Here is a 144179-nt window from a genome sequence, read left to right on the forward strand (position 1 = left end):
GGAGATCTGGACTTCATTCTCTGTCTGGCATCAGCCACGGGAACCATAGTTAACCTTGAGAGTTGTGGGTCGAAGAGCAAAAGGGAATTCTCATCTGGGCAAATGTGGAAGCTAAGGAACTAAGGCTCAAGGAAGAGAGAGAGAGAGAGGGAGGGAGGGAGGGAGGAAAGGAGAGAGAGAGAGAGAAATTGAGAGAGAGAGAGAGAGGAAAAAAAAGAGAGAGAAATACAAAAATGGGGCCAAAAGTGTTAGCAACAGAGATCAGGCAAAATCAAATCTGGAGAGACTTCAGAGAAGCAACTGGATACTCAGCGAGTTCAAGGAGAATAGGGAACACATCTGATTTTCTTGCTATTATGCCCTCAAGCCTAGTATAGCGATGGCACACATTAGGACCTCAAGAAATTGTTGTTGAATGAATAAATGAGAAGCTCATGGTTGAGCTTAAGAGGGAATGTTTAGGATCAAGCAAAAGCTAAACTGTGTATTAAGCAAAATTTTACTCTGTCCTGTCAATTCCCTCTGCCAAGGTAGAATTGGGTAGTTTTCAGACTTAAAATTTTATCTCTAATTGTAGAATGTTGGAGAGTTAGGGGAAGACGGCTGCTGCTCAAATCAAACAAGAAAAAAGAGAGGCAGACACAGACACTTGCTGAACATTTTTAATTGCTAAGCACCATGCTAGGTATGTCACATGCATTATTTGATTAAATTCTCACACCATTTTGTGGGAGGTATCACCATTATCCCAATTTTACCGATAAAGAACGGGGGCACAGAATGTTTAAGTTAACTTGGTCAAGCTTATACAGCTTTTAAATCACTCTCTATGGGAGTACTGAGATTCAAACTAGGCCTCTCTGACTTCAGAGCTGGGTTCTCAACATCTACCCCAGTATGTTTCCTGACTTGCTCACTGACAGGAATCATTTGCAGCATTTGTTAAATACGAGTTCTGGACCTGAATCTAGCACTGACTGAATCAAATTTCCCAGAGTGAGATCCTAGATTCAGTATTTCTGACAGGTACCCCAGATGATTTATTTTGTGAAACAAGTTTGCGGAACACTGCCTGACACTCTATATTCCTGATAGATATCCCATTACAAAATTTATTGCTCAGAGAGTCAATATTTCACGTATCAATGGAAATTTAGATGCTATAAACTATTGAATAATTTTCTTTGTGAAAATTCTTAGAAATAAGAGGGCATATTAATTTGGGCTTGTAAGAGAGATGTGAACTGATTTATTAAAAGGTTGTTTAAAAAAGAACTATAAAAAATTTGAATTCCAATTAATGTTTCATGACATAAAAAGATGGTTCATCTCTTAAAGGAAAACATTAAGGTTAATTGGATTTTTAAATCTGGAAAACCTACAGGGAAAGGCTTTTCTTGATTAAAGAATTTACACTCATTTTATAGCAGATATTTTGGTCAGGGTTAGGGAAGGGTAATTAACTTCCCCTGGAAGATTCACTAATTACCACTGGAGCAAAATCAGGTTCAACAAGGCCTGAACTTGGAAGAAATGCAAAAATATTTATCAGGTGCAGTGGAATCTATCACTATACATATTAGGATGATCTGTTTAATACTTATGCCTAAATTCTATTTTAAGATCGCTCCCACAGATTTCTTGAGTTTTTCATGAAAAATTAGTTTGCTACCTTAGGTTTAGTTTCATTAAGCTTATGGAAGTCTTTAACATTAAAAAAATTCAGTAAGTGCAAAGAAACTTTACCCTGGAAAGATGGGTTTTATAAAATTATTTAAAATATAGTCTGCAGTTTTAATTAATTAATGTGCATTCGGTAGTTTGGTTTAGTGGTGCACCGCCTAAAAATGCACTATTTTGTAGTTTCCAAAACCTCAAATACTTTATCATGTTGAAACTCTGTATTCATTTAGTGAGAAGAGTATCACTTATTTAGGATTATTCCTCTGGAAAATATACATATAAATCAATAAAGATCTGTATGTTGGCTAAATTACTACAAATAGTTCTTGACAAAACCTGTTTTGTATCTTCCATTGTAAATGCATAAGAGCCTGTAGCACAATATTGAGTACACCTTAGTGACTGGAAAGGGGACAAACAAGGGATGCTTTTATCAACTTATTTTCTGTAAGTATAGAGATTAACTTTTGTCAATCAGGGGCTTCTTTTTTTTTTTCCCCTCCTGTATTGGGGAGTGGGGGAAGGGGTAAATTCAGAATTGAGTGAAAAAACTTCAAATACCAAAGCATCAGACTGAGATTGTTATCCGTCCTGTTTAATGACTGAAGAGGAAAGCTTCTCTGTGGGCCTGAGAGTATTAAGATGTTGACTGAGAGAGGAGACCTCCAATTTAGGGGAGCATCCTAAACCTGGTAACAGGCCAATTCCCTAAAATATCCTAGATGTTTTTAATAAACTTCGTTAAAGGCTTCTGCCCAGGGGGATTAAAGGGAAGGAGATGAGTCAATGTTTGTGGGCAAAGTGAACTGCAGAAAGCTGAAGGCACATGGAGAATTGGGGGTTATAAGGGAAGAAGTCTGGAGCAGTGTTTGGACCAAGGATTAATGAGAGAGAACCAGTGTCACGCGGGGTGTCATGCAGGGTGTCAGCTCCCGCTCCCCACATAAGAACTCAGGATACGGTGAGGCCAAAAAGGAACACCCACGGAGCCATCGATAGGGGAGTCATACCACTATATTCTCAATGGTGGCTGGGTTGGAGACACAGGAAGCAGGAGCTGTAGAGACCGTTAGCTTATCTTATACTCCTGGTCAGGTCAGGGTTAACAGCCCCTAGCCTGAAACAACATAATTGTAAATTCCAGGATGTGGGCAGTTGCAGCATGGAGACTAGAAGTCCTGTAGCTTATCTTATACTCCTGGTCTCCTTGTCCTGCAGTAAATCTTATACTCTTTGAAGCTATGTAAGTCTGTAGTTTATCTTATACTCCTTGTCCTGTAGTAAATCTTATACTCTTTGAAGCTATGTAAGTCCTGTAGTTTATCTTGTACTCTCTGAAGCTATGGAAAGCCTTGAAAATGCTATATAAACCCTTGGCTTTAAGTGTTTGGGGTCCTTGTTAAAACCCGCTGCGTGGGGCAGAGACTCGGACCCCAGCTGGCTGGAAATAAACCTCGTTGTGTGACTTGCATTATTGTGTGTGTCCTCTGTCTGTCTGCGGGGGGACAATTCCGGACCTTAACAGAGCCATATGATCCGCAGCCTGCCATCTGCTCCTCTCTGCCAACCAACCTCACTTTCTAGCTGCAAGCCGCCGTGCTAACTGTAATCCCCGCTTGCCAGCCACCATCTTCTTGCTAGCCCCCATTTACTGCTAGCATAGCCATGGCAGTTATATTAGTGGCAATTGACTCACTGGTTAAAGCTGATGGCCAACTAGCCACAGCTGATGGCCATCCAATCACAGTTGATGGCCATTTACTACCCGAGTAAGCACCTTTCCATGTGAGGGCGAGAGCCTGGAAACTGCACTCTTGGTTGTCACCACAACCAGAGAGCCTCAGAAATTCAGAGAAGACAACTGGCCTTATACAGTCACAGGGAATAAGTCCACAGTTGATTTTTCGAGGGTTGGGTTTCCAAGGAGGAATTGTTTCAACCTGAGCAGTAGTCTAGACGAGTGTGGGGACAGAGTCCCAGAGAGCAGTTTGCAGGCTCTCGGCCTCACATAGAAGGGTGCTGACTCGGGTAGTAGATGGCCATCAGCTGTGGCTAATTGGCCGTCAGCTGTAACCAGTTAGCCAATTAGCCACTGATATAACTGCCGCGGCTGTGTGAGTCCAGTACAGTAGGGAGTCCAGTCGGGAGACGAGAGTCCAGTCGAGTCAGTCGGTGGGTTGGCAGGCAGAAAAGCGGACAGCAGGTTGCAGGTTGTGTGACTCCAGCCTCCAGTGAGACTATAATGGTATGACTCCCCTATCTATGGCTCCGTGGGTGTTCCTTTTTGGCCTACCCATATCCTGTGTTCTTATGTGGGGAGCAGGACCAGAGACCCCGCAGGCCACCCCATAAGACAAATGGTGCAGCGAGCAGGGTCTCCTGCATGACAAATGGCGGAGCGAGCAGGGTCTCCCGCACGACGACAGACTTGGAAGCCAAGGTCATTTAGTATATTATAGCTCATCACGTAGAAAAACCAGAAACATAACAGAAAATAGGCCTGTCCAGAAAGGAAAAATCACAGGAACTGGAATTAAGGGAATATTTGTCCAATATAAACATTTAAAAAGTCTTCCCATGGTATCACTTACTTTCTCAGACTTTGACCCCTTTCGTAGCTCCACCCCAAGAGCATTTGGGCATGTGAGGTAGGAGGAGGCTTATACCCTGGCAGCTGGCTGGTCCTTTGTGGGGGGGTGTCCAGTGAAGCAGTACCTGGCACCGTACACTCAGCTAGCTTCTGCTGCTATCATTTGTGGCTCATGTATATCTGGTCTGTTCTTTCTTAGCTCAGTCAGGGCCTGGAGGTCTCTCCCCACCTATGACTCATCTGAAGTCCAACTGGTATTCTACTCTTTCAGACTAGGATGTCCACCTTGAAATCTATACTGCAAGACATGTCATCACAGCTACAGAAGCCCCTTCTGAAAATCCTCCCACCTCCACCACCACACTCTCAGCAATTCTCAGACTCATCTGAGCCATGCAGGCATCTGGAGAAGGGAGTGGCAAGAAAACAAGAGCCTTAGCATCCACCTTTTTCTACCTCTTTTATTTCTAATGATAATAAATACAAACAGAATACATTATTTTCTGAGACACATTTTAATAAATTAACAATTTTTTGTAGAATTGAAATGTTTTACTACATGTCAATATCATTAACATGGACCTGCAAAAATGCTGATTTTATGTTTCATAGTATATGGCAAAAGCCCACATTCCAGTAATAGGGAAATGAAGTAAATTACTTGTGTATGCAATGTAAGTAGCTTTGAGCACTACCCCACCAAGTGGGGAAAAGGTTATTAAAGCTATTATGCTCTTGTACGAAAAACGGGGTTCCATGTCTACTGATGAAACTTGCAGTCATTGTCTTATCTGTTACTGCCTTTGAAAGGAAACAGAGAATTAGATATTATAAATAAAATTCTCTGAGAACAAATAATTCCTAAGTACTAAAAATTAGGTGGGTAAATGACTTTGAAACTACAAGTTCACTTTCAAGAACCAACTATACACACATGTACTATACAACTATAAAATCAACACATGTTCTCAGGTGGATAGTGCACTGTATAATGCAATTTCATTCTCAAATAGAAAATGCTTCATTATTAACTTTTCCACATACTCACAAAAATGAAGTTGTATAAATTAACTAATCCAATTTCTCAGAGATTTTAAACATGAGAAAGGTATCGATTATTACAAAAAGAAATAACACATACATTAATAGATTACTAAAGTGTTATACAATGCGATAGCATTCTAAAATATAAAATCCTAATGTAAGTCTAAACAATTTCCTTTGTAGATGAAAATAAGTTGCAAAATGTACAATTATATCGAACCTATTCAGTAACAATATAACTATAATAAACATACTTTGCTTCACATACTGGCTCGATAGAGTATCAGTTTATTGGATGCCTTATTATATGCAGGCACTGTGCTAATTGCTAGGTCCAGAAATGATGAATATATATCCCTATTCCTAAGAGCTTTCAATTAAATGAAGACGACAGACATGTAAAGAAATATTTACACCACAATGTGATACTCAGAGAAATGTACTACTCTTGAGTTATTTCAGCAACCTTGTTATCCTTGGAACCAAAAGCATATTTGTTGAGCTAGTTAGAAAGTTATGGTTGGTAATGTTGTCAAAGTTAATGAAATGAATAAGGCTTCCTGACCCATAGGGTTATTTAATAATGGTATTGTTTTATGGAAATATACTCTATCCAACTGGCTTAACAGCACAGATGAATCTCCAGACTTAGATTATTACCGTAAGGCTGATATTTATTGATCTGTGAACAAATTGTCCTCTCATTAACCATCAAGGATGTAACTGCCTTAGTTTCTATTTTTTGTATACTTTTTAGTCTTTTTTAGAAGGGTTTTTAAAGTTCTGAAAATCAAATCCAATGACAAATGCTTCTAAGACTTACTAAAATTTAGCTTTAGAATTCCTTTCCCAGAAAATATGTGTTTGTGATTGTGTTGATGGAGGTAGGAGAGACAGCAGGGCTTTAGCCCAAATTGGATTTGTAGGAACTAGAGAGCTGGTTAAGGGAATGAGTTGCGTAAATTATCAAGAGGCTCTGCAGTGCTGATCAGGTGCAATCCACTAAAAAGGTGACAGAGCTAAAATAGAGGCAAGCGTACAAGGAGAAATATGTAACTCCGGCCATTATGGCAGGTTTTACAGTGTTAAGCTTTTAAACAAGAAGGAAAAGGAGGTCTTGAAATGGGAGACATTCTACTGTTTCAAATACTTGGGGAGAGGGCAACCTAGGACCAAGGGCTGGAGGTCATTACAGGAGGGCAGAATTGGTGTTACTGTTAGGAAGAACTTTAATAGAACTGTTCAAAAATGGAGGTAGTGAGCTTCTTACCCCTGGAAGCACTGAATTAGAAATTGAAAAAAAACATCATCTGTTAAGGGTGTTTTAGAATTTAGAGAGGCTTTCTATACCTGGTTGAAAGCTATATTAGATTCTAAGGTTATTTTCAAGTCTGAATCTGAGTCTATGATTTAGAAGTTACCTTTTGATAAGTGTGTAATAGTATCATCCTGGTTAAATTCCCTATTTAGATATTAAATTTGATTGAGCGTCAGTGTCATCAAATATAATTTACTTATGAATACATCTAGATTTTTAAGATATAAAGATATTCTTTCAAATCACACCATCTTTAACTAGAATCACTACATTTAGCTATATAGCTACATTTGCAATGAAATAAGAACAGTAATTCAGGAGAAAACTTTAGGTACTTGCCTTTCAGTTTCTATTTACTATAAAACAAATGTGTGCCTATGGTAGACAGAAAGAAAAATCCCTATTAGCAGCTTACTATAAATGCCAGCACCATTTATGTAGACTTTTTCCTGAGTAATTAAAAATGAAAAAGAACAAATTCATTTCAATAAGAATGCTCTTGAAATGATAGTTTTAAGGCTCAAGTCCTATTGAAACCTTGACTATGCAAAACCATTGAAATCAAGATACTCAGAATGCCTAAAATGCTAAACAAACTGGAGGAGAAAGTCATTAGTCATGTCAGAGAACTAGTAAGATAAAAATATATAAATAGAATGTAGAAATCTTTGGTTGTTCATTCCTCGGTAGGAATTTATTGGGCTAATCATCTGCCACATGTCACAGTCTGTGATAACTTGTCTTATTCTAAATATGGCTTTATAAAGTGGAATAAAGTTATTTCTTACGTTGAACAGAAATATTCCCTATAAATTCCAGCCTTTGTTTTTAGGTTGTCCTCTAGAGCTGCCTATTGGAAGACATTTTTGAGTCTTACACATTCAATTGTAAATATAAGAAATTCCAGACACTGCATCCAATTAAACTGAGGATGATGATCTAAAATTAACACTATATATTCAACAACATATATAATCATTACATTGTATTTATTGCTTCCAAATCTCAAAATGCAAACAGATGCTTTCCTCTATACCTGATTCTGCTTTTCAAATTGTATACCTTGAGCTAGGTACCCTGGACCCGTATTTAATTGCTCTTGGTATCTCGGAAAAATGGAATCACACTGCAGGATGTGGTCACTCTCTCAAAATATTCTAGCTTTCAAGGGTAGCATATAATGAATACTGCTGTGATAAAGACCTCTTTTCCTCCCCAAAGCAGAATTGAGTGTTAATGAGAATGCAGTTAATTTTGATTATGCAAATATTCTACATACTGCTCAGTCACACAGGCAGTAGATGAACAAAGCGCTCCATATTTTAAACGAAATTTGAAGATTGCTCTAAGAATGTCCATTAACTTTGAATTGATTTCATATAAATGTTGAATTTAATCTTTTTATTTTTAATAATGCCATATCCCTACTTTCAAATTTAGAAGACATTACACTATTAGAGTTTTTTATGTGCATAATCCAAATGTAGTGGAGTAAGACAAATGATAAAGGATTAGAAATGTTAAACAGAATTTTCCCACAAGAAGGAAGGTGATCTGGGTAATGAGCACAATCATTTTGTTTTACACTGTGGCGTTGGCTAAAGCACAATAATGAAAGGAAAGCAGAATTTAAAGAAAACAAAGACTACGGGAAGGGCCATTGATAAAGGGATATATTATTTCCTCTTCCCTAACCTTACAGTTCCTCCGAGGGTACTGAGACTTGCATGTCAGAGATCCAGAATGGAGGGTGAGGCCAGAATGATATATGTGGTTCTTGGACTGTGAAGCCACAGTGACTGGCAAGATCAGAAAGATATAGCCAGTTCAGTCATTGACGATGTGTGTGGTTGGGTTCTTGTGGATTTTGATCCAGGACAGATAGATCAAATGAAAATTCTACCTTTATAAGAAGATGCAAAATTGGAGGGAACAAGATCAATTATTAACAGAGCCAAGCCTAGCACAGATTGCTATTGTGCCAACCAAATAGTAAACAAAAGAAAAGTTTGGGGATTTATGACTACACTACTTTTATTGCAGTTATAACAGATGAAAAGCACTCAGATGCAGACAGAAATGCAGGTTAATAAGGGAAAATAATTAAAAGTAATTGCAACAATTGTAGAAACTAAGACAAAAACCTTGTGCGTTAGAAAGTATATTAAATCAAATGCAGAGGAAGCCAGTTAGGCCTTGATAACAAGGGTATTTCCAGATCATTACCGTAAATCAATAGCCAATGAGAAGAATGGTAGAAATCAACATGATACAGTAATGAAACAAGATCAGGAAGGGATTCCATTTGCTTTAGTTTCTCTTTTCTGGAAGAGATGAACAATTTATAGAGTCAATGATTAAAACGATTATTTATCTTAATTATTTATATCTGCTTAAATTAAGAGTTCAGTACATCCACATATGTATAGTTCACCCACTATGTTATGGTCTTAATGTGTTTTCAAAGACACACACACACACACAGAGGAAAGGGAAGAAACAACTAAAGTAGGTAGGGAGGAAGGCCACCAATTCTACAGAATACCTTTTATGCAACTGTCATCTGATTAAAGGACAGTCCCTGATTTTGCAATCGCATGATAATGTAGTCTAATATTTGTTCCATTTTGAAAAATATATTTGAAACCTAAGATGGCATACATTTATATGGTAAAAGAACCTTCACTTAGGAATATTTCCACTTTGGAACATACTTTTAAAGAATAAGTCCATTTACAACAGATGAACATTTACTAGAGTGTAGGAAACTACATTTGATTCCAGAGAAATCCAATCTACACATTACCTGAGCTGTAAAACCAGGGGTTTTAAAACCTAAAATGCTTATATCTTTTAAACTGATTAAAGAAAGCATATCCTCTTGCAAAGCAGAATCGTCCTAGCTGAGAACAGGATGATTGCTACTCTTCCATTGTTTGGGTTAAAGATGATTAAACATCTCAACAGATGTAAGTTGTTAATACTACTACCAAAAGCCCAGTAATTTGTTTTAAATTTAGAAAATAATTCACTATGAATAATTTACTAAAGTAGTAAACCAACATGGTGCTTGACAGTTGGTATGTATTATCACAGAAAACTGATATGGTACTCATTTAAATGCTGAAATTCCTTAGTGCAACTCAAATTTGGACATTTAAAAGATTAAGAAATGCAACGATAATGATCCACTTATCTAGAGGTCAGATTTTCTACATCCTCAATTATATTGGAACCTGGCAATGACACAGAAAAAGTATTTTAGCACTTCCATTCCAGAATCCAAGAACTTCATTCAATGGGTTACATATTAACATAAAATCAGCTCAGGTATTACTTAGAACTAGTAATTAAATCAAGGATGTTAATTTACTAAGCTTGAGCAGAAAATAAGGAGACAAGATACTGCTAAAATTGAAACCAACTAATACTGAGAACTAATAGAATCAGCAATGTTAAAAGCATTTCAGTAACTGATATCATTATGGAATTATAACATGGTATATTACACTCTTAATGAAGAGTTGAATCAAAAAAAGTTAAGCCATGTTTAGTGTACAGTTTAGGAGGCTGGGAAATTACACTGCATTTCAGAAAAATTTCTGACCAAACAGCGGTGAAAGAAAAGAAGGATTTAAAAACTCAATGATCAGAAAGGACAGGAATTCAACAACTCTTATACCTGTAGTAACAAAGTAGGATTATCACCTCTTTCTAATTTATTTTTTCACTTAATACAGAGTGTAAATAATTCGTTTTGACTACCTAAAGAGACTTCTCCCATCTAAATAGTACAAATCGGTGAACTTTGTACTTATTTTTACTTGTCTTTCATGTTCATGGATAAAGTACTTTAAAAATCAAAACATCAAAGCCTATGAGTTTTATTTACATACGAAAATACCAAGTATCCTGGATCTTCCCAGATTTAATTATGTTCAATATATTTTTGGTAAAATGTATTTTGTATTTTAAGTTTCTTGGAACTGCTAATTCATATATAGTATATATTCACAGTAATTCTCTAATAGAAGGTACATTTTATTTTACTAAGATGTAAAGACCTTTTACCAACTATTAACAAATTCACTGTAGGTTTCTAGAGCTGGAAGAATTTTAGAATGTCTAGGCACACACTACTTTTAGAAATTATTAGAAAACCATGGGTCCCTGTATTTATTAAACTGAATCACCTGGCAATAGAATTCAGTTAAGGCTTTTGGCATTGGTGAAACTTCCTCCCACTCAGACCTGCTGCTGTGGTAGACCTGCACCTCATCTGTGATTTCATCTGGTGCATAATCACCACCTAGTATATAAATTTTATCTTCAATTCCTACTGCACCTGCATTAAAGCCTGCACATTCAAATGATCCTTCACCCTTCCAAACACAAGTATCTGGACAAAAACTATAAACCTTATAGGTGGAAAGGTCACATATATAGAGTGTGCAGTTTACTGGGACAGCTTTAATTAGTGTTGCATGAAAAAACTGCCCAAACTCTGCTACTAATTCAGACCACTGATCAGTTGTAGCATTGTATTTAAAAAAGCAATCAAGCGATGGGTTGAAGGCATCTGTAACCTCCACTTCTGAGCCAAGAACATAAATTACATTTTGGCATGCACTTGCTTCGGGATAGTATATGCCCCTGGGTAACGGGCTAACAGACATCCATTCTTTGGAAAGAGGGTTGTAAGATTCAACATCTAAGAGACTTTTAATGTCCTGAGATCCTGTAGTCTTTCCACCTATGACAAATAACCTATTGAGAGCCATCACTGACGTATGCATGGTTCTTGGTGTTTTCATAGTCGATACAAGGAAGAAATCATTTTTGACTGGACAGTAGCACCAGGTTTGATCTGTGGCATCATGATATGACTCTGCAATATGAAGTCGAACTGTTCTACAACATGACCCTTTGCAACCACCTGTCAAGAATATTTTCTCTCCATAACTTGACAGACTAGATCCTGGCAAATCAATCAGGTGTGATTGTGGCAGTATTTTCCATGAATCAGTTTTAATATTATAGCAAAATGTATACTGATTTTCTCCATTTTCCTCAGTTTTATGAACAAATATGTATTTTTCAGTTGTGGATGGTCGAGCATCAGGGAAAAGTCCACCAGAACCTTGCACACACTTAATTGCATCCATGATTATGTCAAAACAGTTTGTGCTTTTGAGTAAACTCTCTTCATTGAGCAGACAGTCTTGAAGTGTCTCCTCAGACAACTGATGCAATCTTACTTTTTTAATCAAATAAGGCAGATGCTTTTGCCTTGATTCCAAATTATATTTAGTCCAACTGAGGACAACTTTCAGTACAGTTTCTTCTTCAGGAACATTTAATTCATCCGATTCCAGACATTTTTGCAGTATTCCAAAATTCATCTCTAAGAAATCACTGGATTTAAATAACAAAGAAAAGTGATGTTGCACAAAGTATAATGCATGCTCAAACAAACGGGTAGAGCCATAGCTATCTGATATGGATAACAACTGTAAACAATTGACAATATTAATACTTTTTATTAAAAAGTCACTGCAAGCTTTGGATAGGAAGGAAACTTGAAGAAATGATGACAACTGGAAGAACATTTCCACATTATCATCTGTTATCTTTGTTTTTCCAGTATAGGCATAATCAAGAAATGCTTTTACTGCTTTGGAGGACAAATTAGTAATAGTAACACTTCCACCATCTCTTTCTTTCATGTTTACTTCAAACATAGCCCTGCAAAAATAAAGAACACAGAAGAACAAGTAAACAGAAATATTTTATTCGATGATGATTTTCAATATTACCTTAAAAAGGTTTCCTTTACCCTTAGGTTGATTTAAAATATATTTCTGAAATATATTTTAAAAACATCCTAATAAACTATTTAAATATCTAGAATAGTTATGTACCATATCAGTTATTTGTAAAACATTTGCGTTATTAATACATAACTCCCACACTGTAAAATATATATTATAGCTGAGCTACAGCAACTAACCCAAAGAAGGCTATAAAAAGATTCAAATTTTGTATACTGATTTGACGTTCTTATATATTATTCATAAAATTAAGGTAAAATCTCTCCAATGGCTGAATTCATTTATGGGTTAATTAGTATCAACTTTGTAGGTGGTAACTAACATGACTTAAAATATATAATGCTTCTGGATTTAGGATTTAAAAATCTCTTTCAAATTAATTCTCAATTTGATAATAGTGAGACCTGTGCAAGATGGAATATAGTGAGATATCAGATGTTTCCAATGAATCTACCTGTGTGGGGAAATCTACCAAATAAGATAAACACGTCTAAAAAGACACATTTCATCAAGCACTTTAGGAAAAAGGGAATGTGATTTCATAAAACTAAACAATAACAATGTACCACACCGAACCAAAAAGGTTTAAAAATAAGTTTTTGTAGAAATAACCACTGAGAGATGCAGATGGGTGCCCAGATTTGAATAATTAAACATGTTTGAAAGTTCTTCCTAAGTTTTAATTTATCCCCACATGGCAAAGCTGATAGAATCTAAGGAATTGGGAACTTTTTTTGGCTCAGTTTAATCAAAAATATAAATTATTTGGAAATGCTGGGATAGGAGCCTCAGATGTATTTTACTATTGGTTTTGATAAGAACAATATTGCCATCCAGCCTCATATTAACTTCATATCCAGAGTTATTCCTTTTATACCTTAAACAAACCCATTATGGTGGTTGTCAGTGGAACAGCAAATAGAGATTAAGAGTAAAGTGGAAAGACTACAACAAAGAACTAAAGACTGCCAGTTAAACATTTGTTAAGACTGAAGATCAACTAATTTTGGTTCTGGTTTAATACCGGCTTGTGTTTGTGCTGGTATTATCCAGGATACCTTTGTGAGCAGCGCCCCTAGGTGGTCAAATAATCTGGGAGAAAACCAATTTAGTTATTATTAGAGTCTACTCCAGAGGGAAACTGAAGCTATTAAAGAAGCACTAGCATCTAACTGAAAAATACGAGGGGGCTTCCAAATATTGAATCTCCCTTAGGAAAGGAAGGCTTCCCACTAAGTTATTCGATACTACTTAATACAAAAACAAACATAGTTACAAAAATTATATACCTGTTACATATTATGTAGAGCATTGAAATAATGTGTATCAACTTAGAAATATTAACCTGTGATGTTAATTATATTAGGTTATTAGAAATCTATAGTCTGTCCTTGCAGGGTAATATTAAGAGCATGGCCTCTAGAACTTGGCTGCCTCGGTGGGTATCTAGCCTCTGCCACTTATTAGCTGTGTGACCTTGGGGAGGAGAGTTAACTTCATTATGCTTCAAATTCTTTATCTGAAAATGGGGATACTTGCAGTACCTATTTCACTGAGTTATGAGAAGAATAAATGAATTAATTGATGCAAAGTATTAGTTATTATTATTGTCATTAAGAAAATAAATGTTTTATATCAGAGTCTACGTATTTTTTTGAGCCTATATATTTTTAATTTATCATCAGCTTCCATATTTGCTTTGAGAAGACACATGTAATATCATGTTTCTATACTTCATTCTACTCATCTTTAAAGTATCCAGTTAACACTATCTCAAATTTACCAAGTTATCATAAAGTAATTATACAATATGTGTAATTACTTTTCAATCTTATCTCCAAAGACTTTACACTGGTATCATAATTTTCATTTTCCCCAAATATAAAGGGCATTTATTATGCATTGTGCACTTTTCTGCTATTTGATTTTATATTTTTCCTCTCAAAACTCCAGCGAGTTTGATCGTAACACAAATATGATAAATTAGTGGCCTTATCATACAAGAGTGTAAATTATAGAATTTCCATCTTCATTTGTACATATTTTATGTGAACTGCATACTCCATTTAGTGAAATACTGTATAATAAAGGATCCAGGTCACTACAGGAACATTACAGGTAAAAAAATTTTAATGTTCTATTTTAATAGTAATTTAAAAAATTTAAAGCAGGCCCATAAAAATCTAGGAGTAGGCTGAACAAAATACTATGGACAAAAATTACGTGCAGATCCATTAATAAATAACTTCACCATGAAGAAGACTGCCAATTCAAAGGCTTACATGCACTTCTTATTTTGTTAAAATGAAAACAGTACAGGGAAATCTGTGAAAGCTGTGCGTTCATACCAGATAATTTCCATTTTTTTGCAGTTTGGAAATAATAATAACAGTAGTTAACATGAATTGAATGTAGTGGGCACTGGCCTAATCATTGCATATACATTATTTCACTTAACTCTCATAATGACTTGATGAGTTAGGTTCTATTTTTATTATCTTAATTTTTTACAAATAAGGACACTGTGAGGTCTGCAGAGGTTAAGTAACTTGCCTAAGGTAACATATGTAATAAGCGGTGAAATTTAGATTTAGGCCATGTGTATTAAGAAGCCAAGTACTTAACCATTATACTGTACAGCTTCCTCTGATGGAGAGGTGACATGAAGGAGAGGGAGCAGAAAAAAATTACTTGGAAGAAAAACTGGATTAGAATAGAGGTGGGAAGAAATTGGTGGAACCTGAGCGTGACAGAGCATAAGAACAGTCAGGGCCCCGGTGGAGTATGAAGAAGACTAACTTAAGTTACCCGAGAAAAGAAATGAAAAAAATAGATGAAGACAGCCAATTTAGGCAAACAGCTAGTAAAAGCTGTATTTATATCTTAAACCTTACTCTGTTTTTTATTAAGTTGACTTATTAGAGATTTAAACCCTGCTTACTTTGACTAAAAATCACTTCTAACATTGAACATAATGCAAAATACTAAAATAATGATTTAAATTGATTGCAGTGTGAGTTAAGAGGGCTGATGAAGTCCTGGATGTCACCAAGAGGTTTGTTTCTGATCAAGAGGCCTCAGAATGGGTCCTGTGTCTGAGCATTAACCTTGCAGAATCAGAAACCTTGCAGAATCAGATGTGAAAAGAGTCGATTCTTAGTGTCCTGACCAGGAAAGTTCCTGTAAGATAATCTACCTGGGGAATCAGCTTGTATTCAGAAGGTTGCCTAGAATTGGAAAAAGCTAGGTGCTCTCCAGAAATGCTTTGGAGGCACTTCTCCCTGCTACAGGAAAATCTCTGCCAAAAAGAGGAGAAATCTTGAACTCCTCTAGGTTAGAGTCCTTCTCCCCTGGATAATCTGATACAATATGTGACTGAAATGTATTTTCCTCTCAGACTTCTCAGTTTCTTTGAACTTTGCTTCCATTTTGGATCAACCTGCCCTTTCCTCTTTTTCTCAATGACATGGTGCAGGGATGCCCCAAATAAAAGTGACCCCAGATCAAAACAATTTTTCCCCCGGAATATTTCAAGGGATTAATGTTGCATGGAACTTTATGAAATGCTAGCTTGGGAAGACCTGAGCTTTACAAAAGCTAGTCTTAAATTTTCATACTCAAAAAAAATCACTAGTTAATCTAAGTTCTAATTAGCTCTTTTTAAGAGTTAAAAATTACTGTTGCATGCTCCTGTAGGGGAAAAATTAAGTACAGTTTTAAAAAATAATTATCCATATTATAAAACCTGAGACATAGATAAATAAGATAAAGTACCTGAAAAAATCACTGCATGCTGCTAACACACACCGATGACATGGGATTATTTCATCTTTCATGATTATTTTGAAATCATAAAAGACATTTTGTTCTCTAAAATTCTGTAGTACACTCAAGATTTTTTGTCCATGATCTTCTGACACAAGGAAACTGTTTATCCTTTCAGATGGAATTCCATTACAGGAGCTTCGTTGATTGAAATCATATGAATTATCCATAGCCAATTCTATCTGTTCTTAGAACTGGAATGAAAAAAATAAAAAAACACTGATGTAAATAGTCCTAATACAATTTTCAGATCCAAAATTTGCCCTCTTAGTGTCAATTACACAAAAATGCTCGCTAAATAATCATAAGATAGTAAACCTTGTTCTAAACATTTGTTTTCATGATATTTAATAATAAATTTCTATTGAATTTTCATAAATATGGTGCTCACTGGAATAAAAAGTATATTAAGGGATCAACTTCAAGGCTATATAATCTGTTAAGTAGCACAAGTTATAAGTTGTATAAATTAGCTTACATAGGATATCACTAGATGACAAGTCTTGTTATGTAAGAGCTATTATTTATACAGTAACTGTCACGTGGGTAAGTACCCGATATATCCCTCTCCCCTCCCATCCATTTTCTTCTGGTAACAAAGCAGATGTTAAAATGCTGATCTTGGCTAGATTCTTCTGGGGTTAGATTTTTAAAAGACAACAGAGTATAAGACTAGTATTAACTAGTTATGGCCTTTGCTAAGGAAGAAAAGGCAAGCATTAGTCCATGTTGGTCTATTGGAAAGCGGGAAGAAAACAGCATAGAACTTTGTTCAAAAAGGCCTTTTAAACATGAGACGAGAAATCCCAGATAGCTGAAGGCCAGATAACAGTGACTTTCCCAAACTGCAAATTCAGTTCTAAGCATGAAAGTTTATACCACCAAAAGCAAGGAAGTGGGAAACAGACAGGAAAAGAAGACTGGAATCTAGGGGGGCCAGAGAAATAGTGAACCTTGATTCCACAGTATATTTCTGTTATGGTTATCTACTGCTTTGCAAATCACCCAAAACTTTATGACTTAAGACAATAATTTATTATCTCTTATGGTTCTGTGGGTTTAGCTGGAGCTTCTTGCTTTGGGGGTTTTCATATGGTTAGAGTCAGATGGCAGCTCTGGCTGATGTCATCTGAAGGTCTGACTGGGTTAGAGGTCCAATATGGTTTCTTTATTCACATTTCTGATTCTTCGAATGGGATCACTAGAAGAGATGCGGCTCTCTCTTGCTCTCTCTTGAAGCACTCTCCATGTGGATAGCTTATATTTCCTCATAGCATGGCAGTTTCAAGGTCTTTGGACTTTTTACATGGCAGCTTGGTTCACCTGAGGGAATGTTTTAAGCTCAGGTGGAAACCAGACCCTGGAGAAGTAGTCTGGATGGTCCTGCAGCATCAAAGCTCCATTCTAGGACTGAGACAATCTACTGATGTGTACAGTAACCATGAGCCATGTATAGCTATTTAAATTTAAATTACTTAAAATTAAATAAAACATTTAGTTCCTCAGTTGCTCTAGCCATATTTCATGTGGCCAGTAGCCATATGTAGTGTGATGATTACTTTTATGTGCCAACCTCACTGGGCCACAGGGTGCCCAGATATTTGGCTAAACATTATTTGTGGGTGTGTCTATTAGGGTGTTTCTGGATGAGATTAACATTTGAATTGACAGACTGAGTAAAGCAGATTGCTCTCCTTAACGTGAGTAGGACTCATCCAATCCATTGAAGGCCTGAAGAGAACAAAAGGCTGAGAAAGAAAGGATTCTTTCTCTTTGAGTTGGAACTTCAGGCTTCTCCTACTTTTGAACTAAAACTTGGACTACAACTTTACTACAGGCTCTCCTAGGCCTCCAGTTTACTGACTACAGATCTTGGGACTTCTCAGTCTCCACAATCACATGAGCCATAAGCCATAAGCCAACTTCGTATAGTAAATCAATGTCTATCAATCAATCTCTGTCCTTCCCTCCCTCCCTTTCTCCCTCCTTCCCTCTCTTCTACTCTCTCTCCCTCCAATTGGTTTTGTTTCTCTGGAGAACCCCCAACTAATACAGATGGCTAGTGGCTATTGTATCGTACAAATATAAAATATTTTCATCATCATATTAAATTCCATTGGATAGCTGATGTCCTATATTAAGAAGAGTATGCCTGTATAAGAGTGTGTGCATGTACACGTGCAGAGGGGGAAGTAATAGGATGCAACTGGCAGGATTACTGGGAAAATAAGTTACCTGCAGTAATCTTTTGAGCATTGCTCTGAGTAGCTCTAAGTAGGGACACATATTTAGACGGAGAGAGGGTGTCATGGAGAGTAAGAGAATGAGAGGCTTGGGGAGAAATTCTGAAGAACTGGGTGTTACTCCTGGTCTATTGCTCTAGTCTAGCAATGGGCTGGAGCATCAATAATCTGTAACAGCAATGTAGGGTCTTCTCTCCATGGCCTGACTCATAGAACCATAAAGCTGAGTGGGAGATTCAGTCTCTACACCCACCCAAGTGACCAAAGGTGGAATGGGGAGCCCAGAATTCCACACTTGCCTGGCTGTAATGAGGTGCCTTAACTCCCCTCCCACCCACCCACCTCCTATTGGACTGGTATCAAAGAAAGCTGAGTGTGGAGCCAGGACATTAATTTCTGCTGGGTGGTAACAGTGCCCACCACCTCCCCCCAATCATAAGTGGAGATCATGTGGCATGTGTGGAGTCGACTTCTACCATCACCTTTAGTAACATGGTATTCCTCCTTCTCCTTGCTGGGTTAGAGTCAGAGGCCTAGTGAAGAGTCAGGACTTTCACGATCACTCAGCAGTAACAAGGCCACTCTCACGTGATGCAAGTGAAGACCACGTGGGGAGTGATAACAAGGTGCCCCTCCCTCTCCCAGCCAGAATGGTATCAGAGGATACAGAGAGGGGAGCATGAATTCCCAACTCTGTCCACCCTCCCATCCCAGGTGTCAACAGTGAGGTGGAAAACCTGGACTTCTACCGCAACCTGGAAGTAATGAGGTGGTGACCTTAACTTAACAGAGCAGTGTCAGGATAAACCCACTAAAATACAAGATTTAAATAAGTCTAGAGGCTTACAACATAATATCCTATACATCCAAGAACAGGAATATATAAAATTGAATGAGAAAAACAATCAACAGATACCAACACTGATACGACACAAAAGTCAGAATTATCTGCCAAGAATTTTAAAGCAGCCATCCACAGAAATGCTTCAATGAGCAATTATAAACATGCTTGAGGATAATGGAAAAAAAAAAAAGAAAACCTCAGCAAATAGAGATATCGTGGGGGGGAGTGACTGGTTGGATCAGTGGTTAGAGCGCAGTGCCCACAACACCAAGGTCACCGGTTCAGTTCCCACATGGGCCAGTGAGCTGCACTCTCCACAACTAGACTGAAAACAAAAACTTGACATGGAGCTGATGGGTCCTGGAAAAACACACTGTTCCCCAATATTCCCCAATTAAAAAAAGAAAGAGAGAGAGAGAGAGAGAGAGAGAGAGAGAGAGAGAGAGAGAGAGATATGATATGAAGAACCAAATGGAAATTTTAGAACAAATACAATCATCAAATAGAATGGAGGGGGGAAAAAAGGCAAGAATCAATGATCCCGAAGAGAGTCCAACAGAAACTACACAATTTGTAACACAGTGAAAAAAACAGATGGAAAAACAAATGAACAGAGCCTGAGGAACATGTGGAAATATAATGAAAAACCTAACATCCATGTCATCAGAGTGCCACAAGGAGAGGAAAAAGAGTAGGACTAAAAAAGCACTTGAAGAAATGATTGAAAATGTCCCAAATTTGGCAAAAGACATAAACCTAAAGATTCAGGACTGTGAGTGAAACCCAAACAAAATAAATCTAAAGACATCTATACCAAGGAAAATCATAGTCAAACTTTTGAAAACTAAAGAAGAATAAATAAATCTTGGAAGAAGTGAGAAACACCTTACTTACAGGGGGAAAACAATGATAATGACAGTAGATTTATCATTAGAAACTATGGAGGCCAGAAGGAAGTGGCATAGTATTTTTCAAGTGCAGAAAGACAGGAATTGTCAACCCAGAATTCTATATCCATCAAAAATATCCCCTGGGAATGTAGGAGAACTCAACATTCTGAGATGAGTGAAAAGTAAGACTCTCATGGAGACATACTCTAAAATGGTAGATAAGGAAATTCTCTATAACCAGAAGTTTAATGATAAAAGGAATCATATCATATAATATCAAAAAGAAAAACGAATAGATTAAAAGCAAAAATATGGGTAAATACAATAGACTTTCTACCTCTTGCTTTTTCTAAGTTATGTTGGATGGTGGAAGCAAAAATTAAAACACTGCCTAATGTGGATCTCAATACATGTAAAGGAATCATTTAAAGCAATTATATAATGAGGATATGAAGGAGAATAAAGGGAAGTAAAACAGCATAAAGTTTCTACACTTTACTCAATGGTTACACTGGTATTGTCATAAAATATATGATATATGTATATCTACATATATAAATATTATACATTCATGTAAATAATGTAATACTTAGAACTACTAAAAAGTCTGTACAAAGAGATAAACTCATAGTCACTATAACTGAATTAGGATGAAATTCTAAAAACGGTTCACGTAAGCCACAAGAAAGCAGAAAAAAGAGAAATTAAAGAAGAGAGACTAAACAAATAACAACCAAAAAGCAGGCATAAGTACTAACATATCAATAACTGCACAAAACCCACAAATGGTTTATGTACAATTAAAAGACAGCGATTAGCATAATAGATTAAAATAATATGACCCAACTTTACACTTCCTACAAGTAACTCACTTTAAATAGAATGATATAAGAGGCTGAAAGTCAAAGGATGGAAAAAGAGAGAATATACAAGCATTAATTAAAGAAAACAGGTGTGGATATATGACTATCATATAGACTTCAACAAGCAAAATTATCAGAGAAAGAGAGGAATATTACATAATCTCAGTCTACCAAGAAGACATAGCAAATCTCAATATGTACGTAGCAGACAATAGAGCTGTAAAATATGTGAAGCAAAAACTGATAGAATTGGAAAGAAAAATAGACAAATGTACTATTATAGTTGGCAATTTAACACCTCTTTCTCTAAAATTAATAGAACAAGAAGACAGTAAGTCAGCAGTGATATAAAACTCAACACCAACAACCAACAGAATCTAATCAACATTTATAGAAAACTTGACTTAACAACAGAATACACATTATTTTCAAGTGAACATGGAACATATACCAAGAGTGACCATATGCTGATCCTCAAAACAAACTTCAAATGATTTAAAAAAATTGAAATCACACAGAATATATTTTCGGACCACAGTGGAATCAAAGTAGGAATAAATAAGAAAAAGATAACAGGAAAACGTCCATATACTTGGAAACTAAATAACACACTTCTAAATAATTCATGAGTCAAAGAGAAAGTCTCAAGGGAAATAAAAAAATACATTGAACTGAATAAAAATGAAAATACAACATATCAAAATATGTGGGATATACCTAAAACAACACTGAGAAAAATCCACGGCACTAAGTGCTTATATTAGAATAGAATAAAGGTCTGAAATCAATAATCTAAGCTCCCACCTCAAGAAACTAGGAGGGAAAAAAGGCAAAATTAAGACTACAATGATATATCACTATTCGTCTATTAGAATGGCTGATACACTGGATCACGCACACATTGCTAGTGAAAATTATCTGACATTTCCTTAAAAATCTGAACACGAGACAGTGATCCCAAGGGGCTAGGGAAGTTAATGCACAGTTCTGCCTGATTTGAAAACCCAAACAATGAGCCATGCTGGCTCGGAGCCTCTTTTTGCTGTCCACTTGGGTACAGAAGCTAATTCTTAGCCCTCTCTGCTGCTGAGTGCAGCCTCCCTAGCCCCACGCCACCAAGAAACTTTGCCAGAGCACCTGAGAAACTGAGTAGCCCAGCAGCACTTGAGTGGAGCACCTGGCCAGTGATTCTGCCTGTCTGCAAAGCTCAGCTGGTGAACCCATCTGGCCAGGGAGCTCCATGTGCAGTTTTGCCTTATTCAGGTATTCAGCCAGCAAGCTAGACCAACTGTGGAGTTTGTTACACAGACCAACATACACGTAGGCTGGGAAGCAAATTTGAAGCCACTTCTAGGGTTAAATACAGCCTCCAGGCCTACCCAACCAGGAAGCCTAACAACAATATCTGGGATGCTGCATAGTCCAACCTACAGCCACACTTACAACAGCACTGGAGCAGAGAGCCGAGCCAACATGACACCACCAATGGAAATTAATAAAGCACCAACAACTAACAATGAAGAAATGGAGATCTATGAACTATCTATAAAACATTCATTCCTCTTAAAGAAGGACCCCGGACCAAGAAAATTAGACCTTTCTGGCAAGCTCTTTCTCATGACCCTTCACTGAGTGCTCAGAAGAAAAACTGGGGGTGAGGGGTAAGGAAGGGGGTACTGGACAGAGACTCCTTTCATGGAGCTGGTGTGCATGAGGTGAACAGCACCTACTGGGATGTCCTCCTGGACTTACCAGGTCTTCTACAAATGAGAAGTCTTAGACTACTAGAGGAAGCGCAATAAGTCCTTTTCTCTCCATGGCACAAAGAACGACTGCTTCTAGAGAAGGGATTGAAGCAATAATCCCTACACCTACAGTAGGGGCAGAAAACTGTCATGGGCCCAAGATCCTACACCAATACTATGCAGACGTCTACTATTGCTGGTAAGAGGCAGGAATTTTGCTCCCAAAATGGACTACAGTTTTCCTTCTGAGATAGAAGAGTAGGAATATTGAAAAAGTCTCATTTTCAGTGCCAAAGTCACACACAACAAAAAATCCTGTGCTTCTACCACAAGCCTAGTACTGATTAGCAAGCAACACCTATCTACTATGAAGGGCAGTAGTGGACAACAGTTTCTACTGTGGCAAGCATGTGAAAGAATGGCTGAAAGCTTAAAGGAGGAACACTGAGAAAAACCCTATTGCAACTCAGATTACACATTAAACCCAGGGAAACAGCAGCCTACCACGAGATGACTTTGAAGCCTATCATACACTGGAGGTAATAATAGCAAAAACAAAATCCAAATCCAGCACAACTCCTAACTAGATTTACTCAATTCCCCCAAAATAAAGTCCTGACAAAATAAGAGAAGGGCCTTTACAAATGTGCATACTACCTACCTCAGTCTCTACTGTTCTTTTACATACAATGTGCACCATTTCGTCAAAAATTACAAGGCGCACACAAAAAAAGGTGGAGAAAATAACCCACTATCAAAAAAATAAGTAACAATCAGAACCATACACAGAGATGCAGATATTGGAACTATAAGGTAGGGCCTTTAAATAAATGCACTTGGCAGATTTCCAAGATGAACCCTAATGATGAAAGCCCTTGTAAAATCTTTTTCTTGAGAGTGGGCAAGACTTGTGGATATGCAAGCATAACACATCCTTGATTGTGATACACTATATGACAAAATGGATTTTTTTCAGATGTCCTTAAGTTCCCTAACCAGTTGAGTTCGTCAAAAGGGATATTATCCCGGGTGGGTCTGACCTAATAAGGTGAGTTCTTAAAAGGAGGTCTCAAGGTTCTGGTCAAGATAGCGAAGTAGGCAAATGCTATGCTTGACTCTTCCCATGACAACATTAAAATTACAATTAAATTATAGAACAATCAACCTGGAGAAACATCTGAAGACTACATAAACGGGAGTCCTATAACTAAGGACATAAAAAAGCCATGTCAAGATTGGTAGGAGGTACCCAGACATGACCCCACATCACCATGTGGCGGTCGAGAATTGAGAGGGATATCGCAGCTGCAGAGGTCACTTCTGAAGAGTGAAGGGTCCCAGCCCCACACTGGACTCTGCAGCCCAGAGCACTAGTGAAGGGAAGAGGAGCCCTCACAACACCTGGCTATGAAAATCAGTGGGGATTCCATCCATCCAGGTCAGACAGAAGGAGGCTGGAAACCCAGGCATCCCCTAAAGGGTCCGAACTCAGACTCTAACTCCCAGGCACTAACCCAGGTCTCCAGCAGAGGGAGAGCAGCTCGAGAGTTGCTAGAGATATATAGAGAGAAACTGAGTTGTGTGGATTCAAGACGAGGGCTAGAGGGACAGCTGTCATTGTCCCTGTGTTAAGTCCTCCTCCCATGTAGTTGGCGGTCTGATACCATCTTTCCTGTGTTGAGCCCTCCCCAACATGGCCAAATCTGAATTTCATTGGCCTGGTGAACTCCGCTTGCTGTACCCTGGTGACTCCTGGGACTCTGCCCCACCCAACTCGCATGCTGCCATAGGCTTTTTCAGGAGCTGGTGGTCAGCCAGTGTGGGCCTGTGCTGCAGTCTTTCTTGGACAAGAAAGACTTGTCCAAGTCTGGGCAGTGGCCTCAGTGTGCTCTGGCCCCAAGCTCAGCACTGATGCAAAATCTGAATCTGCATTAACCTAGTGAATACAACTTACTCCACCCTGGTGACTCCGAGACCCTAACTTAACTCCCATACCACCCAAGTTTCATCCAGTGGCTGCATCTTATAGGCAGCCAGCAGACAGTGGCAGGCTTCAGGGTGTCCTTGGCCTTTTGCTTAGCTTCCCAGGCCTGGTACTGTTGGTGGCCAGCCTCAGTTCGCATTGTGGCCTCCCCACAGACCTTCAGGTCAAGTATAGGCAGTGACCAACTATGGCTCACTTTGTAGCTCCTATCAGGTAATCCTGGGCTGGTTACAGGCAGTGGCTTATCTTGGCCAGCAAGAGAGTCCCTCAAAAGAGGCCCCAGAACCAACATACACAGTGGCTGCCTTCAGACCACAACAGAACACTACCCAATTAGCCCCGTGAGTGCCATACCCAAAGGTTGGTCTTGGCAGGCACCACATAGCATGATAACTAAATAAAATGCTACTAAATAATTAATGGGTTAATAATGACATCCAGGAAGAAATCAGAAGATACCTTGAGACAAATGAAAATAAAAACACAACAACCCACAATCTATGGGACACAGTGAAAGCAGTCCTAAGAGGGAAATTCATAGCAGTACAGGGCTACCTCAAAAAACAAGGAAAATGCCAAATAAACAATCCAACCTTACACCTACAGGAACTAGAAAAAGAACAACACAGCCCAAAGTGAGTAAAAGGAAGGAAATAATAAAAATCAGGGTGCAAATTAATGAAACAGAATACCCACCCAAAAAAAGTAAAAGCTCAATGAAACAAAGAGTTGGTTCTTTGAAAAGATAAACAAAATTGAAGACCCTTTAACCAGACTCATCAAGAAAAAAAGAGATGACCCAAATAAATAAAATCAGACATGAAAGAAGTGATAACTGATATAACAGAACTATAAAGGATTATAAGAAAATACTCCAAACAATTGTATTCCAACAAATTGGACAATCTGGAAGAAATGAATCAATTCCTAGGAAGACAAACAATCTCCCAAAAGTGAATCAACAGAAACAGAAAATCTAAACACCAATTACTATTAATGAAATTGAATTAGTAATAAACAACTCCCAACAAACAAAAGTCCTGGACCAGAATGCTTCAACCAAACATTCAAAGAAGAAATAACACTGATTGTTTTCAAACTATTTCAAACTATTCAAGAGAGGTAAGCTTCCCAAGTTCATTTAACAAGGCCTCCATTACTCTGATTCCAAAGCCAGACAAAAACATTCCAAAAAAAACAAAATTATAGGCTGATAACCCTGATGAAAATAGATGCAAAAATCCTCAACAAAATATTAGCAAACCAAATTCAGAAATACATTAAAAAGATCATACCCCACCAACAAGTGGGATTTATTCCTGGGATGTAAGGTTGGTTTAACATGCAAATTAAATAACATGATACACCACATAAACAAAATGAGAGAAAAAAAAATATGATCACATCAACAGATGCAGAAAAACCATTTGACTAAATCCTGTGTCCATTTATAATAAAAACTCTCAGCAAAGTAGGAATACAGGAAACATATCTAAAGACAGTAAAGACCATATAAGACAAACCCACAGCTCACATCATTCTCAACAGGGAGAAGCTAAAAGCATTCTCTTTAAGATTAGGAACATGACAAGAATGTTCACTTTCACCACTTTTATTTAACATAGTATTGGAAGTCCTAGCCACAGCAATCAGACAAGAAAAGAAATAAAAGGCATCCAAATTGGAAAGGAAGAATTAAAACTGTTATTATTTGCAGATGACATGATACTACATAGAGAAAACCTGAAAGGGTTCCACAAAAAAAATATTAGAACTGATAAATGAATTCAGTAAAGTAGCAGAATACAAAATATTTAGAAATTGGTTGCATTTGTATACATGAATAATGAATTAACAGAAAGAGAAATTAAAACAATATATAATTGCATCAAAACAAACCCCTAGGAATAAATTTAACCAAGGAGGTAAATAACCTGTACTCAGAAAATTATAAGACACCGATGAAAGAAACTGAAGCTACAAATAAATGAAATATAACATGCTCATGGATAGGAAGAATTAAAATCATTAAAATATCCATACTATTCAAAGCAATATATAGATTCAATGTAATCCCTATCAAAATACCAACTACATTTTTCACAGAATTAGAACAAATAATTCTAAAATTTTTTTGGAACCACAAAAGACCCCGAATAGCCAATCTTGCAAAAGAACAAAGTTGAAGGTATCACGCTACCTGATATCAAATTATACTACAAGGCCATAGTAATCAAAAAAAGCATGGTACTGGCACAAAGAACAGACACACAGATCAATGGATAAAAATAGAGAACCCTGAAGTAAACCCATGCTAATATAGTCAATTAATTGATGACAAAGGAGGCAAAAATATACAAAAGCGTAAAGATAGTCTCTTCAATAAATGGTGTTGGGAAAACTGGACAGGTACATGTGAAACAAAAAGAAACTGGACTACTTTCTTATACCATATACAAGCGTAAATTCAAAATAGATTAAAGAGTTAAATGTAACATCTGAAACCACAAAACTCCTAGAAGAAAACACAGGCAATAATCTCTCTGACATTGCTCTTAGGAATATATTTTTTTAATATGTCTTCTTGGGTAAGGGAAACAAAAGAAAAAATAAACAAATGGGACTACATCAGACTAAAAAGTTTTTGCATAGCAAAGGAAACCATCAACTAAACAAAAAGACAATTTATTGAACGGGAGAAGATATTCACCAATGATACAGGGCTTAATATCCAAAAAATGTACAGAACTCATAAAACTTAACACCAAAAAGACAAACAATACTATTAAAAAATGAGCAGAGAATCTGAATAGACATTTCTCCAAAGAGGACATACAGATGGCCAATAGACATATGAAAAGATGCTCAACATCACTACTCATCATAGAAAAGCAAATTAAAACCACCACGAGATGTCACCTCACAAGTGTCAGAATGGCTATCATCAATAAATGAACAAACAAGTGTTGGCAAAAGTGTGGAGAAAACGGAACCCTTGTGCACTGTTGGTGGGGTTGCAAATCGGTGCAGCTACTATGGAAAACAATATGGAAGTTCTTCAAAAGATTAAACCTAGAACTACCTTATGACCCACCAATTCCACTTCTGGGTATTTATTTGAAGAAATCCAAAACACTATTTCAAAAAATATATGCATCCCTATATTCACTGCAGCATTATTTACAAAGGCCAAGATATGGAAGTAACCTAAATGTCCATCAATACACAAATGGATAAAGAAGATGCAGTACATGTATACAATGGAATATTACTCTGCCACAGAAAAGAATGAAATCTTACCATTTGTGATAACATGGATGGACCTAGAGGGTATTATAGTAGTGAAATAAGTCAGACAGAGAAAGTCAAATGTCATACAATTTTACTTATATGTGGAATTAAAAAAATAAGTGAACAAACAAGACAAAAACAGACTTCATAGATACAGAGAACAAACTGATGTTTGCAGGATGGGATGTGGGTTGGGGAAGTGGATGAAAAAGGTGAAGGGATTCATAAGTACAAATTGGCAGGTACAAAATAGTTAAAGGGATGTAATTACAGCATAGGGAATACAGTCAAATACTGTAGTAACTATGTTTGATGTCAGGTAGGTACTTACCAGGAAGATCACTTTGTAATTTATATAAATGTCTAACCACTATGTTGTACACCTGAAACTAATATAATATTGAATGTCAACTGTAATTCAAAAAAATTTTTTTAAGATATTTCAAGCAAATGGTACCCCCAAAAAGAAGGGGTAGCTATACTTATATCACATAAAATAGACTTTATGCTAAAAATGGTTAAAAGAGACAGAGAAAGTTATTATATAATGATAATGTGGTCAACCCATCATTAAGATATAAAAATTGTAAATACTCATGTACCCAACATCAGAGCACCTACACATATACAACAGAACTAACAGGAAATATAAACAGCAATACAGTAACAATTCGGGACATTAGTATGGGGACTTTCAACAATGGATAGATCATCCAAACAGAAAACCAATAAGGAAACAGATGATCTGAACATTATACATCAAATAGAATTAAATAACAGATATATACAGAACATTTCATCGAACAGCATCAGAATAATCATTCTTCTCAAGCACAAATAGAGCCTTTTCTAGGATAGTGCATGTTAGGCTGCAAAGAAAGTCTCAGCAAATTTAAGAGTAAAACCACACCAACTATGTTTTCCAGTCGCAATCATATGAAACTAGAAATCGATAATAGGAGGAAAACTAGAAAATTGGCAAATATATGGAAATGAAACAACATACTCTTGAATATCCAATGTATTAGAAAAGAAATTAAATAGGAAATAAAAAACTATCTTGAGACAAGTGAAAATTGAAATACAAGATACTAAAACTTATAGGATACAGCAAAAGCAGTTCTAAGAGAGAAGTTTATAGTAATAACTTCATAATCAAGAAAAGGACCTTAGGGGGTGGCCGGATGGCTCAGTTGGTTAGAGTGCAAGCTCTTAAGAACAAGATTGCCAGTTCAATTCCCGCATTGGATGGTGGGCTGCACCCCCTGCAACTAAAGATTGAAAGCTGCGACTGGACTTGGAGCTGAGCTGCGCCCTCCATAACCAGATTGAAGGACAATGACTTGGAGCTGATGGGCCCTGGAGAAACACACTGTTCCCCAATATTCCCCAATTAAAATAAATAAATAAAAATAAAATTAAAAAATTAAAAAACTTCTTTAAAAAAAGAAAAAGAAAAATGACCTTAAATAACTTAACTTTACATCTCAAGGAACTAGAAAAAGAAATTGGAAATAATAAAAATTAGAGCAGAAATAAATGAAATCGAAAACAGGAAAACAATAGAAGAAAGACGGACGAAACTAAGAGTGGTTCATTGAAAAGATAAACAAAGTTGACAAACCTTTACCTAGACTAACGAGAGAAACAGAGAACCCAAATAAATAAAGTCATAAATGAAAGAGGAAACATTACAAATGACAGCACAGAAATACAAAGGATAGTAACAAACTGCTATGAACAATTATGCACCATCAAACTGGACAACCTAGATGAACGGGATAAATTCCTAGAAACATACAATCTACCAAGTCTGAATCATGAGTAAACAGAAAATTGGAATAGAGCAATTACTATAAGATTGAATAAGTAATCAAAAACCTCCCAACAAAGAAAAGTCCAGGATCCAATGGATTTATGAGTGAATTTTACCAAACAGTAAAAGAAGAATTAAGGACCAATCCTTCTCAAACACTTCGGAAAAACTGAAGAGGAGGGCACACTTCTTAACTCATTTTACCAGGCTAGCATTACCACGATACCAAAGCCAGATAAGGCCACTACAAAAAAAGAAAACTATAGGCCATTAATTTGCTTTTCTTGCTTGATTACTGTGGCTAGAACTTCCAGCACTGTATTGTATAGTGTTGAGAGTGGGCACCCTTATGTTGGTTCTGATATTTGACGAAACTTTCAACCTTTCACAACTGAGTATGATATTAGCTGTGGGCTTGTCATATTTCACCTTTATTATTATGTTGAGGTACTTCCTATGCCCAATTTGTTGAGAATTTTTATCATGAATGGGTATTAAATTTTCAAATGCATTTTCAGGATCTATTGAGATGAGCATGATTTTTACCTTCATAATATGATAAATCACATTTGTTGATTTTCACATGTTGAACTATCTTGCGTCCCAGGGAATAATCATAGCATGTGATCCTTTTAATGTGCTGTTGAACATGGCTTGCTAGTATTTTGTTGAGAATTTTTGCATCTATGTTCATCTTGGTAAAAGATCTATAAGGAAATTTTTTTCCCTCAAAATATTCTGCAAATTCAATATCATATTTCACTAATTTTAAGACATTTTTACACACTTAACATATCTGAAATGGATAGGTATCTTATAAATGCTTTTGGTCAGGTCGCAGTCATGACATATTTGTCATTATGTGTGTATGTGCATCAAAGTGTGAAGAATGGGTATCAGCATTTTGAAAGAAAACCTTGGAGATAATAATGGACACTAGTTTAAAAAATGATATACATCATTAATGTTCTTGATAACAGAGAACATTATGTGCAGAAACATGGACATTGAGACTCTGAGTTGAAAGTGAATTAGAAGAGTTAGACTCTGAATCTGAAGAAGTTTTAAGAGCATCTTAACTAATTAATTTTGCTTATATATTTCTTATGTATGTACGAGGGTGATATGATTTTTTTTTTTAAAAAAGGGCTTTCCATAAGTATAAAAAATTCCAAGTGATAAAAAGTTGTGTCATAGTTAAAATAGCATTTTTTTCTTTCTTAGTGGCACATAAAACAATGGTATATTTTATAAGACTGCATCTCAGCTTCAATGAAACTCCTTCCTGCTCAAAACATTAAATCAAGTTTCAAAACTATTCTCTTGTTCTTTTAGTCTTCCATGAAAATTTGATTTAAATAATTGAGTCAGTAAAAGTACAATAAGCCTAAGAACCAAGCCTTTGATATAAAGTTAATGACAAAAACAAAAAACATACGCCATTTGATAGAAATAGGATATTAAACTAAAGCTGTGCTGTGACTGATTGGGCTTTGATTTCATTGGGTCTTCCAGTTATAATAGTTTGGTAACTGATTCAGTATAGAGCATGATTTCTGCCCTATTCTAGTCAGTATTTATTGCAGAGTGCTAACTATATGCCACGTACTGAATTAGGCACTAGAGATAGCATGGAGAATAAAGGCAGAGAAGATCCCTGCTTTCTTGAGGTTTAGTGTCTAGTCAGGAAGACTGACACATTATAAACTGTTATAAATACTATGAAGACACAACTGGGAAATGGAAATAAAAACGAACAGTAAGGGGTATTCAACTTCAGATAATAACAATGGTAACAGTGAACACTTATACAGTGTTACTATGTGCCAGGCTCTGTAGTACATGCTGTATATACTCTAATCTTCAAAACAACTTTTTGAAATAGGTACTACTATTGTCCCCATTTTATACACAGGGAAAACGAGGCTTTGAAAATTTAACTAATTTGCCCAACATCACACAGCAAATAAGCAGGGAGTTGGGGTGTAAACCCAACAGTATGGCTCCACAGTCCCTGTTCTCATCCACTACAATATTAGGGAAAACCTTTCTGAGAAAGTGTCATTTAAGTTGACACCTGAATGATGAAAAGGGGTTGGTAAGAGAAATCATGTATAAAGCCCTAAAATAGGAAAGGGTCCTTCAGTTGTAGGAAATGAAAGAAGGCCATCGTCATTGGAGTGTAGTTAATGTATAGTTAATGAGAACAAGAATGGTGGGGAGATAGGGCTGCAGAAGGTCCGTGCTACCTCATGCAGGATGCTGTAGGCCACAGGAGCTGGATTTTTATTCTAAGTGTATTTAGAAGAACAGAAGACTGAACCGGACAGTGATATGATCTGATTTATATTTTCAAATATCTTTCTGTAAGAATGAATTAAAACAAGGTGAGAGAAACAGAGTCCAAGTCATTTATTTAACATATATTAGAAAGTTTACAGAGCAGCTAGTATTTTGGCAAGCACTATTCCAGATACTAGACACACAGCCGAAAACAATACCGACAAGGTCCTCCACTCTGGAGTACACTTTAAAACGGTGAAAACACACACACACACACCTACCCCCTTGCAACATCAATAATTTCTCCCACTCTACTGGACATTTTCCATCAGTGTACAAGGTATCTCACATCTTTAAATAAACATCAAACAAACAAAAATCTATTGTCTGACCTTTTATTCTCCTCTCGCTATCATCCCATTTTTCTACTCCTTAACCCAGGAAAATTTCTTTAAACAACAGTCTGTATTAACTTCACCACCAGTTATCATCTCTACGCACTACGATCAAGTTGCTCTCACCCTATTAAAACTGCTCAAGTCAATGTTACCACACACTACTGTCTTGCAGTCAAATGCTAATTTCTCTCTCCTCATCTTAATTACTTCTCAAAAGTACTCACATTGTTAAATAGTTTCCTTTTATTCTCTGTGCCATAACATTCTTCAGGTTTCCTATGTTGCTGGCCTGGCCTTCTCAGTCTCATTAGGAGGCCATATAGCACCATGATTAAGAGCATGGACTTCTAGACTTAGCTCTGAAAACAGGTTGGAGCATGAGTGCTTAGGGCATGGAGGAAGAGAATGTTCCTCTTTCTTGTGCAGGACACAACTAATCCACGTTTCAAGTGACAAAGGATGGTAGTTTAGACTTGGGTGTTAACAGTGGAGATGGGAGAAATAGACTTTTTTTCTTTATTTTAGAAGTAGAATAAAACTTTGTGATCCTCGGATATAGGAATTGAGGGAAAAGGGGAATCAAGTTTTCTTCCTTGAGTAACCAGTAGCATTACAGAAGTCTTGGAAAGAAGTTTTGCAATGGGATAAAGTTTAAGTTGTGACCGAATAAAAAGCTAGTGAACATTACCGAATCGAGATGATCTCATCTGATGGCTTTCCACTGAAATGTACACCTGGGAGACGTTACGTGATTTACCCAAATTCATACCGATAATTCAGTGGGAGAAAGGAAAATAGAACACAAGTTCTCACAATCCTGCTAAGAAGCCACAGATCAGGATCTGCTATCATTTTAGTTCTTTCTCCCACCTAACCAATACAATAAAAAATACCGTAATATTTTTGTGGGGCTTATTGAATATAGTTAGGCAAGTTATTAACTGTACACTTTATATTTCCTTAAAAAAAAAAGGGAGGAAAGTAAAGGTAGACAGAATATAAATATTAGTGAAGAGTAAAATCTGTTGCAAAAGTTCATCAAAAACATTTCCTGATGTATACCATTTGTACGAGGTATAGTAGTTTACAGTCTAATTTGCAAGATAAGACATATAAATAATTCAGGTTAATAGGTGTCATAAGGCAATACTAAAAAATTGCCAAATGAATTACACAGACCATATTTTATTTTTTTAAAATGTACTTTGGGGAAATCCTTAGGAAAAGGTAAGGTTTCAGCCAAGGACAAGTGAGAATTTAAAAAGTAGACAGGGAAAGCGATTAAACAAACCTATAGTGTCCAAGAGGATACTAGGCTGGGGCTAGGGGTAGGGAGTGGGGAGAGTAGCTTTTGGTTTTTTTGGGCACAGACATTCTCTTTGATTTGACATTTGAGCTGAGACCTGAATGATACCGAGGAACAAGGGCTATGATGATGGGAAGAAAAGAGAATATTTCAGGCAGAAAGAACAAGTACAAATAACCACTACATTACCTTCCTGTACCTTACGCTCTACAGACTGAATACACAGAGCTTACTTAGTTCAGTAGACTATGAATTCCTAAGCCTGAATTTGAATAATTCCACAAATTCTTTCTGATCTCAGTTTCTCCATCAGCAATACTAATAATTGCTGCAATTAGAAGAACATGTGAGATACATAGAAGTGTTTTAGAAACAGAAAATATACAAAAATTATAAAAATCAGTTCAAAAAGACAAGAAAAGTTATGATGCTTACATAGCTAGAAGTGGAGAACTGAATTATGTTCATGTTCATTGCTGATACAAGTATTAGTAGATACCTTATACTTTATATATCGTTATATTTTCTGTTATTGTAACTTTTTTGTACGTTTTATATGCCTTGCCAGATTGTTAACTCTGCGGGTGGTAAGCAGATCTTAAATATGGCAACTGACAGGCTTTTATAGGATTAAATTGATATATCAAGCTAGTAATTCATTTTGCAGCCCTTTGAAGATCTGTATATGTGTATGTTCAAAATCCTTTTAACTGCAAAGGATTGGAGGGAGCTCATGCTATCAGGAAAGGCTAATGGAAACAAGTATAGATACAAACAGAATAGAACTCATCTTAAAGAGGATGGAAATAATCCGCAGGTAACTGTTAATTACTACTGGTGGCCTTTAACTGACATTCCTTGGCCGTCAGAGGAAGAAGGGAATCTGAATTCCAGTGTAGCATTTAATCTAACCACAAAGTTAGGCTTTTAAAATTCATCTGCAGAGATCAACTTTTCCTTAGATGAAAACCATGAAGGGGCTTTCATATGAGTCGCCTACAGTCTACATGGAACAACTGTGGAAACAGACATTAATATGTACCTTCATAAAGTGTAAGAAAATAACTGCCGTGTTTCCCCGAAAATAAGACCTATCTGGACAATCAGCTCTAATGCGTCTTTGGGAGCAAATATTAACTTAAGACCCAGTCTTAATTTACTATAATTTACTTATAAGTAAATTATTATATATTATAATTTATATATTACTATAATTACTATATAGTATAATTTACTTATAAGTAAATTATAGTAAAATAAAACCGGGTATAATATAATATCGAGTCTTACAATTTGGGCTCCAAAAGACGCATTAGAGCTGACTGTCGGCTAGGTCTTATTTTCGGGGAAACGCAGCAAGCAAAGGCACAGAGTAACTCTGAAGGGCTGCTTAAGTTATTTAACTTGGTTCTGCTGCTTTTAGAGCAAGCACCTCTGATATGGTGGAACCACTGTTGTCTCAACAATAGAATCCTCAGTTTTCTCCCTAGGGCTCTGGTCCAAGTTTGGTAAGGCAAAACAACACCTGGATCACTTGATGGCCACAACAAAGGGTCAGCATTAGCCCAGCGGCTCTCTGGCAGCCTGGGGATTCAGGCCCGGCCGGCGCCCCGCACTAGGAGCAGTGTCTGGGCCCCAGCCTTCGAAGGCGGGTTTCAGGATGGGCGACTGCTAGGGATAATAGTTAGTGTCCCAGATGAGCGGTGGGATTAAACCGAAGGGTCTGAGGGTAAGGACAGGAAGGCAACTCAGGGACGCCTCGAAGCTCAACTCCAAGGGGGCACCATGCAGTCCCCTCCCAGCGGTGGAAACCTCTCCCATTCCAGAACACGAAAGAGCGGCAGAGGCAACTGAAGCCAAGGGAATCCTTTCTTCTGTGGGTTGTGGATTATAGGGGCCGATCCTAGTCCCCAAGAATAAGGCTATTGTCCCACTTTTCCCAAAGACCCCAGAGATCACCCACCTGCAACTGCAGTATCCGAAGACTCCACCCTAGTCTCCCTTCAGAGGACTGATTGCGATTGGCTAGCACCGCTGTCCAGTTAGCACTTCTCCATGTGTGAATGGCGTAACTATCCAACTCGAGGCCTTGGTCCCACCCTCCGCGCGCCGCCGAAGCCCCGCCCTACTGACGTCATACGTTGCCGCAGAGCGCAGAGGCGGGTCTCCGTCTCAGCCCCCAGCTGCCTTTTCTTAGAGGAGGATGTGGCGGTATTGGGGGCGGGAAGTGAGGGCTCTCCGATGGGCAACGTGCTCGTAGTCGTAACGCGGCGCCCCGCCCCTTCCGCACAGGCGCCGGGAAGAAGGGGGTGGGGCCACGTGAGTGTCCGCGCCATCAGGCTCGAGGTGGCGGCGAGGTTCGTTTTCAGTGTATGGTTTTCCTTGCCCAGCGGTTCTTCTTGGTACCAGCAATGGAGGGTGTGCGCTGGGCCTTTTCCTGCGGCACTTGGCTGCCGAGCCGAGCCGAATGGCTGCTGGCGGTGCGATCGATCCAGCCCGAGGAGAAGGAGCGCATTGGACAGTTCGTCTTTGCCCGGGACGCTAAGGCAGCCATGGTACTACTACAGGTCTTTGGTATTTTGAGCCGAGAAAGCAGATGTTGGGGGAGGTGGGCCAGACTGTGGAGACCCCACCGCCCCCATTCTAGCGTCGACTCCCGCGTTCTAGCCCACTCGTGGTCGGCCCCGAACGAGAGTGGTTGGCGCTGCTGAATTTGTGCGTACGGCCTGGTCCCCACGGCCTTTGTAGTCGCTTCGGAGGCCTCGATCGCTGTAAAAATGAGCCCCTCCCCCGTTGTAATTGAAAATAGAGATCCTGTTAAACCATAAAATAGGTGTAGGCAAGGCCTAAGAAGTAATTGGCTTTTTTCCCATATGAATGTTTTTACATTTTAATTTATGTTACCAAGTTTTATTTTTTCTTTGCGTGGGCCCATTTCGCGTGCTTAGTCCGCCAATTAAATATCCCACCACTCTCCAAGGGTAGGCCCCCGAAAATACTGACAGTATGACTTCGTTTATCCTCGCACATCATGGAACTGGAAGAGACCTAAACCAGCGACTTTTTTACCAGTGAAATTGAAGTCCAGGGAGGATGCAATTCCAGGCATACTTTCCTGACTAGATAGCTTGAGAAAGAGTATTTTAAATAGAATAATTTATTTTAGTTATATATTTTTAAATAACAAATGGAAAATTGGATTTCAGAATTACTTCTATATAGTGCTATTTGAAACAGCCTGAAATTACCATCACTTCAAAGGCAGTCATTTCTTGGAATTGTCTCTATATTGAAACACCTTTTCATCTGAAATGGAGCTGATAATTTTTGAAGGCATATTGGCGAATATTTTTTATAAATTGCAAGAAATTATTTTTTATAAATTAGAAGAAGTTGTGGAATTCAAAATGTTGCAGTTTCTAAAAGTTAGAGTTGAAAAAAACTTGAAAGGTATTTTGCAAAATAGTGTATACTTTGTCATCTTTTTACTCTTGGGTATTTTTGTGTGACTTCAGTAATTTCTTAATTTTTAGGTGGAGGTGGGAGAGTGGATTGGGATACATGTGAAAAAAGATAAGTCATGCATTGTTAAAACTGAATTGCAATTGTTAAAACAATTGCAAATGCATGCAATTGTTAAAACTGAATGATGGGTATGTAGAATCTAGAAATACTTGCACATATGCACAAAGATGTAGGTAGGGTTGCTCACTGGAGAATTTTTTATAATTAGCAAAACTAGAGCCAGCCTAAAATGTCTAATAATCGAAGTCAATCAAGTAGTAGTCTCTTGATACTATGAAATACTAGGCCTTAGTTAAAAGTGCACAGACCAGATGGTTATGTATAGATATGAAATAATCACCAACACAAGTTAAAAAGGTTATGCATGGTAGAATACTATGTATAGTAGGATCTCTTACATGTAAATAGACAGCAAAATCATATGTAAATGAACTTATATTTAGTTACTTAGAGAAAAGACTGGAAGGATGCCTACTGGTTAACTGGTTACCTGTTGAGGGAATTACTAACGAGGGACTTGAGCTTTTTCTTCCAACTTCTTGAGCATTGCTTAAATCTTAATGCAGTTTATTTAATACTTATGTACTCTTAAAAACGAATATGTCAGGAACCACAAAAATAGACTTAGTATGTTACAAGCAGTGAACCTCTACATACCAGATGTTTTGTTTACTTAACAGGCTGGTCGTCTGATGATAAGGAAGTTAGTTGCAGAGAAATTGAATATCCCTTGGAATAATATTCGTTTGCAAAGAACTGCAAAAGGAAAGCCAGTTCTTGCAAAAGACTCATTGAATCCTTACCCCAATTTCAACTTTAACATCTCTCATCAAGGGGATTATGCTGTACTTGCTGCTGAACCTGAGCTACAAGTTGGAATCGATATAATGAAAACTAGTTTTCCAGGTAATGCTGCATTTTTGTAGTACAAGAGTTAAGTATCTTGTCTCAGTTCTTACCTATTGTGTAATCTCAGGCCAGGAGATGTGTTGTAGTTATTTAAGTATAGGAAAAATGTGCTCAACACTCAAAGGTAATATATCTCAGCATATATCTGAAAAGCGTGTATTTCTTTGAATATTAATTAATGGACTTCTCCATAAAGGATAAATTCTCCATTGCTGGGGAGTCACATAATGCTTTGCCTAGAGGCAAAGAGAAAAGGTAAAGGTTTTCTTTTTGAATTATACCTCAGCTTGTTATGTAAGACTAACTTTGAAACTGTTTTCAAAGACTTAAGTTTTGAAGAGAACAGTTTTTCAGCAGCTCATTTTGTCTTTTATTTAAATAGTTGATGTTAAGTCGATTTGGACTCCAAGTCAACTTTGAGTAGCATTCTATTCAAAAACAGTAATTATATTGTAAGAACTTTGTTTCACTTGAATTTTGTATCAGTTCATCAATAAGTTGTTGGTTTGTTTAAAAAAATCTCAATGATAAAGTTACTGTTTTTAGGAAGAGATAACAAACATGTTTATGCAATATCTAAATATAGTTCTTTGTAACACATTTACATAAGTAAAAATGAAGAGCAAGTAATTATTAAAATATGTAAGTGGCTATGTTTTAAGCCTTAGAAATTTGTAATCGGTGGCTGTAGAAACTACTAATATTTATTGTGGGGTTGAGTATGCCCAGGCAATTTCACTAGAACACAGGTTCTCTTAACTGTGATTTTCATCTTCACTAACGTTTAGTGAGCACTTATTCTGTGCCAAGGCATTTTACTAAGTGCTTTACATATATTCTCTTATTTAATCATCCCAACCACCCTAAAATGACTATACCATTGTTTTTATCAAAAGATAAATAACAGGTCAAAAAGAAAGCTGTTGTAAGAGAACCATCATCTCCCTAATTTCTTAGTGCAGCTGCCTAATCTCCACAATGCCTCAACCTCAGATTCTTTGCTTATGTTTCCCTTGGTCTGGAAGATTTGTATTAACTTTATCCTTGAACCCCATTTCTGCATAGGTAACTTATTTACTGATTACCTTTCAATCCCTTTAGGGAAGACTCTGAACCCTCGATCTAAGCTAGGGTCTTTTGTTGTAGGATCTCATAAAATACATTTTCTTCATTGCAATAACATACCACAGTTTGTAATTATTTATCAGGATGATTGTCTTTCCCCTGGTCCTTACAAGCCACATGAGAGCAGGAACTAGTTAACTATATCAGAGTTTGGTCACCAGCACATCTCTTAGCACACCCTACTTGATGACCCTACTTAGGTCATAAAGCAGAATGAATACTCTGCTGCTGTAATAAGGCTTCAGAGTATGGCTGTGAATTTCATCTCTCACTTTTGCTGTCAGTGTCTTTACCTTGAGATTTCCCATGAGCTAATTTTTCTGATCTGCTGATAAACTTTTCTACTCTATTCTGTGCTCAGAAGGAGGCTCTACTAGCAGTAACAGGGGTTCTTGACCTAAGTTCCTGGATAAGCATCAAGTCATTTTTTTTTTAACCCTCTTGAAATTGTTTGCTGTATTTTGTGTGCACATGTGCATTTTTCTAAGGAGAGGATCTGGTTTTCAACAGGGTCATAAAAGGCTTATTCTGAAAGAACCTCTGCTATAGAGTGTTCAGAGTGAGCATGGGAGTGAGCCCATACGCTTTCATAGTTTTCTGCTGTTCTTAATGAACTTTTCCTAAAGTCAGAAATTATCAGAGGCCATTGCTCCATAGAATGGAGTCAGCATATACAGTAATGGTTGGCTCATCAGGTTGATATCTGGAAATTATGTCTGTGAGACAGATTTTATTACCAATTGCCTTGACGGACAATGTTGCCTTTGGTCAATCCTGGATAAATAAGTAATTACTAATTTAAACTTTTAGCAAATGACAGGAAGGCAGTTGAACATTAATTGAAGATTCAGTTTCCTGTTAATTGTATTTTAAGATATTTTCCCTTCAATTTTTATGAATCTTATTTGACTAATGACAGAACCGAGACCTTTTCCTGTTTGGCTGTTTCATTGCCAAAAAGCTATGATATATTCCATAAAATACAGGGCAAGAGACACTTTCCAGTTGTTACTAGTATTATTGTGTCACAAATTTGGGAAGTATGAATGGACACAGCATCAATTCTCAGTGAGGGTGAGAAGTAGACACTAGATTACTTCATTGGAGATTCATTTGAATTGCTCTGCATATCAGAATAAGTGAGGAAATTGAGCAAGGGATGTTCCCAAGAGTTGCTAAATGATGGGAGTATAAAGCCTAGAACAGTAGCAAGAGAAGTGTTATGCTTCGTACTGGACCTTTTTATTAGATTGTCAATTCTCAGATGGAGTCAGTCTTTGGGGGGTATCATTAGTATATTGAAAAACTCAGTTCTGTTGTTCCCATTTGGTCAGCAGGTAAACGTAGGAATTTGTGGAGTCTTTCCTTGTCACATAAGCCATTTCTGCTAGGTGCCAATCATTTCCCTCCCTCTCCCAGTTCTGTTGGTGCTTTGGCAGGGCAGGAGAGAATATAATAACGGATCTAGGAAGTTTTGGGTTTCTTCCTCCTAGCCTGATGCCCACAATTAAGGAGATTATTGCAACCACCACTTTATTCTTTGCTTAACGGAGAAAGTAACCTTATACAAAAGTAATTGCTGTGTAGTTGGCACTCAATAAATACTTGTTTAACGAATGTCTAGAGAACAGGGATTATAAGACATTGGGGACCCTATATAAATAATCGGCCAGTGTAATACATTTCTAACCCTGGAGGGAAAGGTGTTCTGTACGTAATCATTATAATTTACTGTACCCAGTTGGGAAATTTTGGTGGGGTTTTTTTGTTTGTTTTGTTTTCTAATTTTACCTACCGTTTATTTACATATCATAAGTATAAAAGCACATAGTTTTATGAAGTGTTCAGTTTTGTTCCCATATTTATAAAATAAGGCTAGATCAGACAGATACAATATAAAAATTAAGATTTAAATTTGGGGAAAGACTGAAATAGTTTTCCCCATGGTTTTACATTTTTATTATAACTTTGCTGGATACTGTCAGCATAAAATGACTCAATATTTTGAGATTTAATACTAATTTATAGTTTTGAAATGATGGTATAATAGAACTATTTTCTAGAACAACTGTTACATAAAGTAAGTAAGTATAGTAAGTATAATTAAGTGGCGGTATTATGTGATATCTAGGGAGGTCGTAGGGCCTGTTTCTTGTCTCCTTCCACCTTACCATCTCCTGTACTAATTTCAATGGCTTTCTATTTGGTTCCCCCTTTTAACTTTTGCCCTCACCTAGTTAATACATTCTCTATACAGAGTTGGAGTAGTCTTTAAACAAACCTGCAGCAATTTTCTTAAAACTCGTAGGTAGGTTGTTTCTTAATAAAATCTAATCCCTTTAACATGACCCCTGTCATCTTATTCTCATTTATCTCTCCATTTGCATTTCTAGCTCCTCTCTTCGCTCACTATTTTCTGTCTACACTCATCTTTTATTACCATGATGAATGGAGCAAACTTTCTTGTTCAAGGTCATTGCAGAACTGATCCTTCTGTTCTCCCCCCACTTTCCTTGAGTACCTGAGACCAGAAGGATGAGAAGTAGCAGGTACCTTCTCAGCAAGGACTTTCCTGACCTCCTGATCTTCTTTTCCTTTGCAGCCCTTCTCATTTGTAACTAAAATTTGGTTATTTGATTATTAGCTGTTCTCCCTCATTAGATAAGTTCAGGAACCATGCTTGTCTTGTTTTTGCCACCATATACCTAGTACCTAACAGTGTCTAGCACATAGTAGGTGCACAGTAAATTACCTGTTAAATGTACAAATGGTAGTTCTCAATTTCACTTAAAATACTAAATTTGTTGAAAAATGAAAAAATTGGGTACACAACCACAATGGAAAACGGTATACATACTAGATACTAGTTAGAATATAAACTGTTCTCATTAGTGGGTTAGGATTAACAATATTTCTTCTCGAGTCTTCTCAAGAGATTCAATTTTCCTCAGATTCAGTGTTCAGCTTTGTTGCTGCTGCTGCAATCTATTCCACTATCATTTCTATCTGGGCTGATCTACATTCGTCTACATCTGCATTTTGCAGGAAGTGCTTAAAGCATTTTTCCCCCCCAGCTTGGAGATTTAGAGCCTGTAGGTAGCTTAATAAGTCACACTTTCCTTTGTACTCTGACTCCTTACTGAAAAACCAGGCGTTTACTGGCAAGGAGTGATCCCCCTTTCCAGTTACTGGATGGGTCTATTCCACTGTACAGAGGATTTGAATGGGGTCACAATATAGAACTAGTATTTATTGAACGACTACTACCTATGTGACATTGTGTTAAATGTCTTATATGTGTTAACTTATTTCATCCAATTAAGCCTAGGACGTAAGTACAGTCGACCCTTGAACAACACGGGGGTTAAGGACACTGACCTCCCATGCAGTTGAATATCCATGTATAACTTTTGACTCCCCCAAAACTTGACTAGTCATCCTTTGATATCTGCAGAGCGTTGGTTCTAGGACCCCTTGTAGATACCAAAATCTGCAGATGGTCAAGTCTCTTATGTAAAATGGTGTAGAACAATGCTGTAGTCAGCCCTCCGCATTCATGGATTTCCAACCTCAGATCAAAAATACTGTTTTCAGTCTGCAGTTGGTTGAATCCACAGATGTGAAACGGGACAGGGAGGATCAACTGTATTTATTGGGAAAAATCCACATGTAAACAGACCTGCGCAGTTCACACCCATGTTTAAGGGTTAACTGTACTATTATTATATAGAATAATTAAGACACTTACCCAAGGTTGTTGCCGGAGGCTCACGGGATGTCCAGGAGAGGACTCAGCCCGGAGCAGCAGTGACCGTGTTCTCATCTCCACACAAGAAAGAATTCAGGAGTGAAACAGATGCAGAAAAAAAGCAAAAGCGATTTATTGAAAACGAAAGTACACACTTGGGAGGAAAGTGCGGGTTAACTTAGAAATTCACACCAAGGAAGTCATGATGGGGGTTTTTTGTGTTTTTTTTTAATCCCTCCCAGGGCGGGAATTGGTGACATCCCATTGACTTAGTTCATTCACCTCTGGACGGGACCCTCCATTTCCCGCTTTTTCTTCTTTATTTGGTTCCTCCAGAACTGTCATGGTGTCAGGTGCATCATGGGAGTTATAATAACCGCAATGCAAATGACACTAAAATTAGCTCAAGATCAGGTCCCAGGTAAATTATAGGGATTATCCTTGCTGGATGAAATGGTTCTTGTTTTTCTTCAGCTGCAGATGCTGGATACAGTCACTTGTTACTTATGTAACCAGTGAGACACCTCAGGTTGTATCCTGGAGGGGGTTGTCAATTTCCTAGGCTACCTGTCCTGCTTTAAGGTGACTTATAGTAACTAACAGCAGAAGATCATGTATTTGAACCCGTACTACAAAACCCATGTAATTAGGCACGGTAAAATGTATGTCCTCTCAATATTAGGTTTTATTGATAATCTGTTAAAGAAATTGCAAGTTCAAAAATCTATGACAAGTTCTGTGGAACTGGGTTAAATGTATTTAAAGTTTTTATGGAGGAACTGATAGCTAAGAAAAGTATGAAAAATACAGTGAAAGGGAACTTGCCTTACCATTTTTTAAAACTTATATTAGGCATTATAAACAAAAGATGTGTGGTTAGTAAAAGAATAGACAATTAGAAGAGTTAAGAGTCCGGTATTATCTTTTAATTTCAGTTATTTTTTTGCTATATGAATTTTATTATTTAATTAAATATACCTATCTTTTCCTTGATAAATTCTAAATTCTGTCTTTTTGGGGAAAAAAAATCAAATTGTTAAAAAATTTCCTCCCACTTAAAGGTTAAGGAGTCTCCTAGATTTTATTCAAAAATTGTAATTTTTTTTTTACATTCAAATCTTTAATTCCTTTAGAATTTGTGTGTACATGTGCATAGTATGTTTTGCATCCTGACGGCTAAACAATTCCACCACCACCAGTGTTGGGTAGATTAGGAATAAACATGTAAAGTGCATGGAATTATTAAGTACTTAATAAATGTCATCTCTTAAGGTTATTGTGGTACTTGTTACTGTTATATGTATTGAATGCTGTTTCTAGAATGGTGATCAGGATATTAAAAGCACCCAAGATGCTTATTAAAAGTACAGGTTCCTTGAAACAACCTCAGACCCACTGAAGCAGAATTTCTGAGATACAACCTGGGATGCTATATTGAAACAATTTCCCAGATGATTGTTAGACATATTAATATTTAGGAAACACTGTATTAGATGTAATTTACAGAGCCAACGAAGAAAAAGGTTGTAACCAATCCACTGTTTTTATGAGTAAAATAATCAGAAAGCCATTATTGAATCCCTTGTCTCATACTATACAACAGTATAAAGTTAGGGTTTAATAATTACTAGAATACAATAGAATTGTATGTTTGGTCAGACTTCTTAAAGAAGGATGCCTTTTAAGCTTAAAAGAGCAAGAAATCACAAAGTCAGCAGATGTAATTGAAATTAATAAAATAAAATTGATTTCATAGTAAAGCTTTTCTTACAGACCAGGGAATATATTTGTGGCAAATATGCCAGACAAAGGTTAGTATTGTTAATACATAAAATGCTCTGTAAGTATTGATAGGAAAACCACTTAAGACTTGATGAATGAATAAAAAATTTGATAAAACAATTCGCAAAAGAGGCTATACATATAACAATAACTACTCCAACAACTTTATAGCAAACATTAAGTACTTAATAGTTCCTTGCATTTCACATGTTTTTTTCTTAATCTACCCAGTCTGTCCCTATTTTATAGCTTAAGAAAAAGCCATAGAAATGGTAAATAAATAACAGGAAAGAAGTGATGGAGCCAGGATTTGAATATTTGACTCCGGGGGCATAACAGTAAGCTTTTAAGAGTGCGTATGTCTGTATATATGTTAAATTGTATTCATGTGTGTATTAGTTTCCTAGGGCTCCTATCAAACGACCACAGACTTGGTGTCTTAAAAACAACTGAAGCATTTTACCTGACAGTTCTGAAGGCTAGAATCAGTCAAGGTGTTTACAGGGCCATGCCCCCTTGAAGGTTCCCGGGAAGACGCCTTTGCCTCTCCCTAGTTTCCTGGCTATCCTTGGCATACGTTGGCGTGTACCTGTGTCACTTCAATTCTACCTTAATCTTCACATGGTCTTTCCCCCTATATTCTGTGTGTCTAAATGTTTTTCCCTATAAGGACACCAGTCATTGGATAATAGAACCCATCCTAATTTAGTATGACGTCATCTTAACTTGATTTCACTTGCAAAGACTATTTCCAAGTTAAGGTCACATTTTGAGGTTCTGGGTAGGCATTAACTTTGGGAGATACCATTCAACCCAGTATAGTCCATCCTCTGCCCGCCCCCTGCCCCAAATTTACATCCACCCACACAAAATCAATTCACCGCATCCCAGCATTCTAAGTCTTAACCTTTTCCAGCATTTATTTTAAGTCCAAAGTCTCATCTAAATGTCAACTCAAAAAATTGCAAATCTCTCCTCACCTGAATCATCTAAATCAGGTATGGGTGATCCATTGTGGGAAAGAATCCCTTTTCCATCAGTGAACCTATAAAACTTGAGAGCAAATCACCTGTTTCTAAAATACAGTGGTGGAACTGGCATAGAATAGACATTCCCATTTCAAAAGGGAGAAGTTGGACCCCAAGGAAGTATGAAACCCAGCAGAGCAAATTATGTTAGTTGTCATGGCCTGAGGCTAATCCTGTGGCTCCCTGCTCTGTTCTCTGGCCCCTCAGGGTGGCCCCACCCTTTGCTCCTCTACCCTGCTTTTGGAGTCCTTCCCTTTACTTGAACACATTTGCTGCCAAGTACCCCGTGTTCCCTAGGCCATTTTCTTGTGTATGTTGATACATGTACTTACTGACAAATGCAACATTTAAATAAACACAAGAGCACTTCAGGACTGCCTAAGTGGAGAGTTTCATGCGTAGGTTGTCATATTTCAACCTAGTGCTTTTTCTGCTGTGAGCCACTTGCATTGAGGGCTTAAAGAGCTCCTTTGTCAGTAACATACTACAGGCTTTATACATATATTTTATGGAACCTGTATTAGTAACTCAGACATTTTTGTTTGATTTTGGGTTTGTGTCTGGATAAATTCCTGAACAAGTGAGCTAGTAAGTCAAGCATTATTGTGTACATATTACCTGAGATTTTAGAAGACTCTAACTTCCCATGCGAGCAAGATTATATGTAATCCAGTACTTAGAAAATGAAACTACCAGAATTTCTAATGATTTATTATTCAAAGCTAAATTTTACTACCTTGAAGCACACAGATAGACATTGCTCAACTCCCCCCTGAAATAACTGGCCCCTTTTGTTTAAGAGTGGTGAACTTAAACTGAGATGCAGTGTGTGTGTGTGTCGCTGACCTTGTTTTGGAGAGAGATGGATATAGGTGGCTTTCAGGTTCTGAGGCCAGAAGGATTTTCTTTCTTTTCCATAGGCTTGCAGTAGCAGCTAAGGGTGGTGACTATAAATTATTTTGTTGTAGGTTATTAAAGTATGGTTAATAACCTGGTTGCTGTATGACCTTGATTAGTTGATATTGCAGAGCACTTATTTAATATCTAACGCTGCTTTCTCTGTTCTCTGAAGTTTAAGCTATAAGATGGAGTTTATGGAGTTTGAAAACGTGGTTAGTGGCTCTATATAAATTTTGTCATTTTGTCTTATGTGTATACTTGAACGTTATTACATGTGTGATAGAATGATTAAAATGAAGATTGTAATGGACATGAATACGTGATGGTATTAGGAAGATTTGCCAACTTAGGTGTCTAATTGTTCTGTCTTCAGATAGCTTGAGGGATAAATGTATTCTGGTATTTCGTACTGATTTTTTTTTAAAATTCCCATTTCCTAGATAAACTAAGTACTTAGAAATACTCAACCACTGTGTATTTTCGGCATAATGCCACAGTGTGGTGCTGTTTTCCTTTGGCTGAATCATCTTTTTCTGTTGCTGTGAAGCCTCTTATTTTGTGGAATAGATAAGATGCTCTCAACAGTATGTGAAAACATTCTCACATCAGGTAGTTTTAGCTGTACATAATCAGTTACATGATTGCTTTCCAGTGATTGTGCTAGATTGCTTTTTATGTTTATCAGTTCGTTTTTTATTAGCATGCATATTTAAATTATTTCCCTTGATTGCCCCATCGTATTTAGTTAAAAATCAGAGAGCTTCTTGAAGGTTATGAAATTATAACTTGAAGAAATCAGCAAATAAAATGACACTATAGATGACAAGAAGCATATCTCTTTAAATTTTAGGCTTTTTGGTTGGTATTCTGTTTAAACTGCAGTTCCACTCAAAATACACATTTTAAGAAAGGAAAACTGTATTAAAATTGTAATGCTCAATATATACTGATAACAAAAGATGAATACAAGTCACGTTTGATTACTGCAATTACAAGAGGTGCTCAAAGTGGTTACTATCAGCGTCCAGACGTTTCTGATTATGGCAAACTACTCCTTGAGCAACTCCTTGAGCAATGTTGACCAAAGTGTCGACTTGCATACATTTTTTTGGCACTCCAAGTATGTAATGCTGTCTTCCAAATGCAAGACAACTGTTCTTACCATTGTTGTTATTATATTTACACTGTTTGTGCCAGAATCTAGTCAAGAGGAAACAGTTCATATTTATGTAGATATAGTGCTCCCAGTATTTAAAATCTTCAGATTTACTTAAATCATTTTGCAAACTTGCTTGCTTTAGTTTGTTTAGTGTATAATTTGTCAAGCCAGTATGTACTAGTGTTGCTTGCATTTTAACAAGACAGTTTTTATTAAGGGCCTTAAGAAAAGTGTTGAGGAATAAGCATCAGATTATCAAAGGGTTCATATCCCCAAAAGGGTAAGAATCTTCTGCCTTGGGACTTCTAAGATCACAGTTTAATATTTCACTGATGTTCCATGAAATGACTTTATAGCTTTGCTGAGCTACTTTTAGGAAATAATCTTTTAATGTTTATATGAACAAATACAAACAAACAGTAGACATTAATTAAATTCATAAAATGGATTGAAAAATTATTCTTTTTGAGAAGAGTAGGGGACTAAGGAGTAGAGATAGATAAATGAGTCTAATGAACTTGAAAATAAATGAGGATTTTTGTCTTGAACTATTGGATCACATATTATTGTAGGGACACTAGAAATAGTTCCTGGCTAAACAAGAGGAGACTATTTTGACTATCATGGTGAGGGAATCTTAATTTTGTGGGAGAAATGGCTCTTAATATTTTCTACCCTTGAGATAAGTATGGGAAAGGTAGGTGGTTACTCTAGGAGAAACTGTGAACTCCCTGTGAAGGACCATGTCTGTTTTGCTCATCATGATACTTCCAGCATCCAGCACCTGGGTATTTTTAAAATGAATAATCATAATCGGATTTCTAAGTGTTGAATTCTCAGGGGGTGAGTTAGTGATTAAATGCCAGTGAAGTATTAAGTAGGGGGATTTGACATCTTTTTTTTTTTCTAGACATACTATGTTGACATCTGTCCCTTTTTAGAGTTGTAGTCAACCAGTTAAGAATGGCAAGTTTTTAAAGTTGGGTATTTTAGAAATGGGAGTTGGAATTAGAATAGACAAGCAATGTTAACAGAATTGGTAGAGGGACTACCTTCAAGATGTTTTCTAGAAAATAATGGTGCAGAGGAACATTTAGGAAGTAACTTACCAAATAATAGTTAACGTTCATTTATTCATATAGTAAACATTTGTGGTTCATCTACCTTGGGCCAGGCTTTCTGATAGGCCAATTAGGCTGTATGTGTAAGGGCAAGAACCATGATCGATTTGTTTTTAACCATTAGTTCAGTGCATAGTTGTATTAGTTTGGCGCAAAAGTAATTGTGGTTTTTGCAGTTATTATTAACCTTTTAAACTGCAATTACTTTTGCACCAACCTAATACAACATCTGTACATATTGTACATCGTTGTAGAATAAACAAATGAACGATGATAGAAAGCTCCTGCTTAGTAGTAAAGAGAGACAAATACATAATTATAATATTATTGTGACTTTTTAAAAGTAAGGCTGGCCTATGATTTTCTTTTATATGCTGTCTTTAACAGATTTGGTAATAGAACTGCTATTTTTAATTCTTTATTTCCTCAATTGACAGGTCGTGGCTCAATTTCAGAATTCTTTCATATTATGAAAAGAAAGTTTACCAACAAAGAATGGGAAACAATCAAAAGCTTTAAGGACGAATGGACTCAGCTGGATATGTTTTATAGGAATTGGGTATAATTTCTTTCTAATTTTGAGAGTAAATTCCTGTAATGATTCCATTATTTTTGATAAAAATAGGAGCAAAATTTTTTGGTTATGCAGTAGTGTTTTAAGAAAATAGGTCATTACTTGAGAACTTCATGATTTTTTGTATGCATTATTATAATGAATTTAAGAAACGTGAACGTATATTTAATGGTCAATTAGAAGGTAGTTACTTTTGAAGCTAAAATAAGATGTTTTATTTATCACTTTTTTACAAATAATGCTTAATATTTTCTGTTTTAAAGGAACTCACATGAAGCCTTATTTAACACTTATATAAAATTTTCTGTATGCCGGAAGACATGACTTAAAGCTCTATATAAGTTAGTTACTGTTTTCTAGTAACTAACAGCCCTTTCTAGTAATTATAACAGCTCTCTGAGAAAAGTACTATTATTGTTGCATGTTACACATGAGAAAAGAGAGGCACTGGGAGCTTAACTGGTTTGCCTGAAGATCCACAGCTGGTTTGTCTTCATGCTACTATTAGAGTAAAAAAATAGCTTACAGCCATAATGTAGTATAGAGTTAAAAATCCAGATGTGTTGGGCCTGTAGGTTTTATGAAAAATTTTATCTATTCAAAGCTCTAAGAGTAAATGTTTCTTTTTATCTTAGGCATTAAAAGAAAGCTTCATAAAAGCCATAGGTGTTGGGCTAGGATTTGAATTGCAAAGGCTTGAATTTGATATATCCCCATTAAACCTGGATATAGGCCAAGTTTACAAAGAGACACGTTTATTTCTGGATGGGGAAGAAGAAAAAGAATGGGCATTTGAGGTAAGAAATTTATCAGAATTGCTATCACTGTAAGAATTTCCTTATTTTGTGCAGTATGTGAGATTAATTTGGGGAGGCAAGTCATTGAAACTAGACACGACTGGAACCCCATCCTGGTGCTGAAGGTGAAGTCAGGGAAACTGAGAACATACAACGTTTAAGCTGATACTTGAAAGGTATGTCATACCGAGTTAAATAAAATGGGAAGGGAAAAGAGGCTTGGAATAGAAAGATTTTTGTGTGTAGGAACAGCCAAAGGAAGTTGTTTTGGCTGCACCATGAAGAGTGGATTCCGGATTAGACTGGTAAGATCATGTAGGCCATTATGGGTTGGGCTAAAGATTCTGGTTTCTATATTTGGTTTCTGTCACCAGTAATTCTTGGTTGAATTGCTAGTGAGAGAAACAGCATAAACTCATTTAAGCCAAAAGGACATAGGCTATTAGAGTATTTCATGTAATTGGATCTCAGAATTAAGTAGAGTGTTACTGAAAAACTCAGAACTCTTATAGTTTACTTTGCCTTTCTTTAGGTTCTGGCTTCAGTTTTCTCCCACCCTTGTTTCTCATTCTATACACCAGCTTTCTTAACTTCTCTGGTCTGTATATGGCAGGAGACAATTGCCTACCACTCTTGCATGTAACAATTTACAGTATAACAACCAACAGAGATCGGTGAGCTCCCTTTCTGTTCCAAGTCCTAAAAGTCCTGGGGAAGGGACTTCCTGGCCTAGCTTGCGTCAGATGCTTATCTCCTGACTCATCCTTGTAGCCTAGGAGGTGGTCAGGTGTCCAGAGCCTAACAAATGGGTTGCATAACAATGTGGTTGTTCCTGTAGTAATGACCTGAATTGTGTGCAGAGAAGGTCAGTCCCCAGAATAAAGAGTTAGTGGTGAGTGGATAAAGTAGGAGGTCTTTCTCAAGAGAATTTAGCAGGTGTTAAGTAGAGAGTGATGAGATCAGAGTCCTGGCTATGATTGTTTGTGGAGCTTTAAGGAAGTGAGGAGTCAGAGATGTTACGATCTATTCTGTGACTTACAGAAGCATCTATTGAGAAACTGAGTATGAGAGAACAAGTGGGATTTACGTTCGAGAGGACATGAAACCCGTATGAAGGTAGCAAGTAGATGAAGGGCTGGGCTAGAGGGACAAAGAGTCATAATCATTAACATGTGCATGGTTGTTGACGTGTGCATGGGATTTAAAGGTGCAGCTGTGAGATTACCTAAGTTAGAAGAGAGAGAGGCCCTAGGACAGACGCACAGACTCCAGAGAATACTGATATTAAAGGTGGATTGGAGGAGACTGAGAAAGAAAGACCAAAATAATTAGAAGTAGAATAAGAGAGTAGTGTTACAGGATCCAAGGGCAGAAAGTATTTTGAGAAAGTCAAAACTGCTAACATACCAAGTAATGTCCGGATTCTATCAATTAAAGAGCAAATTATATTTAGGATACTATAAAAGCACAATTTTAAAAATTGTAACCAAAATTATTTAAAAATGCTTTAAGACTTAAAGGGGTAAACCTCAGCCATTTCACTCATGGGGAATCCTTTATTTTCTTTCTTTTTGGGTGGAGGGAATCCTTTATTCTTAATGGTGCCCAATGGAATAGGCCTAATAGCAGAGTGAGGAGGGGAAGAGTCAGTGATTGGGCAGGCCTCCCCTTGTTGGGTGGCAAAGTTGTCTGAGTTCTGGGGACTAAATAGATGCTATGGAAAATGATAGCCACTGGGCTTGAAGTGTTTTGAAAGGAGTCCACTCAAAAGGAACTCCAAAAGAAAGAGGCAGTGAGTATTTACTGTATATTAGTTGCTGAGGGCAGGAATAACAAGAGATCAGAATGTGCTCCTAGCTTCAGGTGTGGTACAGGGCCAAAGAGCTGGAAGTGGTTCTTTGATAATTCCACAGATACCCAGCCCATATCTAGCATTTGGATACTAGATACGACCTAGGGTTCTAAAAACTGAATTACTTGTACAATAGCATTTGTCATTACCCCTTTCCTCCAATTCCTGTCCTCTTTGCCACCCACCTTAAGGAAACCAGAGTGGAAGAGGAAGAATAGAAGAGCAAGGTGAGGCCAAGGGACAGACTGCATTTGTTCTAGGGTTGAAATACGATTTTTTTTTTTTTTTTTAAAGCCAGAAGTGACTGAAGAACTATGAGGTTTGCCTAAAAGCTTGTCTAAGAGCTGGAAAGTAGATCCATCAGGGCACATTTGAAGGCAGTCATGGAAGAATAATTAAATTGTTTATGAAATGACCCTGAGTGTTTTGCCCATTCAGTGTACCAGTTATGCAAAGAAGAAAACCATATATGTTAGGTGCATAGATTAAGTGTGGATTGTTTATTACACTATAAACAGGTCCAGGAGGGGAGAGTGAATTTAACAGAATGAGTTTACTGGTGTGGACAGCCAGAAACCAGGGGTTGAGGGGAGAATGGTGAGCCTAGAGCCAAAGGAGGCACACCTGGAGTTGAGGAAGTCAGGTGGGAGGCTCCTGTCAGGGCATCTCCACTGCCCCACAAGTTACAGACCCGTCTTTGGGCAGGCAGCTGCGGGAGGGCTACGATTGCAGTGTACAGCTGTGGCATGAAAGATCGTCACTGCCCTTTCCTCCTTTTCCTTAACCCTTTCCATTTTCAGGCATACACACTAAATTCATCCACTCTAGAAGTAGGATGGCATGGTGGTGGTGGGGGGGGGGGCGGTTCTGGAGTTATTAAGAGAGGTGGAATCAGTCCCTTTCCCTGTTGGAGGCTTCCAACTCAGAATTAGGTTTGAGCTGAGTTCGTGAGAGGAACATGCTCTTTATGAGGTGAGAATAACTGAATTTGAATTAAACAGGACAAAGCATCTTGATTCAGAGAAAATTTGATACTTGACTGATTAAAAATGTCATTTATGAGATCTGTTCAAGATATCATCCAGGAAAAGAGAAAAATGAATTGTCAGAACTTGTTTAAAGGGAAGTGGTTAAGAGAATAAGTTGCCTTCTATTAATACACCATGGAGTCTAGCTCCTTTGTAAACTGAAGACAAGGTACGAAAAAGGTTCAGCCCTTCCCCACTTCTTAAGTGTACCTCCGAATGAAAGGTCTGCACAGGACAGCTTGGCAGCAGTCTGCTCCCTCTTGCCCAGTTGTGCAGATACTACTTCCTGAAACAGCTAGTCATGACCAAACACCATTAGCTCTATGGCTAGGTTTTTTTCTCATATGTATTTGGTAACTAAATTTAAGTATACGGGCCTTTTGAGAAAGTATTGTTCCTGGGCTGGAGACAGGACAAATCCCTAGTAAGCACTACATGTTGGAGACTAGTTTTTAGCAGTTAATGCATATAGCCAGTGAATACCGGAATCTCTTCAGACTCATACAGTCTCTTCTTCATAGTGTGAGAACAGGTTAGTTAAGCTGAAAAAAAGAAGTCCTATTTCTGCAGGCAGCATTAAAAGAATGCCTGCAGGATACCAGAAATAGTAACAACCTTCGCTCCAGGTGTGCCTCTGGAAGTTACCTGCTGGCCCCCGAGTAAATGATGCAGTAGGCTATGGGTACTGTCCTCATCCGAGCAGAACTAAAGGACAGTGCCATCATAGAATAAGTGGTAAAATTCTGCATCCTAAGAAAAAAGGAGCATTTATTTCCTTGAACACTCAAAAGAACACGGTAAATGAAAATTATAAAGAAAATGAAAATTAAAAAAAATACCTTCTCTTTAAGAACATTCAAGAAGAGAGCGTATTTGAAATGGAAGCTGAGCGCCTTAAGGAGAGAATAGGCTTGTCATTAAAAGAGCTGTTAGGGGAAGGTAGTCTATGAAACCATCTATAATATATAATAGTGTATAAAAAGAGGACAAAAACCCTGAAACTCGTACTTTAAAAAAATGTGCTTCATTGCCACCCTCTAACTGGAGACATTTTCGTAAACATTTATTTCTTTCCTTTCATGGATCCACTCTCCAATTAACGGTCTCAAGCACTCTACCTTTCTGTCTATCACTACCAAGTCTTTAAGTCAGATTCTTCCACTCTCAGACTCCTCTATTTCTCACTACTATGTGTTTCTATCTGAAGATTCATTCCATAGACACTTTAAATTCTGCAGATTGCCTTATAAGTGATTTCTTTTTCTAACTTTGCTTTTTTGATGGTACCACCATGTAGTCATTCTGGGATAAAAAGCCCAGACCCATTTTGGTTCCCTTCCTACTCCGTTTCATACCTGTCTGTCTACTTAATAGTGACATGCTCCCCTCTGAAAACTGTTGTGTCCCCAGCCATTTCCCCAGCGTGGGCCTTCTTTACATCTGACTTGGACTAACGCAAGGAAGCTCCTGTCTGGGTTCCTGTCCATTATTTTGCTTTGGCCTTCTTCAGTCTTCATCACTCCATAGATGGACTCCATTTTGCAGCAAATCACAACCTGCTATCTGCTCTTCCTTGACTATCCCCAGCTCGCTCGCTCTTTTTTTCTAAGTCTTCCATGACCCCCTTCTCAACCACACCCCCATCACTTTCAGTCTCCTTCCTGCCTTCTTTAATAATTTTTGCCCAACTTCTCTTTATTTCCTTTAAGACCAAGTTTTTTTTCTTATGACATACCACATTTTGCCTCACAATCTCTGCAATTATCTACTTGTTTCACTTCCCCAGTGCTCCCCGAGGGCAGGGGCAGTATCTTAGCATTATATCTGTTACAGACCTAAAATAGCATGAACATAATCAAGAATCCATTATTTATTACAACAAATCCAAAGTATTTTCCACTTATCTGAGTATTGTATCTCACACTTAGAAAAATAATACTCTAGAAAAAACAGGAAATCGTATGCTGAAAGGAATCTCATAGTTTCATAGGTTCTTAATTTTCGTAACCAGTTTCTGTTAGGAAAGTTACCACCAAAAAGTTTCAAATGATGAGATAAGATGAAATAGAAATTCTTCGCTTTTTGAAAGGAAAATACTTAAATAAGTAGAAATCTTAATATTTATGACAGATACAGTCCATTGGGGAAAAATGATAAACTTTGAATGTTTTATGTTAGTAGTTTAAAGTTTTACTTTGTTTATGAGGCAGAACATATATACTAAGAAGAGGATATGCAATTTTACTGAAGCAGATTGATCTTTGTAATCTAATGCCAAGCTATCTCCTAAAAAGATAAAATATTTTTGCTCCCTTTGGGTTTGTTGGAGATTATAAAGACATTTTGGTATTCACAATAATTTTATTGATAAAAAATTATAAGATTAGGAAAATCTTAAAAATTTAGAAAGTCTTAAAATTAAATCTTAAGTTTAGTAGCGTTGAATGAACCAGCTCATTAGCTACCTAGCTAGCTGGTTTCATTTCTTTTATAAATAATAATTTATTATAAGTCTCGTCCTAGGCAGAAAGGATTTAAGGCAAAATTCATCACCTCATCGAGCTTTCTTTAATTCTAGTGGGATATCGAATATTAGTGTTTGATAACTAAGCCATTGTAAAATAGCTTTTATAATTTTGCTGTGTGAAATTTCATATTTATATGATGCCGATGAGGTCTGAGTAGATACGATGAATTTTTATTTTGAAATCAATCTCATTGAATTTTGGCTTGTAACGAGGTAAGTGGATAAATTGTGCAAGGTATATTGGCATTGTAGTAAACAAGCTGAACACGAAAACTGGTTATTGCCCATGATTACCTCTGATGTTTACCTAAGATACAGACACTGCAGAACTACTGGTCTAAGTGGTTTTCCAAAAGTAATTATAACCAAAACATCTTTGTATAATGTTCACATTATCAATATATTCTGTGTAAAGAATGCTAGGTTAACCATGTATCGAAAAGAATAGTTTTGTTATTATGATAAATATTGTGAGCTTGTTTTTAAAGGGAAAATAACCTATTAAATCTTTTCTGATACTTAGGTAGTTATATTTTTTCCTCTTTAAACATACTTTGCTAAATTTATCCTTACTGAATTTCATTTTTTGCTTATTTGGATTTATTAAGGTATGAAGATAAGAGGGTAAAGGATGAAAAATCCCTAAGTAATACTATTTCTGATTGTAGTTTTCTATTTCAACTGATATCTTATGGAAGAATGTCTTAGTAAAGTGGCTTTTTAGTGAAATTTTTGTTTACTTTTTTTATAGTTAATAACTTTCAAAAGTCGTCTCATAACTTTAGTATCGGTTACATTTTAAGCTCCCGACCCCCTCCCCCCCGTTTTGTCTCATACATAGGGCAAAAAAGAAAATTGCATATTGTTTGTCTTAACTATAAAATTCCGCCATGATTTTCCATAGGCTATAGTATGTTAACTAAATGTTTATAAACCCGTTTTAACAATCTTTTTTAATTGCTAACATTAAGCGCATACAAGAATTAACGTCAGTGAGGCAGATGGCTATCTAGATGTTCCTCTAGATAGCACCCTTCATCTATTTAGTCTTTGATTGAGACTGTATTATATTAATAATCATTAAGAAACATCAGACAAACCAAAAATGAGCAATACTCTATTAGTAAAAGGGGGAGAAAGAGGGCTTATATTTTAAAATACTTAATGTCGAAAGGCTAACAAAATATGACAACTGAATGCAATACTTGACCCTAAACTGCCTGCTGTACTTGGGGGTGGCGGGAAAATTCTGTAAATGATATTACTGGATTAATTCAAAAATTTGGAATACAGATAATAGATTTAAGTATCATTTCCATGTTAAATTTACCAGTTATTTACTGTGGTTATGTGAGAGAATTCCCTATTAAGAAATATATATTGGCATATTTCAGATTAAAGGTTCAAAATGTTTGTGACTTCTCCTTAAACGGTTTTGGGGAGGAGTTGTGTGTGTGTGTGTACAGAGATATTGAGATTTTTAAAATGTAAACAAAAGTCTATCTAAGTATACGCATTTAGTAATCTGTATTTACTTAACCTTTTATTTTTCAGGAAAGCAAAATAGATGAACATCATTTTGTTGCAGTAGCTCTTAGGAAACCCGATGGATCTAGACATCAGGATGTAAGATTTTAAGATTTCTCTGACTTCTGTTTTAAAAGCATGAATCAATGTTGAGTTTGTTCTTTCTTGATAGAAGCACTCATTTGGTTTACATCAAATTAGAAGGTTTTTTTGTTTGTTTGCTTTTGGATTATAGATTTAGAAGTGTTTTTTTTGTTACCAAATCCTTAAGAGCATCTTGAGATTGCACAGAAAATTTTAAGAAGCATGTTACCTGCTTTACGTTCAAATACTTAAATGTTGCAAAGAAAAAACTTTGGTAGTTCTGTCCTAGTACTCAGTTTCAGTTGAAATTCAAGAAAATCACTGTCTTAGTCATCTTAACAGTGGTTTATTTCCCAGTGATTTGGGACTATTTTCAACATAAGGGTACCAAGCTGATAGATAGTGAGTAATGGAATTATCTGGCAAATTTAACCCCTTCCCCCTTTTATAGGACGCTCCGCAATTATTCCCAAAGTTACAGTGTGAAATGTGTGAAAGACCTTGTATATTCTGACATAGCATCAGTCTCAATTCTTGCAATCATATTCTGGTTTTATTTTCTTGTGCTGTTGATTGGTAAGTGGAGACGTTTAAAAAAAAAAATCCTTACGGTGAAAGACTGTCAGCCTTCATGTAGTTGTGATTTTATGATAGTATTTGAGGAATACTGATAATGTTAAAATAATTGAAACTATATGTATTTCATTAGGGAATCCATGTGAGAGAACATGGTGTGATCACTGTATGCATCATTTTCTCTAAAAAAAATAATTCAGTCCACAGACCATGCCTTTGATAGATTAACAAAGGATTAAAATCCCTCAGAGGTTATAATTATCTTCCTTAAAAAGGGATGGCATGTTAAAATTGATCCCTGTTATCTGAAGGTGTTCTGTCCTTGTTACCTCAGCTCTACACTCTGTGTGAATACCTTATGTTTCTATAGAGCTTTATTGTATTTTTGTAACATTTGCACATGTGGTACTTCCTTTCTATTTTAATGACAGGAGCGTATTTACACAGCGTGATATAGTGAGGAAAGGACGGGGCTCTATTCAGAAGGCCCAGGTCTACCATTTTACCTGTATTGTGACCTTATACAAATTTGTTGATCTTCCTGAGCCTCAATTTCCACATCTAAAAAAATTGAGATAACAACCATATCAGCATAGTTGTGACACATAAATCGCATAAAATAGGTACTAACATTGTTAAAGCACTATGTAACCCAAATAGTGTCTTTACTAGATCATATAGAATGTTAAAGGAGGTCTATATTGGGTTAAGTTTTGAACAAGGGCACTACGTATCTCAGAGTATGAGATACAGTTTAAATTCAGTGTTGAATGAATCATTTCCTAAAGAGGTGTTGTATCTGTGTGGTTAACGGGAATTTTATCAGATCCACCCTCTAGAGTATTTTTCAAAGTTTGCCCAGTGGCCCCCTCTGTTGGAATAGCCCACCTGCTTGTCATGTATTTTGGGATCCCTTTTAGCTCATCTATTAAATCAGAATTTTTGGATGTGTGTCTCAGTAAATCTACATTTTAAATACCACAGGTTATTGTTATGTACAGAAGCTTGAGAATCAGGTTATTTCATATTTTGCTTAATTTGTTATATTGGCAACACTAGTATTAGGAGTAAAAACAATTACCTAGAAATCCTACTATGTTGTAATTTTACTGAAATGTAATTTGGTCTTATGCCTTATATTTTCCTAATTATAAAATTCATCATAAGATTACCATGCAGTGTAACAATGAGGTTATCTATTTTTTCTCCTCTTAGGTCCCATCTCAAGATGATTCTAAACCATCCCAGAGGCAGTTCACCATTCTCACCTTTAATGATTTAATATCATCTGCTGTTCCTATGACCCCTGAGGATCCTTCATTTTGGGACTGTTTTTGCTTCACAGAAGAAATTCTAATACGAAATGGTACAAAGTCATGATATGATAAGTAACAAAGGGAAATCAAAACTGTTTGTAATATTCTGTATTCACTAAAAAAAAAAAAAATGCCTGATAGTATCAAATTTTATTTCACAAACCAGTTGAAAAAAGAAAAACAAAACTTTTCCTATTAAAAAAGCATACTCCCAGTTCAAGATAGCTGAGTAGAATACATGTTTATCTTTTCTTCCTTCCCAGAATCACATTGGATTGACAGAAGAGATAGAAAGGGTGGCAGAATCTTAAAGTGACACAGGCATACCTCATTTTATTGTGCTACGCTTTATTGTGCTTCACTTTATTGCATTTCACAGGTGTTGCATTTTTTACAAATGGAAGGCAAGACCCTCCACTAGCAAAAAGATTACGACTCGCTTGATTACGATGGTCTGGAACAGAACCTGCAGTATCTCTGAGGTATGCCTGTACATGCTTATTGTAGAAAAAAATAGAAAATGCAAATACGCACAAAGAAAACGTTTAAATTCCTATCTTTCAGAGAGAGCTATTTCAGAGATAACTGTTTCTAAAACCTGGAGTATATTTCCAGACCTTTCTCTTGGTAAATGAATCCATATTAATATACTTTTTTTTTTTTAATATGGGAACATACTGTTTTGTAATTTTTTTTTCTCTTAACTGCACATCTGCTGTTCATAAAAATATACTTCTGTGGCAAAACTTTTACTGGCTCTAAAGTACTGTATTGTGTGGTTCATATCAGGATGCTTTTGATCAGAGGTAACAGTGTCCAAATCAAATTGACTTAGTAACCAGGAACATTTGTTATCTCACACAACACACAGTTCAGAGGTGTCATTAAGGACAGTGTTTTTTGCCTCGGCCTCAGTTTGTTTTGCCTTAGGCTTGTCTCCCTTGTGGTCAGTCATAAGAGTTGCTGCTATAACTTCCAGCTTCATATCTTCATAAAATTGCATCTAAAAGAAAGGCCAAAAAAAAAAAAGGAAAGGCCATTTTTCCTCACATCTCATTTTTGTCCATAAGGAGTACATGTCCCACAAGCCCCCAGAAAATTTCCTCTCTGTTTCCCTTGACTCAGATCAGGTCACCGTGAAAGCTGATCTCTGACATGATTAGCCTCTGTGGTAGTGGCCTCTTGGGAAGGGAGAAGCTGAGACGAAGTTGTGGGAATGGCATTGAGGGGAAGGAAGCCCATTGCCTGCCGAAAGGGTGGTGTGCCACAAATTTGCTCATTTTTTTCCTCTTAGATATTTTGATTGTCTGCAGATTTTACTGTAAGCAGTGGTGTAGTGAATGTCCTTATAACCACATTTTGAGGTACATGTTTAATTATGTCCTTGAGAAAGTTTCTGCAAGTAGAATGATTGGTTCAAAGAGATTAAAAACGTTTAGTAAGTATTGTCAAATTGCTCTTCAAAAAGGCTGTACAGTTTACACTGCCAGTTAGTTTTATATGTGTGACACCCTTTCACCCCCCGCCCCCCCGCCCCCACACACACACCTACATACTCCTTGGTCAACTGTAGATGCTGCCTTTTTTTTCTAATTTAATCGTTACAAACATAAATGAAAAATGGTTCCTTATTTTTAAAATTTGTATTTCTTTCATTACAAATGAGGTTGGTATGTCAGTGTTGTTATTGGCTATTTGTATTTCTTTCTTTTATGAACGACCTGTTCATTGTCTTTGCCTGTTTTATTTTAGTAAATAGGACTTAATTTAAAGTGGGAACATAATATATAAGATGCCAAGACCATCATATTGATGACAGAATCTATTATATGGTTGTAGTGCATGTCTTGGGGAGTTAAAGTCTTATTATTGTTAAATATCAAGAAGTGAAATAATTTCATTGTTTCTGTTACTAAAATTGAAAGTTGTGTGTAAATTGTATAAAATCAGATACTTTGCTTAGTAAAAAAAATTTGGAATGTTTTATAATTTCTTTATTTTATTAAGCATGCCCACATATTCCAAGCATAGTAAATAATGTGTTTAAAAAGGTGAAGTAGCATTTGTAATAGAGGAAACATTGTTACCCCTAGCATGAATGTAATGTGATATAAAAAACTGTCATCTGTCTTGTCATTATAATAATAAATTGATTAACATTATTGAATTTTTATGAGCCAGATACTGTGCTAGATTTTGTGTTTTTGTTTTTCTGTTTCTTAAAGTTGCACACACAGATAAAGAATCAACTAGATGTATAAAAATATTTTTTCTAAATGAAAAACACCATTACCTTGACCTCACCCCATTTCCTGACCCCAGAAGAAGCTCTTTCAAATCTTTTAGGTGATTTTTTTTGTTGTTACTTAATAACCATATCTCCAAATAACATACATATGTTGGTTTTGCTTGATGTTTCAATTTTAGGCAGTTATTTAATTCCTAATATAAAGCTTCACTATTCTGCTTCCCAACCATTGCACATTCCCTTCCTGCTCCCTTTTTCCCAGCATAATTATATTGTAATTAAGTGTTTACACTATTGGCTGTGATTAAGATTATGTAATGTGCATAGCTGAGTGTGTTATTCTTACCCTGTCCTTCATTTTTATTTCCTTGAGTTAGTAATTGATTTTACATAGGTTTCTATGTACTTATTGCTAATTCAACCCAAAATTAAGTATGAATATGTTCAGAAATAGGAGTTGTTCCGTCATCTTCATCCATTTTCTTGAAGAAATCATTCCTGTTTTTTCCTGTCTGGACTTCTTGCCTTCTGTGGCCGGTGCATAGCTGTCATCCTTCAATCTCCTTTCACCATCATCCTTGGAAACGCTTGCTTCTCCCCTATGTAGGGTCCCCATATGCAGAGTGGGATAGGAGATTTAGTGGCATCTTACACACATTACTCCATTCCCCTCCACCACCAAAGCTTAACATTTGGTGCTGCCAACTGTTCAGTCCTGCGTTGGGCTGGACCATAGTACTCCTTCCTATCCATGTTTTGCTGAGTCCAAAACCATTCTTTTCATGGTATCATATTGCCCAATGGGTAGCTTTATTGGTTTCTATTTATATGTTTCATGCATAGGAACTCAGATTGATTTTTAAAATGTGTCTGTGTATGTACGAGGTCTGACAATTAAGTTCTCAAACTTGTCACAACGATATTGCTAACCTTTTTTGATATCAGAGATTACTCATTATGAATTTGTACCCACTGGACAGACAGTTAACCAAGTTGCCTCTTTGGAAGTGCTGAAAATGCTGCGTCAAAAAGTTAGACGACCTGAGTTTTTCACCAACAATTCATGGCTCTTGCATCACGACAATGCACCAGCTCACACGGCACTGTCTGTGAGGGAATTTTTAGCCAGTAAACAAATAACTGTATTGGAACCTCCTCCCTAATCACCTGATCTGGCCCCCAATAATTTCTTTACCCAAAGATAAAGGAACTATTGAAAGGAAGACATTTTCATGACATTCAGGACATCAAGGGTAATACGACGACAGCTCTGATGGCCATTCCAGAAAAAGAGTTCCAAAATTGCTTTGAAGGGTAGACTAGGCGCTGACATCAGTGCATAGCTTCCCAAGGGGAGTCCTTCGAAGGTGACCGTAGTGATAGCAATGAGGTATGTAGCACTTTTCCTAGGATGACTTCATGAGCTCAATTGTCAGAGCTTGTATGTGTGCATTTATGAGTACGCATATTCACATACTCCTTGTTAATCAAATTCAGGAATTGAGTAAATTTGGTAAACTTTCAGTTACATCTTTGTCCTTACAACTCAGTGTCTGAAACTCAGAAACTAGTTAGGTTTGGGTAACTCAGTAGCCCCTCACTGGCTGAACTATTGCCATTTGAACTTGAAAACGAAATAGATTTAGAAATACATGTATATGTACACATATTTGATCACAGATATGTCTGAAAACATTTCCATGTACTAGTACTCAAAGGGATGTGAAGAGAACTAATGATTTCATTTTGTGGGGAAAATAATATGCCATCATAGTGTTTGTGAATTTGGGATTGGCAAAGGTCTTTGAACATATCTCCAGTTAACAGCTTTGTCTTGTCTGTCTGAGGGCGTTTATATTTATATTAGCATAGTATCTTTCTTTGTGAATGCGTCACGTGTATCAAGTTGTTCAATTCTCATAACTTTATAGAGTAGGTTCTATTCCCATTTTACTGATAGGGAAAATAAGGTGCTGAGATATGACGCAACTTTAAAGATTATACATCCATTGAATAGTGGACTTGATACTTGAACCAGACAGCTTAGATTCGAGCCTGAACTCCACTATGTGGAACTCCGTTTTACTGGCATATGTAACAACAAACAATCTTGGGGCAGGGGTCGTGAGGTCTGGGAGCCTTTGTAGCTTTTGCTGATTTCATGAAGTAATGCCACGTGTAACCAACACCTAGGTTTAACATGCTATTTTCCCATATTTGCTTCATCTTTTCATTTTCTCCACAGATGCAGCTCAAGACTTGTCGTCCCTAGTTACCCTTACATCTTTCCCTCTCCAGGAATAACCTCTATCACTTCTAGTTGTATGCATTAACTATTATACTTGTGCGTTCATCCATAGTCAGTGTGTAGATTTGTGTCCTATATATCTTATTAGGATTAAAACAGCAGAATAGGCTCTCTTTGTTACTTAAAAGTGGCAACAGTGTCAGAATAATGAGCTTACTTAAGCCCGAAATTGTCAAAGGAAATTATTCATTTTAATTTCACTTTTTGGAAAAAATCTTTATCAAAATACTATAGATACTAGTTAGTAAAATGCAAACTTGCTCATGTTTTAAGACAAAAGTTAGAGGGTCTTCAGAGGAACTTTAATGCCTAGGAGAATATAGGCACTTTTTTTAGGGTCGTTTTTCAATGGAAAAAATGGGAAGGAACCAACATGCGGAGGAAGAAAAGTAGCATTTACTAATTACTTAAGCAGAGGTAGAGCGCCTAATGCTTGGTGTAATGCACCCCATTTGCAGGCCACCTTGAAGAGAGTGCCCCTGTGCTAGAGGTAAGGTCACTCTTCTGGCCTTACCTTAGGCAGTAGGCCAGTGGAAGGAAGCCCAGAACTTGAGTGGTCCTGATAGTACCCCATTTTTCCTTTTGATACTTAACATCCTTTCTGTGCTTCTTTCCAGTATTGCATGAGCAGGAAGCCTGCTAAATCGTCTATTCTTTTCTCTAAATCTACTACTCTCCCTCACTCTGCTCAGTATCCCTGGAAGTTGTCTTCCATGCACTATATTAACCAGAATCCCTTTTCCTTGCTTTGGTTTTGCAAATGACAGAGGCCATGAGAAGATTAAGTGAAGGGGAAAGAGGTCAGGGTGTTTATTCTCTTCCCTTTCCCTGCTGTGCAGTGGTTTGGAAATAGCTGTATTCCTGTGCATCTCAGCTCCTGACATAGCCCTCTCCTCCAGACAGAAATCTCACAGGTTCAAAGAAACACTCTTTCTTGCCTTAGTAGAATCACCTTGCTCTTGCTTAGTCCAGGCTGCTTCATTGTCTATTGTAGGTTCCTTTTATCCTCACTCCTTTTGGGTGTGCCATCTGTTTCCTGCTGCAGTCCTGAATAACATAGTAATTTGTACCGTGAGTAACCCCAGAAAACAGCGTCAAAGTGGGATTCTGGGATTAGAGCGTTCATATATTTGACGGATATACAAATAACTTTCTTGCCGGGGAAATGGATACTTGTAATTGGTGGCAAGAGGTGATTTCTCATTTACTCAAATTACCACTCGTGATGGTGTGGGCTAATGGGGGACGGAGCTGGAGGATCTGGCATTTAGTCACTGGCCATGGGAGGGATTACAGAGATTGTTTTGAGGGCTAGTTGTTTTCGATGTCCAGGTTATACACCTAGGAAAAAAGACAAATGGAAGTGTGAAACATTACAAAACTTACGGCAACTTGAAGGGAATACCTTGTCTTTTTTAGCTGACAGAAGCAGCCCTTCCCGTCTGAGGGAAAGAGTCTTACCTCACCCCTTACATCCCCCAAGAAAAAAAGGTGTCAGTGACTGCACCTAAGACAGTTTTCATAAGGGTATATCAGTCCTCAGCATCCATGTCTGCTATCCACCTTTACTTCCTGGGAAATAATGAACTGATGCCAGCATGCCCCAAACAGAAGTATGAGATTGGGACCAAGAGGGCATCTATGCACTAGAGTTGTAGGCTACTCTGCTTTGTATTAGTAGGAGTCTGGGGAGTATGTGTGGGAATGAATTCTAAGGGTATTAAACTGAAAAGGGTGACATAAGATAGGCCAGACATAATGATACGGGTGTACTCACACAGGAAGTAGGATTTAACGTGTTGGCTTGAGAACCTGCAAATGGTGATAACTCAATGGCTGTTTACCATCAACGAGGTTGAAATGTCAGAACTTTCCTGGCAGCTATAAGGGAAAGTCCAAAGTCCTAGGGATGTAGGAATGTCTGTCTGCTCTGTGCAAACCTGCTCATTACCACACGCTCAGTGGTTTACAAGAACATATTCGCACAGTTCTGGAGTCCAAAAGTCTGAAATCAGTTTCACTGGGCTGAGACTAAGCTATCAGCAGGGCTGTGCTCCGTCTACGCTCTAGGGGAGAATCATCCTAGCCATCATCCCTTGGCTTTTGTTCCCATCACTGCACTCTGTCTCCATGGACATACTGGCTCCTCTTTGGCGTGCATCAAATCTCTCTTACAAGGATGCCTGTGATAGCATTTAGGGCCCACTCACGTAATCCAGGATTCATGATCTTTAAATCACATTTGTGGTCCCTTGCCATGTAAGGGAACATTCACAGGTTCAGTGACTTGATATTTTAGGGGGGGAGGAGGGCATTAATCAGCCTGCTACACACAGTATGTCCTTCAGCAGGTAAGTGGTTAAATAAACTGGTACCTCTATACCATGGGGCACTAACGGCAATAAACAGGAATGAACTGTTGATACACAGTACAACCTGGGTGAGTCTCCAGAGAATTATGCTGAGTGAGAAAAAGCCAATTATAAAACGTTACATACTCTATGATTCTATTTATGTAACATTCTTTAAATGATAAAATTATAGAAATGGAGAGCAGACTGGTGATTGCCAGAGCTTAAGGAGGAGATGGGGGCAGAAAGGAGGTAGGTACGGCTGTAGGAGCACAACGTGAGGGATCCTTGTGGAGATGTTCTTGTCACGTATCTTGATTGCATCAATGTCAAAATCCTGATACTGTTCTATAGTTTGGTATTCAGAGGGTATTAAGAATATCTCTACTATTTTATAGCTACATGTGAATTTACAGTTATGTCCAAAAGCTTAATTAGAAGTTTCCTTTCTTGAAAAACAAGTGGTTTCTGTTTTCCGGACTAATCCCCGTCTCCTGCTCGCTCCCTCCATCGCTAATGTTTGCCCGTGTCAGTCATTGCAAGCTCATGATTCTCAGTTCATTCCCGAGAAGGTTGGCTGCTATGCCCAGATGTGTTTTCATCTCCAACCCCTCACCATCTACTGAAACCCTTTTCTAGTGCCCCCAGGAAGTCAAGGTCAGTCGTTAGCTACATCTTCTTTATCCTCAACCTTTTCTCTGACATTCGGTCCACTCACCTGTTCCAGTTGAAACCTGGCCCTCCACTGAAGGCACCATTTCGCCTCCAGACCTCTCAGGTGTGGCTGTGTTTACTCCCACCTCCCTAATACCACTGGGCTTAGAGGTGGCATAGGTGCTCTTCTTGTTGCTTAATGAAATCTACACGTTAGTCCCCTCCTTTTTCCTGTTCCTCATGTCATCAATTGATACCATCCAATCTCTTCTTACTGCAGGTGTCTATGGACTGAAGCACTTGCCTCATCTGTCTCCGTCACATTAAACTCTTGGTGACTCTAATGTGTATGTAGATGATTAGTCCAATATTCTAGCCTGTAGGTCCTTGACCTCCCCCCCCAGTAATCGTACGCTTCATTTTACCTCAGCTACTCTCTTCCACGAGCAATCCCTGGACCTTAGTATAACCAATAACTAGAACCTCTCTATAATCTCATTGTCAGACACCCCACTTTCCAACCACCATTTCCTATCTCTTTAGCTTACATCCTCTACTAAATGAACTCCAGTAATCTTTTAATCTCACTGGGTTCTTCTATTCATTGATCCTGCCACAGTTTCACTATCTTTTATCCCCTTCATGTCCCTACTTTCTTTCTTGTTCACTTTGAATTCTATGACCAAACATTAAAATGTTTTTTTTTTGCATATACGCTTAACTTCCTTGCCCTTCTTTTGTTAAACATCTGGGTAAATCACAACCCTGGTTAAACCCACTCTGCTTATTTTGTGCCTGCATTTACATAACTGAACCTGGCTAGAGAAAACTAGTTTCTTGGTCTCACTTTAAACTTGATAATCGACCACAAGTAGGCCATTAATACTACCCAGTGAGTCATCATATTACGTAAGTCATTCGGTCTTCTATTCTAAATATCTATTTCATACCTTTTCCTCTCTGTCAAACCCTTGACAGTTGTACTGGATTACTCTCAACTGATGGCATTACTTTAAATTGATGCTATCAGAACTTCTACAAACTCTCAGCAACATCACTTCTGCCCACTTTCCTGTATCTGTTCCCATAACTCTAGCTTCTCTGCTGTTACTGTCATGTTTCCCTGAAAATAAGACCTAGCCGGACAATCAGCTCTAATGCATATTTTAGAGCAAAAATTAATATAAGACCCAGTCTTACTTTACTATAAGACCAGGTCTTAATATAATTAATATAATATAATATAATGTAATGTAATATAATATAATACCCAGTCTTATTTTACTATAAGACCAGGTCTTAATATAATTAATATAATATAATATAATGTAATGTAATATAATATAATACCCAGTCTTATTTTACTATAAGACCGGGTATAATATAATAAAATATAATGTAATACAATTAACATAATACCAGGTCTTATATTAATTTTTGCTCCAAAAGATGCATTAGAGCTGATTGTCCCGCTAGGTCTTATTTTCGGGGAAACTGGGGACTAATAAAAAATATGTCTCCGGTAGTTCTTCCCTCTCTCCTGTATCACCATTTGTTTCTTCTGAACTGGATCATTCTCTTCAGCATTCCAACTTGCAGTTGATTCTCCCTTCTTAAAGTTAATAATTAATCCCCACACGCTACCACACTTTTTCTCTTTTTACGTTATTACATTGTATGTACTCAGTAACTTCAAATTTCCTCTCATTCTCTCTTAAATCTGATTTTGAATAGGTTTTCACTCCCACTTGTCTATAGAATGGTTATCTAATTTATGAGTGACATTCACATTACTAAAGCTAATTGTCAAGTCTCAGTCTCCAATTTATTGACTAATTGGCACCGTTTTACAGACACTGTAAATTACTCTCTAAATATTTTTTTTCCACCAGGCTTCCCGGACATGGTAGGTTACTTGTTTCCTGCTCCTGCCCCTGTGGTCATTGCTTACCAGCGTCTATTCATCTCTCCTCATCTTCCTAAACTGTAGAGTAGCCCAAATCTTGGTCCTTCTACCTCAACTCATTTCTACCCATACTTCCTCCTTTGGTGATCTCATCTAGCCTCAGGCTTCAGGTCTCCTGACATGACCATGCCTCCCAAATTTTTGTCTTCTACCCAGACCTCTCCTAACCTGTCTGCAGACTCATAACTCCAACTGCCTACTAAACATGTTCACTTGACATCTACTGGCCTCTTAACCTCCCTGACATCTGTTCTTCCTCTTTACTGCAGCCATAGAGGCCTTCTCCGTGTTCCTTGAACATGTCAGGCACACTCCTGCTTCAGGTCTTTGCACTTGCTTTGTCTCTGTCTGGGATGTTCTCCCACACACCCGCATGACTCACTCCCTCATTTCCATCAGCTCTTTACTCTGATGTTACCTCCTTAGTGGGGCCTTTTCCTAACTGTCAAAATTGAAAACTGCCCCTTCTCCCACTCCCAACACTTCTAATCTCCCCAACTTTATTTTTCCTCCTGGCATTTACCATCATCTATTTTCCTTTCTTGATTATGGTATGCCCCCTGCTCCAGTCCCTGCCAGACTATAAGCTTCATGGAGGACAAGAAGTTAAACTAGTTTTGTTTGTTGCTATTTTCCCTGAGTCTTAGAACAATGCCTAACTCATATAAAAATTCGGGAACTATTTGTTGAATGAATGAATGTTGGAATTTTCCATTAGTTTGCTAGGGCGGTCATAATCAAGTACCATGAACTAGGTGGCTAAACAACATAACTTTATTTTCTCATAGTTCTGAAAGCTGGAAGTTGAGATCGAGGTATCAGCAGGGTTGATTCCTTCTGAGACCTTTCTTCTTGGCTTATAGGAGACCACCTTCTCACTGTGTCTTCATATGATCTTCCCTCTGTGTGTGTTGATATCCTAATCTCCTTATGACGACACCACTTATGAGGACACCTTGTGAGGATTAGGGCCCACCCTAGTGACCTCATTTAATCCTAATTACATCTTTAAAGACCCATTATCTAAATACAGTCACACAGGGAGTTAAGGCTTAAACATACGAATTTAGAAAGGCACAATTCATTCCATAACAGTTTTCTATATTACCTATTTAACACTTTGTCAGATGGGTTATTTCTGTCCCTTTTCACCCCATGATTTGCTCACACAGTGCTGATATCTTTCCTTAGCCATTATCCCAATTTTTGTTGGAATAGTGCCTGTCTCTTCTACCTCTAGACTCTATTGTATTAACACTTGAATGATATTCTTTTTTAAAAATAATTTTTTACTTTTCAATTACAGTTGACATACAATATTTATTAGTTTCAGGTGTACAACATAGTGATTAGACATTTATATAACTTACAAAGTGACCACCCCCATAAGTCTAGTACCCATCTGACACCATACATAGTTATTACAATATTATTGACTAGATTCTCTATGCTGTACTTTATTTACATCCTTGTGATAGTTTTTATAACTGGCAATTTGTACATCTTAATCTCTTCCCCCTTTTCATCCATCCCCCCTCCAGCTGGGAACCATGAAAATGTTCTCTGTATCTATGTTTGTTTCTGTTTTGTTTGCTCATTTATTGTGTTCTTTAGATTCCTCATATAAGTGAAATCAGGGGATATTTGTCTTTCTCTGTCTGACTTACTTAGCATACTATCTTCTAGATCCATCCATGTTGCGGATGGCAAAATTTCACTCTTTTTTATGGCCAGGTAATTAGTATTCCATTGTATATATGTACCACCTCTTTATCTATTTGTCTATTGATGGACATTTACATTGCTTCCACATCTTGGCTATTGTAAATAATGCTGCACTGAACATAGGGCTGCATATGTCTTTTCAAATTAGTGTTTTGGGTTTCTTCGGATAAACACCAGAAGTGGAATTGCTGGGTCCTTTGTCTCTTGTTATAGCCTTTGTTTTAAAATCTATTTTGTCTGGTATAGGTATTACTACTCTAGCTTTTTGTATGTTTCCATTTGCATGAAATATCTTCTTTCATCCCTTTACTTTTAGTTCATGTGTGTTCTTCGGTCTGAAGTGGGTCTCTTGTAGGCAGCATATGTAACTCTTGTTTTCTTACCCATTTAGCCACCTTATGTCTTTTGCAGTCAAATGCTCTACCCTTGAGCTATGCCCCCTACCTTATGTCTTTTGATTGGAGCATTTAATCAATCCATTTACATTTAAAGTAATTATTGATAGGTATGTAGTTATTGCCATTTTTTAATTCATATTTTTAATTTTTTTGTTATTTTTAAAGAAGTCCCTTTAAAATTTCTTGTAATACAGTGGTACTTCGGTTTTCAAACAATCCATCCTGGAAGACCGTTCGAGTTCTGAAACGTTCGAAAACCAAGGTATGGTTTCCCATAGAATGTAGAGCAAAATGGATTAATGTACTCTAGTACATAAATCTAGGATTAATGTAATCAACCCCTAAAACAGAAATTTAGCGTGAATTTTACTATGTAATGATACCATAGATCCATAAAATGATACACAATGAAAGCAATAAACACAAAATACTGTACTGTAAAAGCAATAATAAATAAACACAATGTAAAAACAGTACTGTAGATGATAAAAATGAAAATGTAATTTTTTTCTTATCTGCAATGATGATAGTCATGGTTTGGATGGGGGAGTCCCCTTCAATAATCAACAATAGGTGACTGTTCTTCAGGTGTTCTGTGGTCCTCTTCCAGAATCACAATAGGTGACTGTTCTTCAGGTTCTGTAGCCCTCTTCCATAATCATTGTGACTCCTCTCCTGCCATTCCTTCCCTTGATTTTTTTACACCACTGACACCTGGTTTAGACTCACTGAATCTTTTCCTCACTAAAAAATTTTCAATTGACATTTGCTTTTTCCGATGTTTTAAAATTTGTCTAAAGTGAGACAGAGCATTATCATTGAAAGTGTTAGTGGCATAACTTACAGCGGCTTTATCAGGGTGATATTTTTCAACAAAAATTTGCACTTCAACCCATTTTGCACACGTCTTTGATCAGTGCAGTAGAAACACTTTGTCTTCCCTCCTCCTCCGAAGACAATTCCTCAGTTGCCGCCTGTTGCTCCGTCAGAATGTGCTGGAGTTCTTCTGTGGTGAGTTCAGTCCTGTGGTCCTCCACTGACTCCTCCACATCATGACTCACTTCCAAGCCCATGGACTTTCCCAGAGACACGATATCCTCAACAATTGGAGCATCTTCTTCAACATCCTCAAATACATGTTCACGGACAGCGTCTGGCCACAATTTCTTCCATGCTGACTTTATTGTTCTGTGAGACATATCTCTCCATGTTTTGTCTATGAGATGTAAGCAATGTAGGGTATTGAAATGATTCTTCTAGAACTCTCTGAGGGTTAGCTCTGTGTCCGAAGTCACCTCAAAGCGCCTTTGGAACAGTGCTTTGGTGGAAAGCTTCTTAAAATTAGATATGACCTGCTGGCCCATGGGCTGGATGAGAGGAGTCGTGTTGGGGGGCAAAAACTTTACATTGATAAAACTGAACTCTTCCATCAAGCAGCCTCCAAGCCTAGGGGGTGAGCTGGAGCACTCTCTCCATAACCAGCAGGCACTTCATGGGAAGATTTTTGTCTTGGAGGTATTTTTTTACACTTGGCCTGAACACTTCATGAATTCACTCAATAAAAAAATTTCCTGGTTACCCAAGTTTTGCTGTTTGCCCTCCACATCATATGGAATTCGCTCTTTATGACATTGTTTTTCTTAAATACCCTGGGGTTCTCAGAATGGTCGAGTAGCAAAGGCTTCAACTTAAAATCCCCACTTGTCGTCCCACAAAATAGAAGGGTTAGCCTGTCTTACATGGGCTTGTGTCCTGGCAATGATTTCTCCTCCTTTGTTATGTAGGTCCTCTTTGGCATTTTCTTCCAAAAGAGGCCTGTCTCATCACAGTTGAAAACTTGTTGGGGAAGGGCACCCTCTGCCTCTACATAATCTTTAAATTCCAAAACAAATTGGTCGGCATCTTCTTTGTTGCTACTGGCAGCTTTACCATGTCTCACCACATTGTGTATGCCACTTTTATTAAACTTTTCAAACCACCCTCTACTTGCCTTGAAAATATCACTGTCAGCACTTGTTCCAGGGGTGTTTTTGATGAGGTCAGCATGCAAATGTAAAGCTTTTTCACAAATTACGCTCTTAGAAATGCTGTCACCAGTCAACTGTTTTTCATTTATCCATATGAAAAGCAATTTTTCTCCACTTCTTCAATTGTCTGTGTTCTTTGTCTTATAAGTGTTTTAACACCTCTTGCAACATTGGCTCCTTTAATGGCTTCTTTATTTTTTAAGATCTTACAAATTGTAGATTTGGCAATACCAAACTGCATTGCCAGATCACATACACGGACACCACTTTCATGTTTGGAAATAATTTCCTTCTTCACCTCTATTGTTCTGTTAATGATTCTCTTGGCTTTGCAACTTTTATCCATTTCTCACAGCAACCACTGATTGGCAGAGGGCTTCTGAGATGACATGAACACAGATTGATTGCACACAGTCACAAAAACAAATTGGTCGCAAGAGGGCTACTTAGATTAGATGAACACAGATTGATGCACTGAGTTCCACACAGTCACAAAAACAAATTGATTGCAAGAGAGCTCCTGAGATTAGTTGAACACAGATTTATGCACTGGGTTCCACACAGTCACAAAAACAAATTGGTTGCAAGAGAGCTCCTGAAATGAGACGAGCACAGATTGATTGCACACAGTCACCAAATAAGCCCAAATATCACCTCCGTGTTGTGCGGGTGCTCAGGACTCAACAGCCGACAGCTAGGCCTCAGATCTTGCACTCAGCAGAAGCCACGTGACATGTTCGACTTCCGAGGCATGTTTGAAAACCTAAGCATTTACTTCTGGGTTCACGGCATTTGTAAACCGAAATGTTTGTCAACAGAGACATTTGAAAACCAAGATGCTCCTGTCTGGTTTGGTGTTGATGAATTCCTTTAGCTTTTTCTTGTCTGGGAGCTTGAATTGTACTCTTAATAATTATATTCTTGTATATTCTTATAACCTTCCTACAAGGTCAGTATGATTACTCTCATTTCAAGAGTATACAATCTGAGGCTCAGAAGAGATTAGGTAATGTTCATGAGTTCTCAGTACTAGTAAATGGTGTCATTCTGATTTTAATTTATTTCTGGTGGAGTCAAACGCCCATTTTCTTTCCTTTACCACTGTCATGAAGATGAATGGTGAAAAACCATACTTCTGCCTGATATATTGTAAGGGAGACTGCCTTTGAAGCAGATGTCACATTTCAGGAAGTGGGTTAAAGCATAGAATCCAAATAATCATACCCACAGGTTGAATTTGAATCTCATTTTTTTTTTTTTACTGCTGCAATTTCTGTTGATCATCTAAATTTATTCTTCCCTTTGCAAAATTTAGCAACTAAATATATTAAGAAAGTTTGTTTCCTTATTGAAGTGTCAGAATTATACAATGAATTCTTAATGTCAAGGCAGTAGCTGTTATTTTATTCTAAAATACAGAGGGAAAGGTCATTGCTTTTGTTATAAGAGTTTAATATATGTTCTTGAAGACAAGCCAGAGCTCTATGGGTGAAAAACAAGAATAGGCTTTGAAAGCCAGTCGTTTATACTTTAGAGAATATCATTCTCTAAAGTATGCTTTAGAGAATATCATATAAAGAGAATCTCTCTTTATATGTAGCTGATTTTTAGAATAAAAGTAAAAATTTTTCTTCATAGATTTTATATTTTAGAATGAGCTTTGCTATAAAATGTATTTCATGTTTGCATTGAAAAATTTCATTGTATATGAGTTGAGCAGTCATTAAATTAACAGGAAAATAGCTGTCAATGCGTTTTCTTTTGCTATATAAATGGAAATAATATAGGTCACAGTGTGACTACTTATAATTTTTGAACTCTGGTTTTCATTTGGCATATTTAAACCACTGCTCTGAATTTATTGATGTTGATCAAGTGGCCATTTAGTGGTCATTTTTAAATTGGCACCAGGGGTGCAGAGATGGCTCTTCAGCTGTGTATAAGGAAACTGTTTTGGTTTTCTCATTCTGTATATGTGTAGCTCCTAAAAGTAAACAACTAGACCATTTTATTCAAATAAATTTAACTTTAATGTAGAAAGAGTCAGTGCGAAACAAATGTAATACATTATGTCCAATGTAATCATGCAGATTTTCCATCATGAGAAATAATTGATTTATTTCAATTGGATTTTCTTTTCCTTTTTCCTTTTCTTTTTAACAAGCTGAGTTTTAGGAGAACATATCCTTTCTGCTGACCTTGAGACAAGGCAAGAGCAGATTTTGGAGCTCATGGCCCATATTTATGAGGTACCTGGGAAATTAAGAACACTATTTAGATTAAAAAAAAACTTGGTGGGGATCATGATGAGTCATATTTTTCCACAACATTCTGTTAGAATATCTTTTATTTGGTTGTATAGAGTGAACTATATTTTATGGTTATAAGAAGGAGTTTTAGGTACCACAAGGTCCATATATTCACTAGTAAACTTCCAGTCCATCATGTTCATACCTACCAGGATCATCTGTCTGGCAAACCAAATTAAATTATGCCATTGCCCTGCTTGAAACGCAGGATTAGTTCCTTGTAGGTTCAAGTCTAAAATCCTTAAATATAGCTTACAGCACTCCAGTCACAAATCCCTCCAGATCTTCATTTCTCTACTTTATTCCACTACACTACTCTTTAGCTACCCCGCTCCTTGATGCTCTTTAAACCCTCACACCATTCACTCTCTGCCTCTCCTGTCTTTGCCTTGTCTGGCTGACTGGTCTCATTTAAATTCATGACCACTAATATTAAATGGGTTGCAGTGCTGCCCTGCAAACATACTACTTTTTGGGCTGCTCACCCAGGTGACTATTCCATACACTTCCTTCTCTCCTCCAACCTCTAATACATCATTCTTGATACTTACTCTGAGCTGATTACCTTTTCCCTTATTCCACTGAAAAAGCAGAATCACTCAGAAGAGACCTTCCCAGAGCTCCCTCCACCACATGCACCCACCTCACTACATCTGTTTCCCTTCACTTTGCTTTCCTTCTTGCTACTAGAGAGGAATTGTCCATGCTCCTGCCCAAGCCCATCCCCTCTGTCTGTACATTAGATTCAATTTCTGCTCCCTTACCTAGGATGTTACTTTGGCAATTCTTACCCCTTTGGCATGTCCATTTCCCCATCTTGACTGCATAATCCCTCAAAACATAATTACTGCTTTTCCCATTAAAAAAAGATCCTCTCTTGATCCCATCCCTCACCCTTGGATACTGTCCCATGTTTCTGTTCCCTTTTTCTGCAAACAACTTGAGATACATTCATTATTTATAGTTTCTCTCATTCATTAACTCTGGAACCTACTTAAATCAGGCTTTTCCTCCACTCCAGAGTATGAATCATTTTTTGTTGATCTACATATCCTTAAACTTAGTTATGCCTGGCATTATAGGACTGTCAGTATATGCTTGATAATTGAATGGACGAATGAATAGAGACATGGATGGACAAAGAATTTCTTTTTCAGATTGTAATATTGCTACTGGTTATTACACATTTTGTTTCAACAAAATCTTTATCAAGAAATGGTATCATATTGAAGGAGGTATTTGTGGCAGATGTTTTGGGACAATCATTCCTTAACATATTTGAAAAGATGTTTCCTTTATACAAAGTAGGCATCTAATATACATACGTTAAATCAATTGAATTGGATTTATGGAACAGTAGAAAGCATCCTTAGTAGAAAGAGTAGACTTGGTTATAGTCCCGGTTTTGCTACTGAGGTTGAACAAGGAGGTTGACTTCTAAAGTCCCTCTGGCTTTTATGTTCTACAGTTTTATAAATTTACAGGTGGAAGTTCACTATATGAAGTGTGACAATTAAATTCACGAACTTGTTCCTGTGCACTTACATTGGCAGCATCGTACAAACACCTTGATAAGGTTTCATAACCTTGGTATATCAGTGTCTAACAGCAGTGTTTCTGTTTACATGTGGCGGTATCTTGCTAAGTGGAGTTCATTATTGTTGTTGCATGTTTTTGTGTGCCGTAGCAAGAATGCCTGAGCTTGAATTAGAGCAACGAACAAACATTAAATGTCTTGTTAAACTTGGCAAGAGTGGAAGTGAAATCAGGAACATGTTAGTCCAAGTTTATGGGGGTAATGCTGTGAAGAAAACAACAGTGTATAAATGGATGAAATGTTTTTTCTGAGGGGAGAGAATATGTCACTGATGAAGAGAGGTCAGGGCAGCCAGTAATGAGCAGAACTGATGAAAACAATGCAAAAATTCGAATTGTGCGTCAAAATTGTAGGCTGACTGTGAGAAGCATAGTAGACCAAGCAAACATCGATAGAGAAATAGTTAGGAAAATCTTAACTGAAAATCTTGGCGTGAGAAAGGTGTGTGCAAAAATGGTCCTGAAGGAGCTCACCAATGAACAAAAGCAAAGGAGAGTCAAAATTTGGTAAGACCTTTTGGAGAGGCCAGACAATGTTTTGGGCCGTGTTATCACTGGTGATGAAACATAGGTGTACCAATACGACCCTAAAACAAAGTGTCAAAGTGCACGATGGAAGTCAGCCAATTATCCATGACCAAAATAGTTCTGTCAGTCTAAATCAAGAGTCAATGATGTTGCTAATCTTTTCTGATATGAGAGGGATTATTCATTATGAATTTGTACCAACTGGACAAACAGTTAACCAAGTTTACTATTTGGAAGTGCTGAAAGGCTGCGTGAAAAAGTTAGATGAAAACAACCTGGACTTTTCGCCAAAAATTCGTGGCTCTTGCATCACAACAATGCACCAGCTCACACAGCACTGTCTGTGAGGGAGTTTTTAGCCAGTAAACAAATAACTGCATTGGAACATCCTGCCTACTCACCTGATCTGGCCCCCAATGACTTCTTTCTTTACCTGAAGATAAAGGAAGTACTGAAAGGAAGACATTTTGGTAACATTGAAAGGAAGACATCAAGGGTAATACGACGACAGCTCTGATGTCCATTCCGGAAAGAGTTCCAAAATTGCTTTGAAGAGTAGACTCGGCACTGGCATCGGTGCATAGCTTCCCAAGGAGAGTAGTTAGAAGGTTACCGTAGTGATATTCAGCAATGAGGTATGTAACACTTTTTCTAGGATGCGTTCATGAACTTAATTGTCACGTGTTCGTATATCTATTCCCAATGAAATTTGAGAAAAGGCAAACAAAAACTCAGCCTGCTCAAAGCACAGCCTATTTCTCTATCAAGAAAAGAATATGAGGAATTCTCTCTGTCAGACTCTACTGGAGATGGATTATTTTGCAACTGTGGCACTAATCTCATAAAAAGCTGGTGCTTGAAAAATTGACTCATAATAGATATAAATAGAAACCCATATAGTTTTTGTTGTTTAAGCAGATCTAATTCTAACTCCTTCAGAAAATTTCATTGGTTTGAAAAGTTCCATGGGACCAATAATGGAATTGTAACAATCTGTTGTCTCATCTGAAGGGCTTTAGGGCTCCATTGTAAAAATAATAAAATAATATCTTGGTTAGTTAGACATACATGAGGGCCATTAAATCTTTCTACATTAATAATTTGCCAAAATACTATAATAATATTTCTTTGATAGGGAAAATTCTACAATGTTTCCAATAGGTACTGCATATAACATACCACCACAAAAATCATATATTGATTCAATTACTAATATTAATTACCCTATAATGGCATATATTTATATATTCTGAAACTATTGTTATAATTGATCAGATTCAAGCCCATAGACTTGTGCCCTGCAGCACAGGTGCGATATAATCAAAAGGGCTTTAGGGTCTTCATCAAATAAGCCAGGAAATATTTGGACTATCTATCACTTTGAAATGATTTTTCAAAACAAACCTCAAAAAAAATATGCTTTGCAAAAAGATTTGTGGTTCAGAAAGTCATGTATAATTGGGCTGTTAGGTTTGCATCAGAGAAGAAAAAGTCTAGTTCTAAGAAATCAGGAAAGTGGGGAAAACCAGCCCAGCCCCCAGTAGTACCTGGGGCTCCTAGGACAAACTGTCATCTGTCAATACCTACCCACTAGCTGTAGAGAAGCGGTTGTGAAACTTCAGGAAACATCTGGGAAACTTACAAAAGTTTCAACTGCCAGGTTCTCACCTGCTAGTTGCAAGTCGATGGGGTTTAGGAATCGGCATTTTTAACAAGCATCCCACTAAATAGAAAATGCCTTAAAAATAAGGAGCTATTTCCCTTGTAAAACAAATCTATTTGTTTGTGTAGAGTTGGTTTTCCCCAAGAGAATAAACAGACCTTTCTTGTGTTCAACACCTCAGACTTTAAAGTATATGTAACCATGGTAACCTGAGGTTATGTTTTCGACCTCTGGTTCCCAACAGAAAGAATGCTTGGTTTTTAAAACTTATGCCTTATTGTCAACTCCAATAGAAGTTTTTAAAGGATGTTTGAGTAGTTAGACCTAAGTTGTGCAGCTCAACTTTCCTGCAGTTTGAATTTTAGTGGAGAAGCAAAGTGTATTTATTCATGTGTTTATTTCCCACTCATAATTTAATTAGTTTAAGTTGTACTTTACTAAGAGTATAAAGATGAATAAAATAGTTCCTATCCTCAAAGAGCTTATAATCTCTTGGTGGTTGATAGACACAAATAAGTAAGAAGGTGATATTGGTGTTATTATAAGAACACGAGCCTCGTACAGTTGGAAGAAAAGGTCTGGGTCAACTCACTGGGTGGAAAAAGAGTCCCTGAGAGGCAACATAAAGAAGTTAATATTTGACCTGATTTTATCCCCAGCTTTATTGGGATATGATTGGCAAATAATGCTTATTTTGGGAATCATTGTCTTAATCTGTGCTTTTTTTCTTGCATGTGCTTATATTGTTGCTGCTGTATCTGCCTCTAGTGCAGTCAGGTAGCTGCCAAACAGCCATCTCCATGCTAGGGAAAGCCCTTGCTGACTGCCCAGGGGACATTGCAGAAGAGGGGTCTGTGTAGAGTGTAACAGCTAGTCACTGGGCGTGGAGTGTTGGAGGAGGGAATGGAGAGGATGTGTCCACGTGTTGGCACCCGAGCTGGACCTGGGCAATCAGAGTCTCCTCAACCTCCCCCCTGTCTTTGGAATGCACACTCTTCCCACTGTTCTTGAGCTAGGAGCAGTTCTCAGGACACAGGCTTCAGAGAATAAAGTGTTGTTGAGACCATTTGGACTGAATACATGACTGAACGTAGTGGCCTCTACATAAACTTTTAAGATTCTGGCGTGCACATGCAGAGATCTATTTGTCTTGTGGCTGCTGAAGACAAGCCATCTAAGTAAACTCCCTTGTTTATTAAACCTGCCACGAACCAAGTTGGAGTGGTCTACCTCTTTGGTCTCTCCTTGCCCTGTGTGCAGGAGCCAGTTTGTGAACCAACAAAATTTATTCTTTAGTATTTTATTGTTTTTGATGCTATTATAAAGGGGATTATTTCTTTTTCAGGTAGTTCATTTTTAGTGTATAGCAACCACTTGTTTTCGTATGTTGATTTTGTATCCTGCAACTTGACTGAATTTATTGATTAGACCTAATAGTTTTTCGGTGAAGCTTTCTGTACATAAGATCATGTCATCTGCAAACAGACAATTTTTCTTCTTCCTTTCTGATTTGGAATGCCTTTTATTTCTTTTTCTTGCCTGATTGCTCTGGTCAGACTTCCAGCACTATGTTAAATAGGAATGGTGAGAGTGGGCACCTTGTCTGGCTCCTGATCTGACAGCAAAAGCTAATCAATTTTTACTTTGAGTATGATGTTTCCTGTGGGCTTGTCATATATGGCCATTCTTATCTTAAGTACATTCCTTCTATACCCAGTTTTTTAAGGGTTTTTATCATGACAGGATGTTGAACTTTGTTAATAATTTTGCATCTATTGAGATGATCATGTGATTTTTATCCTTCATTCTGTTATTGTGATGTATCACATTTATTGATTTGTGCGTATTGATCCTTTGTTGCATCACAAGGATAAAGCCTCATTTGATCATGGTTTATGATCCTTTTAACGTGCTGTTGCATGTAGTTTGCTAGTATCTTATTCAGACTTTTTGCATCTATATTCATCAGGGATATTGGCCTGTAATTTTTTTTCTTGTGGGTTGCCTTGTCTGGCCTTTGCATGCAGGTAATGTTGGCCTTGTAAAATGAGTTGGAGAGTGTTCTCTTGTCTTCAAATTTTTTGGAAGAGTTTGAGAAGAATTAGTACTAATTGTTCTTTATATGTTTGGTAGACTTCACCAGTGCAGCCATTTGGTCCTGGGCTTTTCTTATTGGGATGATTTTTTGATGTTTTAAATTAATACTTCAATCTCAGTACTTGTTATTGGTCTGTTTAGATTTTTTATTTTTTCATGATTGGTAGGTTATATGTTTCTAGGAATTTTTAAATTTCTTCTAGGTTATCCAGTTAACCTGATTCTTGAAAGTGTTTGTTATTTGTTGGGCCAGTAGGAGGGAGAAAGCAGTGTAAATGAAGCAGCAGCAGAGGTACAAATACAGGAAACATCTTGGAACACTGACTGTGTTGGGTGTGGGTGGATTTGATGGAAGAATAATTAGCTTCTAAGGTTTATAGGTTGGCTGTTGTGAGGTCTACAATGAGATGTGAGTGGTAGGTAGGCTGGTGGTCATCAATGATTTATTAGGCTAAGGGATTTGAATTTTAATCCTTAGGTTATTGGAAGCCATTGGAAGGATTTTAAGCAGTTGATCATTTTGATGGTTAATGAAAATCAGTATTACTTGAAAGTCTTCCCTCAAAATTTGCCTGAGTCTCCTATGAATCAAAAGGGAGATTTAATGTAACTGACAAATCAGATGCTTTGTTCTGCTGATGTGCTTGTTTATAATCCACAGACAGGTAAACTGAAAAATAGCAGGTGTCTAAAAAAGAAGATGAGCTTATTCATTGCTAGATCAACCCTCTCATTGTCAGATTACATGGAAGTGACCAAGTCACCTATTTATCATTTTCCCCAAACCTGAAATTATTCCATAGCGCACCTCTGTGGCTTAATAAAAGCCTTTAGAAATACTTATACAACTCATACATCTTAATGACGCTGACTTCAGAGGTGAGAAAAATCCAAATAAAATGCATGAAAATAAAAAGCCATCTGCCTGCCCAAAGATTAATTCTAATCTAGACAATGCGTCCAGCTCCGCTTTATGCATTCTCCACTCATAGCAACAATGAATATAGGAAGACATTGGTTAGACATTATTACTCAAACTTCAGGACTTTTATTTTTATTTATTTTGTCTTGAGCATTGAAAACTCAATATAAACTATTAATACCCTGTAAAATTAGATATAGCCAAGTGTATTGTTGTTTCGTCTGATTTGTGTTATACTTGTTTAGTTGGTTTACTTAGATACAATATTTTTGTAAAGCTATTATCTATATATGTAGAAACTCAGAAACAACCCAAAAGGCAGTGCTGCGCTAGAGACTCTGGTTACAATGCCAAGCACAGCTGTAACTACTTAACAAAATGTATGTATCAAAAAGAAATTCTGTATATGCAATGCAAAGACTGAGGGAATGAAGGTAAAGAAAACCCTGAGCAGTCTATGTGATGGCTCCCAGACTGAGTCCTATGCAAAGAAGACTCAAGCTGACAGTGCTCCTGGGGCTGAGCCTTGAGTCCCTTCTGTGACTGGGGAGGGGAGGATTTGAGAGGTATAGTTCTGGTTTTAGGGTGGTAAGAAGAGTAATAGACAAAGCTCTCATTGAATAAAATGTTTATTTTATAACCCAGACATCGTGGGCATGATCAGCAACTCTGGCTGGTGAGTAGAAAACAAGTATAGATTAACTGCCTGTCAAGTTCACGTTTATTAGCTTAATGACAGTTAATATGAAGGTCAGACAGTTAAATTCACGAACTCATCCTAGAGAAAGAGCTACATACCTCATTGCTGAACATCACTATGGTCACCTTCGAAGCACTCCCCTTGGGAAGCTATGCACCGACGCCAGCACCTAATCCACCCTTTAAAGAAATTTTGGAGCTCTTTTTCTGGAATGGCCATCAGAGGTGGCATCCTATACCCCTGATGTCCTGAATGTCATCAAAGTGTCTTCCTTTCAATATCTCCTTTCTCTTCAGGTAAAGAAAGAAGTCACTGGGGCCCAGATCAGGTGAGTAGGCAGGGTGTTCCAATACAGTTATTTGTTTACTGGCTAAAAACTCCCTCATAGACAGTGTGGTGTGAGGTGGTGCATTGTCGTGATGCAAGAGCCATGAATTGTTGGCGAAAAGTTCAGGTCATTTTTGTCTAACTTTTTTACACAGCCTTTTCAGCACTTCCAAATAGTAAACTTGGTTAACTCTTTGTCCAGTTGGTGCAAATTCATAATGAATAATCCCTTTCATGTCAAAAAATGTTAGCAACATCATTGCAAAAAATACACGAACTTAATTGTTAGACCTCATACTTCATATGAGATACTAGCAGTATCAGGATAGAGAGGAAACTCAAAATCTAAACTATACACTGTAAGTTATAAAGCTGATCATTACATGTTATATACGTTTTTGAGTAAATATCTGAGTGTTGTTTAGAGAATATACATGAGAAATATGCTTTTGTTAAGCTTTCTATGCTCTGTTCCATTAAGCAAAATGTTTTGCATTTATTTGTATCAATAAGTTGCATGTTTTACATAAAACGTTTGAGTTGTTGGTGTGCAGAGATTCTCCTGTGCCTCCCTAATATTCATCAAAGGTGAACTCAACCAGTTGGCAGATGTATTAAGACTCTTTCAGTTGCAAGGGTCAGAAACGTAACTCTCTGTCTAGTTTATGCAAAGGGGAAAATAACTAACTTATCTGGTAGGATGACAGGAGCTAACATTGGTTTTGTGCTTACTACCCTGTTTCCCCGAAAATAAGACCTAGCCGGACAATCAGCTCTAATGCATCTTTTGGAGCCAAAATTAGTATAAGACCCGGTATGATATGGTAACATATGATATGGTATGATATGATATGATATGATTATATTATACCTGGTCTTATAGTAAAATAAGACCGGGCCTTATATTAGTTTTTGCTCCAAAAGACGCATTAGAGCTGATTGTGCGCTTAGGTCTTATTTTTGGGGAAACACAGTATGTGTCAGGTAAGAACCTGTACTCTAGAGTCAGATGGCCTGGGCGCCCATCCTGGCTTTGCTTGTATTATGACTGGGCGAGTTCCTTTCTCTTTGTGCCTCCATTTCCTTATTTATGAAAGGAAGATAATAATAACGCATGCTTCGTAATGTAAGAATTTAGTGAAGTAATATGTATAAAGTGCTTGGAACAATGTTATCATTCTCATTCACCCTGCTCACATCCCCAGTGAGGGAGGTATCGTTTTATAAAGGAAGGAAGAGGCTCAAAAATGTAAGTGAGTCGCTTCGGATCACAGCTAATTGAGATGGGGCTGTCTTTCTACCTCTCTTTGTTGGCTTGTGATCAGTGGCAACTGCTTTGAAAAGGTTAACTTGGTGAATGATTATAAAATGAGTTAGAAAGGAGGGACAAAAGCAGTCCATTCAGAGGCCGTAGCCACTGCAGTGCTATTTAAAAACAGCCGAGGCATGGAGACAACCTGGGTGTCCGTCAATAGATGACTGGATAAAGAAATTACAGTCCATATTTACGATGGACTATTACTCAGCCATCAGAAATGAAATCTTACTGTTTGAGACAATATGGACAAACCTAGAGGGTATTACGCTAAGTGAAATAAGTCAGAGAAAGACAAGTACCATATGCTCTCACTTATATGTGGAATCTAAAGAACAAAATAAATGAACAAACAAAACAAACAGATCATAGATACAGAGAACAAACTGATGATTGCCAGATGGGAGGGGGTTGGGAGGATGGGTGAGAAAGGTGAAGGGATTAGGAAGGACAAATTGGTAGTTACAAAATAGTCATAGGGATGTGAAGTACAACATAGAGAATATATTCAGTAATATTGTAATAACTATGTATAGTGCTAGATGGGTACTAGACGGATTGGGGGGATCACTTTGTAAATTATATAAATGTTTAATTACTATGTTGTACACCTGAAATTAATATAAAATATTGAATGTCAATCGTAATTTTAAAAAAAAGCAGTCGTAGCAATGATCTGTCTAAGAAATCATAAAGGTCTGAGTTTGAGCAGTGGAAGCTGGAATACATAAAATCGGATGGATTTGAATGATACTATGAAGATAGAGTTGTTATAACTTAGCAATGAATTGGATAATAAAGGAAAAGGGAATTAAAGGTGACTGTGGCAAGAATGTGTATCTAGCAGCTGTCACACTCAGTGACTGACTGGTGTATAACAGATGCTCAGTTAGGTTTTTTTATTTGTTTTGTTTTTTGGTTTCTTTTTTTTCTAGTGAATGAATAATAATTAGATCTTGAGCATGAGTGTCTGGAAGCATTGTACTGTAGGGAAATTTAGGAGAAAGCAGGTTTAGGAGGGAGGCTGGCGAGTTTCATTTTGGATGCACTCATTTGGAGAAGCCAGCAAAACATCAGGTGATTCCTGAAAGACAGTTGAAAATACAAGGCTAGAACTTATATGAGATTTCAGAACTAGAGGTAGAGACTTAGGAGTCTTCTGGGTGAATGTGAATGTTGAAGCCATATGATGAATTGATATTTTCAATGGAGAAAATACCCACAAGAGAAGAGGGACAAGGGCAGATCAGTTGGGACAAGCTGGGGAGGAGAGAGAGCTTGAGGTATGGCTGCACAGGAACAGCCAGAGAGTATGGAAGTGAGCCAGACACCAACCAGAGGGCAAAGAAGCCAGAGTGCCCAGAGCCACTGCTGAGAGCCAGGCAGCAGAAGGTAAGAGAGTCCACAGGAACTAAAGATGTGAAGGCCATTTTTCCAGAACTCTTTCAATAAAATAATGGGAATGGAAGCTAGATTTCATTTAGAGGCATGGATAGACGAGCTTTGCCAGCTGTTGCGGTTGTCTCCTTCCAGCTGTGCCAGATGTTACTAGTGGCTGTGCCTTTGTCAGCCTGCCTTTACTTAGAGATAAGACTAACTGCTGCTTCAACCAAATGCACACTTTGTTTCTGAGGAGGGCCTGGCTTGAATTCCTATTTTCTCTTTCATTCTAATGAGGTAGGTAGGGCTTAAACTGGCTGAAGGTGGTCCCCAGGCCTCACCCTGGCTCCTCTCAAACCACAGGGTAAAAGCTCCTCCCAAATAATCACCAACTATCTGAAAAAGGGCCAGAGAGAAAAGAGAGAAGCCCACAAGGCAGGCAGGAGATGTTTATAATTTTTTCACTCTTCCCATGAAAGGTCATTTTGCTATTTTGTCCTTGAGCAAATGCAGAAAGAGCAAACAAAGAAAGACCCAGAGTTTACCAGAGAAGCAGTATTAAAGAATGTTTGTTAGGAGGGGGAGATTTTAACATGGCCATAAACTGTAGAAGAACCAAGTAGAAAAGACAGTAAGTTCAGGGTGGGTCATGAGGATTTTGAGTTTGTGAAAGACAATCATGGGTGTTAAATCTGCCAGAGTGTTGAAATGAGGGTCTGTGGTTCAGGAGAGATGGTCAGCAATAATACCCATTTGATTTCCTATCTTGTTCCTTCTTTTATAATCAGTACCCATGGACTACGTCCCCACATCCCCTTGCCTTCGCCATAACCCCACTCCATACCCTCTTTACTCTCACTGAGACTATCACAGGACAGGTGCCCTCCCTTCCAGTCACTCCCTGCCCCTTTATCTTTTACGCACAGCTCAGGTTAACCTGGAAACTCAGCTCCATATCACTCCCCATATCAGTGGCTCTGGCGCACCGTCATCCGTATTAGAAAAGCCTGTATACCCAACAAAAAAAGCATTTACCTAATTTTCTGGTTCCTCCCCCCCATGACCTGCTAAACCTTTATTTAATGATAAAGTCTACTTTCCAACTTCCCCCATCCAAGTCTGTAATTCATAATAGTTGAAGCAGCAGAGGAGGCAAAGAAGCATCATCTCTTTTCTGTTCAGTTTGAGTGAAATCTATTTTTTTCTTTATATATGTATAAAACTTCCACTGAGGACATTTTACTCAATAGAATATTATTGTGGTTGTACTTACTGCATATTTATTTTTGTGGAGATATATATATATATATTTCTATGTATTGCTGTTTGATATAACAGCACCGAAAGAAAGAAAAACAACCCACCATCCTTAATGCTATTTTAACAAAATGTTTTAAATTATTTTTCTTCCAGTTAGTGGTTTAGAAAGAAAAATGTGCACAGTGCATGCATTTTACTAGAATGAGCCATCAGAGATCTAAATAAATGGACCAAATGAGTTGTTCGAATGTTCCCATTTACATAGGATTACACATTCAAATAAAACTGTGTACATTTATTTGAATATGTAATCAAGGTGCTGAACATAAGAGGCACTTACTTCCAAGTGTAGCATTCCGAGTTTACACATGTGGGTACCTCAATGTGTTGTTAAAAAGCAGAAAATAGTTCTTTGTATATGTATTTTATGCAAATTTCATAGCAATTGCTATTGTTCATCAGCTTCATTGCTTTTCATGCACCAGGCACCTGCACATATTAGCAAAAATGCTGTTACCGAAAGGAAGGCCATGTTCAAGTTTCACAAATTGTCTGAGCCTTTGGGAAAGTTCGAGTTCACTCATTCCTTCATTTTTCATTCAACAAATAGTTGCAGTCTCACTTTACTGGCACTTGATTACAAGGGTGTTTGATCCAATCATGTGGATATTTTAATGTGCTTATCCCTACTGGTCTCAGTACTGTTTCTTGGGATAAACCTGTCCTAATCCATGACCCAAATCCTTTTAGGCCACTGACTTTTTAGGTCATCACTTGGTTCTTAAGGAATGGAGGTAGGTGATATTCCAGGGAAAGGCTTATGCTATCATGTGCATGATGTGGCAAAAGAGTACAAATGGGGACCCACATATGTAAATTTTTAAAAAGTTATTAACCAAACTAGCAAAGTATTAAAACAATAAGTTCTGTTCTCCTACCTTGTTTCTGTCTTCACAATCTCTGGAAGGCCACGTTTGAATTGAGAATTCTTAGGAGTTTTATAACTAAGGATATAAAGAAGAAGCCACGTCAAGACTGGTAGGAGGGGTGGAGATGCTGAATGGGCTGGCCCCAAACCTGTGTGTGCTGTTTGAGAATCGGGAGGGATTTCTTGGCCACAGAGAATCCCCCTGGAGGAGTGAGGGACCCCAGCTCCACACCAGGATCCCCAGCCCAGAGTACTGGTGCTGGGAAGAGGAGCCCCCACAACATCTGGTTGTGAAAAACAGTGAAGATTCTGACCTTTTGGGTAGAATGGAAGGCTCTGGGAAACCCAACTGTTGTCTTAAAGGGCCTACACACAGACTCATTTGCTCTCAGCAATCACCTTGGGCTCCGGTGGAGGGAGAGTGACTTGGGAATATCAGAAACATATGAAGAGAGACTGAGTTGTGTGGCTTCGGGGGGGCGGGGGGACTGATGGGACTGTCGCCATTTTTCCTGTGTGGGTCATCCTCCCGTGCAGCCAGCAGGCAGGCATCATCTTTCCTGTGTTGAGCCCTCCCCCCACGCCCACTGATAAGTCTGACTCTAAATTGGCCTGATAAGCTACACTCACTCCACCCTGGTGACTCCCTGGGACCCCATCCTACTGAACTTGGCCAATGCTGGAGGCACTTTCTCATGAGCAGCCAGCCCCGTCTGCACTGCACTCTTTTTTGGAAATCTGTTGGAGCCTGTTGGTCCCCAGGTGGGCAGTAACTGGCCTTGGTGTGCACTGAGACTTTTGCTCAGTAGCTCCAGGCTCAGCACTTACACCAAACATATAGATCTATATTAATCTGATGACCACAACTCATCCCATTATGGTGACTCCCTGAGACCCTGTGTAACCCAACTCACATACCACATGCGGCTTTATCAGTAGCTGAACCTTACAGGAGCCAGCAGGCACAGCAGGCCTCTGGGTGTCCTAGCTTTTTGCAAAGCTACCCGAGTCCCAGTATTGGGGGCCTCTGTCCTCGGTTCGCAATGTGCCTCCCCCATGTGCCTGCAGGTGTAGCATAGGCAAAGACCAACTGCAGATCACTTTGTAGCTTCTACTGGGTAGTCCTCAGCTGGTCACAGGTAGTGGGTGACCTGGGCCTGCACGGGAGCCCCTCCCAAGAGGCCCCAGAATCAACATACTTGGGAATTTGGCTTCAGACCACAATGGAGCACCTACCAATTAGCCCCACAAACAGCACACACAAAGGGCAGTCTCAACAAGCCCCAGAGCCCTCTGGGGCTAATCTTGCTTAGTGGGGTAAGACTCCTCCACAGCAGCACATAAGCTGTGGACATGGCCAAATCCCATAGCCAGTAAGCCTGAGGGTTAATCCCACCAATTGACATTCCAATTGCAATCAAAGATCAATTACAACAGGAGGCCACACACAACCCACACAAAGGACATTCCTGAACACCAGAGCAGGTGAACAGGAACACTGTGCCACTGGGCCCCACATGGCACCTACTATATAAGACCGCCAGGCCAAAGCCAAGAGACATAGCAGATCTACCTACTACATAGAAACAAACACAGAGAGGCAGCCAAAATGAGGAAACAAAAAAATGCATCCCAAATGACAGAACAGGAGAAAACTCCAGAAAAAGAACTAAACAAAATGGAGGCAGACAACCTACTGAGACAGAGTTCAAAACACTGGTTGTAAGTATGCTCAAGGAACATAGTGAGAACTTCAACAAAGAGAGAGCAAGCATAAAAAAGCACATAGAAATCATAAAAAAGAACCAGTCAGAAGTGGAGAATACAGTAATTGAAATGAAGAATGCACTAGAAAGGACCACAAGCAGACTAAATGAAGCCAAAGATCGGATCAGCAATTTGGAAGACATGGTAGCAGAAAATTTGGAATAGCAAAAAGAAAAAAAAATGAGGCTAGTTTAAGCGACCTCTGGGAAAACTCACGCATAACAACATTTGCATCATATGGGTACCAGAAGGAGGGAGAGAGAGCAAGGGATTTAAAACCTGTTTGAAAACATAATGACTGAAAACTTTCCCAGCCTGGCAAAGGAAATAGACATACAAGCCCAGGAAGTGCAAAGATTTCCAAACAAGATGAACCCAAACAGACCCACACTAAGACACATAACTAAAATGGCAAAAGTTAAAAACAGGGAGAATCTTAAAAGCAGCAAAAGAAAGAAAACTAGTTATTTTTAAGGGAGCTCCCAGAAGATTGTCAGTTGATTTCTCAAAGAAACTTTGCAGGCCAGAAGGGATTGGCACGAAATATTCAAAGTGATGAAAAGTAAAGACCTACAACCAAGAGTACTCTACCAGCAAGGCTGTCATTTAGAATCGAAGAACAGATAAAGAACTTCCCAGACAACAAAAAGCTAAAGGAGTTCATCACCACCAAACCATCATTACACAAGGAATTTTTGACAGACTACTTTAAGATAAAAAAAAAAATTATTAGTAATAAAATGGCAATAATTTCTTGAAAGTAATCCACAATTACTTTCAATGAAAGTGGATTAAATGTTCCAATTAAAAGACATTGGGTAGTTGAATAGATAAGAAAACAAAATCCTTACATATACTGCCTACAAGAGACTCACTTCAGATCAAAAGACACACACAGATGGGAAAAGATATTTCACGAAAATGGAAATAAAAAAAAATAAAAGGGGTGGCTGGTTAGCTCAGTTGGTTAGAGCATGATGCTAATAACACCAATATTGTGGGTTCAATCCCTGCCTGGGCCACTGAGAGCTTTGCCCTCCTTTAAAATTAAAAATAAATAAAAATAAAAATATGAAAAAAATAAATTCACAAATGACAAATTTAAAAAAAAATAGCTGGGGCAGCAATACATATATTTTAATATGAAGGCTATAACAAGAGACAAACAAGGACCCAGTAATCTCACTTCTGGGTATTTATCTTAAGAAACTAAAAATGCTTAAAAATGAAACTTAAAATGCTTACGTTCACTGCAGCGTTGTTTAGAATGGCCCAGATGTGGAGGCAGCCTAGGTGTCTGCCAATGGAGGAATGGATAAAGAGGTGGTACATATATACAATGGAATATTGCTCAGCCGTGGAAGGGAATGGGTTCTGCATTTGCATCGCCATGGATGCACCTGGAGGGTATTGTGCTGAGTGGAGTATATCAGGCAGAGAAAGACAGATGCAATGTGATTTCACTTATATGTGGAATATAAAGAATAGAATAAACAAACAGACAAAACAGAAACAAACTCATAGATACAGAGAACATTTTGATGGTTGCCAAATGGGATGGGGTTGGGAGGTGAGTAAAAAATGGGAAGGGAGTAAGAAGTACAAATTTGTTGTTACATAGTAGTCGTGGGGATGTAAGTATAGCATAAGGAATAAAATCAATAATATTATAATACCTGTGTATGGTGTCGGGTGAGTACTAGATTTATTGGGGTGATAGATGGAAGGGGGTTCAGAGGCAGGGTGAATAAGGTGCAGGGATTAAGAAGTACAAATTGGTAGTTACAAATAGTCATGGGGAGGTAAAGTAAAGCATAGGGAATATAGTCAATAATATGGTAGTAACTATATATAGTGCCAGATGGGTACTAGACTAGTCAGGGGGATCACTTCTTAATTTATATAAATGTCTAACCACTATGCTGTACACCTGAAATTAATATAAAATACTATTGATTGTCAACTGTGATTGAAAAATTTATAAATTGGTGGGAAATGTGAAGGAAAATAGTGGTTCAAATTTCCAGGCACAAAACAAATAAGTCATGGGGATGTAATGTACAGCATAGGGAATATAGTCACTGATATTGTGATAGTATTGTACGGTGTCAGATGGTTGCTGGACTTATCATAGTGATCACTTCTTTAGGTGTATAATGTTGAACAACTATGGTGTACCCCTGAAAGTAACATAATATCATGTGTTAACTCTATTTTTAATAAAAATCTTTAAAAAAAATTAATGTGTGCAATTAGAATCTAGGCTAAATTGGTTTAGGGCTTAAACTTTAAGTACCTTTTTGATAATATTTTTGTGTATACACACACACACATATACATATATACACATATACATATACATATACATATATACACATATACATATATATATATATATATATATATATATATATATATATATATATAAAAGCTGATTTAAATCTCATGTATACAAAAAAAGAAAAAGAGAATTCTTGGGTTGTATGCTGGAATGTGGCTGCAAGAGGGAGCTAGCCCCTGGCCAATGTCTGTGGCCTTCTCCATTCTTTCCTACCCTTGGCTGTGTCATGCAAGGCAAAGGCCTTTACATTCACTCGGTGGATCCAAGTTCTGTCTATCCTACACAGACCTAGTGAAGCGACCTGAGCAGATCCTGGAAGGAGTTTTTGGCCACTTGGGAAAGAAAGTTTTGAGTTCCCATGTACCTGGAAGGTGGTCTAGAGGAGGGAATGTGTTAGTTCTGGCCTTGGTGATGGAGGAGGGTGAGAGCCCTTTTCCTATACCACTAAGTGGATCTCCAGACTGAAATGGAGATTTCTGGATAACTTGTGAGCATAATATGCTTCTCTTGCTTCTTAGTCACGGGAGGATTCAGCCTTAAATATGGGCACCTTTTTGGTCTTGCTTGGCCCTCTGCACAGCCATAATTTGAGGTGGAAGCAAGTGAAAATAAGAAACCGTATAGATGAAGACTACATTAACCTTCCTTTCTTCTTCATCCCAACTCCATCCCCATTATGGTGACACAGACCTGGTGTGAGTGAACCATGTTTGGAGGGAGGGGTTGTGTTGGCCGGAGTGCTGTCAGTGTGTTCATGAGTGATCGATCACTGTGTACTAACACACAGCTCTTTAGGGACCCAGAGGTTTTGATGACTTCTGCCTAATCTGTTCCATTCATTCTGAGCAAAGTGTGAAAAAAGGGAGGTGAAAGTGGAGAGGGGCAGCATCTGATGGAATGATGCTACTAGAAAAGTACAATTAATGAGGGATTTTCAGGGTTAAAAACGAGGTAGTTTCATTCATATATTGTTTAAAAGTAATATAGATTATTAAGAAAGAAAAACAGTTGACTAAGACATTGATACTGAATAACTGAATGATAGTAAGAAATGCATATACCAAGTGATGCGAAGCTTTGCAAATCTGTCTACACGACAATTTGTGTTGAGTAGGTAACATGAATTAACAAGATGATGGGGACGATGATGAACATTTATTGGGAGTTTACTTTGTGTCAGACACTGTCTTATGGACCTTACATATATCAACTCATCTTTACAAAATCTTATCTTTACAAAATCTTCGAGGAAGATACAATTAGTGACCCCCTTTCTGCAAATGAAAAATAAGGCACAGAGCTGTCCAGTAATTTGGACAAGTAATGCAGGTTGTAAATGTTGGAGCTATGATCTGACTCCAGAGCCAGCACTTCAGACCATAACACGTAGAGAGAGAAGTGTCATCATCACTGAATTAGGCTAGAGAGTCCTTTGTTTTGTTTCGTTCTGGTCTATTTTTTTCCTATTACATAAATAAAACAGTGGTGACATACTTATCAATAAGGTTGATTTCTTTTTCTAGCATATCTCTAATAGTTTTCTCTGGGAAGTTTGGGGGCACCATGGTCCCTTTCTTCCTCATCCACTCCTCTCCTAACTCTCTGACCCCAGGTGATGCTAATTTAGTTCCCACCGTATGTCCCCCAGGTCTGCATTTTGTTCTTGACCCTTATTAGTTCTTGGACTGGAGTGAGTGACAGACCCCTGAGCTTTTGCTAGTGGTTATACGCATCGTGTATGATCAGACTAATTATTGGGAGAAGCATTTTGATCAAAGACAATGTCTATTTGAGGGAAGATTAAAATCCAGGACTGAAATATTGACACAATGGGAAGAAAGGGGATTGATTCATGAAAAAGCATGCTGATGCTTATTTGGTACAAAGTAGAAAGTAATTGCCTAACAAAGTTTGTGATATTTCTTTCTCATTAAAGTGGATGACAGTGATTTGGGAGGTTGAGTCTTTCTTCTAATCCATATTAATCTTCCAGAAATAAAGCTTTTGGTGTATCATTCTCTAGCTCAAAGTACTTTAGTAGGTTACTATTGCTTATGGAAATCATTCCAGGAATTTGCCATTCTCAGCAAAATACTGTTCAAACTCCCTTTGTCATGAGAGTTTTATTACTTTGCTTCATTACGTTTATACTTCAACCAAATAAAACTTGTTTCTTCTTACTCATGATTATTCCTTTATTTCCTCACCTTGAACTATCCCTCTTAATCCCACTCTTGTCTTTATGTATCCAAATCTTACTCACTTTTAAGGTCTAGCTCAAGTGCTGATAGTTTCATGAAATTTCTTCTAATTCCCCAGATGGAAATAACTTCCCACTTCTGAATACCCAGGACATATGTTTATTCCTCTTATTACAAATGTCATTTTCAACCTTGCATGATAGTTGCATCATTATCATCTCCATCTTGACCTCTTGATACAAGATATATGTAATTTTCACATTTTTCATGGCGCTAGGCATAGCATTTTTTACATATTAGGTACTGAAGTATGTGCCACATTGAATTGAATGGATAACTGAACAGAGGTTGTCTGATCGTATGTGAAACAGATTTACATTCTTTTGATATCTCCTTAATAATAAACACATCACAGCGGGGGCTCTGCTGATACTGAGAAACTCCCGAAGAACCAAGACATTCATTCGTACAGTTGGGACTGTTAGTTCACAGTGATGACTCACAGCTGAGCCCCTTTTCAGGAGCTACGTCACCCAAGATCATGGTCCTTATCTGGGGACAACTGGCATCCAATGACTGTTTGAGGTGGGGAGTTCAAAGACCCTGCCTCCTTTCCTCAATTTGAGATATCTCTGAAGGGCCACCCCTGCATTGAAACTCCCCAAGGGATGAACTGAGGCCTCTTGCAAATAAATCACAGTTCAACTTCTCCTTCTGTCTAGTCCTCATGGATGTAGTTCCTGAATGAATTCCCCAATAAATTTTTTCTATGCAACTCTCCAACTTTCAACTCAGAGTCTGTTTCCTGGAGAACCCAGTCTAAAACACGTTTCTTCACTGGGTTATTTTTCTAGAGCTCTCGGACTTTGGCATCATCTAGATCTGGGTTTGGAGCAAGTTTGAGTCTCGGCTTATTAGATATGTGAACTTGGAATGTTAGTTACATTCTTACACTGATTAGGATCAGATTCAGCTGCATATAATGAAAACCCAAAAATCAATGCTAGCTAAATTATATTTTAAAAAAATATTTATCTCACAAGAGAAGATAAGAGGTATGGACTAGAGTTCTCATGATGTGGATCTGGAGCATTCTAAGATGGGATGCTTGTCTTCATGCTTCGTGATGGATGCTGAAGTCTCAGCCATCATATTCATTAATAAAATGGAGGAAGCAAAGAATGGCATGACTCCTCCCTTTTAAGGAGGCTTCCCAGAAGGTTTATACAACACTTTGGTATATATATCATCGGTCAGAACACAGTCTCATGGTTATACCTAGAAATGAAAATATATCTGAAAAATGTAATCTTTTAATCACATGCATGGTAAAAGTTTTGTTCTCTACAGAACATTTTGCTTTAATGGTGAGAAATAACATGAATTGTCTACACAGATGGTGGTCGATAAGTGGTCCAAAATCCCTTCTTTATATCATAGTTATTCTTATATACACTTAATGTTTTGGTAAGGTAGCATTACAGATAAGTCAGCAATGCTAGAAGCTAAATATTTGTGAGTACTGTTTGTTAAAATCTAATAAAGTTGTGTGAGCCATCTCTTCCTATCTTGTCATAATGGGATTGGGATTATGATTAATGAAAGATGCTGATAAATGTTGGTAGATAAAACAGCTGATGTAGGCAAAGGATATAACTAAGAACATGCACAAGCTACTTAGAGCAGGAGAGAGCAACAGTTAGAACCAGAGGAACAATTGTCACTGGTCTTCAGCCCCTCCCCTCCCCTCTACCCCCCAAGTGTTGCCAACAATACCATCATTGGGGACAAAAATCTTGTCCAGTCCCTCTGCCTTTCTCTCAGTTTTTGTTTGTTTTTAGAATCCTGCTTCTCTTGACTGTTCTGTAGATTCCCAGCTACTTTCCAACAAAATGCAACTAGTAACAATCTCAGCATATTCCCAAGTGTTCACTCAGAGGGCAAATCAAAGGTCAGTGTCCCAAGACCAATTTTCCAGGTGTCCGCATTCCCAGCATTTTCTCTCTCTAGCTCCCTAGACCACCTCTGCCAGTTTTAGCAAGCCGACCTGGGAAGATTATATACAATAGTTCCTGGCACTCTTTTATAGAATGTTCTGACGTTGGCTGCCATCTGCCCCCATTTAACACCAGTCAAGAAAAACATATCCCCTACTCTTCTGCCATGGCTTTCTACCCTGCCTCTGTGGCCTGATCCAGCACTTGCTACCTGCTACTCTGGCTGCAGTCACTGCAGCCTGGCCACCCCTTCCACTTGTTGCTTCAGGGCCTTGCAAGCCCTTGCTGGCCATCGCTGAGGGCTATCTGCGAGGTCGTCAAGGGTAGCCACAGCAACGCTGGATCCTCCTCACAGCCCACTGTTGTGTTTTTTTTTTTTTTTTTTTTTTTTTATTGGGGTGACAATTGTTAGTAGAATTACATAGATTTCAGTTGTGCAATTCTGAATCACATCATCCATAAATCACACTGTGTGTTCACCACCCAGATGTTGTGTTTTAAAGTCTTTGTTGGATGAGACTTATTTGCATCTTGGGGCTGTTTATAATTTTTCCAAGACAAAATATAGCCACAAAGATTGAAGATAATCATGAGGACTGACTACAGTCAGGGCAAAAAGATTTCACTAGAGTAGCTACCTGCAGGTCTTGATGGAAATCAATCAGGTTGGCTCAATTCTGGTACAAGAATCAGTGTGGAGTATGGAAACATCATTTAGCTTTGTCATTGAACAGCCCTGGTTCTACAACTATCCTTTGCCACCTTTTAGCTTCACAATCTAAGGCAAATAAATTAATCTCTCTAAGTGTACTCCTCAGAATCCATAGTAATTCTGTAAGGATTTAATGAGATTTATAAAGCCCATTGCATAGTGCTTGACATAGTAAACATGCACTAAAGATTATCTTATATAATAGTATTTATTATTCATTACTTTTAAAAGAAGAAGATTGTCTTTTCTTCATAGCTTGCTCTTTTTAGAAGTAAAATTATAAACACATGTTAAATATGATCAATTCTTTTGGGGCATCAATTGAGATAATCATTATTTTTTTCCTTTAGTCTATTGACATGAAAAATTAGTATAGTATTTTTGAGGTGAATCATTCTGATATTCCTTGGGAAAATCCTCTTCAGCTCAATATTTTTATTTTTTGAAAGCACTTTTAGATTTATTTAAGCCAATGTATTTTGGAATCATTTTATCTACATATATAAGTGAAATGGGTCTATAATTTTCTTGAAGTGTCTTTATCTGACATTGGAATCAAGATTAACCTGGTGTAATAAAAAGCTAGGGATTTTTTTCTATTTTTCTAAAATAATTTATATAAGACAGTAAAGAATTATTACTTGAAAATTTGGTAGAATTCTCTTATAAAGCCAAAACAGCATGGATTTTGGGGGGAGGAACAATATTTGATTACCATTTTAATTCCTTTAATACTTACCGCCCTGTTGAAGTTCTCTTTCATTTTTTGTATTTTATATGTTTCTAGGAATGTTTCCATTTTATCAATGTTTTCAGATTTATTAGTGTATTAGTTGTTCATAATAGTTTTTATTGTTTTTAAATATCTGCTATCTAGTTAGTTATTTTCCTTTTCCAATATTAAATTTTATGTATATGCATCTATGCCCCCTTTCTCTTGCTTAATCTTACTATGGGTATGTTTGTTTTATTAATATTTTCAAAGAACCAACATTTGGTTTTGCTTATCTTTTGCTCTAACCTTTGTTATTTCCCTCCTCCTTTTTTTTTTTTTAACTGCAGGGATTGGAGGTGGGAAGAGGATATGCTCTGTCGTTCTAAGTCCAAGTTCTTGAGATGAATACATAGTCAACAACAACAGCAAAAACTTTGTAATGGAAACTTTCATATATGTTTGTATATACATCATTATATATAAACATAATATACAAAATATATGATAATGTATAAAAATATTAAATGTACTTATATATACATATATATATAAAACAGAGAAAAGGGAATCACAGAGATCCATATACCTGCACACAGGTAGTCTTCTCCCTACCCTGCCCTTCTATCCTCTCCCAGATTAATTTGCAGCAAATCTCATATACCATATCATTTAGCTTACAAATACCTACACATTACTCTCCAAATACAGGGATTCTTTTTTGAAATGTAATCACAATGCCATTATGCCACCTAAAATGTTAAAAACTGAGTGACATCTTTTTTTACTTTTTATATTATTTTATTTTATGTTATTTCATTTTAGAATGAAAGGACACTTAACATGAGATGTGTCCTATGAGCACATTTATAAGTGTACAATACAATATTGTTAACTGTAGGCAGAGTGTTGTACAGCCGAACTCTAGAACTTACTCATTATGCATAACTGGAACTTTATACTTGTTTAACAGTCATTCCCGTTTTGTCCCTCCCCACAGACACTGGCAAGCACTATTCTACTCTCTGCTTCTATGGGTTTGACTATTTTAGATACCTCACATAAGTGGAATCATAAATGAATTGCTAGGTCCCTTTCCTTTCTTCTATGTTAGCAACCCTCTTCACAAAGTTACTGTGAAAACCAGCTCAACCAAGTGATTCAAAAGGCTCCAGCAAATAAAAAGAAAAAGGCTCCAGCAAGTATATGCTTCCTCAGAAATCCCTAGAATAATGTAACACAAGAATCTTCTTTCTATTCATACCCATTGATTCTTTTTTCTTACAGCTTTATTGAGGTGTAATTGATACACAAAAAAACAGCACATATTGTATACAATTTGATGAGTTTGGACATATACATACACCTGTGATACCATCACCATAGTCAAGGTAATAAACAATCCATCACCTCCAAAAGGTTCCTTGTGTCGTGTGTGTGTGTGTGTGTGTGTGTGTTAAGAACACTTTACATGCGATCTATCTTTTTGAACAAATTTTTAAGTGCATGATACTGTTTTGTTAACTACAGGCATTGTGTTGTACAGCAGATCTCTAGGACTTGTTCATCTTTGTATAACTTGTATCTTTATCCCCATTGAACAACTCCCGGTTTCCCCCTTCACCTATCCCCTGACAACTACAATTCTATTTTCTGCTCCTATGAGTTTAACTATTTTAGATAACTAATATGTGTGGAATTATGCAGTGCTCGTCCTCTTGTGACTGACTTATTTTATTTAGCATAGTGATTTCCAGGTCCATCCACGTTGTTGCAAATGGTACGATTTCCTCTTTTTTTTAAGGTTGAATGTATGGAATAAAATTTATATGTACACATATATCATATTTTCTTTATCCATTCATGCATTGATGGTCATTCAGGTTGCTTTCCATATTTGGCTACTGTGAATAATGCTGCAGTGAACATAGGTGTGCAAATATGTCTTGGAGATGACTTCAACTTTCTTGGATAAATACCCAGAAGTAGTATTGCTGGATTATATGGTAGCAGCTGCACTATTTCACATTCCCACCAATAGTGTACAAGGGTTCCAGTTTCTCCATGACCTTGCTAACACTTGTTATCTTTTTTTTTTTTAAATATATAACTGTCCTAAGAGGTATGAGGTAATATCTCATTGGGGTTTTTATTTGCATATCTCTGATGATTAGTGGTGTTGAGCATCTTATCCTATACCAGTTGGTATAGCATAACATTAATCCTAAGATGTGTGTATGTCTTCTTTTGAGAAATGTCTATTCAAAAGTCCTTTGCCCATTCTTTTAATTGGGTTATTTGCTATTGAGTTGTTGGAGTTCTCTACATATTTTGAAAATTAACCCTTTATATATATAGGTTGCAAATTTTTCTCCCATTTCACAGGTTGTCTTTTTTCTCGATTGATTGTTGCCTTTGCTGTGTAGCAGCTTTTTAGTTTGATGTAGTCGCTCTTGTTTATTTTGCTTTTGTTGCCTGTGCTTTTGGCTTCATATCTATGAAATAATTGCTAAGACCAATGTCATGAAGGTTTCTTTTAGAAGTTTTACAGTTTCAGAGTCACCTTTAAGTCTTCAATCAGAGTTGATTTTCTGTATGTTAGATAAGGATCCAATTTCATTCTCTTTGCATGTGGATATCCAGTTTTCCCAGAACCATTTGTTGAAGACACCACCACCCTTTCCTCATTGTGTATTCATGGCACCTTTGTTGAAGATCAGTTGACCAAATACACATGGATTTATTTGTTTTGTTTTTTTTTAATTTCTGCCTTTTTAAATTGTGTTTAATTGGTCTGTGTGTGTTTACGACAATACTATATTTTAAAAATTATTGTACTATATTTTAAAATCAGCAAACATGATATTTTCAGCTTTGTTCTTCTTTCTCAAAATTATTTTGGTTATTCAGGGTCCTTTGTGATTCCATATGAATTTTATGATTGCTTTTTCTATTTCTGTAAAAACTGATTTTGAAATTTTGATAGTTATTGTATTGAATCTAGATTGCTTTGGGTAGCATGGATATTTTAACATTATTAAGTCTTCCAATCTATGAACACTGGATATATTTCCATGTACTTGTGCCTTTGAATTCTTTCATCAATGTTTTGTAATTTTCAGTGTACAAGTTGTTTACCTCCCTAGTTAAGTCTATTCCTAAGTATTTTATTCTTTTTGATGCTATTATACATGGGATTGTTTTCCTAATTTTCTTTTCTGGTCATTCATTGTCAGTCTATAGAAATATAACTGATTTTTTGTGTGTAGATTTTGTATCCTGCAACTTTACTGAATCATTTATTGGTTCTAACAGTTTTTTGGGGAATCTTTAGGGTTTTCTACATATAAGATCATGTCACCTATAAGCAAAGATAGTTTACTTCTTCCTTTCCTATTTGGATGCCTTTATTTCTTTCTTATGCCTAATAACTGTGTTTTGAACTTCCAGTACTATAATGAACAGGAGTGGCAAGAGTGGGGATCCTTGTCTTGTTCCTAATCTAGGAGGAAAATCTTTCTGTGTTTCATCATTGAATATGATGTTTGCTGTAGATTTTTATATATGACCTTCATTATGTTGATATAATGTCCTTTTATTCTTTGTTTGTTGAGAGCTTTTATCATGAAAGATGTTGATTTTTTTCAAATGCTTTTTTAGCATCTGTTGAGATAATCATGTGGTTTTCATCACTCTGTATAGTATGTCATATATTGGTCCAGTTCCATATCCCTTGCAACCCAAGAATAAATTTCTACTTGGTTAGGTGTGTGATTTTTAATGTGATGTTGAATTCGCTACTGTTTTGCTGAGGATTTTTGCATCCATATTCATCAAGAACATTGACCTGTAGTTTTCTTTTCTTGTAGTCTTTTTCTTTTCGCAATCAGGGTAATGCTGGCATATAAAATGAGTTTGGAAGAATTTTCTGCTCTTCAATTTTTTGAACAGAGTTTGAGAAAGATTGTTATTAATTCTTCTTTAAATGTTTGTTAGAATTCATCAGTGTAGCAATCTGGTCCTGGGCTTTTCTCTGTTGGGAAATAGTTGATGACCGATTCAATCTCCTTTCTAATTATAAGTGTGTTCAGATTTTATATTTTTATATAATTCAGTCTTGGTAGGTTGTATGTTTCTAGGAATTTATTCATTTCTTCTAGGTTATTCAATTTGTTGATGAATAATTGTTATTAGCAATCTCTTATGATCCTTTTTATTTTCTGGCATCAAAACTGAGTGATGTCTAATATTAAATTTACCCAATTATCTCAGGATTTTGTTTTTATAGTTCATTTGTTTGAATTAGTATTGAAAAATGTTCCCTATACTGCAATTTATGAGATGTCTTTTAAATTAATTTTTATCTACGTGTTCCCCTTCAATTATTTTCTTGCTACATATTTGCTGAAGAAATTGAGGAGCAGTTCCTGTACTTTAACTTGCCCTGTAAGTTCATTTGTTTCATTTTTGCTTTCCTATTTTGGAGATTAGTTTTTTAAATTTGATTTTGCTTTTAATTATGAAAATTAATAGTTGCAAAGTCAGTTCTACAAAACAAGAGATATTAAGATAATTTCAACTTCTATCCCTGTCCTTGCCACCTTTCAGTTTTCCCTCCATATAAACATTTAAAAAAACATTCTTTATCCTTCCATTAAAAAACAAACAAACAAAAAACCACTCTCTAGCTTTGCTGATTACATTACTGTGGTGTTGTTTAATATGTCCCTCGGTGCCCTTCAATTCCTGTAAATTGGTAGACAGATCTAGGGCATGCATTCTCAACAGGGGTGATATCACTCTCAAAAAAGTGAAAATTGGCTCTTTGGTAGTTAAAAAACTCTTACTCTTTTTAGTTATATCCCTCAAATTTTAATATACATTGTTTTCACAATATATATTGTGATGTTCATACTAACATCAAATTAGTGAATTTCCCATGTGATTTCCTTTTTTAAAAGAAATACTCTATTTAGTTTTTTCAAATATATACATTTTAAAGCTCCATTTTGTTTTTATTTTATAATTTTATTGCATTATGGCCATAAGTGCAATAAATTTTGACTTTTATTAGTGATTCTACACTTTGACTTTTATTAGTGATTCTTTTTTTTCTTAACATATGGTCTATTTTTGTCAATCTTCTATAAATGCCACACTTAGTTGGCTATAGATTTCTCTCTCTCTCTCTCTCTCTCTCTCTCTCTCTCTCTCTCTCTCTCTCTCCTCAGCACCAGCATATTTATAATACTGTTCAAATCCTTTGTGTTCGTTTATTTTTATCCATTTCATCAATCCATTTCTGAGATGGGTGTGTTAAAATCTTAAATTACTATAATTTATTTATATAGTATTTCTTTCTCTACCTATGTCACTTGCTGCTTGAAATTTTTCAACCACCATTCTTAGGTGCAATGATATTAATAGGAGTATATTATCTTGTTCTGTTCCTCCTTTTACCAGTACATAATATTCCTTTGTGCCATTTTTTGCCTCCCTTGTATTTTGCAGACATTAATATTGCTTTCTTCTGTTTCATTTGCCTAATAATTTAAAAAATATTTTCATATTCAACCTTTAAAATTTTTCTAAGTTGTTTTGTCTCAAGAGAATTTCTTCTATACAATGTATTACTGACTTTTTTTTTTTAATTTATTGGGGTGACAATTGTTAGTAAAATTACATAGATTTCAGGTGTACAATTCTGTATCACATCATCTATAAATCCCATTGTGTGTTCACCACCCGGAGTCAGTTCTCCTTCCATCACCATATATTTGATACCCCTTACCCTCATCTCCCACCCCCAACCCTCCTTACCCTCTGGTAACCACTAAACTATTGTCTGTGTCTATGAGTTCTTGTTTCTCATTTGTTTGTCTTGTTCTTTAGTTGTTTTTGATTCATATACCACATATCAGTGAAATCATATGGTTCTCTTCTTTTTCTGTCTGACTTATTTCGCTTAGCATCATATTCTCAAGATCCATCCATGTTGTCACAAATGTTCCTGTATCATCATTTCTTACTGTCGAATAGTATTCCATTGTGTATATATACCACAACTTCTTTATCCATTCATCTATCGAAGGACATTTTGGTTGTTTCCATGTATTGGCCACCATAAGCAAAACTGCAATGAACATTGGAGCACACGTGTCTTTATGTATAAATGTTTTCAGATTTTTTGGGTAGATACCCAGGAGAGGGATTGCTGGGTCATATGGTAATTCTATTCATAATTTTTTGAGGAACCTCCACACTGCCTTCCATAGCGGCTGCAACAGCCTGCATTCCCACCAACAGTGTATGAAGGTTCCTTTTTCTCCACAGCCTCTCCAACACTTGTTACTATTTGTCTTGTTGATGATAGCCATTCTGACTGGGGTGAGGTGATATCTCATTGTGGTTTTTATTTGCATTTCTCTGATGATTAGTGATGTTGAGCATTTTTTCATATGTCTATTTGCCATTTGTATGTCCTCTTTGGAGAAATGTCTCTTCGGGTCCTCTGCCCATTTTTCAATTGGGTTGTTTGTTTTTTTGTTGTTGAGTTTCATGAGTTCCTTGTATATTTTGGATATTAGCCCCTTATTGGAGGCACTGTTTGCAAAAATCTTCTCCCATTCAATTGGTTGCCTCTTTATTTTGTCGATGGTTTCTTTTGCTGTGCAGAAGCTTTTAAGTTTCATATAGTCCCATTCGTTTATTTTAGCTTTTACTTCCATTGCTTTTGGAGTCAAATTCATAAAATGCTCTTTGAACCCAAGGTCCATAAGTTCAGTACCTATGTTTTCTTCTATGCAGTTTATTGTGTCAGGTCTTATGCTTAAGTCTTTGATCCATTTTGAATTAATTTTGGTACATGGTGACAGATAGCAGTCCAGTTTCATTCTTTTCCACGTGGCTATCCAATTCTCCCAGCATCATTTATTGAAGAAGCTGTCTTTCCTCCATTGTATGTTTTAAGCTTCTTTGTCAAAAATTATCTGTCCATATTTAAGTGGTTTTATTTCTGGGTTCTCAATTCTATTCCATTGCTCTATGTGTCTGTTTTTCTGCCAATACCATGCTGTTTTGATTATTGTAGCCCTGTAGTATAAGCTAAAGTCAGGGAGTGTGATACCTCCAGCATTGTTCTTTTTTCTTAAAATTGCTTTGGCTATTCGGGGTCTTTTGTGGTTCCAAACAAATCTGATGATTTTTGTTCTATTTCTTTAAAAAATGCCATTGGGATTTTGATGGGGATTGCATTAAATCCGTATATTGCTTTGGGTAATATGGCCATTTTAACTATGTTGATTCTTCCAATCCATGAGCACGGAATGTCTTTCCATTTCTTTGTGTCTTCTTCAATTTTTTTCAAAAATGTCTTATACTTTTCAGCATATAAATCCTTCACATCCTTGGTGAAATTTATTCCTAGGTATTTTATTCTTTTAGCTGCAATTGCAAAAGGAGTTGTTTTTTGTATTTCTTTTTCTGAGATTTCATTGTTAGTATATAGGAATGCAATGGACTTTTGTACGTTGATTTTGTAGCTGGCAACTTTACTGTATTCGTTGATTGTTTCTAATAGCTTTTTGGTGGTCTTTAGGGTTTTCTGTATATAGCATCATGTCATCTGCAAAGAGTGATAATTTAACTTCTTCATTGCCAGTGTGGATGCCTTTTATTTCTTTCTCTTGCCTGATTGCTCTGGCAAGGACTTACAACACTATGTTGAAAAGCAGAGGTGATAGGGGACAGCCCTGTCGTGTTCCTGAACGTAGAGCAAAGGGCTTCAGTTTTTCACCATTAATTATGAGATTAGCTGAGGGCTTGTCATATATGGCCTGTATTATGTTGAGGTATTTTCCTTCTATACCTATTTTAGTAAGTGTTTTAATCATAAATGGATGTTGTATCTTGTCAAATGCTTTTTCTGCATCAATTGATATAATCATATGATTTTTGTCCTTTATTTTGTTTATGTGATGTATCACATTGATGGATTTGCAGATGTTGAACCATCCTTGTGCTCCGGGGATGAACCCCACTTGATCGTGATGATCTTTTTAATGAATTGTTGTATTCGATTTGCTAGAATTTTGTTTAGGATTTTTGCATCTGTATTCATCAGAAATATTGGTGTGTAGTTTTCTTTTTTTGTGTTGTCCTTACCAGGTTTTGGTATCAGGGTAATGTTGGCCTCATAAAATGAGTTAGGGAGTACTGTCTCTTCTTCAATTTTTTGGAAGAGTTTGAGCAGGATTGGTATTAGATCTTCTTTGAAGGTTTGGTAGAATTCACTAGTGAAGCCATCTGGTCCCAGACTTTTGCTTTGGGGAAGGTTTTGGATGACTGATTCAATTTCGTTACTGGTGATCGGTCTGTTTAGATTTTCAGGTTCTTCATGGTTCAGCCTTGGAAGGCTATATGTTTCTAAGAACTTAACCATTTCTTCTAGGTTATTGAATTTGGTGGCATATAGTCCTTCATAGTATTCTTGGATGATCCTTTGTATTTCTGTGGTGTCCGTGATAACTTCCCCTTTTTCATTTCTGATTTTATTAATTACTGTCTTCTCTCTTTTTATCTTAGTGAGTCTAGCCAAGGGTTTGTCAATTTTGTTAATCTTTTCAAAGAGCCAGCTGTTTGTCACATTAATTTTTTCTATTGTCTTTTCGTTCTCTATTTCATTTAGTTCTGCTCTGATTTTTGTTATTTCCTTTCTTCTGCTGACCTTGGGTTTCACTTGTTCTTCTTTTTCTAGTTCTTTAAGGTGTAACATGAGGTTATTTATTTGGGATTTTTCTTGTTTCTTGAGATAGGCCTGTAATGATATAAATTTGCCTCTTAAAACTGCTTTCGCTCCATCCCAAAAATTTTGGTAGGATGTATTTTCATTGTCATTTGTTTCTATGTATCTTTTGATCTCTCCTCTAGTTTCTTCTTTGACCCAGTCGTTCTTTAAAAGTATGTTGTTTAATCTCCATGTATTTGTATTTTTTCCTGCTTTCTTTTTGCAGTTGATATCCAATTTCAAAGACTTGTGATCAGAGAATATGCTTGGTATGATTTCAATCTTCTTAAATTTGCTGAGGCTGATTTTATGTCCCAGTATATGGTCTATCCTTGAGAATGTTCCATGTGCACTAGAAAAAATGTATAGTCTGATGTTTTAGAATGAAGTACTCTATATATGTCAATTATGTGCATTTCATCTAATGTGTCATTTAGGGCTGCTATTTCGTTATTTTCTGTTTGGATGATCTATCCATAGCTGTCAATGATGTATTTAAGTCCCTAGTATAATTGTGTTTTGGTCAATTTCTCCCTTTATTTCTGTTAGTAGTTGCTCGGTATACTTCGGTGTTCCCTGACTGGGGGCATAAAAATTGATGACTGTTATGTCTTCTTGTTGTATAGTCCCCTTTACCATTATGAAATGTCCATCTTTGTCTCTTGTTATCTTTTTCACCCTGAAGTCTGTTTCATCTGATATCATTATGGGTATACCTGATTTTCTCTGGGTACCATTTGCTTGGAGTGTCAATTTCCACCCTTTTACTTTGAGTCTATGCTTGTCCTTATAGCTAAGATGTGTCTCTTGGAGACAGCATATGGTTGGGTTTAGTTTTTTGATCCAATCTGCTACTCTGTGCCTTTTTATTGGTGAGTTCAGTCCATTTATATTTAGGGTGATTTTTTATTTATTTAATTTTTTTACTATACTTCTAGTGTTCTGTATTTTGTCTTAAGATTTAAAATCCATAGTCAAAGGTATCATTAACACGGGCTGTGGTCATACATAAAAATTCCTTCTTTCAAAAGTACTTGCAAACGAATTGGAAAGAGTGCGTTCCACCAGCCCCCAAAATAACTAATTACATATAAACAATTGCCTAGCTAATTAATATAACATTACTGGCTAGAAGATGGATGGACAGCTTAATTTGTCAACACTTCCTAAGTACGGAGTTAGGCTCGGTTTTGAAGACTGGGGGCCGATTCTGGGGATTAAGATGGTCGGGAAAGGGAGAAAATAGAGGCGGGGGGGGGGGGGGCGCCCTCTGCTGGTGCCTAGTTAGGCACCTTCCGTAATTTTATCTGGAAGTGACAACAATGTTTCCGGAAGCTTTTCTGTAACGTGGGTGGGCTGCCCACAGAAGAGGCAAGGACAACCTGGGATCCAAGGTTTCAGAACTGTTTCAGCCCCACTGCATCACGTGCCCCGTGCCAGGGACCCTACAGCAAAACTCCTGTTACCAAGTTGGGAGGGCAGACGCTACACAAAACGATTGTTGAAAGTAAAATGGCGTATGAAGAAGCGGTAAACGGCAGAGAGAAAGCCGGGGGAGCCCGATGGTGTGTATCTGGGGTTCTAATTCTACAGAATGAAATCAAGGAGAACCTCCTATCTGAGCAAAGGCCTGAAGAGCGATGGGGGAACGAGCCCTGCAGCCATGTGGGGGGCGGGGCCAGAGAGTGTCGCATTATCAGAATTTACAGCCCCTTGGAAAGACCCCAGGGATACCTGGCAGGGCGAAATTCCCGAAGTGAAAAACGCTCTCCATGCAAAACGAAGCGGATCACAGCCAGTAGAGGACCTCCAGCCAACCACTTAACTCACCGATATTACTTTCAGCCTCTCCCACACCATTCTGCGCGTGCGCCGCATAGGCCACGCCCACCACGCATCAGTGCTTTGCGGGTATAAGGGCGGACCTTCTGTTGCTCCACCCTTGACCTGCACGCTTGCGGAGAGGTTAAAGGTCAGAGGTTCTGGAGCCACCATGGCAGCGCTTTGTCGGACCCGTGCCATGACTGCCGAAAGTCATTTCCTGGGAGTGTTCCTCGTCTCTCGGCCCTGTAGAGGCGCAGGCACTGAAAGTGGCTCCGGGAGCGAGAGTGCCGAGTCCACGGCGTCTGGAACGCGCCCTGGCGGTTTCGCGAGCGCTCTGGAGCGTCACTTCGACCTGCAGAGGAAGGCGGAGCTCAGACGGATGAAGGTGAGTCGCGGGCGCTGTGCCGGTGACGCGGTAGGCGGGGCCGGGAGTCGGGGGTCGGCCGGGGGCCTTGGCGGTGGAGCCGGCAGTCTGCGTGGAACCGTAGCAGGGGCTGGATCGGGGTGGGGCGGGGCCTGGTGTCTAGGGTGATTATTGATATGTGAGGATTTCCTGTCATTCTATCTTTAGTTTTCTGGTAAGGCTATGTCTCCATTGTTTCTTTGCATTTTTGTTGTTGTCTATTATTTCTGTGTGGTGGTATTCTATGATCTTTCCCTCTGTTTCTTCTTTTATTACAGTATATATTTCAGTTCTGGATTTTTTTGGAGTGGTTACCCTTAAGTTTATGTAAAAGAAAGTTTGCTATTTAGAGTATTCCATTTTCTTCAGCACACTTACTTTCTCCATTCCCGTATTCTGGTTCAGGCCTTTACTCTCCCCCTTTTTATGTTTCGGTTGCCACAAATTGTCCCTGTTGATGGTGGTCGAATAGCCAGCCACCTTTAGTATTTCTTGTAGTGCAGGTCGTGTATTAGAAAATTCCCTCAGCTTCTGTATGGCTGGAAAGGTCTTTATTCCTCCTTCCTATCTAAAAGATATCTTTGCTGGATATATTTTTCTTGGCTCATAATTTCTGTCTTTCAATAGTTTGAATATTTGGTTCCACTCCCTCCTGGCTTGCAGAGTTTCTGCTGAAAAATCTGATGATAATCTAATGGGCTTTCCTTTGTAGGTTACCGTCTTCTTTTCCCTGGCTGCCTTGAGGATTCTTTCTTTGTCGTTGATTTTAGACAGCTTCAATACAATGTGCCTTGGAGAAGGCCTTTTGGGATTGAGGTAATTAGGTGTTCTATTTGCTTCTTGGATTCGAGGATCCAGTTCTGTCCACAAGTTTGGGAAGTTGTCATCAAGAATTTGTTTGAATATATTCTCTGTTCCCTTCTCTCTTTCTTCTCCTTCTGGTATGCCCATTATTCTTATATTGCTCTTGGTGATGGAGTCAGAAAGTTCTTGTAGAGTTCTTTCATTTCTTTTAAGTCTCAAGTCTCAAGTCTCTTCTTCCATCTGTGTAATTTCCAGGTTTCTATCTTCAATGTCACTGATTCTTTCCTCCATCTGGTCAACTCTACTACCTAAGCTGGTTATTTCATTCTTAATTTCTTCTATTGAGTTCTTAATCTTCAGAAATTCTATTGGTTCTTTTTAAATTTTCAATTTCTTTTGTAAAATGCTCACGTTGTTCTTTGATTGTGTTTCTGAGTTCATTAAACTGCCTTTCTGTGTTTTCTTGTATATCGCTGAGTTTTTTCAGAACTGCAATCTTGAATTCTCTGTCATTTAAGTCACATATTTCCATATCTTTAAGTTCCTTTTCTGGAGACTTTTCATCTTCTTTCTGAGCTGTCTTGTTGTCTTGGTTATTCATGGCAATTACTGATTTATGATTTCTCTTCCTAGACATCTACAGGAGTGGCTTCTGCAACAGGTTGATAGGAAGAGGTCTTTCTTTTGTTTTCCAGTACTTGTTGGTAGAATATTTTATTTTCTCTCCGTCTGCAGCCTTTTTTTCTCTCTCACACGGTAGTGCTGTTTTCTCTGCACTATTCCAGTTTCTCACACAATGGCGGGATTTCCTGGGAGACAGGCTTCTCCTCTGTTAATAGTTCGCCTGGCTCACAGGGCGCAGTGTCCCTGTGGGTATGCGGAGAGCTTTTGAAGTTTCAAAGCTCTTCCTGCACCACATTCAGAGCCCGTATGTTTCAGCAGTTCTGTTTACTCCTGCAGGGATTCGCCCAGATAGGTGGGGCCAGGGGCAGGGTGAGTTGTGAGACGTGGCCCAGAGCAATGGCGGTGACCACCACCACAGCCGGTTCTGCTTCCACAGCTCCCTCCCCTTTGCCAGAACTAGTTGGGCTGTGAATCTATGTCTGTGGTCCACAGTTCTCAGAAAAGCAAATATTCTGTTCTTTTGATCTGACACTGCTACTGTTTTACTTCTAGCACCAGGCAGGTGGGGGCGGGGCGAGCTCTGGGTGGGTAGGGAGGGGGCGGCTAGTCTCAGTGCCTAAGACTTCTATTCTCTGCGTGGCAATGTGGGCTTAAACCACCATTTTCAGCCTTCTTCCCTCAGTCTTTTCTTTGCGGTCTCTGCCGTGAGCGTTGGGTTCAGCCATGTTATATGCTGCCCCTTCAGCCCTGTGAGCCATAAGTGGAGCCCTAGCAGTCCAAGTTCTTCCCTCTCCCGCAGCTGCAGTAGTTCCGGGATGCAGTGAGCTCGGAGCACTGAGCTAGGTCTGCGTCCTGCGCCCGCCTGTACGGCTCCGTCTCTGCACTTCTCCCTTCCCTCCTCCCCTGCTAGTGATTCGCCCACCTTTAGGTGAATTCAGTAGTGGGCCTCTTCGTCTTGCCTGTCTGCTGTGCATGGTGTCCTTTGTGGAGTTATTGTTGTTCGATTAGTTGTAAATTCCAGAGGATATTTACAGTGGCTCACCTTACGCCGCCGTTTTGATCGACTTTTTTTTTTAAGTTGGGCATTCTGTGACCTGTGTCTGTTAATTCTTAAATTATACCCATTTATATTTCTTGTTATTACTAATACAATAGTAGAATTACTTTTGCCACCTAATTTCATATTTTACATTTGCTGTACTTTCTTTTTATTTCCTTTTTCTTTTCTCCTGTTTTCTGTTAAATACATTTAGTTTCTTCTACTGATATGAAAGTTTTTATTTCTACTTTCGTCGTTACCATTAATCCCATGCAATTGATTTTCAATATAGCAACAAAAGGGATCCTTTCAAAACTTAAGTAAAATTATGCCAGTTCTCCACTCCAAACCCTCCAATGTCTTTACTATTTACTCAGATAAAAACCAGTCATTAATTTGATTGATTGTGCAGTACCTGGTAGAATATTACACTGCACTGTCTGGTCCCTTATTACATCTCCAACCCCATCAAATTACTGCCATTGTGCTTTGCTTGCTTTCTTTAAATCCTTTAGGTATCTTCTAAGATCTATCAGCATCTTTTCACTTGCTGTTATCTCCCTTGTATTCCATATATATATATGTGGAATGTTTCTCCATTATATATCACATGACATGCTCCCTCACCCCTTCTGGGTCCTTGCTCAAATATAATCTGTTCAGTGAGGTTTCCTTAATCATTTTGTTTAATAATGCAACTTTTCCCCACATGGCACACACTATCATTTCCCCCCCTTTTTTTTTCCATTGCATTTTTCACCACTGGATATTCTATCGATTTATTGCATCTCTTCTCCCACCAAAAAATAAATCTCTATGCAGGCAGAGACTTTGTTTTGTTTTCTATAGCCTCTCCAGAGACTAGGACAGTGCCTGGAACATTGAAAACACCCAGTAAATACTGGGGGTACCAAAAACATGTACACATTTGAAGAGATGTTATCTATGTGTTACTTTTCGAAGCTGAATTGAATTACGGTACCAAGGGGTAGTATGACGTTTGTTCAAAAGATGGCGTTAATCAAATACATGTTAGCATCATTCATTGTATTACAATTTTTTAAAAAGATTTTATTGGGGAAGGGGAACAGGACTTTATTGGGGAACAGTGTGTACTTTCAGGACTTTTTCCAAGTCAAGTTGTTGTCCTTTCATTTGTAGTTGTGGAGGATGCTGTTCAGCTCTAGGTCCAGTTGCCATTGCTAGTTGCAGGGGGTGCAGCCCATTATCCTTTCTGGGAGTCAACTGGCAACCCTGTGGTTGAGAGCCCGCACTCCAACTAACTGAACCATCCGGGAGCTCAGGGACAGCTCAGTTCAAGGTGCTGTGTTCAATCTTTGTTGCAGGGGGCGGAGCCCACCATCCTTTGCGGGAGTCAAGGAGTCGAACCGGCAATTTTGTGGTTGAGAGCCCACTGGCCCATGTGGGTATCAAGCTGGCAGCCTTCGGCATTAGGAGCACAGAGTACCAACCGCATGAACCACCAGGCCGGCCATGTATTACAATTTTAATACAGTTTTTTCCTTCCTTAGAATGTGTATACATTTTTTTGACACCCTCTCTATATATTAAGCAACTAAATGAATGGATTCAAAAGCTTCGTGTGGCAGAATCCTCAGTCTTTAAGGTCTGCAGCCAATCATGCCCTGTGAGCCGAGGTCTGTAGTAGCCATGTTCTTTTATAGCAAGATGAGCTGTACATTTTTTTCTTGGTGTAGCAAAATTTTGAAAACTCAGTTTTCTAGAAATATTTGCATGGCAAATTATAATTACTCTAAAAAGGTATTCTTGGTAACAAGAGAGGAATAAGATCAAAAGAGGATAAATCTGCAGTCTAGTTTCAGGACAGTTAATTAGAACATGAATTAATTAGATGCATTTTAATGGAAGGGGAAGTGTTGGTAAGCCAAGTTATAAAAGCATCAGGTTGGGCTTGTTTTTGAAAGTATGAGAAGATTGACTGGATTCCTGCAGCTCTTTTAAAAAGTATTAAAACTAGCATCTGCTAAAATGCTTTATAGATATTTATACGAGTAAGTCAGATAGGCACATGTAGAGGAAAGAATAGGAACTTTGCAATGAGATCTGAGTCCCAATCTTAGCAACACCACTTCCTGTTTATCATTGGACAATGAATTTGAACTTTCTGCATATCAATTTTCTCATCTGTATAACAGAGTAACTACCACAGTGGGTAATGTGAAGGTCTAAAGTGAATGTATCCAAAAGTAGTTAGTGTCGTACTAGACACGTGGTATCTAATGACAGCAGTTAATATTTAGAGAGGGCTTATGTTCTTTGTTACTTGTTTCTTTCTCTTATTGACCCTAGGGGATGAATAGTTCTATTATCACTCCATTCCACAGGTAAGGAAACTGAGGCATAGTTAAGTAATTTACTCAAGGTCACAGAGCTCATAAGTGTAGTTCTGGGATTTGTACCCATAGTGGTCTGGGTCCAGAGCTCATATTCTTAACTACTATGCAATACTGATTCTTGCTTGGGATATATGCTAGTTTCCTTTCCTTCTCTGTCTTCCTCCATCTATAAACTATTAAATTCATAGAAGCAGATTAAAGATATGTCTTTTCTCCCTTTATATTGTTGTAGTGCTGGTACAACACTTGTCTGTTAACTAACATGCCACTAAACTAAGGAGAGAACATAAGAAGGTGGTTATGGGTGAGGTCAGGTGAGAGACAGGATCCACAGGTCTCCTTTGTCTTTCTTGTTGTGGACACACGGTCTAGGACCTAAGTTCTCTTTCTTTCTTTTTTCTTCCCCTTTCTTCCCCCCCATCCCACTCTTGTTCAAGCCATTGTGTAGGACATAGCTCCCTGGCCCATGCTGGTATGATGAGACTTGTGCTCTCCACCCTCCCCCACCCCATCCCCCCCGCAGCTGAGGCAGTCCGTCACCAGTCATCAGTTGGCCACTCACAGCAGCTCACGGCAGCTCTTGCTGGCTGCCGGTCGCTCATGGCAGGACACGGTAACTCAGGGCAGCTCACAGCAGCCGGCGGCAGCTCACGCCAACCTCCGGCTGCTCATGGAAGCCCAGCTCCAGGGAGAGCTGTTGTTCACAGTCTTAGCTGTAGAGGGCACAGCCCATGTGGGAATTGAACCGGCGACCTCGGGGTTAGGAACACGGGGCTCCAACCACCTGAGCCACTGGTAGTCACTATATCCTTAAACATGAGTAATTTGGCTAACAGGAAATCTTGGCACATTTTTAAACAATGAAGGGATAGCTACCTTTTATTAATCTAGACCTGGATGAAGAGGGCTTAACATCTGCCCTCCAGTAATACCATGTTTTCATTTACATGGAATGGTTAGTTTTTAATTAGTCTTCATTGGCTGGGGAGCTGTTAAGCAAAGTGGCTAATATTGTTTATTCTTCCTTGAGCCTTTGGCAGCTTTCCTTTTGGATTGACTCTTGGACTTGTTAGAAATACTAGATCCAGTGTTTTTATTTTATCATTTTCATTTCCAGAGCATATTGTTTAATTTCTTTCACATTGATTGTTTTCATTTTTAAATGTTTTGAGTCAGTTTAATGAGAACCTAACCTAAATTGCACTTGTATGTGAGCGGTGGAGTTTTAACTTGATGAGGCAATGAGTAAATTTACAATAAAATGTTAAGCCTTTCATAGAGCCCACAACATTTGGTGACCTTAGTCCTCTGGAAAGATTAGATTTTCCCAGCTGATACATTTGTGCATGGCATTGGGAAGTTAATGCACTTGGAAGAGAATCTTTTCTTATGCTTATTGCCCAGTTATTTCTTTATTGCCTTGCAGAGGCTTAGATCTAATTTTACTGACATTACATAAGTTCCCCTGAGGGCAGAATAAACAGTGAAAATTTTATTTACTTAGTTATTACTCAGATGACCATGGCTTGGAAGACTTAAATTAGGATAGGGACAGATTTTAAAATATTGACTCTGGTAAGTCATTACTACCAACAGTTCAGTGTTCTGGGGTTTCTGGTAATTTAGTTTTAGAATACAAGCATTACAAGTGAAAAGGCAAGAAGAAGTGAGGACCCTCATATTATAACATTCAATTCATTTAACTAATATCACTGTGAACAAAATAGAAAAGAGATAGTAAAAAAAGCCAAAAACCCAAAGATATCAGCTGTGCTAGAATTGCTACTAATTTCTTCTCTTGGGTTCCAGGAATAAAATAGCATTAATATTGTTCATTATGTGCATGTATATATATATATTTGCATTGTGTTTAGAAAAATCTTTGAATTGTCAAAACCTATTTACCCATAGGACAAGCTAATGAGCCGGCTTGCTAGTAGATGGAAGAAAAAAATGGGTGCAGAGATTTCAGGGGATCATAGGACACTGATGGTTGTTACTGTCAGATTCAGGAAAGCCATCTTTCCCCCATTTATTCAGGCATGAACAGAAGTCATGGATACAATGAAGACAGAAACACGTGTAACAACTAAATGGGTAACTATTTACAAATGTTTTCCATTTATAAATGAGCTGGACATCAGAAATGCTTGATGTGACTTATTAAATAAAGGAATAGCATCTTTCATGGGAAACAGATAAAATAATCTCAAATACAAATTTAAAATATGAGCTGCATATGAATTTATCAATTTTTAATCAAATGCATAAACAGAAATGGAAGTTAAAATAAACTAGCTTTGGACTCTGAATTATTAACAATATTAGCTACAATGAAAAAAAAGAGACAGTGTGATATGATGGAACGGGTATTAGATTTAAAGTCTGTTAATCTGGGTCCAGCCCAAATTCTTTCTCTTATCTCTTATCGCTGGAGATGTTTCTGAACGTACCCGAAACCATGTTTCCTTGTGATATAACAATAAAAAATATAAAAACTGTGGATATAATAATAAATAATAATAACAATAATAATAATAGTAATACCTATCTTGTAGTGCTATTTAGATATATATTAGATGAGTTAATATGTAAGAAAACTTACATTAATGATCTTTCATAAATGTCAGTTCTTCTTTCTTCTTTCCACTGGTTAGAATGCATAGCATTAGGCAGAGGGTAGATTCATTTAGTAATGAAAATGGTATATTGATAAGGGTAGAACCTCAATCATGGTCTTGCCTACGCTATAATTAGAAATTATATCTGAGGGGAAAAAAACAATAAATTATGATGAATCATCTTGGTGCTATTGTTGGTTTTAGTGTAACTGCTCATTAATCCTTTAAAATTATTAGACCTTATTATTTAAAAAGCCTTTGCTGAAGTGCAATGAGGATGCTTATTCATGTCAAATGATTTACAGTGAGATTCTTTCTAATTACAGATGTCACAGCTTCATTTGCATAGTTGGGATAGTTAGCTGCCATAAGTATCCAGCGCTCACTGCATCATAAAGTGGCTCCAGCACATCACTGTAGATTACAATGTGCTTTTGGAATCAGTGTTAGTGTTGGTAAAGGGAACAATGTTGAGCTATTTTTGTATTAATTCTTGGCCACAAGCAAGATTAGTGTTGGAAGAGAAGCACACAGGTATATCAAAATCAAACAGTTTTAATTTTGCTACTGGGGGCATTATGATATCTTCTTGCTAAAAGAGAGAGGAGAGGGTGCATAAGAGAGCCAATGTTTAGATAAGGCCAATGTTGTGTAAAGAAGATATTAAATAATTTTCTATTTTTTAGTGTAAAAACCATAGCAGTTGTTCTCTTAGCAATTTATCTGATTGTATTATTCAATGATGCTTTTAAGAAACTTTATATCCTTATTTATAATTCAGAATGAAAACTGCCATGGTAAATGGAGCAGTACATACACCTAGTATTGAGAACCTCTAATCTATCAAGGACGATGAATCACAGAATGTGGAAAGAAATCACTGTTGGGTCAAATAAAAACCAAAGGCCATGTATTTTGTTTTATAGAGGAAAAATGTAGAGGGCAAAATCACTTTTTAATGCAATAAATGTTAATACAATACTGTTTATCATACTAGATAAAACGATATTTTCAGGATAATATTCTACATAGAAATATATAAATATCTATTTTATATGTATCTGTCCAGAAAACATATGACTGTATATATACATATATATCTTCTATATTGTATAAATAGAAACAGATACCAGAAAAAGCCTGAAAAATGAAAGATTTTATCAAGAAAAAAGATATCTGAACCTGAGGGCATGAATAATTTCAAGCTATGAAAAGAATCCAAATGTGTATTGTAAAATGATGAGTCAGTTTATCATATACCTTCTGATATATGTATTGAGAGGTCACAGAGTCATTTTTGTAGTTTTCCTGACAAAAGTGCAAAATCTGAATCTAGTATTGAGGAAATGATTAGATAAACTAAATTGAACATCGATCTGAAAACCGATGGATTGTACTCTAAAAAATACAGTGTCTGATTCTTTGTATTTTTGTGGTATCCATCGTAACTTCCCCTCTTTCATTTCTAATTTTGTTTATTTGTATCTTTTCTCTTGTTTCCTTAGTTAGTCTAGTTAGGGATTTGTTAATTTTATTAATCTTTTCAAAAAAACCAGCTCTTTGTTGCATTAATTTTTTTAATTGTCTCTTTGTTCTCTATTTCATTTAATTCTGCTTTAATTTTTATTATTTCCTTCTTTCTGCTGACTTTGGGCTTCATTTGTTCTTCTTTTTCTAATTTTTTAAGATGTAATGTTAGATTGTTTATTTGGGATTTTTCTTGTTTCTTGAGATAGGCCTATAATGATATAAACTTCCCTTTTCATACTACTTTTGAATTTGACCTCAGTGGCAAGGGAAGTAAATGCAAAAATAAATGAATAGGATTATATCAAACCAAAAAATGTCTGCACAGCCAAAGAAACCATCAACAAAACAAAGAGGCAACCAACAGAATGGCAGAAGATATTTGCAAACAACTGATAAGGGGCTAATATCCAAAATATATAAAAAAACACATTATATAAAGAACACATGCTTTTGCAGTATCCGAATACCTGTCACCATATACCAAAATTAACTCAAAATGGATCAAAGACCAAAACAAAAGAGCTGAAACAATGAATTGCATAGAAGAAAGCACAAGTACAAAACTTACGGACCTTTGGTTCAGAGAGGATTTTATGAATTTGACCTCAGTGGCAAGGGAAGTAAATGCAAAAATAAATGAATAGGATTATATCAAACCAAAAAATGTCTGCACAGTCAAAGAAACCATCAACAAAACAAAGAGGCAACCAACAGAATGGCAGAAGATATTTGTAAACAACTGATAAGGGGCTAATATCCAAAATATATAAAGAACACATTCAACTCAACAACAAAAAAACAATCCGATTAAAACATAATTAGAGGACCTGAACAGACACTTCTCCCAAGAAGACATACAAACGACTAACAGATATATGAAAAAGTGCTCAACTTCACTAGCTATTTAAGGAAATGCAAATCAAAGCCACAATATGATACAACCTCAAACCTGTCAGAATGGCTGTTATCAACATGACAAGTAATAACAAGTGTTGGAGAAGCTGTGGAAAAAAGGAACCTTCATATACTCCTCATGGGAATGTAAATTAGTACAGCCATTATGGAAAACAGTATGGAGTTTCCTCAAAAAATTAAGACTAGAATTACCATATGACCCGAGGAATTGCTGGGTATCTACCCCAAAGTGTTGAAAACATTTATTCATAAAACATATATGTGTGTGTGTGTGTGTGTGTGTGTGTGTGTGTGTGTGGAGATATATATATATATATATATATATATATATATATATATATCACTCTATATTCACTGGGATTCATTGCAGCATTATTCATGGTGGCCAAGACATGGAAATAAGCAAAGTGTCCTTTGACAGATGATTGGGTAAAGAAGATGATGGAATATTCCTCAGCCATAAGAAAAGATGAAATACTGCTACTTGCGACAACCCAGGTGGATCCTGAGATTATCATGCTAAGTGAAATAAGTCAGAGTGAAAAAGTCAAGAACCATATGACTTCACTCATATGTAGGCTATAAAACTGAAATCAACAAATAAAGAAGACAAACAAATAAACAAAAAACTCATAGAAACAGACTCATAGAAACAGTTTATTGGTCACCAGAGGGAAATAGGGAAATGGGAAGGGAGGTGGTTGAAGAGGGAAAAATGGGTCAAATATATGGTGATGGAAGGAGAACTGACTCTGGGTAGTGAGCACACAATGTGATATATAGATGATATATTATAAAAATGTACAGTTGAAACCTATATAATTTTACTAACCAACGTCACCCCAATAAATTTAATAAAAATTTAAAAATATACAGTGTCTTGGAAAACAAGGAAAGATGGAAGCATTATTTCAGATTTAAAAAAGGACCTTTGACCTGTACCTTATTATACAAAAATTAACTTAAAACAGGTCACAGATCTAAACATAAAATGTAGAACTACAGTGGTTTTAGAAGCAAATATAGTAGAAGATCTTTGTGATGTGGGATCGGGCAAAGAATTACTAATATGAGACCAAAAGCATGATCCATAAGAGAAAAAAGTTGTTAAATTGAATTTCATCAAAATTAAAAACTTTTGCTCTGGGTAATACACTGTTAAAAAGATGAAAAAAGATGCTAATACAAACCTGGAGCAAATATCTGCGAATCACATATCTGACAAGGGCCTTATATATAGAATATGTAAAGAATGCTCGAAACTTTTTAATAAGAAAATAAACACACAAAGAAAATGGGCAAAAGACTTAAAAGACACTTCACCATGGAGGATAAATGGGTGGCAGATACCCATAGAAAAAGATGCTCAACTTCACTAGTCAGGGAAATGCAGACACCAAATTGATACCTAGAAATGGGATGCAGCTATAACAAATAAAATATATGAATTGATTTTGAGATCACCCAGTAGGTAGCAAGGAAACTAACTGTAGGCTTAAAAGATCATAGCTCATGTTCTTCTATGGAAAATTTTTTGGTAAAACTATTACTTGGAATAACATAGAAGCAGATAATGTACCGGATGTGCTTGTGGTTTTAGGTAAAGAAATTAGGAAACAGAATGTTACTTGTGTGCCTTGGTTCTTATTAGCTTCATTTGACCAAGGTTCTACTGGAAAGGAAGGAGTTTAGAATATAACCAGGAAGTTTGCAAGTAGGAACGGAAGGGAACAGAAGGAATCCAGAAATTCTGGGACTTGAATGGTTGAAAGGTGCAACTGTGTTTTATCTCCAACTGGTTAAAAAAGAGGAAAAACTGAGAAATTCTTTAAGCCATAGGGCTGATTAGGATCCAGTCTTAGGACGAAGACCGAATCAAGAATGTGCCCTATGTCCTTTGTTAAAAAACCTTTATATAATTAAGTAGAGGGACGGGCAGTACATTTCTTTAATTTTATAAAATCAATGTCAGGGACAAAGACTAAGGGATTCGTCTCATAGAATCCGAATAAGCTAAAAGTACCTGTCGTTAATGTAGAAAAATATATGTCACAAAAATAATTGTGTGGTTCCTGGCACATGAAGCTGATTATAATCTAGTGAATAAAATGTTTTTAAGAGACTCTTGCTGTCAAGGGTTTCCAGCCTGGATTAAAAGTGACTGACTCTGCAGAGCTTCTTCTGGCAGTATATAGGCTGAGAAATCTGCCCGACTGCAAAGGACTGCATGTTCTCCATTGTCTTCTTCATACGCGGTGTGACAAGTTCACGAACTCATCCTGGAAAAAGTGCTACATATACTTCATTGCTGAATATCACTTCAGTCACCTTTGAAGTACTCCTCTTGGGAAGCTATGCACCTAGTCAGCGCCTAGTCCACCCTTCAAAGTGATTCTGGAACTCTTTTTCTGGAATGGCCGTCAGAACTGTTGTTGTATTACCCTTGATGTCCTGAATGTCATCAAAATGCCTTCCTTTCAATATTTCCTTTATCTTCAGGTAAAGAAAGAAGTCATTGGGGGCCAGATCAGGTGAGGAGGGAGGGTGTTCCAATACAGTTATTTGTTTACTGGCTAAAAACTCCCTCACAGACAGTGCCGTGTGAGCTGGTGCATTGCTGTGATGCAAGAGCCATGAATTGTTGGCGAAAAGTTCAGGTCGTCTAACTTTTTCATGTAGTCTTTGCAGCACTTCCAAATAGTAAACTTGGTTAACTGTTTGTCCGTTTGGTACACATTCGTAATAAATAATAGCTCTGATGTCAAAAAAGGTTAACAACATCATTGCAACAAGTTTGCAAACTTAATTGTCAGACCTTATATATGGCCGAGGAGGATGTTGGAAGAGGAACACCAATTAGAAGGTGGAAACAAGGGCTAAGGAAAAGCATGGATTGTGGAGCTAATCCCAAATAGCAGAACCTCGCCCTAAACAAGGAATATTCCTAACCCCCAAGGTAGGGCTTTATTGAAACACTTGCCCAACGAGTTTTCAGCATTACTGTTCACCAACAACTGCTGTGTCTCCCACTTATTCTCTTTGTTAAATGGGGATGTTTATCATTATCCTGTCCTTGTCCCACCATTATTTGTTGGATATGTGTAGGGAAGATAATTTCTCTTAGTTTTTGTTGTTGTTGTTGGGCTTTTTTCTTTGTTTTTGGTGGTGGTATTGTTTTGCTATTGTTCATAGGTGTCTGAATCAGGAGGGATTAAATCTGATGTAGAGACTAGAAGAAGATCCTGAATTTCCAGGCTGGTGTCATTCATTTTGTGTGAATAAAAGGTAAGCAACTAATTGTGATTAGAAAGGTGGATTGTGCTGGACTGAATTGTTTAGACAAAGAAAATATGTGTTGCCTTCTTTTAAGATATTGGGTTTGGCTCTGTGACTTGCTTTGGCCCGTGATGTATGAGTCAGTGTTACTTGTGCCACTACTTGCTTCCTGCACCGATCTTATTTCTCTCTGACCCAAGAGGAGCATGTCCCAGATAGGCATTGGGTCTTGGAATGAGAAAACTTGTGGAGCAGAGCTGCAGCTTACCTGTAGCCAATGACATGTAATATAAGCGAGGAATACATTGTTTTTCTGTAAGACATTGAGACTGTGAGGCTGTTTGAAACTGCTCATTTCACCTGACTCCTCTTTCTTCTAGTTCCTCACCTACGCTTCTAGTTCTCTCAGCCCAATCTTAATTTCTTCTAAAGTTTGTAGTCTAATTCATGCTCTATTCTCTACACTCGTGATAGTCATATTTATCCTGGTGAAAATGTATAAAGGTGATCTTTTGCCCTTGGAGTTTGTAACTCCCCTAGATTTGCTTGTAACGTTTCTTTCTCTTTTCTCCTTAGCTTTTACCATTTTCCTCTCCCTCATTGTCTCCTAAATTCTACCATATTTTATCAAATGCATCCTTCTTTTATTTCTTTTATGCCCTCTGCTTTGAGCACCTTCCCCACTGTATCCAAATACTATCCCATCTCACTTACCTGTGGTTAACTCATCTACTCACTCTCTTCCCTCTACGGGTCATCTTAAATGTCCCTCTCTGGGACTCCTTCCTCGACCTACGAAATTTTGATTTCCTGCTCTCCTCTGATGAGAAAGTATCTCTCTATCCTTACTTTATCCTTACTTTTACAGTACAAAATTACAATGTACTGTAATTTTGAGTTTTCTGGTTGTCTCTACTCTTAACTATAAACTCGTTCACTTCAAGGACTTCTGTTTGCCAACACCTAGTACCGACTTGGCTTCATAGATATTTGTAGGATGAGCAAGTTATCAGGCAAAATTCTACTAGAGAAAGATACATCTGAGACAAGAAGAATCGGATAGTTGTCTTCTGTTGATACATTAGAATTTTAGTTTCTTTTTTTTTTCTTGATTGACTTCAATTTCCATCTAACATTTTCATCTTGACTCTTTCGACCTTCACCTCTACCTTATTTAAGGCACACAGTGCCATGGCTTTTTCTACTTCTGTCACCAGGATACTGACTGCTGCTGGAGAAAAGTACACAACCTTGTCACTTGGCCCCGCTAACAGTTGAAGATCTGACCTTAATTGGGCCTCAACTCAGCCCATCTGTCCTTTCATTTCCCCTGGTCTGTTTTATTTCTTTATTTCTATTTTTTATTAGTTTCAGGTGTACAAAACGACATAATAGACGTTTACACCTCTCACAAAGTGATAACCACCCCACCGCCGTCTAGTATCCCTCTGACATCGTATACAGCTGTTATAATTCCATTCACTATATTGCCTATGCTCCACACCCCACAACTGTATGTATGTATTATCTATGTATATATTATATATATATATTTAATTATGGTTGACATTCAATATTATTCAGCTTCAGCTTCAGGTGTACAGCGCAGTGGTCAGATACCTACACAGTCTATGAAGTGGTCTCCCTAACAAGACAAGTGCCCATCTGACACCCAACAAAATCTTTACAACATTACTGATCATATTCTCCAAACAGTCTTTCATATCCCTGTGGCAACATTGTGACTACTAATTTGTACTTTCTAATCCCTTTACTTTTTTCCCCATTCCCACCCCCCTCCCGTCTAGCAACCATCAGTTTTTTTTTCTTCTATCTCTGAGTCTATCCAGCTCCTTTCACTGTATCCCTAAGCACTTCTATAACCAAGAGGTGACTCCTTGATAAAAGTTGCATAAAAACGCACATCAAAGTCCGTTACTTAAATGGTTCATGATGTAAGTCGGGAGATCTCTGTTAACAGTGTAGCTTAGTAAGATATTGATTTAGAAGTTTTATGTTCAGCAGTTCCCAAACCAATCACGTTGTGCTAATTCAGGGACCCATGTTTGCCTTACTTATATGGGGCAAATTCAAGACGTTTTCATAAATAAGATCACTGGGTCAGATAAGTTATATTATTCAAAACCACTGTTTCCTGCTTTATATTTTTAAGATATCATGGAACTACCCACTCTCTATTTAAACACTGTGTTTAAATTTCTATCCCAAATAGCTCCTTTTATGGGACAAAAGGTGATTTGAATATTCCTACCACCCATATCAGTGCTGATCGTGTATATGGTGTGATGCTACACACTGAGCATTTTACTCTAGATTTGAGTGGCCCTTGAAGCTCTTTAGAGACTCAGTAAATATTGCATCAGTACACACACACACACACACACACACACACACAGATTTAGTGATCATACTGGCTTCCTTTTAATGAGGGGCTAAGAGAGACTATATCATAAGGGAAGACAGAGTGTCTGTTTTGGTCCCTGTTGTATTCCCAGCACCAGTGTCTCTTAATAGATAGATATATTAATCAACGCGCATATGTAAAATTAGAATGATTCCTTATTGTCAGTATAGATCCTATAAGGTTTTCTTGTGGAAAAGAGGAACAAAACACAACAAACTTCCTGAATGAGTTGAATGTTATAAGGGTTAAATGAGTTACATATGTATGAGGTTGGTGCAAAAGTTATTGCGCTTTAAAAGATTAAAAACAATTGCAAAAACCGCAATTACTTTTGTACCAACCTAATAACATGCTTAACAGAGCGCCTCCTATATGTAGAGTCGCTAAATTCAACAAATAAAAATACAGGCTACCCAATTAAATTTGAATTTCAGATGCTTTATCTGAAGTTGAACATACTGATGCTAAAAAATATTATTTATCTGGAATGGAACATACACTAAAAATTATTCATTATTTACCTGAAATTCAAATTTAAATGAGTATCCAGGCAACCTAGGCATATGGTAAGTGCTCAGTAAATGTTAGACAATGCTACTACTGCTGCTACTACCATCTTCAACCTGAATTTTATTCCCAACACTCTGCAAACTAAAGTGGTAGGAAATTCATGTCTTGCAGACCATTTGAGGCAATTATCTTTGACCTACCTAGGGTCTCATTATGATGGACCACACTCACGGGAAGTTTTCTGTTCGTACTGTGACAGCACATTGCTTTGATTCTCTTTTGATCCTCTTTCAATCTCTACAATATTTAGGCTTCTTTTGTGTCATTGTTTTTATCTTTTTCCTACCAGTTGCCAACTCCAGGCATTGCCTAAGGCTTAATCTTTGTTCTTTCCTTATTTTCTTTCATTCCTTTCTCTTTGAAGAGCACAACTTTTCTTATAGTTTTAGTGATCACTTTTATGTTATCTCTATGTCACATAAGCCTCAGGCCTGACCACTTCTTCTGCTCTGAGCCTGAATGTCCAGCTCTCTGCTGAAAATATCTGAGTGGTCAACACAGGGATTTCAGGCCCAAAATATAGAAAACTAAGCAGTTCCTCATGCTTCCCAACTCTTCTTCCAGTTTCCCGACTGTTGGGATATGTTATATTTGATTTCTCTTTCTCTTTTAACACTCATAAGTAATCAGTCTCAATCATATTGTTTGAGTAGGGGGGTGAAAAAAATGCAAGTTAAAGTAAAAAATAACTGTACCTACTTACGCCTTTTAGGTGATGTGTGAGTTTGGGAAGGAACTATGGGGAGAGTTGGCACTACTTATTTCAGGGGAAACATAAATATCTATATTGTGCCCTTTTATTTACAGAGGCTTTTGGGGTATGGAGAGAAAGAAATACCTGAAAATTTGAAACCAAGGGTCCTTATGAATTTGATTAAATTTAATTTTAAGTCCTAGCTCTAGAAATCATCTCTCTTCATGCCCCTTAGAGACCTAGCCTTCCCCCTGGATAATCAGCAACCCCCAGGCAGCAGAAGACAGTAGTCTGGACCTGACTAACGATCACAAGGTCTGGACCTCTGGAAGGCTAAAGATAGCATATTGACCTTAGTTATGCTTCAGTTTCTGATCCCTAAGTTGAAACAACCCCTTGGCTACTTTCCCATGAGACCAGATGTAGGGACACAGGAAAAGACTTCAGAGCTGTCCTCAAGACTTGAAGAAATGACGATTCATTACTCTGACCAGTCAGCTCCCAGAACGACTCCGGACCCCTAACACGTGGTGTCTTGTGATTTTGCCCTATATTATCTGTAACCTATGTGCCATTGTGATGAAGGAATATTTTTCCTGTGAGTCCCCAAATGATGTAGATGATGTTGGATCTGCCGGCAGTTTCTGAGTGTGGGCCGGGATCGTGTCTCATGAAGCCGAAGAATGGAAACACGGACCCAGGAGAGGCAAAGAGTTTTTAAAAGAGGATAGTTTATTAGAGGCAGAAGAGGTTGCAGCTCCTGAGCGAGAGGGGGTCCTGAATGGGGGTGCCCCATGACTGAGGCAAAAGCTCTTACTTTTATACCTTCCCTTGCCTGCTTGGGGAAGGGGAGCTGTTTGAAGAAGGGAACTGGAGCCTTCTAACGAAATTTGTCTACCAGGTTTGTTCTGCTTGCCCATCCTAAAGGAATTAGCAAAGTAACTCACTCTTATCTATCAGATCTGCTCCGTTTGTCAGGCCAAAAGGAATTTTATGATTAATGTCAAGGCCTTGTTACATTATGTCCTGGAGCGAAGGAGTGATTTCAAAACCTGGAGTTTTAGGATATGGCTGTCTTTTGTTTATTCCACCAGGGACGTCACTGTCTACCTAGCAATCATACTAACTATCCTGTATCAATTGGGGACTCAGTTTCTTTAGTGTATTATCTCCCTGTCTCTGTATTGACCAATTCGATATTAAAATATTTTTTTCTGTACCACAAACACCTGCTTATGCATTTCTTTGGGCCAGTGCATTCAGACAGGCAGACCTAAGGAAAAACATTGGGGTTCTGGTAACAACTTTAGTCTCTGACAGTTTATCTATGTCACAGAAGGGAAGACCCGGAATGGATGGGTCTTGATTTTAATGGACCTTATTAATGAATGTTTGGTTATGCAAATACAGGTCCAGGGCTGAGGAGCAGGTGGGAATTTGACATTTTTTATAATACAAAGTAAGAGAATTGGAAGGTAATAGAGACTCAAGGGAGAAAGGGATCCAAGCAATGTAATGGGAAGCTGGAACCTCCAAAGAAAGGCTCCTAGTGAAAAATTGTTGGTGTCAGGCTGCTGAAGAACTTGCCTGACCATGGATGTCTAATTTTCAATTTAAGTGGCTTGCTTAGCACCAATGTATAACATCATTACTCCAAAGCTTCAGCAAAGTTTATTAAACACAAACATGTCTACAATTGGTTGATATGGAGCAGATAGAGAAAGGAGACATGGGTTCTGAGGCAGAAAAGAGATTTCCCCTGAAACAGAAATGGAGCCAAAAGTGACCATGAGTATTAGGTAGGCCTCTGGAAATTTGCAGAAACTGTAGGAACTTTTGGATTTCCTACATATTGAGAGCTAAAATCAACTTTATGTAAATCTCAAGGGAAATCTCAGCTGACATTTGGATGACATTTTTTTAATAAGCTCATAGAATCTGTCTTCCCACTGCCACACCCCTTAGGAACTCACACCCAGGTGACAACCAGTGCCTCTTGATGGGGTCCTTTGGCCTCTTACTTCCATCTACACTACCCATTCATTCTGTATATCTTCTGTCTTGGTTTTGTGGATTCCATGTCTGAAGTTCTGTTACCAGTTAGCTGCATGACTCTAAGTTGGGGCCCTTGGTTTCTCTCTTCATAACACAGAGCAATTGATACAGTCAATTCCTGGTTCTCAATATTATGAATTTTTGTAAATAGCATGAGGCCACAGAACAGCTACATATTGCAAGCCCTGTGTTATAATTATAAACATGACTTTACTCTTTATCTCCAGCAGATGGGGCCAGGGAAAGTATTTTGCCAGATTCCAAATGCTTTGTGAGGTTTCCCTAAACCAGCTTCTTTAACCCAGGTTCTCACAAAATCCTGTTAAGTAGGAATTACAGTCCCTGTTTTGTGGATGGGAAAATTGACGTTTAGAGGGTTAAGTAATTTGACCAAGGCTGCATGAACTAGTAAGTGGCAGAACCAAGATTAGATCAGAAGTCTTTTTGACTCCAACTGCTGTGTGCTTTCTATACTGTGATTTTTTTCCCAGGAGAAGAAAAATGCTTATTTCAGCTATGTTCCCTAGACAAAAAAAAAAGATCTGAGCTTTTTTGGAGATTGCAGGTGAACTGATGATTAAGCAAATTAATCAGGAAAAAATGAAGTGTAAGGATTTTAGCGACATTGTGTGAGCAAATCGGTGAAATGCAGAGTGGCCAAAAGCAGAGACTGTGTACTTGCCTCTCTGAGCTCGTGGAATTACTGTGTGAATCAAAAGAGAGAATGGGCAAAAAAGCACAACGAGAAGTATAAAGTACTCTCCAAGTACGAGGTTTTATGATTTTAGTTATTGTTTTTGAAATTATTCTTTGGGTGCTCATTTGTGCAGTGATATCTTTTATGATTGATTTTTTTAATGGCCCATTAGCTTTCCCAGGGGAAGCATTTACTGGTTAACTTCATAAACCTGACAGGGGCAGTCAGGTGCAGTGCACTGCAGCAGCAGCTTTGTACTTATGGGAACAGCTGGAACCTGGGAGAAGGTTCTGTGGAAATAGGTGCCGTGGAAATACGAACTCAACAAGTTCTAAGTGGAAGGTACATTTAGGTCTGCATTTTAGGTAGCATTTTTTTTTTCCTTTTGAGGTAATGACATTTTATGGTAGAAGGGAAAGCAATTACCACCAACCTCGATCCTTGTCAAAATCCTGTGATGTATTAGCAATAGGCAGGATAAAGATTGGACAGCTTTGGGAATAATTGGGTATTGTGCAAAAGAAGCAATTTGAAAGTATGAACTTTTTTCTTTGTAGAAGACATTTATTATTAAAAAGCAAGGAAATTCATATCCATTAAATGATGTCCCATTTTCCAATTTCCAACTTTCCCCACAATCCCTCTATTAAAAATTAAATAGGTATTTTTCTAGCATTTTAATCTATTCATTGTCTCCATATATGTTAAATATATTTAATCTATATTAAATATATATAAATATATATAAATATATAAATCTATTCATTTAAATGATAGATTTAAATGATAAAATAGATTTAAATGATAAAAATAAATATATACTTATAATTTATTATGTGTATCTATATAAACAAAAGTTGGACTCTGTGGGGACAGAGTCCCAGAGAGCAGTTTCCAGGCTCTTGACCTCATGTGGAAAGGTGCTGGCTCAGGTAATAGATGGCCATCAGCTGTGACTAGTTGGCCGTCAGCTGTAACCAGTTAGCCATTAGCCACTGATATAACTGCTGTGGCTAGGCTGTGGGGGTTGGCTGGTTGGCAGGGAAGTGGACGGCAGGTTGCGGATCGTGTGACTCCTGCTTCTGGTGTCTCCAACCCAGCCGCCATTGAGAATGTAGTGGTATGACTCCCCTATCTATGGCTCCGTTGGTGTTCCTTTTTGTCCTCACCATGTCCTGAAGTTTTGTGCGGGGAGTGGGACCAGAGACCCTGCATGACAGACTCATACTATAACTGTTCTGATTTCTGTTCCCCCCACTTATACTATTGTGAACATTTTTTTATGTTTCTATGCTCAGCCCTACCTCATAGTAAAAAGCAATTTAAAAAGCTAATTTAGAAATAGTGATAGAGAAAATACAAAGTAATACTATTCAAGAGTTGAGGAAAAAAAGAAAATAAGTGGGTGAAATGGCAATAAACACTGAGTTGCACAATGGCTTCTATCTCTTATCTCTCTCTGCTTCTGAATTATGTGCTTAGATAGGTTTTTATTTATAATGTGAAGTATCTCAAGGATAAATGTTTGAGTCTAGAAATTTTTTAGATGTAGTTGTTTTTATCGTTAAAGAAATCTTCAGGTAAAGGGTTTAAGGAACAAGAAATAGAAATAACGAAGGAAAGTAAAAGCCAGCAATTTGTGTGTGTGTGTGTGTGTGTGTGTGTGTGCGTGTGTGTGTGCGCGTGTGTGCGCGCGTGCTGCCTAAGGCCTCTGGCTAGGACTAACCAATGTCTATCGATATCGTTTTAGAAATGGGGTTTATTGGTGTTGCTACTGTTGTTTTACTCACAGTTGAATGGAAAAGCACACTGTGAGTTTTGCTATATAAAAACAAACAACACTGCTGGAAAACATTTGGCATATAGTGTTTCTGCAAAAGAAAATTTGAAATAATTTTCTTGGAGGAGTAAAGTTTACAGAGGTGTTCTTTATAGAGTTAGATTTAGAATTTCTAAAAGGTCTAAGAACTAAGGTAACGTGAAAATAATTCTTAAAGGAGGTTTCTACATTGGCCAACTGAAACTGTAAATTCAAATGCTTTTTCACTTTCTACTCTTGGAAATGACTCTGGAGATAAGATTCCTGAGGTGTGATATAAGAAGTGCCATTGGCCCCGCCAAATATAGTCTCCTTGATTTGAAGTACAGGGCCAACTTTTTCCCACTGCCTGCCTTCCAGAGATTTCTTTCCAAGGGATATCCTTAATACTGAACACAGCTCTCAAATGAAGATAGAGATAATGAAGAAATGCATTCAGCTAAGAGTTTTCAGACATTTGATTGAACTAACAGGGTGGAATGGGATGGGGTGTGGATTACAAACAAAAACCCTCAGCCAACCAACTGATAGTTAATCAAATCATCCATGCCCACGGTGAACTTATAATTTAGCTTTAGAGAGCAAGCTAGTAGGAGATGAATATTTAAATAGAGAAGTCGTACAACTACTTGAGGATTTGGAATTAGAGAACATTAAATCTTTATCTCCTGGGGTGCTGCATGTGGTGGACAGATTCTAAAGAAGGTTTGAGGATCCCTACCTCCTGGTATGCACACCTCTGTGTAGTCCCCTCCCACTGAGCATGAGAGGAACCTGTGACTTGCTGAGAGAACATGGCAAAGAAGATAGGATGTACGAGATTATGTGTATCTGATTATGTTATATAAGATCATCACTTCCAATTTGTAAGGTGACGCTTTCCTCCTTGCCGGCTTTGAGGAAGCAAGCAAGGTTCCATGTTGTGTACTTTCCTGCAGAGAGAGCCATGTGGCAAGGAACTGAGGGCAGTCTCTGGCCCTCAAGAAACTGAGACCCTCAGTTTGGAAGTGGAGCCTTTCTCAGTAGAGCCCTAGATGAACCTAGTCCTGGCCAACATTTTTATTGCAAAGGACTCAACGAGGCAATCCCTGGATTCCTGACCCTTGGAAATTTGAGATAAGAAATGGTGTGTTATTTTAAGATGCTAAGTTTCTGGTGATATTGTTACACAGCAATAAATAACTAATACACTGAGGCATAAAACTTACAGTGTGGTATCTGGTATCATCTAATGATATTTTATGATCTTTTCTGACTGTAAAAGCAGGGGAAAATAACTCTAAAGTCTTAACTAAATTCCCCCACTGCCAGTTGAACTTACTTCTGTCCTGCTTGTTTAGAGGTTCCCATTATTTGTTCCTTTCTTGGGGTAATAAGCAGCCCTACTCGTAATGCTGACGGCGAGTTCTATGACGCCACCCATCCCCGTCCAGAGGTGGTGTTTGCCAGGCCAGTGAGATTTTCTCTCCTAGGCAAATGGAGTTGAGGTGTACAGATAGAGTCCCTACAACAGGTGAGAATCTGGAGCTGAAAGGTAGTGTAGAATTGAGGCCAGAGTTAGTGCCATGCTGATGAGAAGCCATGAGTGAGCTGAAATTATGGGAGAACCGAAGTGAGAGCCTTTTAGAGACAGCTGTACCTCAGAGAGGAGAATGGAGCAAGACGGGGAAATGAGGGGAGAGCCTCTCAGGGAGAGAGGGAGAGAAATTAGGGCTTGATTTTTCCAGTTCCCATGAAGTGTGATTTCATTTTCTGCAAAAGGGAAAGGAAGAGAGAATGGAGACATTCCCTCTATCTTTGCAGCAACTCTTTCTTAATCTTGCAACCCAATTAAACCAGATAATATGTTTACTTTTAAAATTTATATTTTATTTACATGTGATTTGAACAGGTAATACACAGTTATTGCTCAAAAATCAAAAAGTACAAAAAGATATAAAAGTGAAAGCCTCCCTTATAAGCCAGTCTTCTATCTATGCACTAACTGCTTTCTACCCCCTCATGAAGATTTTCCTGTGATATCAGTCTAGTGTTTATCCTTCCAGATATTTATGCATATTCAAGCAAATATATTTTTCTTTCCTTTCTTTTTCTTAATGTTGTCCTGTAATACAGACTGTTCTGAGCTTTGTTTTCTTAGTTAATGTATCTTAAGTAAAGGACTTTCCGTATCAATACACTAAATACTTGCTTGTTCTTTTTTATAGCTATAGTATTCTTTTATAGAAATATGCTAATGTATATAGCTGGTCCCTTATTGACATATGTTTAGGTTGTTTCGATTTACTTTGCTTTTACAAATAATGTTTCATTGACTAAATTTGTAGATGCTTAATTGATTCTGTAGGTTAAATTTGTAGAAATAGAATTGCTGGCACAAATAATACATTTATTTGTAATTTTTATGAATATTGACTAAATTGCCATCCCAAAGAGTTGTGTCAACTTCAACTTTCACAAACAATGATGAAAGGAACTGTCCTCACAGCCTTGCCAAAAAACAGAGTACATCTTTTAGATGAATATATGGTGACCACTTTGGGTGAAACATGATCTTTCATGGAATTTTAATTTGCATTTTTCTTATATGTAGAGTACCTTGTCATGTTTTTTTCTGTGAATGCTCTTTAATGGCCTTTGCCTTTTTCTGCTACATTTTTAGTTTCATTGATTTATAGTATATCTTTTATTTTTTAGCATTATTAATGCATTGTCTATAATATGATTTGCAAAACAATTCCCCTTAATTTCTTGGATGTCTTTGACTTTATGTATTTGCTAAGTATAAAAGTTTGACTTTTATGAGTGAACGAACCAAACTTTAAAACTTTATTTTTCTGAAATTAAAGTCATTTTACAAAGGTCTTCCTCATATTCAGACTAACAATTGTGTTCTCCATAGATTCTTCCAGTTCCTTATGGTTCCATTGTAATATTTTATCCACTTTAAATTTATATTAATATAAAGTGTTAAGAACAAACACAACTTATTTGTTTTCCAGATTACTACTTAGCTGTCCTGACACTATTTATTAAATAATTCATCTTTCTCTTATTAAATGGCACTTTTGCTTCAAATGGTCAATATTCTTTTTATAAATATATACATAAATGTCTTTTCTATTTACCTATATATTTATTCCTTGTAATGTCCTTAGTTCTTTCCTGCAGATCTGACTTCTAGTTGAGATCATATCTCTTCAGCCTGAAGAATTTCCTTTAGTATTTCTTGTAGCGTGGATCTAGTAAAGACAAATTCACTTAACATCTGTTTAAACACATCTTTATTTTTGTCTATTTTTGAAGAGTATATTTAGTGCAATTTAAAATTGATAGTTTTTTCATTTCAGTATTTAAAAATGCCTTCCCTTTTATTATGGTTTCCATTATTTAATGAGCTGTAATTTTTTTTTTTAGCCCTGAGTTTAATGTGTGTGTTTTTTGTTTTTTGTTTTTTACCTGGTTGCTTATAAGATTTTCTTTTTAATTTTCACTCTGATGTACCTAGGAGTGAATTTCTTCATTTAGCCTGCTTACAGTTTGCTGAGCTTGAATGTGTGGTTAATATCTTTTATCATTTATTCATTATTTCTTCATTTTTCTTTTGAATCTAAACATTGAAAGTGTACATACATTATCTTTCTGTGTCTTCAAGACAAATCCCCATGCTGCTATTTACTCAGCGAGTCTTGTGGAAGAAAACTGGTATACAGGAAACAGTAGCCCTGAATTTGGGCCTCCTTCACATTCTATTCCCACCATGCCAAACAATATATGAGGTATGATCAAAACATATGGTGAATGTTTCAATTAAAAAAAATTATTACAGTAAAATACATATTGCCATTAATCCCCCTCAAAATACTCCCTCTTGCTTTGAACACACTTATCCCATCATTCTTGCCACTTTCTGAAGCAGATATAGAAGTCCTCTTTTGTGAATGTCTTTAGTTGTGCTGTCATGGCTGCCTTGATGTCCTGAATCAATTCACAACATTGACCTTTCATGGTCATTTTGATTTTGGGGAAGAGCCAGAAGTCTCACGGTACTAGATCATGGTCACTGCAGCATCACCATAAACTAATTTTAACATTTCGTGTGTTTCTTTAGCACTGTTTTGCAGTTTGAAACAAAATTTCATATGTTGTTTGTGATCCATGATTTATGGCACACTTTAAAACACAGCTTCTGTTACCCATAGCTCACACCCTACTGACTGCACTGAACAAGTTAAAACTTGACACACACTGTTACTAAGGTTCAATGCTCTGCTTCCTGTATTGAAGATCCCTGCCTTTCTGTTGGGTGGCACTCAGCAGCAGCATTCACTGTATTTTGTGATCACAATGGAAAGGCTCTGTGTCACACATTGCTTCTGGTATGGCAATTTCTGTCAAATAAAAACATTACAGTGTGTCCCCATCCACCTTATGCACCGGATCTGGCATCGTGTGACTTCTGACTCTTCCCCAAAGTCAAAATGACAATGAAAGGAAAACGATTTGAGTGATTCAGGACATCAGGCAACCATGACAGCACAATTAAAGATACTCACGAAAGAGGACTTTCAGGACTGCTTCAGAAAGTGGCAAGAACGATAGGATAATTGTGTTTGAAGCAAGGGGAAGCATTTGGAGAGGGATTAATGGCAATGTGTTTTTACTGTAATAATTTTTTTTTAAATTTAAATATTCACTGTATGTTTTGATCTTACCTTGTATAGCCATTAAGAGTTAAGTTGGTTTCTACTTGTCTCCACAAAGGTGCGCTCGTCCATGCTTCCAGCTCTAGCAAATACCTTCATAGAGATGACTGTGACCACGGATCTCTGCTCGCCTACAAAGGCCTTGTTCCTTTGTATAATTTAATTTACTTAGGCTTTATCTCTACAGGTCTTCAATGACTAAAGAAAATTTTGTATTTTTCCCACATTTATCTAGTATTCTCTCATTGTTTTTCACAGGGCTAATAGTCTTTTTAAATCTTTTACATCCTAGGTAGAAGTGAATCTCCCACTTCTTTTCAAAAAACATTTTAAATTTATACTTGCTTTTATCTTTTTCTTTTATCATTTTCTCTGGCTAATCTGCCTCATGTTTATTTGACCAGCTGAAAGAACCTTGAGGGTAGAAGAAAGTGTCTTCTCCTCCACATGATATACTTCATTGTTTCTCTCCCCATTTTGTCTTCATTTCTGTGATGGTTTTACTTTTTCTTCCATTTTTTCCCCCTGATCTTTGTCAGTTCATATTTTATCTTCTATTACTTTCTCTTTGCTTTCCCTCTGCCTTTCCTCCTATTTCTCTTAGCTCTTGAATCATGGATTTACTTCTTCTTTACAGGGTGTAACATTTTGTTAAATTTAAAAATGTATTGTTAAAGATGTGGTCAAGTTTTTAACTGCTCTGTGATGACTTTTTTCCCCTGCTTTTTCATCCTTTATCTGTCTTTTGTTTTTCCTCTTATTTCTATCCTGTTTTCTTGTGGTGAGTTTGTGTAGATCCTGTAGTGGTTCATTTTTGATTATCCATTTTTTAAATAAGTGAACTTTTATACATTTGTCTGAAACTCATACTTGGGAGAGTTACAGCTAAGTTCCAGGTTAGTTGAAATGTTTTTGATTTTGTGTATGTGAGTTTGGTTGGCCTTTACTTCTTCCCTGTCAGTGGATATAAGTAGGATCTGTGTTGTCTTTCTCCCCTTCAGTCCCAGAAACAAATGGGTTACTACAAGTATGACTTGTTTATACAGTGGTACCTCGGTTTTCGAACGTAATCCACAAGTTCTAAAACATTCAAAAACAGCCGACATCTAGGCCTCAGGATCTTGCACTCAGCGGAAGCCGTGTGACATGTTCGACTTCTGAGTCGTGTTCGAAAACAGAAGCATTTACTTCCGGGTTTACGGCATTCATAAACCAAAATGTTCGTCAGTGGAGAAATTTAGAAACCGAGGTACCACTGTATATGTAGTCTTACTTCCTGTGCTTCTTAGAACTAAGTAGATCTAGGGAAGCATCTGCTGTCAGTTGTTCCTCTTGTTTCTCTCATCACAGGTGAAGAGGTTAGACTTTACACCTCAGGGTACGCTGCTTTCCTTTCCTTTGAGAAGCTTATTTTGCTTGTTTCTGTTCCACTATGGGTTTCCCTGTCTACTTCTTCCCATTAACATTTCTGCTCTATCTTCACTGTTTTTGACAGCTTGTATAACCACATATTTTGTGTTTTAGGGTTTTAGCTTTTTCCTGTTTTCACAAAAATTGGATTAATGATTTTGTTTCTTGTTCTCCTTGTTGATTTTGGATGATTGCCAAGGGAAAAAAGGGAAAATGCAGACTTTAAGTTACCGTCTTCAAACTTGTAGTTATTTCATTATTTATGAATGTCTTCTACACGTCAGGTTCTATTAGGGTGGCTGTTGCAATACAAGTGTTACCGAGAAATGATGTTGAAATCTTGGTTCTTGTCTTCTTGAAGGAAAGACTTCAATCAAGAGACAGAATTTTGTGCAGCATGAACAGCAGAAGTTTATTAGAAAAATGCGAGTACACTCCGAAACATGGAGCAGGCTGACCCAAGATTGGGAAGCAGTCTCACCTTCCATTGCATGAAGGCTTTTATTTCTGTGAGTAGAATTGCTTACCCTCTCCCTTCTCTCTCTTCCGGAAGTGCCTAGTCTTCTGGCATTTAGCAATGCATTTCTTTGATTGAGGGACATGTGTAAACACATCCCCTTGGAATATGTGAAAACCTGAAATCCTGTTGGTCTAGTAAGGTATTGGTGGTCCTGACAAACAGGTTGTGTTCCCCACTTCGCTGACTTGTAACAACATACAAGTATCTCTTTGATTTAGAGGTCTGTGTAAGACTGGAATCTTGCTGAGCAGTTGCAAGGGATCTTGACCGAAGTTAAGGACTACAGTAAGGGGCTTTTCTTATCGAGGCTAAATTTCTACTTCTCCTGCTCATTTCTATCTATCTACCTACCCTATCACAAGTTACAAGTTATTTGCAGCCTGGAAGAATCTGATCTGGAAAGGCTTCTTATAAATTAATTTAGATATTCTTATAAAGGTTAATATTTTGAACAATAAGATAAAAAAAATTTCCTTAAATAGTGACAAAGTCTATCTTGTGCATTGATTTTTATTAGTTTTGAAAATCTCTAGATTTCTTTCTATAACTTACATCATCAGTGACTGACTCCTTTATGACACCTAATACTTTAGGGTAATAATCATTTTTAATTAATTTAAATATATAAAGCCTTTACCATAAGCCCTGGTGAACTGTTAATGTTCAGTAAGTGTTAGCTTTATTTGCTGTGTTCTTTGTGTTTGTCACCCATTGACTAGTTGCAATAGCCTGTCATTGTTCCTATTATTGAATAAGGACTCTGAGGATCAGAAAGTTAAATAAGTCACCATAGATGAATGGCAACAACAGGTGTCACTCCCAGATCTGCTGCTTCTGTGACCTGTGCCCTCAATCTCTTTTTCTTAACGTCTATGTCATGCTGCTTGCTTTGAGAATTACTGAGAAATTAACTATGGTTTCTCTTTTAAAAATAAAATCATCCTTGCTCCTTTGTGCTTTTATTGGTTTCTTTTCCTTAGCCTTTAAAACAACTTTGTGATTGAAAACATCGCTTGGTTTGTGTTTATGTCAATGGAAAGATTACTTCTTGTTTCCTGTCTAATCCCCCTTTCCGTGGACCACCTACTCTCTGGTCTTCCTTTCTCCTTTTTCCTAGGCCTCTCCTTTTTCCCCTCTCCCTCTGATCGCTTTCAGCTTTTTAGTTCCTTGAAGAGGTTAAAGGCACATTTTTAAGTACTTTGTGGAGCTGTGGTCCTCTACTATCTTAGAAAAGAAACGCCTGTGAGGCAAAGTTTTCTCTTGTGGATATTGACCCCTTATTAGAACACTATGTTGATGGGCTATTGTGCTAGCAAAGTCACTGTTTATTCAGATCCTTCTGAGAAGCAGGATTAAATGGAATTAGATATGCAGATTTATGGGGAGATTCCTGTGAAGTATAAATAGGAGGAACCATAAGCACAGAGAGCCTTCAGGCCATGACCCAGATCTGAAACTTGTAAAAGGAGAGAGAAGAAATGATTGGGTAGGGAAAGTCTCAGTTTGTGGTGCCATGCTAGAAAATTTCAGTCAGGCTGATAGGGGTCCTCCAGTCAAAATTATTTGGAACAATTCTACATTGTGTACGAATGGACAGAACTAGTTTCCCTGTAATGCTCAGTCTTTGCCTGCAAGAGGACTGGCAGAAACATGGCTGTAGGGTTTACAGGGAGAAGCTCTGGGCAATCAGTCAACTATGCTTCTTTCAACAGGCTCTTTTGAAGATAATCTGACTGCATATCTCAGTGGCTGTCATGCCCCTTTAGTTCCTTTTGGCAAAGATGCACTCATAGAAATAGACTAAGAGTAAAATAAAAGAATAAAAGAAAACTCCATCTTGTCCCATTTAACCAAATTAGACTAATTCAAAGTGGACAATTAGACTTAAGTTCAGGAACTTGGGCAAAGATGTCTGTGTGTGTGTGTGTGTGTCCAGGAAACAAAATCAGGTGACTCGATTTAGTTTTCAGGAACACACTGGCCCAACTCTCCAGTCTAGAAAATAAATAGAGAGCAGAGGGCAAACTTCCCTCTGATATTTGAGAGATGAGGCATCTTCAGCTGGTAGGGACTTTGACTCCTGCTTCTTTTTTTGCACTCAGTTGCCCTTAATATAGATTGTGAACTTGGGACTGTCAACCTAAAATTTGTCAGGACTCAATAAGCATACAAAAGTGTTTATTTGGTATCGAAGAAGTGCAATTTAGGATACACAGATTTGGGTAGCAACCCAAATAGTGTCCCACTAGGGAGCAAAATCAGGAGTTTTTAAAGGAAGAAAAAAAAGGCATGTTTGCATAAGTTGTTTACAAAGAGTTTTGATTGTTGTTGGCAACAGAAAGTTAGTCTTGGTTAAACATGAGTGGTTGCTAAGGCTACCCCTAAGCAAAAATCCTTTACTATAGCAAGTTGCAGGTTTTCTTTGCAGAATCCTTGGAATATTTGTGGTTTGGTCCAGTTCAAAAGTTCATGGTTCCATCCGGTGAGGACATGCATATACTCTATCTCCTTAGTAGCTTTCTGGCTTCATTTTGAAAACCTTAACGTAAGTGGCTCCATTTTATTTCACCTTTCACAGGACAAAGGGGTTTGTGTATATGAGTGTTCTCTTTGTAGGACTCTTAAGATTCGACTCTGTAGTCTGGAAAGGGTGAGTTTTTAAAACAGAAAAAATATGTGTGGTTTATAAAAAAACCCTTCTTTACTTTTTCTGTTTTTAAAGTATAAAATAATAAAAACTAAAGATGTTTTTAAAATATAACTGCCTGCCTCAGGAAAGGTATCTTCTGCAGTGGCAGGAATTCCTTCACAGCTGCCACCAAAAATAGGTTTCAAATAAGATCACTTCAAGGCTTTTTATTCTTTGCATTTCAATTGGGAATCTTAGAAAAGAAGACAGAATGCAGAAGGATCCAATTCACTTTAATGTTTATTCTTTCTGCCTCTCAGTGTACCTCAACGTGAATTTTATGGGAAAATCTCAGAATTCATTTTGTTAATTTGGCCAGATAAATAAAGATCAACTGGTGCCAAAGCTCTGTATGTATGAAAGAAAGAAGGCAAACAATGGACTAAATTTCCAAGAAATGAGCAAGACCAAGTTTATACACCTAGAGTTGCATGAGTATTTTCAGAGTTTTTTGTCTTACTTACATTTGTTAATAACTGTCTCAGTGATTTATATTGTATGATTTGTTCTTTTCCCTACCTATTGAAAAAATACTATCAGCTTGCAAGGGGCAAAAAACAAAACAAAAAAAGCCTTTCTAATCTACTCGTATATTTTTACCCATATGCTATTCTAATTTACTAATGGGAATTGATTTATCAAATGATGGGAATTAACTCCTGTGACCACAAAGGGTGGGTATAAAAGGTCTTGTCAGCTTTGGTACTTAATAGTAAAATATTGTCCTATGAAAATATTTGTAATGAAGAATCTTCAAATGGCTCTTGGTGAGACAAATCGTATTATCACTTAAGCACACATTTTCCTACTATGAAGATAAATGCTCTAATTTAATCTCATTTATCTAACAGCAGGAGTTTCCTTCCTATGACATTTTGTTTTATTGATATTCTTAATTATTTAAGAATTATTTCCCTAGCTCCTGCTCTCTTTCAGTATTTCTTCCATCACTTGTATGGTTCTTTAGGATGTTATGTGCTGTCTTTTATTTAGATTCTCATCACCCTTGCCTTTTTGAACTTTTCTGAAATTTATTGCCTATTACCTGTTAGGTATGATCCTGCCTTTTAAATGACTTACATAAATATCCATGACAATTGTTGTGTCATTGGAATTAACGCCTGGTCTTTAGGTGAAAAGAATTCACAGACTCACTGAAATGAGGAGAACACGGGAGTAAGTTTATTCAAGATGCCGGCATAGAAGTTGCGGGGGCAGACAACTGCACCAAACTTTAGGTTAGCTTTTTCTTATATAGGAAAGGGTAGGAAATTTCCTTACAGCAGGAGATGTGACGTATAGATTGAGGTCATTTGAATGACATATGTTGGTTATATAACTAGTTTCTCTCTGCTCATGCTCTTACCCAGAATGCATACAGAAACACCCACGGGGGAGGAGGGGCAAGCCTTAATGTCCATTCCATTCTAATTGCATTATAATTAGGCTAGAGTTCAACTAACGGGCAGATTTTAACAGTTTGCTTATGTGTGAAGAACCAGTTAATACCAGTTGGGTCTTATCTCCTCTTTTTATGAGAGTTTGGACATCTTAGATTTATTTCTACCGTATTTCCCCAAAAATAAGACCTAGCTGGACCATCAACTCTAATGCATCTTTTGGAGCAAAAATTAATATAACACCTGGTCTTATTTTAATATAAGACCGGGTCTTTATAATATAAAATATAATATAATATATAATATAATATAATACCGGGTCTCGTATAATATAATATCAGGTATAATATAGTATAATAGAATACCGGTTCTTATATAAGACCGGGTCTTATATTAATTTTCGCTCCAAATGATGCATTAGAGCTGATGGTCCAGCTAGGTCTTATTTTCGGGGAAACACAGGAGGGGATGAGCCTGGGTGGTTCCTGGGGAGGGGATGTAGGCCTGGGCAGTCCCCCTTCAGATTCACCTTTATTAATCCTTTACTGCCTCATCAACAATGACCACTGCCTATTTCTCAGGTCTTACTTCCAGCCATTCCCTGCTGAGTCCTTTATATTCTGATAACACAGAATTGCTCATGTCTTTTCATATCCATTTTACTGTTTTATGCTTCGCTAATGATAGTCGCTTCATAGTCCCCTCTTTTAGTCCTGCCCCACTCCTTACCCATCTGTTCTATTTTCTTCAACTAACTCCAAATCAGTTTTCAAACCTTAGTTCAGTGGTTTCCTCCTTCCAGAAGCCTTCCATGATTCCCTGATTCAGGATAGGAGTCCTACTGATGCAGGAGAGCCCCCTCACTAGAGAAATTTTAAGCCCTGTCACTGTAGGAATTTTAAGTCTCCTTTTCCCTAGTTTCTTAGCTCCCCCTGGGTCTTAATCGATTTTCAAACTAGTTTCTTAATCCTAAACTAAAGATTGCTCCTAGCCTAAATCACAAAATGTCTCTCACCCCTGCTTCAAATAACTACTTAAAAGCCTGTAACTTAAGTTTGTTAACTGTAATCACTGGAGCCCAACAGTCCTCTAGGCCATTCCCGACCTAACCCCTAGGTAAAAATAGATAATTGGGCTTTGAGTCCTATTCCTGGAGCCAGAGCTTTTAATTTATTAACCGACATCTGTCTCTCCTCATCTAGGGGCTGTTGGGATATGACTTATGTTCCAGCAAGGCTTCCAGTGCACCCCGACCCAGGCAGATATGAGACCCCCCCTTTTTTTTTTAAGATCATATAGGGTGAGAGTTCTGTGAACCCCCTATATGTAGGGACAGCTCTACCCGCCCTGCTCAGCTTGAAGCAAATACAGAAGAAAAGGCCCCCATCCCTCAACTCCCCATAGAGATTTATGGGGATCACATCTCTCAGGGGCAATAAGGCAGGCAGTTAGCGACAGGTAATGGGGTCTCTGCATTCCTGCACGTCCAACACAATCTACAAGGAGCATCTCCTGGAGTCCTCTTCAATTCTTCCCTTATCTGCCCTGACCATTAATCACTGTGAGGACCTAAGTAGATTAAATCGGTCACTCACCCCTGCACAACAGAGGTTACGTGACCTCCTTCTCACCCTAGCCTCATCATACCATCATTAGAATATCGTCCATACGCCCAGAAAGTTCATTAATATCATTACAATAGACTGAACTCTGGGACAGGACATGCACAGTCTAAGAGGATGAGGTAATAGCCCCTTATCAATCACAGGTGTCAATCAAGCGGTCCTGCGCCCAGAGGGGAACAATCCATCCCAGAGAAAAAGAATAAAACTGCCAGACTCTGGCTGACAAAAGGCCCTGGAGCTGCCTTTCTTTGTGCTTGGCATGCTCCTAACTCTTTCGACTGTACTACCCTAATAAACTTCTCTTTCACCACTTTACCTCTGTGTCTCCTTCAATTCTTTGCTCTAGACGTCAAGAACATGGACATGGTGCAGAGGATGGCTCATCCTCTGGTCATGTAGCAGCGACGATTCCCGCCTCTCCCCTAGGAGGCCTGGGTTCAAACCCTGGTGAGGGAACTAAGCCCAGGCACTGCACCAAGACTCCGGTAACACTACCTTCATGTTCTTCATGCTTCAGACACTTTCCACATGTAGTGATATCATCTTTCTGTTCCTGTCTCTCCCCAACACAAGCAAACTTCCTGGGGCAGGGATCATGTCTCATTATCTTGCATCATACTCTTAGGAATGGTCCTGATACATATTGGGTATGCCATAAATGTCTGTAGAAGAGGACTTCAGTTTCCTCTTCTCCCTTTGGTTTCACTCATTCATGTCCCTAATACTCTAGACAGCTGTATTTTTCAAAATAGAGTTTTTTAGGAAATCTGGCTAGCTTGGACATTTTGTTATTTTAACTCCGGATAGGGGTTTACCCAGTCACTTTGGTTTCCATTTTTTTAGTGGTATCTGAGTCACACAGAGAGGCTTTTAACTATTTGAGAAATTATTGAACATTATATGGTGAGCTCTGAAAGAATTTCAGGCAGTACAATAACAAGAAAAGCAATATGGTTTAGTGATGAAAGTAAAGCTGCCTTAATTTTAATCTTTTCTGTGGATGACTGCCATGGAACTTTCAGTGAATTGCTAGGCCCCTTTCATTTATTTTATGTAAATAAAGATCCTAGCAATCCATTTCACAAAGTTAATGTGAAAACCAGCTTAACTAAACTACTAAAAAGCCTCCAAAAAGTAAAAGCTTCCTCAGAATTTCCTAGTAAAAATGTAATACAATAATCTTCTTTATATTGATACTCATTGATTCTTATTTTAACTGTATTGAGGTATAATTTACAAATACGGCACATATTTAATGGATATAATCTGATGAGTTTGGACATATGCATACACCTGTGTTACCATCACCACAATTAAGTTAATAAACATATCACCTCCAAATGTTTCCTTGTGTCTTTTGTGTGTGTGTGTGTGTGTGTGTGTGTGTGTGTTAACAACACTTAAAA

The 144179-nt window shown here is 37.5% G+C and overlaps 2 protein-coding genes across 3 annotated transcripts; one reads left to right on the top strand and one right to left on the bottom strand.

Moving 5' to 3' along the window:
• Window positions 1-4725: 4725 nt before the first annotated feature.
• Window positions 4726-36072, bottom strand: KBTBD3 (kelch repeat and BTB domain containing 3). Its single transcript, XM_033119704.1, has 3 exons — window positions 35918-36072; window positions 16241-16485; window positions 4726-12380 (listed from the first exon to the last, which is right to left on the bottom strand). The coding sequence occupies exons 2-3, from the start codon at window positions 16459-16461 to the stop codon at window positions 10778-10780; spliced, it is 1824 nt and encodes a 607-aa protein (XP_032975595.1). The 5' UTR covers window positions 16462-16485; window positions 35918-36072; the 3' UTR covers window positions 4726-10777.
• Window positions 36073-36139: 67 nt separating this feature from the next.
• On the top strand, window positions 36140-61708 carry AASDHPPT (aminoadipate-semialdehyde dehydrogenase-phosphopantetheinyl transferase). Of its 2 annotated transcripts, XM_033119706.1 has the most exons (7): window positions 36141-36509; window positions 38160-38385; window positions 49689-49810; window positions 50461-50622; window positions 57584-57655; window positions 59432-59582; window positions 59912-61708. In XM_033119706.1, exons 1-7 carry the CDS (start codon window positions 36327-36329, stop codon window positions 59974-59976), a joined length of 981 nt encoding a protein of 326 aa, XP_032975597.1. In that variant the 5' UTR covers window positions 36141-36326; the 3' UTR covers window positions 59977-61708. The 2 variants fall into 2 exon arrangements, with proteins under 2 accessions (XP_032975598.1, XP_032975597.1); XM_033119707.1 differs by having other exon boundaries at window positions 36140-36509; window positions 59432-61708.
• Window positions 61709-144179: the final 82471 nt, after the last annotated feature.

Source organism: Rhinolophus ferrumequinum, chromosome 11, assembly GCF_004115265.2.
Source record: "Rhinolophus ferrumequinum isolate MPI-CBG mRhiFer1 chromosome 11, mRhiFer1_v1.p, whole genome shotgun sequence".
Classification (NCBI taxonomy): Eukaryota; Metazoa; Chordata; class Mammalia; order Chiroptera; family Rhinolophidae; genus Rhinolophus; species Rhinolophus ferrumequinum.

What these genes read in the sequence shown, in the direction of transcription:
- KBTBD3 (XM_033119704.1), bottom strand. Translation starts at nt 16,461, where the DNA reads ATGGATAATTCATATGATTTCAATCAACGAAGCTCCTGTAATGGAATT. An exon ending in GCATGCAGTGATTTTTTCAG is followed by an intron (nt 12,381 to 16,240) that starts GTACTTTATCTT and finishes TTATTTTTGCAG; the next exon opens with GGCTATGTTTGAAGTAAACA.
- AASDHPPT (XM_033119706.1), top strand. Translation starts at nt 36,327, where the DNA reads ATGGTTTTCCTTGCCCAGCGGTTCTTCTTGGTACCAGCAATGGAGGGT. An exon ending in GGGACGCTAAGGCAGCCATG is followed by an intron (nt 36,510 to 38,159) that starts GTACTACTACAG and finishes TTTACTTAACAG; the next exon opens with GCTGGTCGTCTGATGATAAG. An exon ending in AATGAAAACTAGTTTTCCAG is followed by an intron (nt 38,386 to 49,688) that starts GTAATGCTGCAT and finishes CTCAATTGACAG; the next exon opens with GTCGTGGCTCAATTTCAGAA.